The 135,965-nt window shown below is 41.2% G+C and overlaps 3 protein-coding genes across 6 annotated transcripts; 2 read left to right on the forward strand and 1 right to left on the reverse strand.

Annotated features, from left to right (window-relative positions):
• The first annotated feature begins 25,219 nt into the window (after positions 1–25,219).
• On the forward strand, positions 25,220–70,657 carry Jam2 (junctional adhesion molecule 2). The gene is made up of 10 exons (XM_051191789.1): positions 25,220–25,381; positions 49,419–49,487; positions 54,701–54,808; positions 56,873–57,025; positions 58,275–58,471; positions 60,849–60,948; positions 61,428–61,535; positions 63,843–63,858; positions 64,987–65,029; positions 66,308–70,657. Exons 1-10 carry the CDS (start codon positions 25,315–25,317, stop codon positions 66,338–66,340), a joined length of 894 nt encoding a protein of 297 aa, XP_051047746.1. The 5' UTR covers positions 25,220–25,314; the 3' UTR covers positions 66,341–70,657.
• A 1,942-nt stretch (positions 70,658–72,599) lies between these two features.
• On the reverse strand, positions 72,600–78,180 carry Atp5pf (ATP synthase peripheral stalk subunit F6). 2 transcript variants are annotated; one of them, XM_051191791.1, is made up of 4 exons: positions 78,157–78,180; positions 74,721–74,899; positions 73,207–73,331; positions 72,600–72,731 (listed from the first exon to the last, which is right to left on the reverse strand). In XM_051191791.1, the coding sequence occupies exons 2-4, from the start codon at positions 74,882–74,884 to the stop codon at positions 72,694–72,696; spliced, it is 327 nt and encodes a 108-aa protein (XP_051047748.1). In that variant the 5' UTR covers positions 74,885–74,899; positions 78,157–78,180; the 3' UTR covers positions 72,600–72,693. The 2 variants fall into 2 exon arrangements, with proteins under 2 accessions (XP_051047748.1, XP_051047747.1); XM_051191790.1 differs by having other exon boundaries at positions 78,018–78,170.
• On the forward strand, positions 78,122–110,962 carry Gabpa (GA binding protein transcription factor subunit alpha). 3 transcript variants are annotated; one of them, XM_051191787.1, is made up of 10 exons: positions 78,122–78,238; positions 80,819–80,921; positions 84,074–84,218; positions 90,533–90,617; positions 92,312–92,557; positions 100,023–100,217; positions 103,366–103,419; positions 104,224–104,364; positions 104,577–104,769; positions 107,814–110,962. In XM_051191787.1, the coding sequence occupies exons 2-10, from the start codon at positions 80,845–80,847 to the stop codon at positions 108,040–108,042; spliced, it is 1,365 nt and encodes a 454-aa protein (XP_051047744.1). In that variant the 5' UTR covers positions 78,122–78,238; positions 80,819–80,844; the 3' UTR covers positions 108,043–110,962. The 3 variants fall into 3 exon arrangements, with proteins under 3 accessions (XP_051047744.1, XP_051047743.1, XP_051047745.1); XM_051191786.1 differs by lacking the exon at positions 78,122–78,238 and adding an exon at positions 78,510–78,808; XM_051191788.1 differs by lacking the exons at positions 78,122–78,238; positions 100,023–100,217 and adding an exon at positions 78,510–78,808.
• The last annotated feature ends 25,003 nt before the right edge of the window (positions 110,963–135,965 follow it).

Consider the following 135,965-nt stretch of genomic DNA (forward strand, 5'->3'; position numbering starts at 1 on the left):
TTCACTGGCCTTTTAGAAACTGTCCATTTAACCCCACCTAGAAGGGCTATGGTTCGAACTCAGAGATCCACTTGCCGCTGCCTCCTGAGTGCTGGGACTAAAGGCATGTTCTGTCACACAAATTTAGGACAGTTTCTCCCCGCTGTAGTAGTCTGAATGTAATTGGCCCCATAGGGAGTTACACTATTAGGAGGTGTGGCCTTGTTGGAGGAAGTGTGTCACTGTGGGAGAGGGCTTTAGGGCACATATATGCTCAAGTCACACCCAGTGTCTTAGTTCACTTCCTGTTTCCTGTTCAAGGCGTAGGAACTCTCAGTTCCTTTTTCATCACCACGTCTGCCTTCATGCCGCCATGTCCCACCATGATGATAATGGCCCGAACCTCTGAACTATAAGCCACCCAGTTAAATATTTTCCTTTATAACAGTTGCCATGGCGTTGTGTCTCTTCACAGTAATAGATACCCTAACTTAGATACCCCCTTTCATTATTCTCTTAATTTAGCATATGACATATTGTGTTTGTTTCAGTAATTTCATGTCAGTAAACATTTCCAACTGTTAACGACGACCCCTTCCAGTGTGAGACTTGCTGATTCTCTCCCTCAGATTGCCCACTCTTTGCCCACTCTGGGTTTCTAATCTGTGTGTGAGTGGGAACCTCAGAAGAACAGATACAAAAAACAGAGTTCACTATGCAAGGATTTTAGTAACAGACAGAAGAATTAAGATATATATACTAAAATGCACTAAGTCCATATTAATGTTTAAAATTAAATGACAGTAGGGAATGAAGGGGAAGATTTCTTTACCAAGGGGGAGGGAATGCTAGATAATACATGAAAAAGAATCAAAATTCTGCAACTGTCAGTTTCATAACTGGTTTGGGTGGAGGGAATTGTCATGGAATGCTAAAGTAAGAGAAGTTGACAAGCATATTGGCACATGCCCTTAATCCCAGCATTCGTGAGACAGGGCAGGAGGATCTCTGTGAGACTGAGGCCAACATGGTCTACATAATAAGTCCTAGACCTGCCAGCTACCCTGTCTCAAAAACAACAAAATTAAATAGACAAAGTTTGCTAGGCATCATTCATACAACCTTTGTGCAGGTGTGTGGGCATGCATGTGGAGGTCAGAAGTCATGGGTGTTCCTTGAGCATTGCCCAGCTTGTTTTTTGAAACAGGATCTCTCACTGGCCCGGGACTCACCAAATAATCAGGTTGACTTGGTATCTAGTCCCAGGAATTCAAATATGCCTCCAGTGCTACAATTACAAAGGTGTGCTTCCAAGCCTTTTGGGTTCTAGAGCTCAAATCATCTGCTGCTGGTTGCATGGCAATCACTTTACTAATTGAGTTATCTCTAACCCTGAAATTCACCTAATCTTAACCAGCCACAGAGCAACAGACGACCCTTTTCAAAACTTTGTATTTTTTAAATCCCAACATTTGATCTTACATTTCAAATTATTAAACATTCATTTGAAAGGAAAAAAATTAAAAACTGTTAGAAGTGCATAATGAATATTTTCATTCCAGGTCTACACACACACACATGCGCGCGCACACACATCTTTTTTTTTTTTTTTTTTTTACATCAAAACTCTACTTCCATCTGATTTCAGTGACAAAACCTGCTATGAAATAACACAAGATAAAAGCAAATTTTTAAAAATCCCCTCACTGCTGATGCATGACTCTGAAGTTAAACGGTGTGGTTCCTCTACTATCTTTCTTAATCAGTTCCTTCTTGAACTGACTTGGCTGTGAACCTGTCTGTGTATGTCCGATGTCCCTGGAAAGATAAAAGGGTGTTGAATGTATAAATGTACACAAAGCCAGGGATATAGCTGAATGATAGAATGTTTGCCTAGCATGCACATAGCTAGGTTTGATCCCAGCACTGCAAGATTAAAAAATAAATAAAAATAGAACAAAGATGCACCATACAATTGTCATTCCTGTTTACAGCATGCCTATTCTTCCCTGAGCAGTAAGAAAATCTTACCAGTTTTTTTCCTAACATTAAAGAGGGAATCAGGGGTATAAAGCATCAAGGTATAGCATTGCTTATAGATAGTATTTATTCTGTTTCATTTTACAAAAAGACAGATAATAATGTGCATACAAGAATGTGTACTAAGTTTTTCTGGCATACATTCAGGAACATAAGTAGTGTTTGTTTAAAATAATGATGAATTCAGTAAGTGCTGAAAATTACAAGTAAAATTATAAGTTGAAGAGATAGTGCAGATAATCTATTCCACTCCTCCCCCTCAGTTAGTAGCCAGAGAAAGTGAATCATAAAGGGACTGTATTTGGCTCAAGGTCATCCAGAATGCTAGTGTGGCATCTGGGTTTCTTGAAAACACTAGACCATGCCAAAAAATGCCAGGACTCCTGAAGCATATGGCATGTGGTCCTTAAGCCATTCAGAATTATCCCAGCGTGTGAAAGCTACATAAAAATCTTTCACTTCATAGTTTGGAGGGAACATCACAAGAATTCCCACTCCCATTTGTTTAAGATTTCAAAACTATGTTCATAGGAATTTTCTTTGAATGGAAGAGACAAATATGTTCCCTTGAGATGGCAACCCCCATCTTTCTTCATATTGAGAAAGCCTATCAGACCAATCAGAATACAAGCTCACGTCGAATCTTAGGATGGAAATGTATGGGTCCTAGAGAATAGAGTAAGAGTCAGAGCTGCTGCCGCCTCCTCCGCCTCCTCTTCCTCCTCCTCTTCCCCTTCTTTTTCTTCGTGTGTGTGTGTGTGTGTGTGTGTGTGTGTGTGTGTGTGTTTAAATAAAATAATGATGAAAATAAGGAGACTTTGAATTTGAGAGGGAGCAAAAGGTGGGATATGGATGGTATGGGGAGAGAAGAGGTAGGGGGAAGTGGTATAAATAGATTTAAATCTTCAAAACTACAAAATAAAATCATCTCTCTTTCCAGTGTTGTCTATTGGTCCTTGGCCCAATTCTTTGTACTGGGACACAAGAGCCTAGCATTTCCAGTAGGTGCCCTCGGGGCCCTTATCCATACCTATAACAGTCACAATCTTCCAAAACCACTCAAAACCACAGACTCATGTGTCTGTGTACAAAAGTATGAAGAGTGTGGTATAGAAGCCTAGGTCACCTCCAGCTCTCCAATTCTTAGTCTTGCAATAAAATAACTTTTATTTATTATATCGTGTTTTCTCTCTCCCCCCCCTCTCTTTCGTGTGTGTGTGTGTGTGTGTGTGTGTGTGTGTGTGTATGCGTGTGTGCGTGCATGCGTGCATGTGTTCCTTTCCCTACTCCCATAGTATATTTGAAATTGAGAATTTGAGGGCAATAAGCATCTATCTGTCCTCTCTCTATTTTTTTTTTCTGCAAGGGTATGTGGAAGTGCTTTCTCAAGAGTATATGATAGAACTGTCAAGGTGACCATCAAGGACCTGTAGAGATGGGCTACACGTGCTGCATCCTTGAGTGTCTGAGGCCCAGGTTCACACTTTCCCAGCCTTCTACTTTCCCTATCTCGTATGAAATGGAGTTTTCAAACCCAGACTAGCACTGACCCACTGGGGTCATCATAGCCTGGCAAACGTCCTCCTCTATTTCAAAGCCCTCCTGGGACATTTTGCACCTCACATTTACACATGTTGGCTAGAATAAGCACACCCTCTTGGACTTGCTTAGGGCTTTTTCTAGAGTCTTTCTCTCTTAAGCTTGATTTTTGGACTTTTTCTCTTTGTTACACTTTGCACAATAACCACTCTATAAAAATTCAAGCATTAATTCTTACTCATTTCACTCTATAGCTATAAGCGACCCTCAACCACAAGTTTTAGAATCTAACCACTGCACCATACATTATTTATTTCATCCAAATGAGTCTCCAGGAAGTGGCAAGACAAGGAATTTTTAAGGACATGGAGAATAAAGAAGCAGTGACCCTCAGAACAATTCTCTCTGTGACAACTGTGGGAGTATTTTGATAAGTGTTGGCAGCAGGGCAAGGCATGTGATGTAGGGAAGGAAACCTTGGCATTCAAACAAGCAAATAGTTTGGCGACAGTTTCTTAAATTTCTGCCGTGTTTGCAAATGCCAGTAACAATTTCTCAGACTGCAGAGTCGCTGCATGTGAGGGGTTCGAGAATGCGCTACACAATGTTCACCAAATAATTCACCCTTCCAAATTAATAATTCCGTAAACCCTTTGAATAACTAAACTGCTAAAGTGGGACTTGAGCTTTCTATATTTGACTTGTGCGTTTCGATGTTCTGTTATAGACTCTGAAGCGAGTCAGGCATCCAAATGGAATCTTACATAACTCAGTGTTTTTGTGTGATTGCGGGAGGTGTGTGCTCACACGGTGTGCCTGAGTGCCAGTGAGAGTGAATGGAAGAGTTGATTGTCTTTCTCTATCTCTCTCAACCTCATGGCAGGGTCTTTGGCCCAACATGAAGCCTGCCACTTAAGCGAGGTTTCGTGTCTAGTGTGCTTCCAAAGACCTGCCTATATCCACCCCCAGAACACTGGAGTTACAGGCACACATGGCCATGCCCAGCTATTTATCTGAGTGCTGGGAATTTGAACTCTTGTCCTCTTACTTTCAAAAATGTGCTTTTACCTCCAAAGCTATTGCATCATCCCCAATTTAACCCACCCTCCATGGATGTAGTTAGTAAGTGATTGCATGCCATGAGGTGGATGCCGGAAGACAACTATTGGGAGATGCTTCTTTTCTTCCACCAAAAGTGGACCAAACTTAGGCTTGGTGGCAAGTATCCTTACCCACTGAATCATCTTTCCGGCCCCGAATTCAGTCTTCATGGGTTGCTATCATATTACTGAATCTTCAGGCTAAAACATACCTGTTCCTGCCTGAATGTTTAGGGGTACCTGCCTCCATTTTAAAATCAGGCAAATCGAATGAATATGTAGTGACAATCCTGACCCTTGGAAATCCTTACTGTCGTCACTCCTCTCTGCAGTTCCTCCAGGAATGTGGTGGCTTTGAGTTTATTTCCAGAGTAGAGTCAGTTCTAGTGAATTCAATTTGGACTTTCCCATGCCCGCACTCCAAAGGTCATGAAACCAATGGAGGGTTTCTGCATGCTATCAAGTATATCTAGTCCAATAATACATTCTGAAACTGGGGAAATAGCCACAGGATAGATTGGGAAACCTAGTAGGCTCACCGCAAAATCCAATCAAGCTAAAAAAAAAAAGAAAAAAAAAAGTCTGTTGATCTCCTGATGCCATAAACTCCTGTTCTAACCATGGGAGGCCATGTGTTAGTGTGGAGCAAGTGACCAGAGTCCATTAGTTCCTCAAAGGTCTGATGACTTATTCTTTTTCTATGCTCAAGTCCCTAGTTTAAAAAAAAAAACACCAGGAAAAAAAAAGCTATGGGAAGATTAACAATATAAAGTCTTAGTGTTAGAGCCCTTTATCAAGTGTTCCTCTTGCTCACTGGAAAAGTTGTGAATCTATTGATTGGCTCAAACATGAATATGGTGAATGTTGTGTAACAGTTGGCATTCTCATAGATGTAACAGAATACTTGACTTAGGAAAGGAAAGATCTATCTTGGCTCACAGGCCCAGAAGTTTCAGTCCATCATGATGGAGAAGGCATATGACCAAGGGGGCGGGTATGAACGGGTTGCTCTTCACATCTTGGATCTGAAAGCAGACAACACAGACAAGAATCAACAATGGGTAAAAGCAGGAGTCCCATCCAGGTGATCCATTGCCACCAGGCAGGGCTCATGTCCCTAGGTGGGAATAAAATATTCAAAGGACATGAGCCTATGGAGGATATTTCACATTCAATCAATCCCAGTCTACGATTTACATAAGATCAAGAAAGATTATGTTTCACTCCCACAAACACCATAATCAGACAGCAACACAGTAGGTTTGAACAAGACAGCTCATTCTCATTGCTGCTTTGACCCTACTACCCATCACATAACTGTACCCACCACCTGGCCTGTGGTGACTGAGAGCATCCTCCTAGCCCTGCTACCCACGGACCTAATCATCCTTATTGCATTGGGTTTCCTGAGTCAGTAATTGCACTATTAAATCTTGCCTGCAGAGAGAAGCCATGAGCAGTACAGTTTCCAGGGATCATCTCACAAATATATTTCTCACCGTCATTTGTGAAATGTGTGAGCTTGACCTTCTCAGTATGGGGGAGTAGATCTAAACTGACAGATTCATTCTAACAGTACAGTCTTCCTAAGCCTTGGCCCCCCTCCATCTGCACCAAACTGGAGGAGTTTGATTGTCTACTATTCACTCACAGTAGAACGCCTATGATCCATGGTTCAGGCAGACAACTGTGATGTTGGGGCCCTGTTTATTCATATGTTCATTCACTTGTTTTCTGTGTAACAATGTTTTTTATTTATTTCTTAATTGACAGGTAGTAAGTATGCTTTTTATAAGATATAGCGTGTTTTAACAGATTTGAAATGGTCAATATAGGATGTTTAGATTTTTCTCTTACTTCAACCATGTATCGTTTCTTTGTATAAGAACTCTGAAGACCCTCTCTTCAGGTTATGTGGGTTATGGGATACGACACTGTTACTTGCGCAATCACCCTTCTGTGTAGTAACACACCAGAAAGCATTCCCCTCTCTGGCTGGAATTTTGTACTGTTAACTAAATTCTCCTCCATCCCATACCTACCCCACCCCCAGCATCCATTCTGCTGGTTTCAACTCCTATGCATTCAGCTTCCCTAGTTTTAGTATGAACCAGCGAAGCAGTGTTTGCCTGTCTGTGTCTGACTTATGATCACCAGGAATATCCATGTTATTGTAAATGGCAGGATTTCATCCTGAGACTTCTTGCATTTTGTGCACACACTTTTTGCGTATCCATCTGCTGATGGACATTTGGGTAGAATATGTAACTTGGCTACTGTGAATAGCACCATATTAAACTTGGAGATTCAGATATACCTGTTTCAAATCTTTCAGCTGTAGATTCAGTGAAAGGATTGTTAGGTCACATAGTATAACTAACTCTGCCTTTAACATTCTGCAGACCTCCATACTGCTTTCCCCACTGACTCCATTGATTTCTATTTTCATCACAATGTACAGGACCTCCTTCTTTGCATCCTTGCCAGCATTTTCTATTTATCTCTCCTTTTGATTGATGCTAGGAAATCTAATTTGGGTGAGGTAAATGTTGCATTGCAGATGATTTGCATCTTGATGAGGCCTGGAGATACATATAGAGCAATTTGACATACTCGCTGGCTATTTTATGCATGAGAGTCCCTTTGAACAGCCAGCGCTGTGACAGTGGATGCAGAACCTTGTCCTAGAACGCTCATATTGACAGATTTGGCTGGGTATAACTTTCTGGGCTCTCACTGCTATCTCATGCCCTTCATGTCAACCCCTACACATGCTCTCCCCATTTCCATCTGCATCAATTAAGAACCTCAAATAGTCCATGAAGTGCAGTGCTCATGGGTCAGATTTTGAACCTTACCTTCCAAGAACCTATTGGGAGCTGAGTACAGTTATAGGACTAGAAGCAAAAATAATGGGGATGGTGCATCCTGAAGAGAGTCAGCATTGTCAGGCAGGCGACTGCCTCGGTGGGAGGCCATTGCAATTCTGCACAGACAACGTGGGGCTAGTATTCTCAAGTACAGGGCACTTAGAGGGCAGTAAATGTGTCAATACTGAAAAAATGAGGTGCGTGTAATTCTAGCTTTTTATCTTTGCAATTAGTTGTAACTTCATCACTTATATACACTGATTTTCACACTTGACATAAACCATCTTGGTGTTCATGATACATTTTATTCTCCTCTCTTTTCTTTGCAATCTACAATATTCAGATAATTGAAGAGTCAAACATTTCTTCTTATACTAATAATAAACCCCCATTGTGTTTGTCAATAGGATTCTGAGGGTCTACATGGTGATATATAGATGATGCCCCAAGTATTAGTAACTGATTAATAAATATTTAAACAGTCTTGTAGACTGACTTTTAATTTCTCCACGTTTTATGAGATCTTATAGTAGAAGCAGTCTGTCTCAAAATTTTTCTCACTTTACCATTCCTCAAAGTTGCTTTTTTTTTTTTTTTTTTTTTTGTAAATATAGGTGTCTGCTGCTGCATGTGCAAGAGTGTGTCTGTGTGTGTGTTTGTGCATGCATGAGTGTGTGTGTGCATGAGTGTGTGTGTGTGCATGAGTGTGTGTGTGCAAGAGTGTGTGTTTGTGTGTGTGTGTTTGTGTGTGCATGGGTGTTTGTGTGTGTGTGTGTGTGTGGCCTAGAGGACAACTTCAGGGATCATCCTCAAAAATGCTACCACCTCCTTGGAGACAGAGCCTGTCACTGGCCTTCAATACATCAAGCAGACTAGACTGGCTGGCCAGTGAACCCCAGAGTTCTTCCTGTGTCTACCCTCTTCAGTGCAGGGGTCACAGCAATGACCACCACACCTAAATTTCTTATGTGGCTCTGGGAAAGGGCGTTAGGAATCACTTGAGAAAGCAAGATAAAACAGAGATGGATGGAAGTGTTCGCTTTTTTCTCCCTAGTTAACTCACCGTTTGAGGACACCACAGAAAACTGAAGTTGCTTTAGCAGCCGTCATTTGCCTTGAATCAAGAAGCAGAGCCAGAGACATAGTAAAGACGATTTGCCTGTTTCACTAGTGAAAACAGAGAGTAGTTTATTTTGAGCCAAGTAGGAATATGAGTACCCTTGACCCAGGAACACAGATTTAAATTTCCTGGAGTAATGTGTCCCACTGTGGAGAAGGTTGCATGAATATTATAGCCAAAAGGAAAGATTGTCCATCAACACATAAATAATACACTGAAGGAGCATCAGGTAAGTAGGACATGGCAGGCCTGGAAGCCTCTTCTATGAACTTTAGTTGTCGTGGCATTTTTAATTACAGCTTTAAGGATAGAGATGTGCTATGCTTCAAAGCTATGAACTCGTAAAGTAAGGTAACATCTGAAAGTTTGTGTAAGTACTTTACAGGTCCCCTGTGATAGCCCTAGAACCATTAAATCTGGCTCTCTGCAATCACAGCATCCCAAGCCAAGGTCATTCTGCAGGATCATAGATATGATTAATTCAGAGAACTGCGGCCTCATAAACATGGCGAGTCAGCACATTAGCATAAGGAAGAAAAAGGACAGGGTAATCCAATATAGTAAGGTTTCTTTTCGGTGAAGATGGGGTTAGTTAATTAATGATTTTTATGTGTGTTAAATATCTTAGACCTACAAGGAAAGAAGGGACAAATTGTGTAGCCATTGCCATGTAACCACCTGCAGTGCTGGTGTCTGGGTGCTGAGCCCTCATAATTACCATGCTGAGCCTGATTCCAAATGTGATAGCATTGGGGGCAGGACCAGTGGGGAGTGATGGGCTCATTGGGTAGCATCCGCAAGAATGGAACTAGAGCATTTATAAAAGATGCCCTGGGCAGCTGCAGCTCTCCTCCCACCAAGCAAAGATGCAGGGAAACAGGTTCACCCATGCCTCAGCACGTGCAGCGTTATCAGATGTTGAAGCTGACCTTACCTAGACTGTGAGGGTCCCTGCCTCTACAATATCAAGAAAGACAGTTCTGCTGTTTAGAAGCTCTCTGGCTTATGGCATTTTGTTACAGCAGTCTCGACAAACTAAGGTGCCTGGGTTAATGATTCGTCACATTTTGCTGCCACTTAATCCTTCTGAAGCATTTTATCATACACTATAGGGGGTGTACTAGTTTGTCTCCAGCTCTTCAGTGTATAGCCTTTTTTCAAACGTCCTGTTTTCTTATATAAAAAGTGAAGTTTACTTCTGAAAGCTTTAAGATTAAAAGGAGGCGTTTCTAGAATTAAAAAGCATTCATTACTATTCTCAGAAATGCCTCTGCTACTAGCAAACTAGCAAAGAAGAAGAAAAAAAAATACTTGGACTTGTTAGAATACGTCCAAGTAAAGGCTGAGACTTTCTATTTTTGGTGTCCCCACAAAGGACCTGAGAGAAGGAAGCCAAGTTCTTTTTCGCCTTGAAGTATTGATGATGATTGTGGGTCAAGTTAGGCCGAAAGCTGAGGCTCCCCTCGCTGGGAAGTGTTATACAAAGGCTTGGCTAACTACTACACATTTTTGCTTGAGGATTTAGTCAATAAAGGGCTTCCCACACAAGCATGAGGACCTGTGTTTATTTTGTTCTTGTTTGTTTTTAGAGACAGGGTTTCTCTGTGTAGCCCAGAGTGTCCTGGAACTCACTCTGTAGACCTAGCAGGCCTCAAACTCAACGATCCATCTGCCTCTGCCACCTTTCAACACACACACACACACACACACACACACACACACACACACACACACACAAGAACCTGAGTTTAATACCTAGCACCCCTGAAAGAAAGAAAAAAAAAAGCGGAGGTGGGGTAGGGAGGGCATTGGAAATGCAAAGATCTAAGTGGTGATGAGGGACATTGAGATGAGGTAAAGGCAAAGATGAAGGGAGGGAATCAAAACTAAATCTGTGTAAAAATGCCTTAAGAAAGCCTACTTGGGTAACTAATTAAAAGACACAATTTTGTATATGGGGCTATCATCTCAGATAGGAAAAAAGACAAGCAAGCATCCCTAAGGCATACTGTCCAATAATCTTATCAAATCCATGAGCTCGGGTTTAGTGAAAGACCCTGTATCACAGGGTGGAGAGCTGTTTAGAAGAAACTGGCATATATCTCTGGCTTCCACATGCACAATGGTCATATGTGCTTGGGTAACCACACACACACACACACACAGAGAGAGAGAGAGAGAGAGAGAGAGAGAGAGAGAGAGAATCTTAATTAATATATTAAAATTTGAAAGCAGAAAGAAGAGAATATCGAAAAAGCATAAGAGAAAGATTTGAAGAGAAGGAGGCAGAAAGATGGTCTTATAAACCCAAGTCATATACCATAATGAAAACATCCGCTTATATCCCCTTCCTCTGCAAACATTAAAAAGGTAAGATTTCCTTATTTTCTTTTATGTGTGTAAGTGTGTTTTGTGAACCCACAACAGTCTGTTAAAGGATCTCAAGAATTTATTCAGGTATAAAATAGGGATAAACACTCACTGATATAAAACAGATTAGACTCCACTGCAATCTAGATACTGTGTCCTGCTGTTCTGTCCAGGAGGCCAACTGCTCCATGTTCTGGAATGACACCCAAGCAAGAGGTCTTAAGTGGTCACATAAGAAGACAAGAGAAGTCCCTAGAGCTTGCTGCCCCCAAGGTCATTGGCTAAAGGGATTGAAATCTCACAACACTTCTTTTTTTTTTTTTTTTCTAAATAAGAAACTTCTAATCCTAACATAAAACTATTTACAATAAGGCCAACTATCAAGTACCGTGCAGAAGAAAGACAGGGTAATAACATAAACAAAAAGGAAACTACAACCAACAGAACAACTAACCCCAAGACATCTCTCCAGCCCACTTTGACCAGCCCTTAGCCTGATCAAAAAATACAGCTGGCGAAGTCATCGGTCCTAAGGGAGAGCTGACTGCTTTACTAGTTAAATTGCCACAGCATTAAAATGCCTGGTAAATATTTATGTTTACGCACATAGACGAATGCTTCTCTCTGCCTTAATCGGGGGGGGGGGGGGAAAAGTCAAAAAACCTTTTCCCTTGAACGGTGGGGAACACAGAGATTCACATCTTCTCAAGGTACTGAAAACGAGTGACAGTTGAGTGTTTGGCCATAACCACCACACACACACACACACACACACCCGCGGCCCCAAGGTTCAGGGGACTTGGAGAAAGAGAGGACAGAAAGAATATGTAAGAGGCAAAAGATAGGGAGAAGGACCTGAAGTGCTGTCTTCTGGGCATGGCACAGCCATTGCCATTATAAATTAATAGCAACTCCTCCTGTCACTCTACACCAGTCAATGCCGGGAACTTCCGGAGTCCCTCTGCTGCCTGTTGAACTTCCGGCTACTGAAATGTTCTGGGAGAGAAGAGTCCTTGCTTTCAGCTGTGTACCAGGTAGTGCTTACCACTAGTGAGCCCAGCTGTGTAGCCAGTGATCCCACCAAGCTCGGATGTCTAATTCGAAACCCATAGCCACACAGGGTCTCGATTAAACTCTGCATCCCAAAGCCAACCCAGAAGATATGCTCTTGAGAAAGGAACGTTTAGGTCGTTGACCAGAGTGGAATGGAGAGGGTGGGGTGGGAGTAATCAGGGTGTGTTATACAAGTTTGTGAAGTGCACATGTCAAAATACAATTCAATGAATAGAAATGCAGTTTTGTTATGGAGGAATTTAATCCTAAATTTGAAGACTCCAATATAAAAGCAGTTTAGTTTTATTCTTGAAAATGTCTTTAAAATTCCATCTCTCAGGCCTGTTTCTTACGTAAAAAAGGAAACAAGTTTGCAGACATGCTTAGGAGCGTACAGGGTGTCGACTTACAGCGTGTCAAGAAACAATTAGCATTGATCCTGCAGTGGCCTGTGACTCTTGAAAAGCTTTGATTTGGCTAGTACCTATTCTACAAAGGGGTGACATGGCAGGGACCACTAATTCTGCCCAGACTCCGACCCTGCATCATCGACCCCGAAGTAGACTCTCACATCTTCTTATGTACAGACAGCATTTGAATCTCTGTCTCCAACTGCAGCACCTGAAGAATCAACAGGCAGGCTTTCTTTTGGCTATCATGGCAGGAAAGAAAACACTGCAGAAGGTTGTCCTAACTACTGACCGTTCACATCTGCAAAGTTCAAGGCAAGCCTTAAAACCAAATAAGCAAATAAGGAAGTGTTACACGAGAAAACATTCCCCCTTCATGAAAACTTTTTTTAATCTTTGAGAATTTTGTACCATGTATTTTGAACATATTCCCTGCCCTCCCTACCATTCTCAACCCTACCATCCCTCCCCATTCATCTCTGAGATTATTTTTTCCCCTCTTTCCCATCAAGTTCAGTTTGTGTTGTTCCTCTAGCCTTGGGATTGTGTCCTGCTCTGGTGCGTGGTCAGTTTACCAGGGGTCACATGCTGGGAATGAGTTACTTCTTTTTGAGTTGTTGGCCAACGACGTCACATAGATCGCCAAACATTGCAGGTTAATGCCAGTCCTCCTGGTCACCTTCCAGAACTTGTCAGTAAGACCTTATTGCTGAAGACACCATGTACTTGAGTCACAGAACATAGAAACATCAGGCTGATACTCAGCTGCAAACTTCATCCCTATTGGCTAGCATCCATCCTACTGGAAGGTGCCAGAAGGAGAAAAGTAAATCTCAATCTCACTCAGCTCTGAACCCTGAAAGTTACAACAGTGAGCAACCCGACAAGATAGACTCTCACTGGGGAATAGTGGTACAAATGCTATGGAAGTAACAGATCACTCCCAGTTTGGATTAAGAGCCTACTCTATGAGATGGGATCTATACCTGACACTATTATTAAAGGAGACCAAGACCCTGTAGCCAGATAAAGTCATGGATCTTAGGGAAGAACCCATCCCTATTACTTTTCTAAATATTATTAAAAAATAACTCCTAATATCCTCCCCTTTAATTCCCCGAAGGGGGGAGGGGGGAAACATCTTGGCTTATGGGGAGAAGAGAACATTGTCATACTGTTATCAATCATGAAACGGTTAGTCTTCTGCTGCTATTCTAGTCTGCACATTTTTTCATCAGCCAAAAAAGAGCATTCCAGAGAAACTAAAATCATCCACCTGTTAGAGCGGACAGATCCAAGCACACAGGAGAATTCCTCAATCTTTGGGAAGGAGAAGACGTCAGCCCGTTTCATGTCTGCCACACTCAGTTCCCACATATATCCTGTTTGTTCATGCTCTGTTTCCTCTGGAAGACCACTCTTTCAGGGTGAAAACGTGAAGCTTGGGTGCTGGTAGACAGTGCTATTTCATATGTATATGTACATATTCATGGAGATAAGATTGGAGACACAAATAAACCATAAGCCACCATCTTTGCTACATTTAATCCTATTAATGTACTCATTTTTAAGTTGAGATACAAATGAAATTCTGTCTTCCAAAAGAGTGCCTTGAAGAGTAGTTACATGAGAAAAGGATCCTAGCTTTTCTTTTCTTTTTGAGTTATGTTTTTCTTTCTAGGTACTATAGCAGAAATATCCTCTCAGAAAATAGGCAAGGTAATAGAATCTGTTGCTAAAAATTCAAGTATTAATGTTGCTAATTTAGCCAATTTAGCTAATTTAGCATAAAAATACTTTTAGAACTGTCCAGCTTTTCATCTTATTGCTGTGGTTTAAATAGAATTAAACATTCTTCCCAAAATGCATGCTGGAAGTTGAGGGGGGTGCATCTCAGTTGGTAAAACACTTGCTGCATAAGCTTGAGGACCTGAGTTTGAGTCCCCAGGACTCACATGAAAAGTCTGGCATGCTGTGAAGTGTGGTTATGATATAAGGGACAGGACTGGGGGCAGGTCAGGGAGAAGGTTCCTGGGCTTGCTGGCCAGGTGGTTATAATACCAATTACACCGATAAACTGTCAAGTACTATTTGTGACTGTTGAGAACTGACTGTAAAGACAAGACAGGCTGCTTTGTCTTAGACCGCCAGCATGTTTAATGCAAATGCGCTCTCAGACATCCTTTCATAGGATGGGACAGGCTAGTCACCTGCCTCTATAACAGAGAGAAAGGAAAACAGCAAAACATCCCAGGAGTTAACACGTGGTACCCTTGAAAACAGAAGGAGAGTAAATCGTTTGAGAAAAAAAGAAACAAGAAAACCACTGTTCCTTTAGAACAGCTATGGGAGAAAGCTTTTCCAACAGAGATGACTATTGTTTGTGGGATGGTGTGAAAGCTTAGTGGGAACGAGAAGGTGGAAGCTCCTCCACGGAGAGATGGTCCTGCCCTGTCTGGAAATCAGTTAAGAACTTCAGCATAGCGACTGGAGTGATGGTTCAGTGGCTGAGAACACTGGCTGATCTTCCAGAGGGCCCAGTTACATTTCCCAGCATCCACATGGTAGATAGCTCTCAATTCCAGGGGATCCAACCCTCTTCTGGCCTCTGTTGGCACTGCATGTCAAACATACATATATGCAGACACATGCAGGTCAACCACCACACACATGAAATGAAAATAATTTACCTTTTTAAAAGAGAACTTCAGAACACTTCTACTGAATGCTGGAAACACTTGATGTGATGATATTTTGCTATCTATGTGTTGTTTCTATCTGCTACTTGCGACTTATTTCTTTTAACTTTTGTTTGCTCACACATCTCAAACTAAGAAGCACAGCTATAAAGATCATTCCCCAAACAGAGCACCAGTCTTTGTGAATCACAAAAATAAAGTGGAGAGAGAATGAAGAAGATACTGACATTGATGCGATGCTTGGTCTGTGCATTCAGCTGTGTGTGCTCATGCAAGCTCGTGTGTGTGTGTGTGTGTGTGTGTGTGTGTGTGTGTGTGTACACAAACATTGAAATTTAATCTTTATTGTGAAGTATTAAGAGGTAGGACCTATAGGAAGTGATTAGGCCATGGAAAGGTCTACCCCTAATAATAGATCAATCCATTTCCACTTGTTGATTATTGCATTATCTTCAGGCTGGTGTATTATAAAAGCCACTTTAGGCTGGAGATGCAGCTTTGTGGTAGGTAACATGCCTAGCATGTGCAAAATCCTGGATTTGTTTCCCAATACTGTAAGTGGGGGGGGGGGACAAAATGACTGTCTATTTGCGACCCTCTACACATGTGACATTATGTCCTACCTCAGGACTCACCAGAAAGAATCTACTGACAAGAGGGTTTTTTTGTTTTGTTTTTTGTGTTTTTGTTTTTTGGGGGGGTCTTTTGGGTTTTTTGTTTGTTTGTTTGTTTTGTTGTTGTTTGAGACATTTCTCTATGTAATCCTGGCTGTTCTAGAACTCATTCCATGGACCAGGGTGGCCTTGAACTTGGAGAAGCACCTGCCTCTGCTTTCTGAGTGCTGGGGTCAAAGGCTTGCACCACTACTGCCCAGCTAAGACTATTGTTAAGTTGACTGATCTTGTAAATTTTGCTGTTCTAGCAAGATAGCTGGTCATAAGACTAATTGTTACTTCTGCTTTTGGCATCAAACTTGCTACTCTACCCAACGACTAAAGCAACTGCAAGACATACATTTTCATAGATCCTGCCTATACATAGACGGAATGTGTATACTCTTGTAGCTTTTTGACATTATAAGCCTTGGGCTGATGTGGCCAAGTACTGCATCTTGGTAGCACTCTTGGCTGCAGTCCTGGTGCCCTGAGTATCCAGCACCTGTATTTAATAAAGCCTCTTATTCCTCTTCTTACTGAATTTTATTAGTGATCTTGGTGACTCTCAGAGTGACCCCAGACCCATAACACCAGCCTCAAGAACCATGATCAAAAATTCCTTTATAAATTACCTGGAGTACTCGGTTAAAGCAAGAAAGATAGAACTAAGATACATATCTGGTGCCCTGAGGAGATATTAAAGCTTAAATTTTTGTTGACTTAAAAATGACATTGTTGCCAAGTGGTGATGGCGCACAACTTTAATCCCAGCATTCAGGAGGCAGAAGCAAAGAGATCTCTATGAGTTCATGGTCAGCCTAATCTACAGAATGAGTTCCAGGACAGCCAAGGCTACACAAAGAAACCCAGTCTCCAAAAAATGTACTTTGTTATGTTAAAAAAACATCACATTCTTGTTACATCTGTGTGGTCATCAGTAGCCAGATATTCACTGTACGTTCATATCTGACAAGCATGTTGTTAGACAAAAAGAATACAAAAATGGTCCAAAACAGTGTAGACTGCCTTAATGGAAGCAGTCTATTGGCTTTAAAAAACTGTGATGAGTTAAATGTAAAAGCCCAGCTCTGATACAAGGGAGGCCATGAAACAAGAATTTTGAATACCAGGCTTTGATTCCTCAGGGAGGGAAGGGTTTCTCCTAAGAAAATCGCTATTGCACAGAGACAGGAAGCTGAGTGGGCACTGATAGGATGTAATGCCATATGAGGTGTCCCTGAAGAAAACTAGCGTAACTGTGGGTTATTTTCTTTTATTGAATACGATTGCTATGAAGATTAAGTTTAATAATGTGAGAAGACTTGAGTATCCTATCACATAGTACATGTTTAATAACTGCTAAGTGAAGAGTAAAGAGCCAAACAAAGAGGAAGAACCGCTTGTGCAGAATTTCTGTGGAACTTGCTGGAAAAAAAAAAAAAAAAGGAGCAAAGTCTGCTTTGATTTCTGCCTTTACTCCAAAAGCTGCAGGGACCTCCTGAGGACTCCAAAGGGGAGCATTTTGTAGGTTCCACCCCTCTTGACTTAATGCTGATGCCTCCCCGAGCTGCCTTCCTTCTCTTGTATGTGTCACGTGTCTGTGCACACGGCCATTCTTGCTCACCATTTTCGTTCTGCCCATCCTCTATGTAAAGATGCCTCCCCAGCCTCTCTGAGAAGCCTCCTGCCTCCTGTCCACTGAGACAGTTTCACTAGATGGCCTATGCTATCCTGGAAGTCATGGCCCTTCAACTCCAGTGTGCAGGGATTACAATTACAGATGTGCACAGAGTGCAGGGGTTACAGTTACAGATGTGCACTGAGTGCTAGGGTTATAGTTACAGATGTGCAGTGAGTGCTGAAATTACAGTTACAGATGTGCACCGGGTGCTGGGGTTACAGTTACAGATGTGCACTGGGTGCTGGGGTTACAATTACAGATGTGCACTGAGTGCTGGGGTTACAGTTACAGATGTGCACTGGGTGCTGGGGTTACAGTTACAGATGTGCACTGGGTGCTGGGGTTACAGTTACAGATGTGCACTGAGTGCTGAAGTTACAGTTACAGATGTGCACTGAGTGCAGGGGTTACAGTTACAGATGTGCACTGAGTGCTGAAGTTTCCGTTACAGATGTGCACTGAGTGGTGGGGTTACAATTATAGATGTGCAGTGAGTGTTGGGGTTGTTGTTACAGTTGTGCACTGATTTCTAGGATTACAGTTACAGATGTGCACTGAGTGCTGGAGTTTTGTTACAGATATGCACCGAGTGCTGGGTTACAGTTACAGATGTGCACTGAGTGCTGGGGTTGCTGTTACAGATGTGCACTGAGTGCTGGGGTTACAGTTACAGATGTGCACTGATTTCTAGGATTACAGTTACAGATGTGCACTGAATGTTGGGTTACAGTTACAGATGTGCACTGAGTTCTGGAGTTACTGTTACAGATGTGCTCTTCTGTGCCCTGCTCAACTTTCTCACCCCTTACATTTTTATTTGTTTATTTATGGGGAGGAGGACCTCCTACAAGCTATGGTGTCCATGTAGAGATCCAAGGGCAGGTTTTCACAAGTCACTTCTCAGCTTTCGCCTTATCTTGAAGCAGGCTATCATTGTTTCTGTTACTTCGGTGCCCACTCCAGGTTATCTGGCCCATGCTCTTCTCCTGTCTTTGCTTCCCGTCTCCCAACAGGAGTGTAGAAATTACAAGTGCATGACACCACGTCTAGCCTCTTACATGGGTTTCAGGGATTGAACTTGGGTCTTTGGGCTTGCGTAACCAGTGCTTTTACAAACTGAGCCAACTTTCTGGGCTCAGTGTTCATACTTTGTACAGAATGGAGAAACCCCTGAATGAAGCCCTGAGTGAATGTGTATTGGTAACAAGGGCAGGGCCATGTTGAGGACAAAGCTGTGACAAAGCCCTACCCAGGTGACATTCAAGCTTCCCTCAGAGACTGACTATGGGAGAACATGAACTTCTGTATACCAGGATGTACAAACTTGCAACTGCAGCTTCCTCCTGCAGGATGTTTACAGCCTGAGACCTCTTACCAACAGAGAACTCCTACCAAAACTAGCTAGTCCTCCCCCCTGTGCTACACCCAATAACGATGCTAAGGTTCTGGCCTGCAGTGGTAGCAGAGACCCACCAGATCCCAGCTTAATGTATCTGTCCTTCAACAGGCACAGCCAACCCTTCAGCCTGGACAGTGGAAACCACAGCCATTATATTTAAGAGTGTCCTGTGGAGAGGACCCAAAGAGAAGGATGACTGAACCTATCCTGGATCCATTGCACATCTTATCTACACTAGAGCCACCACCCCAACATGGTGGCCACTCAAGCAGGAGCACATGCCTGTGGGCACCTCAGGGTGGAACGTTGACACACTTGAGAAAATGGTCTGAGGAGATGATGGAGGGAAGCTGGGTAACGGGGAACTTATCAAAGACCTTGACTTTTGTTTTGTTCTTTTTCCATAGAAGGTTAAGTTTTATCAGTGAGACAGTTGAGGATCCACGTGGTCCTGGAAATGGGAGACTTGCTTTGTGCTCTCTTGTCTCTAAATCTCAGCGTGGGCACACTTCCCAGCGCCTTCTCCATACCCATGAGGACAAATAAGCCATGCAACACAGAAACGCCAGATCTGAGACTCTGTGAGAAGTCACTCGGTTTAAACCTAACTCTTCCCTTCGTCGCTGGTTTTAGAAATTGTGCCTTCACACCTCCTCAACATTGTTTGAATACAGAATTAGAGTAGGTGGAAAGGGGAAAAAAAATTGTGATGGGTCCCAAAATACCAACTCTCCATTTGTGTTTACCGGTTCTTAATGGTAGGTGTAAGTGAAGTCTGTCAGGTGGGGTGCACGTGGAGATTAAAGGGGGGGGGGACGAGTCAGTGGGCTACAGGTGTTTCTTATTCATTCACACTATAGCCATTTTCCACTGTTCCTTCCCTCTCCTCCCCCCCCCCCTTACCTTCAGCTAATTGTGGCATAATCCAGTTGGTCTGGACTGTGAAATACCAACTGAGTTCACTGACTTTTCACTTTCCTGGCTCTAGCCATTTGCTTCACACCCTTGTCTCTCTCACAGCCCCTAATCATGCTTTTCGACTTCCCTAACACTCTTGTCTCCAACCTCCCTTTACATTCTGTGATGGCAGGGGCATTGGAAGTTTGAGGTGGGGGATGGTTCTGGAAGACAAGAGAAGCCATGAGAGTGAATGGGGTCAACAGGAGGGGTTTTAAACACAAATGGCTACAATAGGAAGAAAGATGAGAGCCAGGTGTGGTGGCAGCCCACATCTTTAATCCCAGCCCTTAGAGGCAAAGGGCAGGAATATCTCTGAGTTTGAGACCAGTCTGACCTAGAGTGGGTTTCCAGGACAGTCAGGGTTACACAAAGAAATTGTCTTGTGGGGGGGGAAAAAAGGAGGATGGAAATGCAGAGAAAGAACACAAGAAAGATAAACCTAAACTATTTTAGGAGCAAGCCAGCCCTCGAAGTATTCCAGGTGGCAATGTTAATAGTGCATGAGTTACATGGTAAGAAGCTGCTTTAATTAGCTAATGCGAATATTTTCCTCCCTTGCCACATTGCTTTCAAAGCATTCATTTCTTATATCATAATGCCCAAAGCCAGTGGTATAGTGAGGAATGGGGTTTATAACCCATTCTTTTGCCTCTCCACGACTAATGTCCTCTGCCCGACTACGTTTGTACTCCAGCGCCACAGAACCTTGCTTAGACCTCCCAGCTATCAACTCTGCTCTTTGCTTTCCTTTCAAATGTTCCATATTTCAAGGCCTAGTAAATAAAGCCCTAACCTTATCCCCATCAGGGAAACCATCGCCTTCTCCTTGACCTCCTGTGCCTAGTTTCCTCATCTGTAAAGTGGGAATGATAACATTTCTTCTTTGGGGGAGGACTAAGAATTGCGGCTTTTAGACTCGACCACTGAGAAAGCATGAAATAAAACCAGCTGTTACTGCCCCCACCCCAACAGTTATCATGGAATGTTAGAAACAAGTGCAGATGGGACTCTCTCTCTCTCTCTGGAAGACTGAATTTCACAGCAGCAAAGCTTGGTCTCCTTCAGTGCTCTCCCTGGAGGTACACTGTAGCCACTGGATAGATGCTGCTAATAAATGAGTCAATAACTAACTAGAATAAGCTCTGACTATGCCTTGTTTGTTTGTTTGTTTGAGACAAGTTTTCTTAGGATAGCCCTGGCTGTCCTGGCACTAGTTCTGTAGACCACACTGGCTTCATCCTCACAGAGATGCACCTGCCTTTGCCACCTGAGTGCTGGGACTAAAGCCTTGCACCACCACCACCCTCTAACAACTTTGTCTTGTAAAAAACGTAATAAAATTTTGAGCCAGGTGTGGTGGTGCATGGGAGGACAGCTTGGTCATTATAATGTTCCAGAACAGCCAGGGTTATGTAGAAAGACCCTGTCACAAAAAGGTCAACAATTGTGATGGCTAACGTTACACCACCAAGCGGTGGTGGCTCACACCTTTAAACCTAGCACTCAGGAGGCAAAGGCAGATGAATCTCTGCAAATTCAAGGCCAGCCTGATCTACAAATTGAGTTCCATGACTGCCAGGGCTGTTACACAGCAAAACCCCACCTCACCTCAAAAAATAAATAAATGCATACATACATAAATAAAGCATTTACAGTTTAGACTTACTATGTTTGAGAGACCAAAGAGCAAAACATACCTCTAAACATGTATGTGAGCCCTAACTTGTACAGGCTGTTCCCTACCAGCCCGCTCTCCTTTTTTCCCAGACTCTTCTTAAATTGGCTGGTCATGTAAAATTTACTGTTCTAGCAAGACAGTAGTAGGTCATAAGACTGACTTCTATTTCTGCTTTTGTTAGTAAACTCACTCACTATGAACAGAAAGATTACTAAGACAACTACAAGGCATATATGTTAAAAATAGTCCCTGCCTATACATAGAATGCATGTAATCTTGTGGGCTTTTGTCTTTATAAGCCTTAGGGTGATATGACTAGGGGATTCATCTTGGGAGCACTCTCAGGAGCAGTCCTGGACCCACACTAGACACCAGTGCCTAAATAAAAAGCCTCTTTTTTAAAATTAATTTTTATTTAAATTAAAACAATCTTATTTTACATACCAATCCCAGTTCCTTCTCCCTCCCACCCTTCCATCCCCAGCCCCACTAAGCCCCCATCCCAACCACCATCTACTCCTTAGGGAGGGTGAGGCCTCCCATGGGAGATCATTAAAGTCCGGCACATCATTTGGGGCAGAGCCTAGGCTCTCCTGTATGTGTCTAGGCTGAGAGAGTATCCATCCCTAGGGAATGTGCTCCCAAAGTCCATTCATGCATTGGAATAAATACTGGTTCCATTGCCAGAGGCCCCATACACTACCCAAGCCCCCCAACTGACACCCACATGGGGGTCTGGCTCAGTCCTATGCTGGTTCCCCAGCTGTCAGACTGCGGTCCATGAGCTCCCCCTTGTTCAAGTCAGCTTGAGTTTCTCCAGCCTGGTCTTGACCCCTTTGCTCATCACTCCTCCCTCTCTGTAACTGGATTCCAGGAGTTTAGCTCAGTGTTTAGCTGTGGGTGTCTGCTTCTGTTTCCATCAGCTACTGGATGAAGGCTCTAGGGTGGCATATAAGTTAGTCATCAATCTCACTATCAGGGAAGGGCATTCAAAGTAGCCTCTCCAGCATTGCTTAGATTGTTAGTTGGGGTCATCCTTGTAGATCTCTGAACATTTCCCTAGTGTCAGACTTCTCTTTAAACCTGTAATGGCTCCCTCTATGAAGGTATCTCTCCTTGCTGTTCTTTTCTGTTCTTCTCCCAACTTGACCTTCCCGATCCCCCATGTTCTCCTCCCCACTCTGTAGTGGCATCTTGCCTTGCCAGTGTGTCACTATACTACTCCCCTCCTCCCCTCCTCTTCCCCCTACCCCCCTCCCCCGCTCCCAATATACTCAGGAGCTCTTGTCCCTTTCCCTCTTCTCAAGGTGACCATGTATGTCTCTCTTAGTGTCCTCCTTGTTCCCTAGCATCTCTGAGGTTGTGGATTGTAGGCTGGTGATCCTTTGCTCCATGTCTAAAATCCATATATGAGTGCGAATTTGCCTGCCAATTTCAAGATTTCATTTGTTTTTTGTTTGTTTGTTTGTTTTGTTTTTCTGTGGAGTAATACTTCATTGTGTAAATGTACCACATTTTCTTTAGTCGTTGTTTGATTAAGGGGCATCCAGGTTCTGGCTATTACAAACAATATTGCTATGAACATAGTTGAACTGATATTCTTGTGGTATGAATGTGCATCCTTTGAGTAGAATCGCTAGATGTTGAGATAGACTGATTCCCATTTTCATGAGAAAACACCATACTGATTTCCAAAATGAAAAAGCCTCTTCTTATTAAAATGTGTTTATGGTATGATGAATCTCTGAGCCACTCCAGACTCATCACACACACACACACACACACACACACACATACACACACACACACACACACACACACACACACACACACCCCAAACAAGCAAATTAAAAATAAAACAAACAAACAAACAAAAAAAAAAACCTGGCACTTCCCAGGAAGTAGATTAAGCAGTCTAAGCAGTTTCTTCTTGGCTTCTGCATCCATAAATACCAAAGGAATGGGACTTTCCCCAGGAATCCCATGCTGGGAGAAGCAAGGGCCACTTGTCTTTGGGAAAGAGAATACATATAGTTGTAACAAGTGGTCACACCACCCTATAGGATGGGACTGAAGCCCGTGCAATGACAGGGTTGGGTGTTACTGTTTGGCTGTGTACACCTTGCCTCTGTATTTCATCTCTCTTCCAGACCCGGAAGACAAGATTAGGAGTTCACTGGATCTCTCCTCTCTCTGTCCCTCTCTGCCCCCCCCCCTCTCTCTCTCTCTCCACTACTACTTTGACTCTTTTTATTTGGCTTGCTGAGGACCAGTGGCTTAACCTGGCCTGGAGCACAGGCCATGGCCCTTAAGTTAGATGATGCCCCTACTGTTTGTGTGCTTAGGCTACACTGGCTCCAACATTTTTGCCTTTTTCAACTTTTCTTTTCTTGCCCCCAGGGGTCCTCCATCCCCTCCCCTTCCCTATGGGGACAAAGCTTTCATCACTGTTGCCAAGGCAACCGTGGGGATGCCTCATTCTTCAGAGCTCTGCATATCTAAGTGTATCTTAGCCTTTGTCCACCAAGCTGGCTCATTCTTTGTAAGGGCTCCCCCCACTAAATCGGCTATCTTCTACACATAACTTTATTCAATATTGGACCTTACTTAAACCGATCTATTAAAAACAAATGTCTTCGCCTGGAGAAGGCCTTTACACAGATGGGTTAATTTTCTCGAATGTCCCCAGACGTCAGTTCTGGAGAGCAAATGTGAAAATCGCCTTGGTCAGAGTGCGCTTCCGAGGTGCGGGTCAATTTTGAAGCAGGCTCTACAGCATTCATAATGGATTTCCCTTTTAAAAGAACAGGAGACCAAAAATAAACCTGACAAAAGGGCAGCTGTAGAGTTTTAACATGTGGAAAACTCCACCACAGGCGGCACTTACATAACGGGAAAGAAACAAGATAAATTTTTCACACTGTCAGGTGAACTTCCAAACGACAACGAAAGCGCCTAGAACACACCGTAACTCTCTAGGGGCGGCGGCGGGGAGGGGGGCACAAACCAGAAGATGAAATCTCGGTCCTGACTTGAGGCGCGAGTGAAGGATGTTTTTTTTTACCCCCCCACCCCCACCCTTTCCTAGGGTCTGAGGCAGAACCCACACTTAGGAGCGCTTTTCTAACCATTTTGTCCGCTAGGTAGGAAACTTTCCAAAAATCAGCTCCCACCCTAGGCAAAACACTGAAAACCAAGTTTTCTACGCAAGAGAAGAGACGTGGAGAGATAGATCGAGCCACCCGCACCCCCACCGCAGGCGCACGCACACACACACACACACACACACACACACACACACACACACACACACACACGGTGCCCATCCCACCCGGCTGCGCTCTCCCGCCCCCAGCTCCTGGCCCTGGGGACAGCTGGCAGCCCAGCGCTGGACCAGACACAAAGCGGATCAGCCCGAGGGCGGGGGCCGACCCGCAGGACTCTCCCTCCAGCAGCCGGCCTTCTGCCACCCCTCGCTTAGGACCCTGCGGACACCGCGCCCCGCGTCCACGCCCTCTCCTCAAGCCCCTCCACCCTTAAAAAGAAGGGACGTCCCAGGGCCAGAAGACCTGCTCCCGGGCAGCCAGAGAAGACACCCAACAGACCAAAGAGACTGACACCGCGACAGGACCCGCCCCTCTGCCTCCTCCTCTCCCGGACTTCTGCAGCCCCGCCGCCACGCCAAGTGCCGGGGGCCGGCCCGCCTGTCACGCTCCAGCGGGGGGACCCTCGGCTACGCAGCCGGCTGGTGCCCGCGTAGATGGCGAGGAGCCCCCAAGGCCTCCTGCTGCTGCTGCTGCTGCACTATTTAGTGGTCGCCCTGGACTGTAAGTCTCTGGGGTACCTCCACCCCGCCACCCTCCTACCCATTACCCGCCTTCGGGACGCTTGCCCGCAAGCGTGGCGCTCCGGGCTAGGGATCCGCCACCGGGCATCAGGTTTTGCACTGTGGGAGCACCAAGGGTAATCCGGATACAGGCAGGCTCTGGGCGGGGAGACTGGTTTTGAGTGTCTATTGTAAATAGTGTCGGATTTTGTCAGTTCACGTTGAAGAAAATTACAAGTCTCATCTCCTTGCAAAGTTGGGGGAAGTTTTCAAAGACACACGGACGTGATCAGAATGCAAAGCTCAAAGTATTCAAGATGCAAAGAGCTCAAGAAAGATGGCATCCGGGGTTGACGCAGGGCACTCTTAAGTACCAGCAGCGAGGGGTTAGTGGCAGAGTCCCAGCTGTGCTGGCAAAGAAACGTTTTAGAAGCTGGTGGGGGTGTTTGGGATGAGCGAAGTTCGAGGCTGCTGAGCCCTGGTAGCTTTTAGCCTCTCCGCCTCCAGATTGTAGTTAGAGAAGTCTTGTCTGGCCACTCTGGCCAGCTGCCGTGTCCTCAGGGAACATCCAGCCAGCAGGAGGATTGTTAGAAAGGCACAGGAGATGAATGAGCAAGCCAGCAGCTGGCATAGCCCGGGAGATGTCCCAAAGCCAGTTTCCCTGGATGTTTTTAAAGGGGATTTGCACGAATAGCGGGCTCATGTGATTTGAAATTTCATTTTGTTTTCTTCGCGTTAACTTTTTAGGAAAACAGAGAAAATAACGATAGAGTTTAAGCGACGAAGTCTTGGTGTCGATTGGTTTTTTTTGGTTTGGTCCCCCCTTTTGAGGGGAGGTGATTAAAATATGTTATTGTTGACCCTCAAGTTCTAGTTACAGTACTAGTTTTTAAACTAGATTGCCTAATGCTTTTTCTCAGACTCCCTTAGCCCCAGCCCAAAGTGATAAGTCCCTCAGAGCCTGAGCAGGGTGCTTGTTGTCTCAGGGAAGGGACGTGTCAAACCAGGAAGTTAAAGATTCACATGGAAACCTTTATGCATTTTGAAATATCAGCTGGTACCAAACGGAACACACGGGGGGGTTGAGTGGTGATGTGCTCACGATGGAAACCTGCAACGAAGCTGGAATCTGGAGGAAATGTAACAAAACCCCTGGCAGAGTTGTGTTCCTCCAAGTTCTCAAGTCTCACTTTTAACACGAGTGTGAACTGTGGTGTAGAATTGTTCATTACAAAACAGAAAATAGTTTTCCTCTGTTATTCCCATTCAGTCATCAAAGCAGTAGATGCTGTGTGAAACTGTCAAGAGCTCAGAAGCAAGCAAAGGCTTACTCTAAGAGCAGAACGATCTCTTCCCCCCCTTTTCGGTTATCCGAGGGCTCTGCTAACCCTGATACCTGAAAGGAATGAGTCAGAAACCTTTTCCATACCGTTGCCCTAGTGCCAGAAAGTCTGGCATTTCACAGGTGTTTTCTTTCCTTTTAACAGATTTGAAACTTTTAAGAATTTGGATTTAAAGAAAAACTACATTAGTATAGAAAGTTCCCATATACTCCATACCCAGTTGCCACTATTGTCCTATTATAATGTCATATGGAACACTCTGCTCAGACTTTTCTCATTCCTACAGAATGTCCTTTTCTGTTCTAGGATTCCACCTTCCGCTTAATAGTCGTGTCTCTTTATCCTCCTCTTGGCCAAGGGACTATTTCAGATACCTCTTGGTTTTTTTTTTTTTTTTTAATGACCTTAACAGGTATTGGGGTACTGGTCAAGTCCTTGAAGAATACTCTAAACTCTATCTAAATTCTAAACAGTTATCTTTCCTATCCAAACACTAAACAATTATAATATCTTTCCTGTCCAAATTCTAAAGTTATATTTCCTATCCAAACTGAAAGCTGTTATAATTATCTTTCCTATCCAAACCATAAACAGTTACAATATCTTCCCTTCTCCAGTGAGGCAGAATGTGTATGATCTTTGGCTGCCATTTTCATGCCCCTTACTGAACAAAGTACCTGGTTCATAGCAGATGTGATATGATCAGATGGTATCTTAGTCCACTGAGCCTACTCTGACAAAATACCATAAACTGGGTAGCTTATAAACAAATATTTTTTCACAGCTACTGAAACTGGGAGTCTACAATTAAGATGAGTATTTCCAATGCCTGATGAGGGCCCAGTGTTTGGTCCATATATGTTCCATGTAGCATTCTCATGTGGTGGGAAGGGTGGGGGCAGCTATCTGGGAACCTATTTTATAATCTCATTTGCAAGGGTTCCCTTTATGACCTAATCCCCTTCCAACAGTCTGGTGTCCTAATGCCACCATCATGTTGCCGATCAGGTTTCCACAAATGACTTTGGTAGACATTTGGTAGCTTTCAGGCCATAGAGTGGGAGGGAGATGAGTTTTAGGAGAAAGACATAGTGTATAGAGTGAACTTATCATACTGTAATCCTGAAGTGCCAACTTCATGTTGAGTGAGCAGAGTGTCACATTTCTATGAAGTGATAGGCTATTAACCTCTAAAAACGGGAGGAGTGTTCGGTACTGGGATCTCTCAGACAGCTCTTCCTGCCACTTAACAATCTGGTTCCAGCTGAGTCTTCAGCTGTGGACTGGACGCCCCCCCCCCCCCCAGCCAGCCACTAGGCCTGAGTCTGTAATCTCTCCTAAAGTGATCAGGGCTATGGTAAGAAAGAGAGGTCTGGATATGTCATAGCATCATAGACTCCAGGGACCAGTGGCAGGAAACTTCTGCCTTTTGTAAACGCGGTCAGTAATGAAACATCACAACTCACTGCCTGAAGAGAGTGATTGGTGAACGGTATAGTTTCAATTACCTGAAAAACATAAAGCCCAAAATGGGAGTTTGTTGGTGGGCCTGACAACCCTTTAAAGACTGTGTCTGACAATGCATTTGAGAAAGTCTCAAACAAAAGCAGCATCCAAATGGAGAATATTGAGTTTCCTTTGGCCAAGGGCTCTCACCCATCCTTCACCTGTGCATGAGGAACGGAGCCCCTGGGAGGCTGTGGGTGTGGACCACCCATGCTTTCCTTTGCACTGGATCTTCCCCAGGGTCTTGTCAGTGGGGGAATAGGCAAGCACTGCTGTGGCTTTTTGGTTTTTAAATCAAAGACCACCGGGGCTCTGTTCTGGTTGTCATATCAAATACCCTTATTCGTCCCTTATGTCTGTCTATATATCTGCCTGTCTGTTGCATCACATGGTGTCAGTGGTAAACTTCTGAGTCCTTTCTCCAGAAGAAAGTGGGGGTGAATACAGAGGAGTCAGGACTGGGTCAGGTGTTTCCTTTGGCAAAGCTAGTAAAGGAAGTCTTAAAACCGAGCTCTCCTGGAAGGCCTTGCTGTGTTCAAGTAGAGGACTCAGAAAACTAACCCAAATGATGAGTTGTCTATTGCTGTGAAGACAAATGGCCACAAAGATACAACATCAACTCATTCTGTTAACGTTCTGGAGGTCTGAAATAGACTGCACTGGGATAAAGCCAAGGTATCCACCAGTAATAGTCCTTCCGGGGATCCCAGTGGAGAACCTGATACCAATTATTTCATTTCTAAGTCAGTTTACTCATTTGTGGTGGTGATAATCCCCATAATGATGTTGACCTTATAGTAGATGGGGTGGGGGATAGATTAAATGTATTGGCACAGTTAGGAAGCTGGAGCCTCCAACAACACCTGTTATACACATGTGATCAGTTAAAGTTGCAATTTGAAGAGAACAGACATACTGCCTGCTGTTTGGAGAATGCACAAGTCGGGGTGATTGTTAAGTTGGCAGTTGCTTCTATAGTCATTTCTTAATGATTTGTTAAAATATATACATACTTAATTACAGAGTTATTTGCCCACAGAGAATTGTCTTTTATGTGAAAAGTAGTTCAATTAATGAAGGACTTGACAAATTATACTTGGATCTTCATGATTCTCCCTCTCCCCTTTCTCTCTCCTTCCTGTCTTGGGATTAAACCCAGCACCTGACATATTCCCCCCACACACACACACACAGAAGAGGAAAGAGAATATGAATATCCATACATCTAAGTATAAATCTATGTCTTCTATGCTTTCTGGCAAGACCACCACATTCCAGCTTTTGGATGGGTCAGTGAGTGAATCGGAAGTGTTCTTAGCTCCAAATGGTTCCTACAGTTTATGAGAGGATAAACACAGCACTGCGCTGACCCTGTCCTGTGAAGTATTCAAGAGTACAGTCTTAGCTGTTCACTGACTTGGCTCCAAAAGTCCTGAGCAAGGATCCTTGTGACCTGAACTGACAGAAAAGTTGGCTTTTTATTGGAATCAATGCTTCCCAGTCTCTATCTGTCTCTCTCCATCTCATTCTTTCATCATTAACACCCAACTTTTAATTAGCTGTGCAAGATTTTGTTCTGTTTTAGTTGTTAATATTTCCATTTTCCAGAGGGACAATTTATCTATTACAAACTGAACCACTTGATAGGAAAATTTTCAGTGCTCGGAACGCTGAAACTTTCTGAGTGCCGACATAACCCCAGAAGTAGAAGATTCTACACTGGACCCTGGAACAATGAAAATATTGTATAAATTATCTTCCATTTATAAGGTTCATATAAAATAGAAACAGATTTCATGCTGAGACTTGGATCCTTTCCCTATTATAGCTCATTCTGCCTGTGCAAATACGCTAGGATCCAAAACAGTTCTGGTGCCAATCATTTCAGACAAAGCGATATTCAGCCTAGAGAGGAGGAAGACACCACTCCTGGTCCCCCTCTGGCCTGATGTGTCCAGTTTGCTTGCCCTCAAGTCTGCTGAGGTGTCTGTTCTGTTCTCAGAACTTTTTCTCATCATTACTATCTGCTAAATATTTTACTAAGGACAAAACCAAATGTAAAAGTCAGACTTGTTGCATTCACTTATATAATACATGTGCAAAATAGCATGTACATATAGTCACATAGTTGGGAAAGGGTATGAAAGGAAGGAAGACCTCCTTTACAGCCCTTGGCTCCTGTTGTGTGACCTACAAGTCATTGCTATTAAGTTCTTAACTGTATACAGTTCCAGGAAATAGGAAACAATCATTCCTGTGAAATATGAATGTGTCTGTGTAGTTTCTTTGCAAATGAAGGAGGAAAACTTGGTGCTGTACACCGAGACAGATAGATCACCATCAGTTCTAGGCCAGTTTGGCTAACTTAAGGAGCTCCATGCTAGCTAGGTTGTCTGTTGAGAACACGTCTCCCAACAAACTTATTGGAGGTTTGCATCCTCCAATAAGTGAGATTATACTGTGTAGTATGGTAGAATACAGGTAGTGCCCTCCTTCCTACTGAAAGTTTTTTTTTTTTTTCTGCTAGTAAAGAAGCTCTTGTACAAAGTTAGGTCTCACACTTGGTACTCAGGATAACATCATAGAGAAAACTTGAGAATTTGTATGCCAAAATGAAACAATCTCCTAACAAAACAAGAAGCAATCTCCTAACAAAAACAAATAATGGAGCAGAGCAATTAACAAAATTGAGGGAAACAGACTTCCAAACCAGTGACCAAAGCTAAGGAGGGAAAAATGCCAACCTAGATCTAATTAGAAAGTCCAGAGAAGAGGGTGTGTGCCAGACCCAGAGAGAACATCAGCTACAGCTAAGATTCACAGACAAGGGCAAACGGCTGCTATTTAAAGCGACCAGAGAAGAAGTAATGACCACAAATAAGAAGGGAATGTGGTGAGCTGCTGGCAAAGTGCTAATTTTGAAAAGGAGAGTGGTGTTTATGTTTTCGAAACTGCTCTAGAGGTATTTAAAAATAGGGATGGGTTCTGAGTAGCAGCACAAGTGACTTAATGGAATGAACTATGACTCAAGTGTCTATTTTTTTGTTTTGTTTTTTTTGTTTTGTTTTTTAGTAAACCTAACTCTGTAGCCCTTTTTATCACACACACACACACACACACACACACACACACACACACACACACACACACAATAACACATAGGATAAGTGTATTGCAGCTGTGAGATCACTGCAGTTGGGCCCATATAATGACTTGGTTCCAGACAGTAAGACATGGGGTGCATGTGGGGTGCATGCATGTTTTAACATTTCTGTATCATCTGCATTGTCTTGTGTAGTCTACTTCTGGGTTGACTGGTTTAAAAGTCAAAAGAAATTGACCAGAATGAGTGCGGTGTTTAAGGACCCTATCCACCTTCCCATGTACCCTCCCCCATGCTTACATTGCTTGCTAATCCCAGAGCCACAGTGTGAAGAGAGGTAGGCCTTTGGGACATGATTAGATTGTGAGGATACAGCCTTTGGGAATGAGATTAGTGCCTTCATATAAAAGGCCTGAGAAGAACAGGAGAGGAGGGGGAGGAGAAAAGGAGCAAAAAGACATAGAAAGAAGATGAAGGAAGAAGAGAGAGAGTCCTAGGAAAACTCGTTCACTTCTCCCTTTTTCTGTGGGGTGACAACTCAAGGACTTCTAAGTCCATCTATACGGAGCTGGCCCTCCCAGCCAAATCTGCCTGTCCTGTCTTGGCCTTCCCAGCTTCCAGACTGAGCAATAAAATTTCTTTTGTGTGTAAACTATCCAGCCTAAGGTTATTTATCATACCAACAGGAGAAAACTAACATTGAACCTGCTGGAAAAAATATGAAATATCTGTACTCTTAAACTCGATAGCTTTACCAGGGTGGTCTATATTAAAATTAAAAAAATGAAGCAAGCAAGCAAACAAACAAACAAACCACTTGAATTATCTTTAAGTAGCTCTTTTTAAATGTGTTCAGTCTATTTCAGACTAGTGGGAAAATGAAATGCCTTAAAAACAGAGAATAACTGTGTTATCAGTTAGAACTTTCAGATCCCAACTTTAGACTAAAGACCATTAGTGCTCACTGTGGATCAGCATTTTGTCAGGATGGTGATGTCATCAGACACTTCACTGCGACTTTCCAAAGAGTCTTCCACATCTTATCTTCAAAAGGTAGGAAAAAATATCCATCAGACTGTGCATGTGGTGTGCACAGACTGATGGCAAACCAAGTTGAATAGTAGAAAGCTGATTTCGTGCTTAAAAAAATAAAAACAACCAAACTGTCCCTTTGGTTGACTAAAGGAAGGCCGTTTGACAAAACCTGTGGCTGTTCTGATCAATCAAGACAATACTCATAGCAGTCTACAGAGCCAGAATACTCCCAATATTTGACATAAGTAATCACATTTCAAAATTATTCATAATTCCTAAAATGATTCATTTAACATTCAAACTCATTAATATTCAAAGCCTTAATGTTGAGTTCCATTTGGATACTTTCTTCTCTCTCTCTCTCTCTGTGTTGTGTGTATGTACGTGTGTGTGTATGTGTGTTCCAATGAGTGCACGTATGTGTAATGTGCATGTGGAAGCCAGAGTTCAACTCGAGCATCAGTGTTCAGCAAGAGCTACCGCCTTTAGTGTTGAGACAGCTCTTTCCATTGGCCTGGTCTTCACTTGCTGGGAAAGTCTGGCTCCTGACCACAGGCCCCTGGGCTCTTCCTGTCTCCACATCCCCAGTCTTGACATTATAAGCATAGCACCATGCCTGGCTTCTCACAGCGGCCTGGGGATTGACCTCAAGCCCTCAGGCTTGCACAGCAAGCCTTTAACTGAGACACCCCCCCCCCCCACACACACACACCAGCTCCTCTAGAGCTCTTTACATACTGTGACTGGCCTCATTTCTTTAACCTTGAAGACACACAAGCTCCTAGGAACGCTCTTAAGACAGTGGTTGTGTGTTGGAGGGAGAGGGGTGGAAAAAGTAGAGGCATTTAGCTGCCAAATGAAAAGCAGTCTAGAGCCTGTGCCAGCAGTACACAGTCTGCAGTCATTTATTCCACACTGGGGACCACTTTCCTCAATACACTGTGAATTCATGAACAAAGGATGTGAACAGAGGAGGACCTTCCACTCCATTGCCTCCTCCATTACCTCTCACTTTTAGAGTTAAAAAAAAAAAAAAAAAAAAAAAAAAAAGATCGCACCTACAAAAAGATTGCACCTACGTTTTCATGGACTATATATTCAGTTTTAGTGATTTGAATAAACATTTCTCTTGCTTTTACTGTATCTTCTTTTGTTCTTTGTTCTTTGTTTTGTTTTGTTTTTGGTGTTTTGAGACAGGGCCACCCATGTAGCCCTGGCTGTCCTAGAACTAGCTCTGCAGACCAGGCTGGTCTCAAATTCACAGAGATCCCCCTGCCTCCCAGGTGCTGGGATTAGAGGCATGCACCACCATTGCCTGGCCACTGTTACCATTTCTATGTTCAAGTATTCCTCTTCAGTTGGGAGATACTAAAATCTTCTAAGTAGCAGCAAGAATGCTTGTGGGCAGACTTTTTATTCTGTGGATCTGAATGAATGAGGAAATGTTTCTATTAGAAAACAACAATTTTGGAAGTGAGTAGAGAAGTGTTAACTTTAAAGAACCAAGCCATTTCACTGATCTTGACTTCCAGCTTGTCTCTGCAGAGGGCTGTGAGCATGCTTACTTGGAGGAATACTGGTCCTATCATCTTTGACATGGCTGTCTTGGAGTCAGGGGTGGTAGGCAGAACCTCCTTCCCTTTAAAATTCATTATGACATACATACATACATACATATATATTCATTTATACCTTCTTAAATTAATAACCTAAATGGTTTCTGGAATGTCTCCACTGGATATCCAAAGGATTTCTTTATACCTTAATCACAAATGTGAAATTTGTTTAAAAACAAACAAACAAAAAAAAACCAATCATAATGTCAATAAAATAGAACTAACATTCTAAGATTGAATTAGTTCTGCTCCTAGTAATTCCATATTTGGCCTTAGAAAAGTTACTTTATTTCATTTGGGTTTTGTTTTCCTTATTTGTACAATAAGAGAGTTTGATTTAATTGTGATTATTGACTTCTAACACTATTTAGCATTTCTGAATGGGGAAATGAAGGATAACTCATCTGTGGCAAGTTTATTTCATGTATAGTTGAGAACACGTTTTATTTTTAAATTCTGAGCTGTCTCCTTCAGAACTCACGGATTAGAACATAGTCTCTTGGAAGGAAGCAAAAAAGTTGGGAGGGGATCTCTAAGACCTGTCTGGTTTTTGTGGAGTTGGGTGCACAGTATGCTGTGAAGTCTGTTAGTTACAATAGGCAGCCGGAAGTTGCTGGATGTTAGAAGAATAAAGAAATGTGTCACGAGTGGTATTTAGATTAAACAATCATTTTCACGTTGGGGAGGAAAAAAATTGTACTGAAACTAAATGGCAATGGGACCCAGGCTTAAAGTGACAACTATCCAAATAGGTTTAGTACGAGTTAAAATTGGCCAGGTATTATGTTGCATGTCTGCAGTCCCAGCTTCTAGAAGAATCACAAAGTTGAGGCCAGCATAGGGCTACGTAGTGAGATTCCCCACACCAACATCAATAGTAATAACTTCCAAGAGTTATTGAAAATAGACATCGGGGTTTCGTGATTGGTTAGATGCAGTGGGGGTGGGGGCACTGATAAAATAAAACTAGTAGTGAATGTGTAGAACCAGAGAAAGCAAAGTGTGCATTTAGTGGACAAGGATTGAGCATTTAAAAAAAAAATCTCAGGACCTGGTGAGTCATTGGAAATGAAACAGCATGAAAAGAGAGAAAATTAAGAAGGCATGGGGAAGGAAAGGGTGTGGCTTCTATACAGAGATATTTCCGATAGTATCAAAGCCACAGTGAACGCTTAAGGCCTAAGTGTATATGACCCCTTCTCCCTTCCCAGATGTAAACCTGTGATTTTCCAGGAATCGCACAAGAAACGTCTTGAGTAAAGGACATGTCAGTACTCTTGTGCAATTCTTAGGACTCACGGTTTTACCTTATCGGGCTGAAATCCTATCCCACATACCTCAAGAGCCACCCTATGATCTCACTAATAGCAAAGGGAGAGTGGAGGCGGGGTCTTAGCAAGACCACCCCCACATGTGGGTGTGACTAGTTCGTCACTGAGCACCTCTCTTACCAGGACTGTTGAACTTAAGGGAAAAATGCAGAGAAATAAGATGCTATCAGAACCAGGTGTCCCGGTCACCTGCAGGGAATTCTGTGAAGTCATGTGTCTGCAGGCCAGGAAGAGTGAAGGAAAAAGTCTGGCTGAATGAAGTAGTGAGCAACACGAGAACTAGATGTAAAGAGGAAACGAAATTAACATCTGTCCCTCTGTTCGGAACACCCTTCGGGGGATCTTCGGCCTCCATCTTCATGACAACATGCTGTTGTCATGGAACTATTTGTATCGCTGCTTCACAAATGAGAAACCCCATGCTCTCCTTTGACCCAGATATGAAGAATGTTCTGGAAAGCTAAGGAAAGAGAGCAAGCTGAGGAGGTTTCAGAGGAAGTCAAAGTGTTCCTTTGGTGTCCCTTTCTCAGTGCGAAAGCTGTGGGCCAAAGAGAGCAGTCGCTGTCTCCCGGCACATAGATTCAGTCAGCATGGGTGCCCTGCCGGGGTTGTGTAAGCATGACTCTGGTTTTTCTGTCCCGGTAATAGAGCACTCTGCTTAGGAGTGTGGTAAACGGCTTAAATATCTTAATGGTCCTTAAAATACTGTTGGGAACTAGTGTATCTGGACTGTAGCTATTTCTTAACATATGTAAATGCCTTCCACGTTCACAACTCAGAGCAATATTAAAATCAAGCATAAGCCATAGACCTACAATAAATATTTTATTACGCAAAATACAAAAATTAAATGGAATATCTAGATATAAGGACATCCAATGTTTTGGGAGATTTATTATTCAGTTATACCATCTAACAGGAGCACAGATTACTTTTAAAAGGAAGTAGAAAAGGACCCCATTATGTTCTGTTCTCAAGATAAAAATATGTATTAAAGAAAATGTTAATATTTTCTTAAACAAAGAAATGTTTTTTATGACATGGGTTTCTAGATTTTCGTGTGTGTGTGTGTGTTCACATACATACACATGACTTCCATGCATCATTTTTCTCCTTGAACTGTGTGGGTTCTTTGGATCAAACTCAGGTACATCAACTGCCCTTACCAAGCGCCCTCCAATATTTTCTTAAGTCTATACATGTGCAAAGCTTTACAGTAGCAATGTGCTACCTGATGGAAGGACACAAGCTGTGTTTTGAAACAAAGGATAACTCTTTTCTCCAATTCCCTCAGTCCTATTTCACAATGTCTTTTACCTCCTCCCAACTTCAGTTTCTATGGCAACAGGACAAATCAGAAAGTATCTGGAACTATTTTAAAGTGTTGTATCTAGGATTTATAACTTGGGTCCAGACAAATGTAATTTAATTCATATGAGTCTCTATTACCATCTTTTAAAGTAGAGAAACTCAGGCTATGATTTTATAATGTGGCTGCATTTTCAAAGATTCCCTTAAAGATTTGTATTAAAGAGCTTTAAGGTAATTTTAAAATGTGATAGTACATGCTTTAAAAATTAGATGTTGAAAGATACAGTAATTATACAGTAGTTAAATAGATGAAAATTATTTAGTACTTTCCTAGCTAAAAGCGTGATCCCTTATAACATATGGTTAGTAGAAAAATTTTATTGGGCTTGGATTTAGATCAGTGAGTAATTAAAAGTCTATGGAGGTCAGATAAAATAGCAGCATCAAAGGCCTCAAACTGTATAAAGGGTGACCCTAAATAAATCATGTGTCCTCTGTAGCACATCTCTTGTCGTTGTGGAAGCAAGTAGGCTCCACAGAGCATAGTGAAGAAGATAGGTTTTAATTTTTAAGATTAACTTTTAAGTAATGTTATGCTACCACATAAGTGAAAAAATGTTCACAAAACAAAACTTTCAGGATTTTCTAGGTGAAAGTGTATTCAAAAATTATATCAGAAATGATCAACAAGAGAGATGCCAACATGGGAAATTCCACACAGTCTCATTCCTAGACGAAGAGCTACAGGTGGTCAGTAGCTGTGGAAGAGGGAGGATTGTTCTCCTACAAGGACAGGCTCCCATATAGATTGTCCAATCGCAAGGGGTCACCCATGGACACAGGTACATACAGGCAACATTAAACAGACTCAGTAGGTTGTATGTGTGTGTGTATTTGTATACATATATGTGCATATAGATAATAGATGTATGTATACCTAAGGGTAACAGCTGGCGAGAAGATCATGGATTTGGGAGAGGAATAGGAGCAGTTGGACAGGGGAGGAAGACAGAAGTGGTATGGACTCAGCACTCATGTATGAGGTTCTCAAATTAGAATTAATTGAGGGGCTGGAGAAATAACTCCACAGTTAAGTGCACTGGCTGCCCTTGCAGAGAATGGCAGTTCAGTTCCTAGCACTCACAGTTGGCTTACAACCAACTGTAACTCCAGTTCCCGAGGACCTGGCTTAACTGCAGTGCACTTATGGACATGTAGGCCAAACACTCATACCCATAAAATGAAAGTAAAGAAGTCATTAAAATAGTCAACATCATAAAAAAAAACAAAATAATTCATTTTAATAAATGAAGGCATTGTGCTTTCTAGGAGAGCTATTTGGTCATCACCGTGATAAATAGATGTTGTGTACTTATCAGGCAGGGTTGTTCTTAGCATTTAGTGGATATATCTGTCAAAGTGAAGAATTCTCACATGCCCTTAATTCTTCATGATTTTCCAAAATCCTACTGCATGCTCATATAAGAGGAAAAGTGTAGTTATCTAAGCCTATAATTCACATTATTTAATCTATAAGAAATATTTGTACAGCCTCATCTAGATAAATATACAAATTTCTATTCTAATATCTGCAGCAACAAGGCCCTTCATTTTTTTTCTATTTTCTTTGGAAGGAGGTTCATCCTCTTAATTAACTTTAATTAACTAGGTATAACTTTCTAAGTGTCTTTCAGTATACTCATGAGTGACCATTTATGTGCACATTAAAATATGTGCTGTTTTGTTTTCATTCTATTTCTACTTTACATTAAGAAACTTCACATTTAGTTTTCTGAATCTATATGTATGTGATATATATATTATATATATGTATATATATATATATATGTTGTTATTGTTATTGTTAACATGGTTTGTTTGGAAGGAGGCAGTCAGCATTTTTTCAGGGATTCTGGGCTTAGGAGATGCTCAGTTACTAAAGTGCTTCCATACAAGCTTGAGGACTTGAGTTTAATTCCCATTGGCCACATAAAAAGTCCAGGTTGGTGATACACATTGTAATCCCAGCCCTGGTAAAATAGAGATAGGAAGATCTTTGGGACTCACTGGTTGGTTATTCTAGCTGAATTGGTGAGCTCCAGGTTCCAGGAGAGGCCCTTTTTCTAAAATCAAGGTCAACAGCTCTTGAGGAACAACATCTGAAGTTAACCTCTGGCCTCTACACTCGTGTGCACACATGTGCATGTACCAATACTTCCCTCCCTTAAGAACCAATGAATTAAAATAAACATGCATTTCACCAGTGCATATAACTGTGAGAAAAGAAGACAGGAAGTTTATTATATACTGTGTTTTATGAGAACTCTTCCTTCCCCAAGGTTTGTTCTTAGCTGATGTGGGAAACAAACTGAGTGAGAAAGGTGTTCTGAAATAATGCCTGTGAAACATGCTGGGCAGTCACTGGATGCATAGAGTTAACATGGGGCATTATACAGACTTTCACCAGCAAAGCTTTCCATGATGTGGCTTAGCATCAGAGAGGGCCACTCCAGCCAGTGTCTTGGGATGAGAGAAGCAGAATGCAAGGCCAAGGCTACTGCAATGATCTCAGCAGGCACATCTGTGCCCCGACCTTAGAGGTAGGAGTGGGAGCTATGGGGAGCATTCAGTTTAGATGCATCATGAAAGTGGAGTATTGGAACTTACGTATAGATTGCATCTGTTTTCAGCAAGTGGAATAATTAAGGAACACTGCCCAAATTTGGGTCAGAGCAACTGCAGCAGTTGGGTTGTCACTGCTTGGGGTGGGAAAGGTAGAGTTGGCTTAGAAAGATAATATTTAGACACAGGTTTTGGAGGGCCTCTCAAATCTTCAAGTGGCAAGGCTGAATAGACATTTGTATCTAAGCCCAGAGTTCAGCAAAGACGTCTAGACCAGAGATAAATATTTACGGGTTGTTGGCATTTATTGGTGCTTAGTGCCAGGAATCTGGACCACATAATCATGAAAAGACACATGGATCAGAGGGCAGGAAGACCGGGAAAGTGTTTGTCCTGTGTGCAAGTGCAGAGAGTGTGTTAAGTGTAATGAACTGGCTCAACAATGGTGGTGTGGAAACTATCTTTGTCACAAATTCTGCTTCCCAGATGCTGGAACAGTCCAAGGATGACAAGAATGAAAAAGAGGCAGAATTTAAACATCGCCCCCACCAACACTCTGAGTAGCCACTGAAATGAAGTTGTCCTAATTCTTAAAAGAGAAGGAAAAACATAAGCCTAACAATTCGTTGTTTTGGTAGTCCCTCCTAGTATGTGATAGAGTCCCTTTGGAACACTAAATTTGCATGACCACATTGTCTAAAAAGCATCAAGTGCTGGGCGGTGGTGGTGCATACCTTTAATCCCAGCACTTGGGAGCCAGAGGCAGGTGGATCTATGTGAGTTGGAAACCAGCCTGGTTTACAGAGCAAGTGCCAGGACAGGCTCCAAAGCCCAAAGCAACACAGAGAAACCCTGTCTCAGGAAAAAAAAAAAAAAGCATCAAGCAATGAGGAAGAAGCAAGAAGTATTTGTAAAGACTCTATTGTGTTTCAGGAGCTAGGCTAAGAAATTATGGACTTTAATTGACTCTGTAAAACTAGATGGAGAACTAGTGAAGGAAGACATCGTTAGCTTCATTTTACCTGGAAGGGAACCAACAGTGAATCTGACACAGAGACATGGGTCATGCTTGATCTTGTTACTTCTTAGTTGGTTCTGACTTTCCAAAGACCAAAGATGGTTCTAACAAGCCAGTAACACACCTCTAGCCATGATTCAAGGGGCTGGAGCAGCAGGCTTCAGAGTTGGGGGTCAGCCCAGAGGACAGAAAGATGCTACCTCAAAAACTAAATAAAAGAGCATTGTTTAAAGATTCCACTGTGGTCTGGTAAGATGGATCAGGAGGTAAAAATCACACCAAATCTAATTTGTGCTTCCATTATGTGCAGGGTGTGGTAGGATCATTCATATTCAAAATGTCTCCTCACTATTTCACTCAGGCTGGTCTCAGAATTTGGGGATAAAGCAACCCACACACACACATGCACACCCACACGCACGCACGCACGCACGCGCGCGCGCACACACACACAAGTACACATACATGAACCAGGGTTCTGTGTAGCCCAGGACCACCTTGAAGTGGCTGTGTAACTGAGGATGACCTAACATCTAATCCCTTGCCTCCAATTCCCAAGACAATTAGGTTCTCACTTCTCGTTCATTGTGAATGATAGGTACTACAGTGAACACTGGAGTATAGATGTCTTTTAGACATGTTTGTTTTATTTCTGTTGGCTGTTTATCCAGTATGGAGGATCACTTTGAATATATTAATATACAGGTAGTTGCTCTTGATAGCTAAGTGTCGTCAATGCTTTGGTTTTAAGGGTCACCTTTAGGTACTGCACTTCTCTTAATTCCATTAACTTAAAAGACTGCTTGCAAAAGAAATAATAATTTAAAAAAAACCAGCATTCCAGCAACAGATGTTAGGAACAGACTCTGTTGGCTTCTTTAGCAGACCAAGTTTTTCTTCACTTTTTCAGAATTAAGTTAAGTAGGAAAATAAACAAAACATCGTTATGTAGGCCTGATGGTTGAGGTCAGTGGTTGTTTTAAAGTTAGCTACAAAACAGCTTTAATTTTTATGGATGTACTCCAAAACCACTGGCAGAAGCTCACAAAAAGAGACAGAGATGATTATTTCCATAACAGCAAACAGCTCCTGCTGAAGCTCTTTGTCCTCAGTGAAACCCTTATTTCTCTCCACCTTCTCTCCACCCCTCTCCCTGCTAACTGAGGAATCAGAGTTCGCGAATTTTTCTGTTACTCATGTAAGATAATCACTGGGACTAAGAATAAACTTTTACACTGCAACCATTTTTCAACTTCTATATTAGTTAAATTAACATACTTCACTGAAAACATGATTCAAAATATAAAGTATGATAAGGGTTTTTATTTCAAAAGTAAAGTACAGGCTGTATCTTTTATAAGATTATTATAAAATTGGACAGAAATTCTCTTATGTTTTAAAATAAACATATAAATCATTATGTGTTTTTAGAATAACTGACTATGATTTCATTAACTAATATGACAAATTGCACAGGATTACCAAGAGGAATGTGACACTGTAGAATATATTATGGACACTACTCATATGGCTAGAAAGTAGCCCAGGGAGGTAGGGATTCGAAAGTAGATAATGTAGTCATCTCTCTCACAGTCATTCAAGCATACTAGATCTAGAGAGTAGGAGGAAAGAAAAGAGAGGAGAGCCCCACAGTGGTGGTGCACACCTTTAATCCCAGCACTTGGGGGGCAGAGGCAGGCAGGTGGATCTTTGTGAGTTTGAGGCCAGCCTGACCTACAGAGTGAGATCCAGGAAACATTCCAAAGCAAAACAGAGAAGCCCTGTCTTGAACTCCCCACCCCAAAAAAAGAAAAGAAAGAAATGAAAAAGAAAAAAGAGAGAAGCTAGGAGGGGGAGGAGAGAGAGAGATGGAGACAGAAAGACAAGGAGACAGAGAGAGACAGAGAGACAGAGAGAAGAGAGAGACAGAGAGACACAGCAAAGAGCCAGATGTTCTTCTACTCTGGGACTTTTACATTCTGGCCCTTGCTACTAAAAAGACATATTTTCCTTTTCAAGAGAGAAGCCGCATTGAACTATGAGGAAGAGAAAGCATGCACTTGACTTGCTGAGGGCTGACATTCTGCCTGTATCTGTTCTGCTTGGCTTCTCCTAATATGAAGGTGACACAAGCAATAGAATTATTTCAATATCAGATATCAGAAATACACCATTCTCACACCATTCTCGGTAATGACACAGAAGGGGGACAAACCTGAGTGTCTCCTCAGTAATGACCCGTGCTCTGGAGTATATCACAGGCAGACCTCAAGAGCAGAAATGGTCCATTTGGCTTTGACAGTCATAATAAAATTATTCATTGCCCTTTACTCTGCAATTATAATTATCTAATTACTATACAATGATATGGCTTTTAAGGTCCAAAAAGTCCAAACACCATGTCAAAATTTGGTAGTTATTTTCTCAGTAGAAATGAACTTAACAATAGGCTTAGTGGGGGGAGAGGAAAGAATGTATCAAAATATATGGAAAAAATTAAATTAAAAAACCCAAGAAAACAGTAAAATTACCAAATATCATCTTTGAGTCGACTATTGTACATCACCTCTGCAGTTTGATCAGCTCTGGCCGAATTCCCAAAGCCGAGTTCTTGAGCCTGAGCCCAAGAAGTATTGGTTCCGAGTCACCAATACTGTCTCTGAAAACCTGGAAATCAGTATTAAATGTCTTAAAAGCAGATTCAAAAGTTGCTCAGTGGTTGCTTTGTTCAGGCTACAGAGAAATTGTTGGCCCACACTTTTTTATATTTATAAAATCACTTAAGCAGGAGCTTGAGAGATGGCTGAGCAGTAAGGGCTCAGCTCCCAGCACTCAGATGGTGGCTCACAATCATCTCGAAGTCGAGTTCTAAGAAATCCGACATCCTCTTCCAGGCTAATACGCAGTACAGGTACTTAGACAGCATTGGTACCAGGATAACACGCAGTACAGGTTCTTAAACACAGGCAAAACACTCATACAAAAAAAAAAATCCTAGACAATCACTTAAGCATCAGATTCCAGACAGCACTAGCTTTTCTGCCTCTACTCAACTCTCTCTGTCCACACCCATGCTTAGTATTGTTTTAAACTTTCTGTGGCCTTTGAGCTCTACCTCTGTGTCTGTGTTAGCAATTTCAGGGTCGCTAGTAACAGCTCAGTGTTCCAATATTTTCAATTTGTTTAGGGCAGTCAAGAATACAAATTGTGTTTTATAAGAGTTAGCATGAAGATATATCAAAAGAATTCTCTGTTAATACCACACTGTCAGATTTGTGATCTTTGGATAATCATATGTCTTTCATTAGCTTTGCTAATGTTTTTTTTAAATATAAGTTAAATAGACTCATTAAGCAAGGCCCATTGTGGCCAACCTTGACCTGGGTATCACCCAAGGCCCTGGACATGGGGTAGGATGGACCTGTCAATAAGCACATTTTTTTTTTTTTTTTTTTTTTGCAAAATTTTCAAGAATAGCATTTTTTTCCTTTTTGTTTTCAAAGTCCTAATAATTGAACCAAGGGCCTTGCATATGCTAAGCAGGCACTCTCTCCCTAACCTACATCTCCAGCTTAAGGACACTTCCTTATACTTCTTTCACAGAGAATACAATTATGGGGTTCTTGTTTTTATGGAGTAAGGTTTTTCCTCCCGCCGCTGGTCTTGTCCCACCACCGCACCAGCCCCAATTAACACACAGAGACTCTGTATTTGATATGATGCTATTGGCTCAGTACTAGTTTCTTATCGGCTAGCTCTGTCTTAAGTATTAATCCATTTCTGCTGATCTATGTATTTTCACGTGGCCTTCTCCTACCGGGGAGCCGGCCGGCATTCTGCTTTCTCCAGACTCCCCATCTTGACTCCTCCTTGCTACTTCCTCTTTCCTCATTCTCTCCTAGTCCCTCCTATCTTCTTTTCCTATTGGCCAACAGTGCTTTATTTATTAACCAGTATGAGAAACATATACAGAATGACATCTCCCATCATCTCCTCTTTTATGTCTAAAGAAGGTTTTTAACCTTAACATAGCAAAATATATACACAACAGTTATCAAGAAACACAGTTAACAATATTTAGTCCATTAACATTTACTAAGATTTAAGAAAATATTCCATCATCTATTCTATATTTGTAAGTCTAAAGTCCTATATGTAACTTATCTTTAATCCTAACTAAGGAAAACTATAAACATAACTATCTGTCTTCAACTCCATCAAAGACCACAGAAGGATAATATATAAACTCTAGAAATTACTGAGACATCTCACTGCCTGGTCACCTAAAGTTCTTTTGTAATCTTCCATCTTTAGCCCATAGGCCATAGTGTGTCTGGCAGACTCTTCCACAAAGCAGGACACTTTAAACTGTCTTCTTGTATTGGCAGTTTGTCAGTCACTTTTCTCTGTGTCCTGCAGACTGTCTGGCAGACTCTTCCATGAAGCAGGAACTCTGTAACAGGACCAATGACTTTGTTTACACATTCATGTGCTCTGTCAAACCTCAATCCTTAAAACAGAGGGTTTCTGATTTCCCAGTCTCTGGTGAGATGATGACTCATAAAATCTGAGCCTTTACATTTCATACACATGCTACCAATTATACCCTCCTGATGTAAACGCTACCAGAAGGGATCTGAAAGCCACTCTCCTGATCTGAAAGCCAAGGGAAACCTCCCTGCTTATTGTTGCTTCAGGTTTCCTTTGATTAGTGTTCAGGAAGCCAAAAGAATAAGAACCATTTATTGTAAAGGGCAGAACATGGAAACAATGGTCTGGCAGCGTTGTCTGACTGTCATGTTTGTGATTGGCAGGCGAAGATTACTCACATTTAGCTACCCTCATTTCTTGTAAATCCAAGAATTATAATTTCCCTTTTCTTATGGTAAAGATGGTTCTCTAACTCCCTCTTATTCCAAAACTGGTGCTAAATCCCTATCTGTGAGTTCACTCAAAACATACAGTTGCTTGGGTCAGTCACCAAACAGATTTTAAAAATGGCTTTATGAATATCTGCACACATTTGAATCTCTGGGACCTTCGGATCCGTGTCCTGAAACAGTCACAGGGCATCAGGATAGTGTGTGCAACGAGAAGGTCCAATTTTTAAAATTCACTCAAATCAAAATCAAATATTAAAAGACAGTAGCACAGTTTTTTGTTTTTTGGGGTTTTTTTTTTTTTTTGGCTATATGTGGAATATGAAAGGCAGTGTGTCATAATTCAGGTGAAATGACTGTTTAAGATATGCATGACTGGATTTGTGGTAGAACCAAAGGGACAATTTAAAATCTGGAAGATGCTGGCCTCAGCACTGTACCTCATGATGAGACAATAAAAGAGCTCATTTCATATCTCTTAGGATAAAGAACTGGATAGGTTTCCACCATCACCATTCTTATCAGTTGCCTATTTTATTAATTATTGCCTCCTATTAAAATTATAGCATAAAGGAAGTCCAGGTTGGTGGGATGAATACTGTCTATAAAACACAACCCACATCTATTATAGACCAAAATGAAACTTTGTAGTGTGTGTGTGTGTGTGTGTGTGTGTGTGTGTGTGTGTGTGTGTGTTCTTTCCTTCTACCATGGGTTTTCGGGGATCAAACTCAGGTCACCAGTATACATATACATATATACACAGGACATGGAGTTGGGATCGGGGAGGATGTGTTTTTGGGACACAGGGGGAGTTAGAGGAGAGTGAATGAAGATGGATGATCAGATTTAATTTTTATATGTATGCGATTCCTAAGAATAAATAAAACATAATTAAAAATGAAAGAATTAAAGAATAAATAAAAGTTTTAAACTCTCAAATCCATGCATGTAAAGTTTCTGTAAGAGTGAGTACACCTTGTGGATAGTTATTTACCATAGAACTTTCAGTGATCTTTGAAATGTTAAAAAATATTTTTCAAAAAGAAGTTTTGGCAAATAGAAAATTGGAATTGTCAAAAAGGGTAAAACTTCATGTTCCTATTTTGAGTCATGAAACCTAGTTCCCAAACCTTCCCGTATGAGATTGTACTGAAGTGCTGCTGGATAAATGGAAACCTTCCAGTCAGCTGAAGAAAACAAACACTCTCAGTAGCTGTGTGGTGTGTGGAGAGTTCAAAGCTCAGACAATGTGAAAGGGCAAAGATTATCTCTTCCTCTTTTGCTCAGATTTCCCCTGCTCTGGTTTCCAGAGAATATTAGTCTTTGTTGTTTTGTCTGAAAGGTCCACTAAAGTACTTCAGAAACCTCAAGACTTGCTGGTCCTAATCAAGAGCTGCTGTGGGACACTAGTTCAGATATTTCAAAGTGTCCTTTGAAAGTTTCAAAGCCTTTCGAGTTTGGAATCATAGTCATTACAGAAGTATCCAGAGATGCTATCAATAGATGTAGGATGACACAAGCAGGCCCTGCCTTTTCTTAGGCTCACCTGTGAGAATCTGCTTTCACTCCAGTCTTGTCCCGTCTTCTACTTTCCAAAGGTACAGGCTCTGTCTTACGACTCTAGAGAATAGAGAAGAGGGTAGGAAAAGCAACCCTGGAGAAGGAGGAGGTGAGTGTATGGGAGAAACAGAAGGGAGATTTGAAGATATTCCATGAACCTTCTCCATGCTTCTTGAAATACAGGAGCCAAAAGGTTATTTGGAAGTGACCCTTTGGTCTGTTTCACTGTGTCCAGTGGTCTGATGCCTTCGGCACACTTGCATTTGTGATCCTCAGTGATAAGGATCAGTGGAGGTCTACAGTCTTCACCTACACCAGGTTTCCAGTGTCCATGGGGAGACAGATGCAATTTGGAATCAAAACCCAAATTGAGGAACTAGATACTTAAGTCTTGCAGACATTGGGGAGTTTGAATTTGCAATAATATGTGCTACCATGCATCAAAGAGACATAAAATGGAAAATAAAAAATTTCTCCTGAGGCATGAGAAGGAAACACCCACACGTAAATAAGCCAAAGAGACGATGCCATCTCACATGAAAGATTATTCTCCTTCCCAGAAATATAATACATTTTCTTTCATCATTATAAAAATTTTATTTCACAAGAACTTTAAATTCCTTGAGTTCATAATCATCCACTCTCCTTAAGTCTATCACTGGTGTATTTCTATACTTGTTTCTTAACCTAGCCTGACTGGAGCAGGGTTGTTCAACCATGAGTGATTTCCACACCTCAGTTTCAAGGCATATTTATTTGTCCATCTCTACAGTTTTAGATGTCAGGACGCAGGCAGGGTGTTACCTGCATCTACTGGGTAGAAGCCAGAGAGAGTGTAACTTCATGATCGTGTAGGACAGTCTTCTACAAGAAACTACCTGACTCCCAATGGTTATAGTATCAGTATTGAGAAACCCTTGTGGAGAACCTTCTGAGATTCCCATGGTGTCACTGGGCATGGCCCCTTCACTTCTACCTCCCAGTTGTGCTTATAACCAGTCCTTTGCTCTTCATCAATACCAACTTCTCTTCTCCCCAGTCCTGCCTTTGGTAGAACAAAGGATCTTTCCACATGACATCTGTATTAATTGGCAGTCCTTGTTAATAGTCCAATTTGAGGGAAATGGGGCACTATGCCTGGTATAGTATAGTATAGTACAGTACAATATAATACTGAATAGTATAGTGCAGTATAAGTAACCACTTGGGATTTAGGTATTGTACTAGATACATTTGCATAGCTCTAACCAAGATACCTGAGAAAGACCTTAAGGCAAGAACATCTTATTTTGACTCATAGTTTCATGCTTGCTTAGCCTAATGAGCTTGGGAATAACATCATGGCAGCATGATGATAGGGTGAATGATCTACTTCACCCCATGATGGACAGGAAGCTGAAAACAGGAGACAGGAAAGGGTCAAGATTAAGTTAGCTCCAATATCCCACCCCACTGTCTTATTTCCTGCAGCTAGGCCATACCTTGTAAAGGTTCCAGAACCTCCCAAAATAAAACTATGGTCTGAGGACCTATGCTGGGGAAACATTTCATACTCAAGCCATAACCACAGATAATTCTTATAAGAGTTAAATGAGAACATACTCGGGAAACCTGGGGATGTTACCAGACATCTAAGTACTTAATACATGGTGAGCATTATTATTGTTGGTGCTTTGCATACCAAGATCCATGTTGGCCAACTCACTTCCTCCTCTACCACAAGTCCTAGAAGCAGGTGTATTTTAGTAATGGTGGTTTCCTTCAAATGCTTCCCTAAGCTATTGATTTTTCTATGTCTGTCCTGGCCAGTCCTATTTTTCTCTTGCTTGATTTTAGTTATTTAAATACCTTCTTGAGACAAAGAACATTAATGAATGTAATTGTTCTTACATTCATTTGTTCAAAGGACAAATACTCAAAGCACTATCATGGGTGGCAGAATTCCTGGCCTGTATGGGTGTGAAGATAGGTGTATTCTGGGGAAAGTATGATATTCTGGCATGAGTGAGCTTGTTCATTGTGATGCCTTTCACTGTAATGAAATTTGTAGAAATAAAAGAAAGCTTACAACCAAACCGGTGTGTTGCTTTTGCCCAAAACTTTATAGTGTAAGTAGAGAAAGGAGATACAGATGTCTAGTAGAAAGGGAGGTTTGTAAGTTTCATCTCAAAAGAGATATCAGAACTAGTGATAAGTAGTTGTTTGTTTTTTGTTTGTTTGTTTTGGAAAAAATAGTAATTGAGTCAATGAGAGAATAAAAGATTATATAAAATGAAAATAATTGAGTCTTCTCTGAGAATCTAGCTCTGGATGGATGGATAGGTGGATGGTGTGTGGGCGGGTGGATGGATAGACATGTGAGTGGATGGCTAGATGGATGGATGGATGGGTGGGTGGGTGGGTGGGTGGATAGACATTGCATTGCATAATAAGATAAATTAAGGGCATGTTTGCTTTCAGAGGTGCTGAGGTGAGTGTACTTCCTGTTATAGATTCTGCTTGGGAAATACTGAAAGCCCAAAACACCATAAAGAAAATGAAAGTGATATGTGTGATATAGTTTTCCTACTTTGATATTTTATGTTTTATGTGTTATGAATTATGTAACAATTGTTACTCAGTTTAAGTTGGCTTGGTTGAGTGCTGTATCCCACTCAATCGTTTGAAAACAAGCTTCATTATTAATTATTCATCGGTTTTACTCTTTCAGATCATAAGGCAAATGGATTTTCTGCATCAAAAGACCACTATCAAGAAGTTACAGTAATAGAGTACCAAGGTACGGCATCTTACAGGCTTGGATTGATTGGTTTACATACTGTCTTTCTGTTTGTTAAGATCTTCTGCCTACTCCCCACTAACTCTCTCTCTCTCTCTCTCTCTCTCTCTCTCTCTCTCTCTCTCTCTCTCTCTCTCTCTCTCTCTCTGTGTGTGTGTGTGTGTGTGTGTGTGTGCGTGTGTGTGTCTATGTGTGTATGTGTGTTTTGGGGTACAGCATCCAAGGTGGGAAGGTAACTTTGTGGAGTTAGTTTTCTCCCTCTACTTTATGTCAATTCCAGGGATCCAATGCAGGTCTCCAGCCTTTTAACTGCTGAGCCATTTAATGCACTGTCTGCTCACAACTTATTTTTCTCCTTTTATGGTCTGTTTGGTTCTTGTGATGGCATCGCTCATCAGCCATGATTCTGGTAGTGGATGACACTTACCATGTACTTGGACCTTCTGTAGTGACTACTCTTGTAATCATCTAATAGCCAGTCAGGTTTTGGTCTGTCCACCTCAAGGAGAACTTTTGTCCTCCAGGCATCCTATCTTCAAAGATTAGCAAGATAAGGGTGGAGCAGAAGCTCTGCTTGGTCACCTAGGCAGTCTAAAGGCGTAACAAAAAGCACTCAGCTAATCCAGTTAAAGCCTTTACATTGTAATATACTACATGATTAAGCTAGTAAGACACACTTTACTGTGTGTCAGTTTCAAATGAAAGATGGTGGCCAAGAGAAAATAAATGCCTGAAAGTGACTTGGACTCGGGAGTACTCACAGGAGGGTAAACAGAGCTGGCACTATGCCAGAAGGAAAGACAGAAAGTATTCATAGCAGAAGAGGATGACCTCAAGAGTCAAAATGGAGCCCAGCATTCTCCTCACTTCCCAGAGGCACTTTCTGAGGTCCAGCCAGATGCAGTGGGTGAATATGCCTCGGTTTAAATATCTCTCCTAAAATGGCAAGATCACATGCTTTATTCTTACATTACTTTTAAAACATTGAAGTAAAATGAACAGAACCTTAAAATCTGACATCTTAAAATGTAAACGGCTCAGTGGTATTCAATATTTCCAAAGTGTTCTAAAACCACAACCAACCCCTCCGTAGACCCAGAACATTTCCTCTACTGCAAAGTGCAATCTCGTGTCCACTCGGCTTTACTTTTTTTTTTTTTCAAAGATATGCTTTATTTTTAATATAGAAAATCCTTCTATAATTCACTGCAGTCAAATGTTAATCTCAGGGATGAAGTTATTATGCTCAGTGAGAAATTACTTCATGGTAAAGCCAGTGCTTACCCATGTACAAGGTGCTGGCTTTAATGCAATGCACACACACACACAATCTGACTCCAGACTCAATGTTTACTGTTTTCTTCTTTCACTTTCTTTTACCCAGAGTGCACTTTCGTTCTAATTTATCTGTGTCTTGCCTATTCCAATTTGCCTCTCTATTAAGCAAAAATCAATTTGTAGTTTCTTCTAATTTTTGTTTCGTTGTTATGGTTGATTCTTGGTTTTGTTTTTGGTCTTATTTGTTTTTGCAATAACTTAAAGTCTGTGACATTTTGTATACATGAAATACACTTCATTCAGGTTTTTTGTTTTTATTCTTCTCGTATTTCTCTAATGTCAAAAAGTTGTGAATTAATCCCTGGTTCTCAGAGCTGCTGGTCAGCCTCACTTCCCCTGGTGCTGCCAAAAGCAGATTAAGCCCGAAATCAGGGCAGCTCTGCCAGGCTTGTATATCATATGAGCAGCTCTGCGCAGGGTCCAAACCTGAAAGCTATTCATCGGAATTTTATAGCAACTATTTTCTTGAACAGTGATCTTTTTTTTTTTTTTCAGTCAAGATTAAACAGATGTTCTGACAACATAATCCACCTTAATAGAAAAGGTTGGCATCTTTTGAGTATTAATGTGTTTTTTTGTGAGGAAATATGTCTTACATCGATACTATTTGTTTTACTATCCAAGACAGAGGTGACATTTGCATTCAGATTTGGGCAACGTAAATGTGGACTTGTGATGATATCATGTATGGATTCCTAACATGTAAGCTTACAGTCACAGCTACAGAGACTTTCTCTATGGATGAAAGTAACAGACCATTCAAGGAGCACTTGTTATATGCAAGTGATAATGTGCATCAAACATTTATATTGACTGATAGGAGTAGGGTGCTTCCATTATCTCAGACAAAGGCCTAACTCGGTGGTCTGTGCTGTCAACTACCATGTTGCCATAACCCGGAAGCCAGATATGGAAAATTATACCAGCTGTGAATTTTGATTTTGGGCTAGAGAAAAGAATGTATCAACATCTAGATTCTTTATCCTGAAATATTAACCCCATAAGTCTAGTACTTTCACTATCTGTATTAATACCTGTTACTGTCTTAATTAAATACTACAGACTCTAAAGCAATGGCTTTGTTCTCTGACAGTTCTAGAGGATGATAGATAGCTCAAGATCAAGGGCAGTGGTTCTCAACCCAGCCTCCTGGTGGGATGGAACATCACTTTCGTGGGGGTCACCTAAGACCATCAAAAAACACAGCTGTTTACATTATGATTCATAACAGAAGCAAAATAACAGTTGTGAAGTAGCCATGAAAGTAAATTCATGGTTGGGGTCACCATGGTTGAAGGACCACAGCATTAGGATGGTGGAGAACCACAAGCTTGGGGATCTTCATCTTCATTTCCCTGTGCAGGACACTTTCTCACAGAATCTTCCAAAGAAGTTCCCCGTCTTCTAAATCTTTGATCAGGCGTCACCTTCTGAAAGAGGTCAACTTCGTTTTGTACATTGTGTCCTTGTCCCAGCAACCGTCCATCCCGTCTCCTCTGCTCCTCCACTCCCCCACCTCCACAGCTCTCACCCTCTGGGGTACTCGCCGTTTGTCAGGCTGACTCTCCCTGCTAGACTGTCAGATCCCAAAAGCCAAGGGATCCTTGTTGTGCTCCTTGATTGCAGCTCGAGAACAATGCTGGCCCCACAGTATTACTGAACGTATTTTGGAAAATTGGATAGACCGCTTCTTCACATCCCATATGTTCAGCAAGAAGGAAACTAAAGTGAAGTCACTGGGGTACAGGAAGTCATTGGATACATTTTCTAATAGAATTTCCTCCGGTTTTCCCCACAGGACAGTGAGGGAGGAACTTGCTAAAAGGGATGCGTTTGTGTGCGTGCTTAGTGAAATGCATGGGGTAGTGTGGTGCGGCATAAAATTATCTCTTAAGACGCAGGAGTAAGACACAGAGAAACAGTGAAACCGAGGGTGGCCCTGTGCATAATTGTTGGAAAACTCAACAAAATACGGGAAGGAAACCTCTCTAAAGCTCAAGACTCCGGAAGTTACCACCCTTTCTCCTTAATCAACAGAACAGAACTGTTTCCTCAGACAGGTCCCTTAGCACACATTTGTCTTTGTAACATAGTTGTAAACACCTCTGAAAACGATCACTCTGCATGGTGTGAAATAAAAGCTTTAAGCATTCTTAAGACAGTGTAGGGTCCATTCTTTTTCCCCTTTTCTTTAGCCAATTTTCTATTACCTTTCATTTTATTTCTATCAATAGAAGCATAGTGAAAATTTAGAAACACAGGACAGGCTACACATACCAACAACAAGCCCTTATTCTATCACCACTGAGTTTCAAGCTTATAGACTTTTTTGATCCAAGATTGTGCATGTGAAATATGGACTTAAAAAAAAGACATTAAATATTCTTAGGCATCATAACCAGATGTATGGAAAGGATTTTAACCTAATTTTTTATTCAGTGAAAGATCCTGTCCTGTTTTTTTATTTTTTTTTCCTTTAGTTCAAACCACATGCCTTATGGCTAAAAATATTCAGAAATATGAAGTTGGCATTCCAAGGAGCCTGGTTGAAACATACTTTTAAACTATTTACAGCTGGTGCTTCTGCTTGGCAGCTTGCAGTAGTATTGAGAATAGTGTTGGGCAACTCTCCCCTAGTCATTTTTTATGGCCAGTCAAAAGAGGTGACTCCCTTGGAGGTTCCAGGAATTCTTTAATGATGCAACTATGATAAGTTTACTGGCATAAAACTGATTTTTGCTACACTGAAGTAAAACTGATGTGAAAATTCATCTTTTAATAGTTTGTCCATATTGAGGCAAAATTACAGGCAGTCATTTTGCAGCAGGAGCCTACAATTTGTAGGCTATATTAGGTGTATATTAAGGTCTTCATAACATGAGTCACTGTGTAGCATGATAAATAAAAGACCCAGAGGATGGTATTGGGGTTCAGGCTTCAAGCTGGAGATCAGAAAAGCAAAGCAGCCAGCCAGTAACTCTTATACCTCAGCTCAGACCAAGGGGGTGATCCTCAAACTGCTCCATACTTCCCTGCTCCTCAGATTCACTCACACTGCTATGCTCTCCTCAATATATCTAGAGTCAAATTCTCAGATTCAATGCCTCTACCTTTTATACCTCCAAAATCCTGGAACTGAAGGCATGAGCTCTGATTCGCTTTCACATCTACCTTTGAATCTTGAGTCCTGGGATTAAGGATGTATACCACTACCACCTGGCTTCTATAACTAAGTAGTGCGGCTGGCCTTGATTTCAACAAGCTTTAATAAATAATAAATAATATATCACTACAGAACTGAATGGGAATGTAGCCTGTGAGGAACTTCTGTGCGTTTTCCCAGCGTGCCTGGGATGGACTAAGTGTCTTTCTTGGGTGCAAATGTCAAGTACACCCCCTTGACCTCCTTCTTGATGCACATCATCTTTGCCTGAAATTATCTTACCTTCATCTTCCATGAAACTTTAGGCTCCTCTGATGCGAAGACTTAGGCTAACAAGTAATTAATTAGTCACAGCAGCTGTTTGCTAAGTACTAACAATGTTTAGGCCTGTCTATTTTTGCATATGTTGCTGCTTTTCAAGACTCACAAATGTGTGCGTCACTATCCTATTTCAATGATATAAACTCAGATTCCAAAACTGGGATTATGTCACATAATTATTAAAGAGAAGAGCTGTCATGTTCCCAATTCATCTTTGGGTGAAGCCAACACGGTACCCATTGAAGTGATGTATTTATGTCTCTGTGTGTGGGTGGGTGGAGATAAATAAATGGATGGAAATGCAAAGGAAAAATTAAATAATTTAAAGGTGTTTTAAGGTTTTTTAATTAATGTGTAAACTAATAAAAAGCATATTTTCCCTTGTTTCTAGAGGCCATTTTAGCTTGTAAAACCCCAAAGAAGACTGCTTCCTCCAGACTGGAGTGGAAGAAACTAGGAAGGGGGGTCTCTTTGGTCTATTATCAACAGGCTCTCCAAGGTAAGAAACTGTAGACTTGAAGAGGTCAGACAGAGAAGACACTATGTACAGCCCATATTCTTTAACTTACAAACGGGAGCAGGACATGACTGATTACTGAAAATGTGTTCCTGTAAGTGTGAGATGAAATGAATAGTGTCTGAAAACTAAAATACAACAGTTACAAAAACCGGACAGAGCAAAAGTAGGTGAATTCCACCAAACTCAATTATTTTGCTGGCCTGGGAAATTAAATGGTTAGAAAGGTGAAAAAGGCTGATCTGATATTGGGCCAGACATGGTGGTTCATGCCTTTAGTCTTGGCAATCTAGAGGCAGAGACAGACAGAGCTCTGTGAGTTTAAGGCCAGTGTGGTCTACATAGCAGGACAGCCAGGACTACAAAGAGAGACCTGTCTCAAAAAAACAAAACAAACAAATAACAAGATGAGATTGGGATTAGGGTTGCTGCTCAGTAATAACCCTACCCCCTATTTCCCTCCAGAAAGCAAGCTGAGAAGTCTGGAACGTTGGAATGTGTGGACTGTTAGTTAGAAAAAAAGCCTGGAGAGTTGGAACTCATGGACTGTTAGTTACAATAACTGTTAACAAGTGCTTTTCATTGTTGTACATGTCTTTCACTCTCTACCCTTCCTTTGGGTTATCAATGGATTATTAGTTAAAATGTGATAATGGTGGATGAACGTTAGTTAGTATGTTGCTAACTTCTCTGTTGCTGCGATAAAATACTATGACAAAACACCTTACAGAAGAAAGGCTTTATTTTGATTTACTGTAAGCAAAGAAGTACAAGAGGAAATGGGGTGACGCTATAATCCCTCAAAGCCAGGTCCAGTGGAAATGGGGTGACGCTATAATCCCTCAAAGCCAGGTCCAGTGATGTATTTCCTCCAGCAGTGCTTGACCTCCTGAATACTTGATAAGCCGCCGGAACAGCCACCAACTGGGGGACAAATATTCAAAGTCATAAACCTACGAGGGACATTTCTCATTCAAACCATCATACCCATTGAAGAGCACGTCTTACATTCCAGGCACTCAGGAGGTTGAAGCAGATAGAGCTCTGTGAGTTCAAGACCAGTGCAATCTACAAAATGAGTCTTGAGATACTCAAAGCTATGTGTTGAAACACCGAATCAAAAATCAAATAAATAAAATATTCCACCTGATTGTACTCCAATAAGACAGGACATACATTTCAGTGGCTAATAGAAGAGGCATTTCCACATTAAATTTCTACAGTTGCCATTTCATGCACTTGCACATTACACAACCGCATTTCACTTTATTTTTTGTTTTTATTACATATACTTATTTGGGGGAGTGCACGCCATGTGGAAGTCAGAGAACAATCAGTAGTTGTTTCTCTTTCCATCACCTCGAATGCTGGGATGAAACTCAAATTATTTCACTCTGCAGCAGGCACCATTACCCACCAGGTCACACCACTAGCTCACAAAAGCTCACTTTAATTCACTGCTTGCTATTATCAAAATCTAATCAAGATGATGTTTGTAAGATCCTTGCCACCTACCTTTCTTCTCTGGCATGACTTGAATGACCATATATAAAGTTAGTGTTCTGACTACCTAAATTAAACTCTTCATTTGTGAAAGCAGAAATAGATACTAGACAGGTGGTATGGCAGGCATTTGGTTGAGTTCTTTAAAATCAAACATGGTGCCAGATGAAGTGGCACACACCTTTAATTCGTGCACTCAGGGAGCAGAGGTAGATAGATCTCTGAGTTCAAGATCAACCTGGTCTACTTAGAGAGTTCCAGGCCAGCCAAGGCTATATATATAAATATAAATATAAATATAAATATAAATATATATATATATATTGAAACCTTGTAGAGAGTGAGAAAGAGAATCTAAATAGTCTTTAATAATCTAAAAATGTCCTCCAAAATGCATATTATGCACAAGCTCAAAGTTTAAATTTAAGTTTCTACCAGGAAAACACGTACTTTAGTTTTGAATGAAGTAACTTGAGGAACACACTACACAGAAAGTTTCTTGTATTGTTTCTAACATTATTGTCATTCTCCTTCCCCCAAAAGGTGACTTTAAAGATCGAGCTGAGATGATAGATTTCAACATACGAATCAAAAATGTCACAAGAAATGATGCCGGGAAGTATCGCTGTGAAGTCAGTGCTCCGTCTGAGCAAGGTCAAAACCTGCAGGAAGACACGGTCACACTGGAAGTCTTGGGTAATGTGCATGCACATGTGTAACTGCTGTCAACTGTTCCATCCTCATCCTAGCCTGGGGCAGGACACTAACCCATAGCCCCAACCAGGACCGACATCCTCTACAAGCTCAGCAAGTCCCAGGCTCTTCCTTTTGGCTCACTCCCTGATGAAATCACTAATTAAGTTCCACAAACCCCTCTGTGTGAGACTGAAGTGACTCCTAATGCTTCTGCTCTGTACCATGGACCATTTTCCCCAAGATTCTGTTCCATGTTTGTTTGTCAGTATCCTAGATGGTATCCCATAAGTTGATGGAAAAGCAACAGAGGAGGCAATTGTAGACCAGCAGTAAAATCAGAAAGTATTTGATTCAAAAGATTTATTTATTTGGTAGCTAGCAGAATTTAAGTACCTATCATCTAAAGCCACACCCATTTCTTAGAGGATGCCCTGTTCCATGTCACCTCACCCTTTTCATCTTCAGGACAACAGAGGCATGCTTGGTCCTTCTTGTACTGTTAACTGCCAGCATTTCCCTCATTAACCAACCAGAACAAAGCCTGCATTTAAAAGGCCCATGCCACTAGTGGTTAAGAGAACATGCTGCTCTCTAGATGACCATGGTTGGTCCAGGTTCTCTTTCCAGCATCCACATGGGGAATGAATGACAAACCTGTTACTCCAGGTCCTGAAGATCTGCTACCTTCTTCTGATCTCCATGGGTATTGCATGCACTTGCTGTACATACGTACGTACATACATACAGGCAAAACATTCAATGCATTAAATATAAATGAATAAATCTTTAAAAGGTTCATGTTGTACGGCCAAATCCACCTTTCTATATTACAATATATTACAAGCAACAGATTGCAGATTAGGAAGCTTTTTTTTTTTTTTTTTTTTTTTTTTTTTCTGAGACAGGGTTTCTTCGAGTAGCTCTGGCTGTCTTGGAACTCTCTTTGTACATCAGGCTGGTCTCAAGCTCACAGAGGTCCACACTTGCCTCTGCCCCCAAGGTGCTGGAATTAAAGTTGTGCATCTGCACCCTGTGATTTGGAATTTTAATTATATGTGCCAGATTTCTTCACAGTACTTTTAAATATCTGAGAGACTGTGTATATACACTGAAGATGGGGATATCATGGAACTGTCTTAAAGTTCTGCCTACAATTGTCAGTCCTGAGTTTTCCAGGAGATTATTAATAGTTACCTGCTAAATTCTGCTTTACTTCAAGTCCCTAAGATCCCCTTTCTCCATTGTCCAGTGGCTCCTGCAGTCCCTTCATGTGAAGTACCCACTTCTGTTATGAGTGGAAGTGTTGTAGAGCTACGGTGTCATGATAAAGAAGGAAACCCAGCTCCTGAATACACATGGTTTAAAGATGGCACCAGTTTACTGGGGAGTCCAAAGCTTGGCAAGCACAACAGCTCATACACAATGAATACAAAATCTGGAATTCTGGTAAGGTCATTGCAGGTACTAAGCTACTGTTGTTGTGATGAAATGATTATTAGAACTTAAAATTATAGAGAACAAGCGATCAGTGTCCTTACTTACTAAGTGAGGAGATGAGGTAGTATCAGGATAGAGGATGGTACATGTACTAATCAGTGACCGAACAGACTACCATGGGAAGTGGGAAAACGGTACAGGGAACCACGGAGCTAAGCACACAAGGTATGGGCAGGAACTTCGGGCAGGCCAAGCCTTGTTCACGTTGGGGCAGGCAGTACTCTGTGGCCTGGAAAATTGCTAACCCCAGTCTCAATTAATACCACTGAGGAAACACATGAAAAATTCAGCTGGACCTCAAACAGTGACCATAAGAAAACAGGAAAAACCACATTAGGTATCAGAGTCATTAAACTTTCCATGGCTCCAGATCCTTTACTGGAGTCCTGACTTACATGTCTGTTACCATAACTTAGTTCCGATTTTCTGATTGCTTCCTCCTTTCCTACAGATTACTGAGACAACTCCATAAAAAAAGCTGTTCAGGCTTAATGGCATTTTTATAAAGTCTTTTTATTTTTTCATCTGTGACTTTTCAGAGTAGAGGCGGGAGGGGAAAAATCAGGTTGTTTAAGCCTTTTGTTTAATCAAGATACTATCACATTGGGTTGTCAACGTTTTGTTTGCAGCAATGCAAAATCACTACCACAGTGATTATGAAAAACACTCTTATAGGTAACACTAAAAATAGTGTTAGGAATTCTGACACTAAGCTGTATTGTTTCCTTTTACTCTTTCTACTAATGCAGTGCTGTGTAAAACCAGATCTTCTGATGCTCGGGAAAGCATACCAGTTCTGTAGCTAAGTGAAAAGCAGGAGAACGAGCTGCTGCAAAATAAGGCCATGCTCTAGCATTTTTCGCAGTCATTGGGAGCAGTCAGCAGGTCCGAGTGATCTTACACTGTGAAATTGGGCACAAACACTGCTGTCACACCGCTATATTTACTCTTCAGATTTATTTTTTCTGAGTGGGTGATAAAAGCCCAGAGGCAAGTCTGAAATGCTAGGATCCACTCCCCTCAGCCCTGGCGGTATCTGGTAAGGACACCTTATGCCCATAGGCAGGTTAAACTGGAGTGGGCTCTTTTCCCTTCCCTCCACCTGCCCCTGTCTTTCTCTTATCCTTCCATAAACTCTCCAAGAATGTACAAGTTCTGATACAAATTATAACACCTTTTATATCAAATTCTTACCTCTCATCACTTGGCAGGGAGAAGTAGTAAGGGTCGAATTTTTATTTCTTCAGAATTTCCAAATATTCTGGAATTGCTATAATTTACAGTTCTATAAACATCAGTTGAGGTTTCCTGGGCCTTGGAGCTGCTTCCTGAGCACAGCCCTGGCTCTTTGGAGAAAGTGGGTATGGTTAGTGGACTCACAGTGCACTGTGATTGGTTGTTTATTATGGACTCACTGTGACTGAGAAAATGCACTGCGGTTGGTTGGTTATTACTCTATTCTTTAGGCTTTTTCACTGCTGTAAGGGACCCACCACCCAGCTCCCACATAAATACACGGAGGCTTATTCTTAGATATGAACACCAGCTTTAGGTTGTCCTGCTTCTAGCCAGCTTTTCTTAAATTAACCCGCAACCCTTTGCCTCTGGGCTTTTTCCTTTTCTTTCTTCTGTATATCTTACTTTCACTCTTACTCATGGCCCCTCACATCCTCTCCTTGTTCTTGGTCCTTTCTTCCCCTTTTCCCAGATTTCTCCTGCTGTTTATTCTCTCTGCCAGCCAGCCCCACTATCCTCTCTCCTGCCTCACTATTGGCCAATCAGCTCTTTATTAGACCATCAGGTGTTTTAGACAGGCAAAGAATCACAGCTTCACAGAGTTAAACAAATGCAGTATAAACAAAAGCAACATATCATTAAACAAATGTTCCACAGCATAAACAAAAGTAAAACACCTTGAAATAATATTCCACAATAATGCACGTGCCCTTTCACTAGGGCATGGCACATACCTGTAAAGCTGGGAACTTGAAGGCTAAAGAGGGAGGACAAGGAGTTTGCACTCAGCCTGGGCAACACAGTGGCATATTGTTGATGGTAAGCAGAGGGACGGAGGAAAAGAGAGACATATTTCCTCAGATATATTTGTCTTTTTCTATTAAATTAAACAGACCTGGCTATTTACATCTCAAAGTCCCTGGAGATCCTGGTATATACATACCACAGTTCACAAGAAAACCATAAAGTTCTGAGTCATTACAAAGGACAGACCCACTTGTTGACAGAATTCAAAGGGCATTAGTGATTTGAGCAGTCTACTCACAGATTTACAGTTTAAAGGTCTATTTGTTTTTCCTTGTGCAAATAGCAATTTAACATGATTTCCAAGATGGACAGTGGAGAATACTACTGTGAAGCCCGCAATTCTGTCGGATCCCGCAGGTGTCCTGGGAAACGAATGCAAGTAGGTAAGCATGGACTATTGAGAAGTACCGGTATGAGTAGAGTGTGGAGTATTTGATGGTTAAAGGAGCAGCGGATGGAAGGCATTGAGTGATTTGAAGGACAAGTTGGAAGAAATGTAAAGCAAGCTTAATATAAAAGAGCAGTACTGTTTTCAATCTATCTTCTATCAAAGTAAGACAATTTAGCTTATACATAGCAACATCTGAATTTTTCAAACACATGTTTTTAAATATGCCTTTCTAGGAAATCTGTCTTTCAAATCATGACCGTGTGTGCTGTCGTATGTGCTGCTGGGGGCCCACAAAAACTGCTGCTACCAGCTCGCTACACATTTCATTCTCTGCAGTGGCAGATACTTTCCTTACAGGGTTACACTAAAGCAACAACAGTGCTATGTGCTTTTATGACTCCGTTAGATTTAATGATGGTTTCTGTCCATCTAGTTAACCTGAACTCACACATGTGTTATTTCACATTCCAGATGTCCTCAACATAAGTGGCATCATTGCAGCTGTAGTAGTTGTGGCCTTCGTGGTTTCCATATGTGGCCTTAGTATATGCTATGCTCAGAGGAAAGGCTACTTTTCAAGTAAGTTGAATTCACCCTTCTCAGATATGTGCTTTTCTGTGGACACAGAGATTTTTTTTTTTTTTTTTTTAAGATGTACTGTTCCTCTTATGAAGTTCTACTCTGGAGAGTATTTTTACTGCTACTATGCTATAGGTGATTTCCACAATAACATGCATAAGGTTTTGATACACCTTGGCAACTAGAGCAGGGGTAAGGTGGAGAATGCTTCCTTTTCAAAAAACAATTCTATGCAACTTCCTACAATATGTGGGAATCATCCTTGGAACAGAAGAGCACACAGACATTCACTGTAGACAAATGTTTACAGTGTATTAACATATGTGTGAGATCCTTATATTTTAAGTTAGAATTTTGTCTTTCAGGATAGACGTTGATTTCTAATTTTACAACAACCAGCGAAATGTTTCAGTATAGAACAGTGGAATGTTGAATGTCTAAATTAGTACAACTATAAAGAAAATTTCCAACCAAAACTCGAAACCTAGTTGGGCATGATGGTGTATGCAGGGGATCACAGTACTGGGGGTAATGTGGAGTTGTGAGAATAGTAAGTGTGAAGCCAGCCTGGGCTGTACAGTGAGATCCTATTTCAAAAACAAAACAAAACCAACAAGCACACATAGACCCTACTGAATTAGATACTTCCAGACAAGGTTTTCAGTTCTTCGTGGTTAGAACTCTTCTAACTTCAAAATATATTTGACTATGCTGTTGCTTGGATATATACTTCTGAGATTCAAACATTTTATTATTTTGATGTATTCCCTCCCTCCCTGTGTTTAAATTTATTAAAGTGCATGAGTGTCCACTTGCTGCACTGACAAAAGCCTATGAAGTTGAATTTTTAAATGAAATAATAAATTATAACATGAATGAATTTTAGACCCATTGCTTAATGATGGATATTAGTTTAAATTTAGGTTGAAAATAACTCGTATCAAAATAAAACAAAATCATGCTGGGCGGTGGTGGTACACACCTTTAATCCCAGCACTGGGGAGGCAGAGGCAGGTGGATCTCTGAGAGTTCACGGTCAGCTTGGTCTATAGAGTAAGTTCCAGGACAGGCTCCATTGCTACTGAGAAACCCTGTCTTGGAAAAAAAAAAAAAAAAACAAACAAACATACAAAAAAAAAATCAAAAGGAGTTTCTGATAACATAAGTAAATCTTATACATCAGAAATGTTTCCATGAAAACTGATTCAAGGTAATTCCTTATGTTTAGCTACTGTTGGGCACAGAGCTCATATGTGTAATCACCACATTCATAAGGCTGAGGCAGTAAGATTGTAAATTCAAGGCCATCTTAGTCTACACAATATGACCCTGTGTCAAGGAAAAAACAAAACTAAACAAAACAAAAATAAAAAAGAGTGAATGAACTGTCTAGCTTAGCCTAGCCTATTTATGAATAGAATCTAGCTGTGTCCCCCTGCTGGTCAACAGTGAAAGTATAAACAAAATTGTCACTCAAAATTCTTGTCATTTTTACCTCCTTAGAAAAAACCCTAATGATTTTTAAATGAGGAGCCAGGAAAGATACCTTTCTTAAAATACTGAGAGCTGAGATGGGGGTTAAGAGTTCATTAGCTAAGATTATTACTTCCATTTTCCTATGGCAGAAAACCTGTCCAATGGAAGAGGTTTGAACCTGTGTTTGAGATCAGCAACAGCAAACTATAACCTCTGGCCAAATCCAGTTTGTATCTGTTTTTCTTTTCCTTCTACTTATCCCCTCGCCCTGGTACCAGAAAATGGTCCTAGGACCTTGTACATGCCAGAGAGCCATCCCATTACTGAGCAGCATAGCCAGCTGTCTTTTGCTTTTTCATTGTGAGACAGGGTCTCACTAAGTTGCCCAGGTTAGTCTTGAACTTGTGATTACCCTGCCTTAGTTCCCCAAATATCTGGGACTACAGCTTTGTACCACCAGGCTCAGCTCCTACCTCATTTTCTAGAGTTTATAAGGTAATTTTTACAGAGGAAAATTTAAAATTACTGAGTAATAGTAACACTATCTTGGGAATCACATTTCAAAGAAATGTTAGTCCTATACCTTAAGAACCCTATTACTTTAATTAATAAGCTGAAGAGATGATTGTCGTACTTCAAATAACATTTTTGAAATTTTGACTTTACCCCTGAGCCCTCAAAGCCCAAACATTTGTTGTATGTGTGACCTTTTATAGGAAAGTTTCCATTTAGAAGTTACAGGTAAGAGTCAAAGGGAGGCAAGCCAAAGTCATTATAGATAGATCTGCATATTAATTCTTGCACTAATGATATATACTTGTTCTTTTGTAGAAGAAACGTCCTTCCAGTAAGTATCCTTTCATAATACATTTTCTTCATATCTTTTATTCTTTAATCATCTGTTTAATGTCAACAGCAGTACAAAAGTATTATGAAGTAAACATAATCAGCAATAGAAGAGATATGAATGTATGACTGTGTACTAAGTGCATGCAGGATCCATGGAAGCTAGAAGAGGGGGTCAGACCTCCAGGAGCTGGAATCACAGATGGCTGTGAGCTACTGTGTAGGGGCTGGGAGTCCCATTCTCTGCAAGATTAGCAAGTGCTCTTAACCGCCGAGACTTCCCCCTAACCTCTGGGGGAAATATCTCAATTGTTGATAAAAATGTTGGAGTCATGAATAAGACATGGGAAAGATCATCATAGTTCCAGTTTTGTTGCACTTGATCCATGACTGACCTCCCCTTAAATCCTTTGAAGACTCATCTGTTATTGATTTCTGATTCCTTGATGCCTGTCTCAACCCTGGTGTCTCAATCTCATGGTATCCCATGAGAGTCTAAAATAGCAGGATTAGCAAAGGGGAAACTCAGAACAGAGCAGCCTAGCTGTGTAGCCACTACCCACTCCCACCCCAACCCCAGGCAACTGTGAGCATTTCAGTTTTTTACTAAAATACAGAGTGATTGGAGGGTTCTTAACAGAGTGAAAAGTGACCTTAAATAGAGTGAGGGAGATTTATACTTTCTTAATTTGAGCCTCTGTGGAATCAGGCAGAAGTCTTAGTAATCTAGGAAGGAACATTTTACTTCCTTATGTCCATTCATGAAATCCAGTCTTCAAATTCTACTAGACTCCCAATCAACATTTAAAACTGTCTGTGGACAGATGAAATTTCAGATTATAATAATCAAATTTTTAAAATTTAATGATACATCAGGTTGAAAATAAGTCTTTTGTTTGTGTATTCCATAAAAAAAATCAACTTAGCATGTTAGCCTTAGGCTGCATTTTGCTGCTCAGGATTTCACACAAACCTGTACCTTGTTTCATGGATACTGTCTGTGTCAGGAACCCAGTCTGGGCTGCTCATTTTTCTTCCTGCCTGGATAAGATAGTCCTGCTGAATGAAAATGGGTTTCAGGACTGTAAGTGATAATATATTAAATACTGTCTTTATGTTCTACAAACAGGAAGAATAGTCCTGCATCTAAAGCCACCACAATGAGCGAAAATGTGAGTACTATTAAGCCATGTTTAATATTTAGGGCTATGGCAGGGAAATGAAAACAAATGTATGGATATTGTGACTTCATTTTTAATTACTTCAGATTGCTGTCTACCAGTGGTACACTAAAGGATCTAAGTAAATGCTAGCTTCCTTTCCATCTGGGTTGGCATGGTGATGGTGAAGACGTTTGACATTTACAGAGCAATTACAGGAAGTGACCTTCATCATACTTCTGTTGGGGGTATTCAGTCTTAAGTCTACCTCCTTCATGTGGCTGAGTCTGGCATTTTCAGTCATATTTGATAGATGAGGAAACTGAGTACAAATTCTCACAGGCTAACACTGGTAGATCTGCAGCCCAGGTACCCTGTGTCTTTGAAGTCTGACCCAATAGATGGTCAGATGGCTATCATTCTAGAACTTGATTATTCCAAGCACTTGGTAATGTTCAGGATATAAAATAGCATGTTACTGCAGTAAAAGAAATTGCTATCTAGTTGGGATCACTTAGAGAACATCATTTGTACCTGCTGTACTACTTTTTGGCGATAGAACATTCTCAAAAGCTTAAACCGTTTCCTGAGAAAAGAGGCTTCCCAGAACCCCTTAGGACCCTAGGAAGGGATCCTCGGCTTCTTCCAGCACTACTCGGGCTCCAGTACCTTAAACATTTAGGTGACTCCAGTAGACAGTGGTATTTAATGCCCATTATGGCTCTGTAAAGCTTAGGATCTATGACAGAAGTCACCATATTGTAGTTTACTATACTACTCTTCAATTAGAGGACAAATATGTCTAATCATCATCCATAATTTACAAAGAAAACCTTCAAGACTGGAATAAAATAATCCTGGTCTGTCAGATGATAAAAAGGACTGTCTCTGAATTAAAAGGAAAGGGGCTCTCTCTCTCCCTCGTTTCAGTTACACTCACCAGCTTCCCACATCTCCAGTTCGGTTGTGTTCTGTGGTAGGGTTCCCATCTCTCAGTGTCGGGCCACATTGCTGTATTGTCCTGTGCGCTACTGGATGAGCAGCAACAGTGGCCTAGCACATGCCTAACAAGACACATTCCTCTTGCTCCTGCTCCAAGTTCTTTACTCTCGGGAAGGTCCAAGCTTCTTGGCTTCTAACTTTTACTTAATTGTCCATAAAATTAGATTTGGCTACATATATGCTGACTGACTGTAACTCTTAAGAATCTTAGTTTGACATTCTTAGGATTTATATAAATGCTTTTATATATGAAGTAGCACATATTTAATTTTTTCCTTTCTTTTCTAGGATTTCAAGCACACAAAATCCTTTATAATTTAAAAGAATTCCAATTTCAAGATGCACCAAACCACAGTTGTCACACAAGTTATTAAAACATTATAAAAAATCTGCTTTGTCTTGCATTTGCAGAGATGGATGAGAAAATGACATCACAATTTTTATGACCTTTAATTCACCTGAAATTGTTATTTTAAGAACGTTCTTGTTGTCACCTAAAATGCAATCTGGCATCTTGTGACTAAACTAAAGAGAAGTGAAATAGCTGGTAATATTCAGAGTTTTGTGACACGCACATGAATGTCCTGTTCTAGAAAGTTTAACTTATCATACTGACTGTGGAGCTAACCCAAGAGGCGAGTGTGTACTACATGTGCTCTTCTCTCCAAGCAAGAGTGGCCTATGTGTTCAGTGAAGACTCTAAAGAATGGAAACTCAAAATTCCCACCAGGACCTTCTTTTTCTTGCCTCTAAATAACCCTATGGCTGTGGTCCTTTGTCTCTAATTTATCCGCTCGTCAAAGGAAGCCCAAGGCTGTGTCTTAGGCCCAAGGATTTGCACTTTGTGTTTCCTTTCACATCTCAGAACAAAAACCAACAAGGATGGAGCTGCTTGCTGCTATCTCTATTTCCTGGGACTCCTTTGGAGAGGCTCAGTGACCTGGACATCAGAATGCACTACTAGAACCTATACAAGTTTGTAGACACCTTTCTCGGCATGAATGGTGACCTTACATCTGTCTCTAAAAACATTTCTGAGCTGGGCTAGTCCCGCACTACTGAGGACAAGGGGTTGCCAATCTGCTTATAACGAAAGGGGGACATGGAGGAGAGAAGCATTTGCCTGTATGTAAAATGTGAATGAACGAGGTCCTTTTGACTCCCAGCTTGCTTTATACAGCACAGGCACATGAGAAACCATGACTGAAATGAGACATGGGTCTAATGTTTTCTGAACTGCTTAACCACGAAGGCTACCAGCTGTTGTCAGAATATGAAATTCCCAAGGCTCAATAATCAAAGCAGGCTTTTTGGGGATTGGTTTATCCCCGCTGAAAACAAAATGTAAGTAGGGATGTCTAGTTCTGGGTAATAGCATGGAAAAGTCATTCACTCCTTTTGCCAGCTTTGAACATGGTCAAATTGGCTTCAAAAGAATTTGTTCTTTCTACCCAAAAGGCAAAGCAGAATCTCAGGGCTTCCTGAACACATGGAATACTTGGTAGTAATCAGGTCACTGGGGAGTGGCCCACTGCCCTACTACTCCCCTGTTACTTTGTGGCCTTCAAACCTTCTCAATAGACTCCTCTCTAGAGGTCTAACTTCTGTAATATGGCTCTACTCTCAAGTCAGATTCACACTGCGTCAAGCCAGCCAACTCTACAAAGAACAAGACAATAGGTATTTTAACTCCCATGGTTCCTGTTGCAACCACTGAACTCTGTCACACTATGTAGAGAACAAGCAAGCAAGTGTGCCTCTCTCTGTTCCAAGTAAAGTTTCAGGTGGGATTTGCACATGTACAATCTCCTCACTGCTGGTTCCAAATGACAAAGAAACATCTGTGGTGTATAAGAAATCAGGGTAAATGTTGCCTATGCCATGACTATGAGATTTGCTTGGGTAGAAGGAATGTTACCCTTCTTTAGTAACATACATCTCTCAAGGATGCCTCTTCAGGGCATATACCACCATCACCAGATCCACCCTTCAACTTAAATGACACAAATCCACAGTGTGAGAGGACAATTATGCAGTGCCTTAATTTTGCTAATAGATGAAAAGCTTCCTTTTAAGACACTGAATGAAGCCTAAAGATTCACTTTATGCAATGTAAAAACCCAAAAGTCTGTGCCAATACCTATTACACATTATTAACTAAAGCACTGTACACAGCTAAGCAGAAATCATCGAGTAAAGAATACATTCTTTTACACAAAGGCAGCAACTGAGAACACCAATCTTGCGGTTAAGTCAGTCAGTGCTCACTGCCATCCACACTTGTGTTTTCTGAGTCTTGAACACTTATAATGTATCAAAATCAAATTGTAGTTTGTAGAGCATTTTGATTGTTTTTCCACAGTGAACCTGCAATCGGGCTCTCGAAACTATGGTCACAACTTTTGTTTTAGTATTTTTGCTATTGTAACTAGAGCCAACTTATTTTTAGTTAGGGTGGGGGTTAACTTAAGTAAGTCTGAGTGTTTACTTTTCAATACAACTCTACAAAGAACTTCCTTCATTCTATAGCTCACTTTTGGATTAAAGTCCACATTACAAAAATAGCTACATGCAGCTCAACTTTTTAGCCCCATTCAACAGAGCAGGGGAAGTCACTCACCTATTGTTCAGTAAAAGCCAGGAAACCCCTCCCTCTTACCACCTGCAGCTGTGAGGTAGCTCAACAGCTTGAGATGGGAATCTCGACATTGCTCAGTCTGGATACCTGCCAAAGTCTAAAGGCAGAGAAAGAAAAGGGAAAACTACTTACTGGATGCTTTATGTGTCAGGTTGGGGATAAGGAGTGCAAAGTCTCATTCCTCTTCTAAGAGGGTTAAAGAAGAGCCTCACGTCTCAGAGTTGGCAACGTCTCAGGTTTGCAGGGCAGTTGCTGGAACTGGATGTCTTTGTGAACACACGTCCACCTGACCCACAGTTCACACTTTTTCTTCATTTTAAATTCTCCACTTCCTTCTACTTTCTCTTCATCCTCAGCAACCTCTGGCTCATCCTCATCCACCCTTCCCTGACCCTCAAACCTATCTCTGTCATGGTGAGACTTATCTTCATCACTGTGATTTCCACATCGCTGCTCTGGTATTTAAAATGTATCTTATAAAATAACATTTCCAATTATATACTTCATTTTGTTTGGTTATCAACCCCATCTCCTGTTCCCCATCCCTGCTGCAAAGCCATCATGGCTCTCATAGTCTCCTTCCACTCTGTCCTATGATGGGGGATGTCCTTCTATGCGCTGTGAATGTTTCTCTTTATTGGTTGATAAATAAAACACAGATTGGCCAGTAGCCAGGCGGGAAGTACAGGCAGGGCTACCAGACAAGGAGAATTCTGGGGAAAGGACGCAGAGGGAAGCTGCCAGAAAGATGACATGCAGCTGCCAAGGGAGCAAGAGGACCGGTTATCACCAGTAGGCAAAGACAAAGTAGAGATACATGGATTAATAGAAATGGGTTAATAATTAAGAGAGAGCTAGCCAATACAAAGACTGAGTTATTGCCAAACAGTTTATAATTAATATAAGCCTGTGTGTGTTTACTTGAGACAAAAAGTTATGGCTGCAGGACCAGGTAGAACAAAAACTGTCTTCAGTCTTGCCTTCCCCATACCCTACTCTTAAGCCTGCATCTCATGGACCCCTACCTCCCTGGGCTTTACTTACATCTCCTCCCATCAAGATACACATTCAGTAGCTAGAAGCTAGAATCCATAGGAGAACTATGTATGACATTTGTGTTTCAGCCTAACCCTTCCAGTTCCATCCATTTTCTGGCAATTTCATTTTTCGTCTAATGCTAAAGTTAGTTATCAACAATGTTATATGTAAATTCACCCCATCCCTAAGTTTCTCGAACTTTAACCTCCTCATGGTGCCAATTAAAACTGGTATGCCGACTTTAGCTTTCTTTCTTTCTTTCTTTCTTTCTTTCTTTCTTTCTTTCTTTCTCAAGAACCTCTTTCAGTCACTTAACTTCTCTACTTGCTCTAAGGCATTCTTCTCTCACCCCATCTGACAGTTTGCCTCCATACTATCACATCTAATGACAACTCCCTTCCCTCTCCCCCGGCTAAACACCTCTCATCCTTCCTCTATGTAACCCTCCTGCCCCCTTACACATAAGCTCTCATATTATAACCCACCTGATCAGCCACATCCCGCTGTCTTCTTTGGTTGCATTATTATTCTCTGATCAAACCAAACTGTTTGGCTTTACAACTTATTCTGCCCTTCTGAATACATTTATTCACAGTACTTCCATTAGAATGTTAGTCCTCATTACAAGCTATGGAAATTCTATCTACTCCTAACTGACAAGCCAATTCATTTCCTAGCTGCAAGTTTCTTCTCTGAATTCCCAAAGTATTTGATTCTTTTGTGATATCTATTTGTTTCTGTGTTATAGCACAGATAGGTATGGATATATCTGAACCTCTACCAATCTGAAACTCCAAGAAAGGATCAACCTATGTTGTACAGGTCTTCATAAAGTCTAAGGTATTTAATAGCATCTACCACAAAAACAGTTCCTAAAATTGCTGAATACTTGAGAAGCACAAGGAATGATTAAATGTAAGCATCTACTTAGAATATTAATAAAACATTATATTCTGATACAACTCAGTTTGTGCTCTATAAATTATTACTACATGAATTAAGTAGGAACAGAAATTACTTTCCCTTTTAGCAATTCTTTATCTATGTGAGTAGTTGCTTACATGTTGTGTACATCACATGCATGGCTGGTGCCATCAGACATCAGAAGGAACCAGATACCCTGGAACCAGAGTGACAGACTGTTGTGAGCAGCCATCTCTTCAGCCTGGACCTATACACAATTTTTAAACCTTTTTTTCATGTTTCTTGTTCATTAAGGTTTAGAACATTTTAGCAGTAATAACTGGTAAAGAAATCTAAATGAACTATCATGTTTGCTTTGTTGGTACCAATATACATCAATTTCTAATGTGTCATATTTTTAATTTACTAATTTAAATGCAAAAATACACTGTAACTTATTTTTTTACTTTCTACAAAGAAGATGCTCTCAAAATAATGAACATTGTGCCAATGAAGGGCCCATTTGGTTTAAGATGAAAGGCAGACACTTTCTACTATCCCTTGGCTTTCTGCTTTTACTGTGCTACCTATAAATATTTTTAAAGATATACAAAGTTGAGCATGTCTCCATGATCTGTAGTTGGACTTTTAAATTAAATACTGATACACTAATTCTTTGTTTTGAGACAGGGTCTCATTATGTAACTCAGGCTAACCTTGAACTCCCAATCCTCCTGTCTTCAATTCTCAGTTATTGTGATCAAAGGAACATATTATTATCCCCATTTTATTCATTTGTAAACTGACTTTTCCTTCCAAAAATTATCCAACTACTGTTGAATACCCTGAAGTTACTGAAGAGGCACAAACTTACCTTTCTAGACTTTTGGGCGAGACAGAGAAGAAAGGATAAAAGGTTTATTCATAAAGACACACTTATGTAACAGGACTAACAGGGCTGTTGTGCTGCTCAGAGACTGAAGTTTTGCCTTTCTACAGGAAATGATAACTGTACTGAGAATGAATGCCCCTTAGAGCTTAGTGCCACCTTGAGATTTCTAGTCCCTGACCTGTGCAGTCCATGTAAGCTGAAATTTGTATGAACACATTAGTGATGGCAATGAATGAGACATAAAAAAAAAAGAGAGAGAAAGACTTGGGCAGAAATCATCAAAGGCATGCGGAATCTTACTCTCCAATTTGCCTCCAAGGTAGCTAAAGGTTTAATAAACTCATACTCTGGCATGTCAGAGCCACTGTCAGATATAAGATGACAGGACGGGCTATTACCCTTCAAAGGCTAACTTCCTTGAGCGCCACCCACAGCTGTGGGAACTTTGATGTAAAGTTCCTGATCTGAAACACCCTCAGGATATAGCTGCTGACTCTTTAATGGCTGGGCCAAAGAACATTACATACAGTTACATCTTTTAGAACCTTTTGTTCCAAACCACGTTCCCTCCTGAATCCATATATAATATAACCTGCAGGTAAAAATGAGGGACATCAGTTTGAGCTGGCAGTGGTTAAGACACAACAGACATTTCTGTGCATAGTAAGTTACACAGTTTCCCAAGAAAGCCATGACAAAGCCACTCATTTAAGAAGGAAAATACAGTAAACAAAGCCAAGCAGTGGTGGCATAAGCCTTTAATCTCAGAACTCAGGAGGCAGAAGCAGGCAGATCTATGTCAGTTTGAGGCCAGTCTGGTCTACAGAGATCCAGGACGGTCAGGGCTATACAGAGGAAGCCTGTCTTGACACCCGATCCCCACCCCACCAGCCAAAAAAAGATAATTATAACATCCTCTTTACAGCAAACATTCCTTTAGGTGATGGTCTCCACACCGGGAAGAGTCTAGAAGGAATAAGGCAATTTCACCCAATTTATCAAAAATTTCCATCTGCTTCATTCTAACCAAACGAAATGATTTAGAAACAACCCAGAGACAAATCAACCCCAGGCGCATACTCCATATCACCAAAGAAATTTAAAGGACATTTGATAACTGTGAAATGGATGTTTATTTGAATTTTTAAAATTAGTTGTACAACTAATTCATGACAAATTACCAGATGAATTTTATAATATTCTTCAGGCCTGGGGCTTATCGAAGACTTCAAATTTGGGATCTAAAAAGAGGAAAAAATTTCAGGCTTAGCCATACTACAATAACAAAACTGTCTACAAAGCTTGAAGTTTACCAGTTTTAAGAAAACATTTGTTTTCTTAAACTAATAACCACCAAACTTTCAACAGGTTCTGTGACTAGGGCTCGCTCTATTAGTGGACGCAGCATAAATGGGGTTGTGAGATTAGACCAATCAAATGAGAAAGGTATCATAATTCCTGTGCTCTTTGGTCCCCGTGAAACAGATCCAGTGCCCCCTCACGAACACAGCACGCTTATAGGAACTTCACATGTAACTGTCACTTAACCTCCAAACAGTGCAAAAACACTCAAGAATGAAGTATAGCTCAGTGACAGTGTTTGATAACAGAGGCAAGGTCCTAGGTCTGACCCTAGCATGAACACCCAAAAGAAAATGTACATAAATATTGTCAACCTATAGTAATCCCCCAAATTTAATTTGTGTTTAGACTTACCTTCAAACTTGAAGGTAGGGAACGTATTCATATCTCCTTTACCAAACATTTGTTTAAGCTTAAAAAGCTCTCTGTCCAGTTCTTGCTGATACTCGGGGCCAGTATCAACAGGTCCTCCAGATGTCCTAGTGTACAATTAAACAGAGAAAATGATTTATGCACTAATCAGAATACAAAACAAAACTGAAATTACACTCTTCCACCAAGTTGTAAGAAATTTTAAAAGTGAAAGTATGGTGGGGAAGAAAACTTTTTAGTATCTGAATTTTAATTCAAACTTTTAGAACAGCTTTCAGAGATAAAGTAACTTCAAACAAATTTCTAGCATTCAAGGTCTGTTAGTATCAAAGACTTGTATTAATCAGACCCTCTTAAGATCTTAGTTGCAAGCATATGAAGAATGATGCAGTGCAGATAAAAAAAGAAACCCAAACCAATAAAACAAAAAAAAAAAAAAAAAAAAAAAAAAAAAATCTCCAGCAAAACCCAGATCAGACACCTGAAATGTTAAATCTAACATCATTTTTCTTTAAAACTATTATTCTTGGCCAGCCTGGTCTACAAAGCTAGTTCCAGGACAGCTAAGGCTACAGAGAGAAACCCTGTCTTGAGGGGGAAAAAAAATAGCCTATTATTCCCTAACCTGGTATAGTCCTGAGTGTGCCTTCTAGTTGACAGAAAACAAGCTGTAAGGAAAATCATGACTCAATTCTTTTTTTTTTTTTTAAATGGAAAGATGATTTACAGCTACCCGTAAGATCCTCAAAAGGGCAGAATGACCCCAAACATTGCCTTCAAAGCCCTAATGAGAACTTTTCCAAAATGTCTTTCAAAAATGTCTCCAGCTACAAAGAATATTTTTCCTTTCAACTTTTCAAACATAGATGTCACCTAGCATCTAACCATTTTCTTACATTTATTTGTTTATAAGCTTTACACTTCTATCAGGTTTTAAGAATCTACATTTTGTAAAAACATGGTCCATATCAGTTAGCAGCAATGTTCTTTATAAATGACAGATGACTAAAGAAAAGAACTATACACGGCTGTGTATCATTTTCATAAGATTTAGGGGTTGAACCAAATGATGGATAAATTGGACATTCGTCTCAAGTGTGTGGTTTGCAATTATGTTTTTCCAAGTTCTACTTCATGCCGTTTAAAGAGAAAAATGCTGTTTATGCACACCCCAAATCATATCATAGAAAAAAACAAAATGATTTGGAATTCTCTGATTTTATGTTTTGCCCAATCATTCTTAGTTTTAGGATGTTAAGCTAATCAATGTCTACAGGACTCAATTTTCTTAAATTAGCTACTAAATGATTTCAAGATGCCATATACTTCTGTGACTTGACTTATTTCATTGTAATGACATTATTGTGCTATACTTCAAATGACAAAAGACTTACTAGAATTGTCCTAGGAGTCTTTATAAAGAAGACACAGTTAGGACTTACATCTTATAATTTATATACTTTGAATACTTATATTCACATCATCTACCCACTTACTGTCGCTTTGATTTGTACTCTCTTATCTTGTCCACGAAGAGTTTCTGTATGGGATCAAGTTCCTTATTAAATGCCACCGCTGTAACCCCAATGTTCCTCCTCAAATGCACAGAGACTGCTGACCGAAGGACAGAGGAGAGCCTGAAGATCCTCTGGAGAATCATGGTGAATCTCTGGTACTACACAAGCATCAGAGGTTATTTATTTGTCACAAAACACTTCTAATACATCAATGGCGATACCCTATCCCATGAATTAAGTTAGAGAATCACATTACACCGGAACTAGGGCTATGTCCGGCCAGGTACAGACATATGCAATGACTCTTCCCTTACAAGGCCTTTGCTTCTTACCAAAAGGCACTGGGTCACAGGATAGCTGGGAGTTCTACGAGGGTTAAAGGAGAGAGAAAGCACAAAATCTGGGGTGGTGCTTTTTCCTCCCAGGAACTTAATCTTGGACCTGAGGAAACAGTGAGGTGAAGCTATTTGTCTCCAGCAGGAAAAGACAATTTGTTCATACTGTGCCAGTTTCCATGACCTCTCAAAGGGCTAACGGGCAGCTGGACAAAGGGAGTAAGGACAGTTGTCTTAGCCAGGACTGAGAGGCTGGAAATGTCTACTTATCAGGTCCACAGGAAAGAAAAGAGCCCTGCCTGCTAACATCATAGGATCCTGGCCACTTAATACTGTTACAACCAAATCAACTTCCAAAAGAAACACAGCAACCACGTCAAGTGAGCCCTGCAGTAACAGAGAGATCAGATGATACAAGCTCATCAGAGGGAGTCTGCAGAAGGTCAAAGTAAAAAGTTTAATAATCAGAGCTTAAAGCTTTTCAAGTTCGTAGACCTCCTACAGCTAAAACAAATTGATTTTCTAGCTGAAAATGTTGACAGCTACATAAAGGACAGGAAATTCTTGTTGAGACCTGAGTTAACCATTTAAAGATCAAATGCAAAATTACAAATTACAACAAAGACACCCTAGCAGGAAGTCCGAAACCAAGAGACAGGAAGGCTGAAACTTAGAAGAAAAATTTCTTCAGACCTAGACTTAGCTTCTGAAGTGAAAGGGCTCACCAAACCCTAGTGAAATGGCAATAGAAGGGCCACATTTCAATGGATAGCTTCTTTAGACAGTAAATGTACCCTGGGAAATAAAACAGCTTTCTCCCACTTTACATCTGTTTAATAATCATTGTGCTGTAGTCTGCTGTCATACTGGTAATGCTTCTCGAGCTGTCACTGACAAAGGGCCACTCAAACCCCAGAAGAAAACCTGCTATGCCACCACCGAAGCACCAACCTGCTTCTCCCCAGACTTTATCTGTATCTGCCTGCTGACCCCTGACTTCTACTGGATTGTGTGAGAGGTCCACTGGCAGAGGGCATACTGATAGTAGTTTATACTAATGGAGAAACTAGGAACAAGGATTTCAAAAATCTTTACAGCAACTTGACATACTTCACTTGTCTCTTGAACTTAACAACAATGAAATTAAAAAGCGGAGGTGAAGAGAAAGCACTTGATCCCCACGAGTTTTGTTTCATTGTTTGTTTTGAAAGTCAGGATTGGAAGCAAGCTTATAATGCCAGCACTGGGGAGGCAGAGAAGGGCAGATGTGTGGGGAACACACATATGTACACATATACACACATACACAATTGCATGGGAGGGCTGGAGTAGCCATTTATCACTGAAAGTTTGAGAATCCTTTAGGATACAGCAGACTGGCACAATGGTTACTAAACGTGTAATTTTTATCTCCCAGGGCACATCTGCTGTCTGAAGACAACTGCAGTTGTCCTGAATGGGCTGGATGCAGGCAGCCTCTAGTGGGTAGAGATCAGGCACACTTCTATACTTCCTACAACATGAAAAGTAACAACCCTTCCCACTCTCAGAGAGTTATCCAGTCTAAAGTGTCAATAACACCGACTTCAACAGATCCCGGAATGGCATTTAGTACTGCTCAAAGAAGTCAAATAACCAGAGAGACATCATTCACCAAACAGGATGAAAACATCTGAAGAAATTTAAAGTCTTGATTAATGTGTCATTCATAATCTACCAGAGAACTACACTGGTGAAAGGACAAATAAAAAGACCTTATAATATCACCAACTCAATGTCTTTTCTCTTTTCTGAAAATCTAGGAAAACACAATAAATACATCAGTAGGGTAAAAAACCTCTTGTTTAGCCCTAGAAATTTTGGGAAATATACTGCCCATTTAAAGAAATTAGGGAATAAGGCAAATAAAAGTTAGGGGAAGGTGTTCTTTTAGTCTTGCTTACAGATGGTTAAAAAGTACCATTCTACAGTCAACCTGCTCCCAAGTCATCATCTCTTCTACAAAACAGGCAAAGTAGTTTCACTTTTCAACAATGCATCACCAAAGTACTAATTCCCCAACTCACATTTCTAACCTTCCCTATTTTCTGAGCCCCAAACATACATGTGTGTGTAATATCCAGAGCCTAAATCCTCAGTCACCCAAAACACGAACACATACTCTCTTACCAAAACTACTTGCTGCCTCTCCTTTACTCCCTTCCACTTTTTCAGACTCGACAGCTGACTATGGACTGTCCACTACCACGTACCAGACAAATGTGACCCTAAGTGGAAGACATCATCCGTGACAAGACTCTCTGATGATGCTGTACTATCAGTAGCTAGCTGCCTGTCAGGGGTCTGACATTAGAACATTGGAGAAGGCATGGGGGGGGGGGGCGGTCCAAACCCAGAGGCGCAGCCTAGGGTAGGCGCATGCATGGCTCTCCTATTTATAGCGATGACCGGGCAGCCCAGCCAAAGGCTACTCCGCTTGCTGCCCGCTAATATCTAATCATAAAGTCAATCCACAAAGCCGTTTCAGCACCACCGTTTCGAGACTGGTGGCAAACTTTTGGGGCTGTCACTAGAGACCCCCACCCCTTTTTTCCCCCCCTTCGGAGTCTTAGACGGGGCACGACCGGCTCGAGCACAATTCGCCAGCTCCTCTGGCGAGCCTTCACCTTGGGCTGCCCGGGGCGGGCGGCAGACCCGCCACCCCGCCCTCAGAAGGGCACGAACAACCGGTTCCGCCCGGAGCCCTAAGGCAAACTCCGATGCCCCGCGGGGCCCAGGTCACCGGTGACCTCGGGCCAGGCAGGCCGTGAAGGTGCCAAGGGCACAGGGCTGCTCCCGCCCACTAGAGCAGGGGTGGCGGCGGAGCAGCCCTGGAGCCGTGAGGAAACCCACGAGCGCGGTCCCAAGAGGCCACGCCGGCCTGGTCCCCCCTCCCAGTCACCTTGCACTGCGTCCCGAGCTGCCAGAGCCGCCGCCGCCGCCGCCGACACCGTTCCACTTCCGGCCCTGGCCCCGCCCACGCACGCCTACCCGCCGCCGCAGTGCATTATGGGCCGCCGCTTCAGTCGTTCGACGCTCACCGGACAGGAAGCGCCTCGGAGACAGTCTGCGACCGGACGCCTCTAGGTGAGACAGAAGCCAGACAGGAGGAGGAAGTGGAGGGTAAGTGCTTCCGGGTCCCTTAGCCAAGACTCCGCCATCTTCCCTTCCCTTCCCTTCGCCCCTATTTCCCTCCTGGGAAACAGTGCACTGTACGCATGCGTGCTTTGTCCTCTCTCGCTCCTAGTTCAAGCTCCCTTCCGCGTCAGCGTCTTGTTGCTTGGGGCTGGGAGGGGGTGGGGAGGGGTGGATGCAGCGGGGTGGGGGAGGGAAGGGAAAGCGAGCGCGTTTAAAAAAAAAAACAAACCAACCACAAGAAGAAGAAGAAAAAAAAAAACACCAAGCGGCGTGGGGCGTTTGTGCCTCGTGAGCCTCCGTTGCGGCGGGCGTTCGTGTCGCGCACCCTGCTGGGAGTTGTAGTTCCGGGCCCAGGGGTGCCTGGGAGGCGGGAGAGGGGCTGGGGTTCCTGAGCGCCGATTCCGCGGGAAGGGCCCCGGGGCCTCTGAGTGTGCGAGTCGCGGGAGCGGCGCGGCTGACCCGGACAGGCGCTGCACGTGGAGCCCGCGCCGCCGCCGTTCCCAGCCGGCTGTGGAGCGCGGCCGAGGGCGGGCCACGGGCCGGATTCCGGAGCTGGTGAGTGCGGCCGCGGGCCGGCGGGGGAGCGCGGGCCCGCGCGGCCGGCCTGGTTCCGGGGCTTCTTCCCCCCCGGCGCGGCCCCCCCGCGGCCGCCTCTGTGTTTTGTTTCCGCTGGTCCCCGGCGTCGCGACTCCCATTTCCGTTCGTGGAGACTTGAGGGAGCCGGGTGGGGAGGGGCGGGAGAGGCCGTGCGGGGAGCCGAGCCGAGGGGAGGGGCGCGGGGAGCCGGGAGCGCCGCGGTCCGGGCCCGCGCCGCGCGGCGGGACGCTGCGCGCGCTGCAGTCCTCGTAGTCCCGGCTCCCCCGGGCGTCGGCCTCCCCGGCTCCCCGGCTCCCGCACTCCACATGCAACTGTCCGAGACTTGCGCCCCTGCCGTCATACTGATCTTTACGTGCCTCTCTGTTCTTAGAGGAAGAAGTCAGTAAAGGTTCATGTAGCTTGCCCGCTCCCCCCCCCCTTTGTCGTCCGTCGGTGTAGTGCAGTGACCCCGACGATGGCGTTTCAGGGTGCCACCCCGGGGTTAACAGCAGAGAGAGTGCTGCCAGTGCAGCGTTTCTGGACGATGAGTAGTCTTTTGCAAACAAACCCGTAGGTTCGGCCAGTGGGATGATGGCTCGACAGGAAAGACACTTGCTGCCGAGCCTGCCTACCTAGACTTCAAGCCCCGGAACTCAAGTGGCAGGAGAGAGCTGACCGAGCTGACCGCCACCGTCTGCCCTCTGACCACCACATGTGCACACATGCACATGCACGCTAACATATCTCACTGTCTAGCCCCGGCTGGCCCCAGACTTGCTTTTTAGACTAGGCTGGCCTACAATGCAGGGGGTCTGTGCGCCTCTGCTTTCTGAGCGCTGGCATGAAAGCAGTTCACTACCATGCCTGGCAATAAGTAAGTGTGATGTTTAAAACCCCATATGTAGTTGGAAGTAACAGCGGGTCCGAATGCTGCCCAGAGCAAAGGATTTGAACAGATTGACCGCTGTGGCATTCTTAGGTACTCCACGACATAGTGACCCCCTCTTTAGCACCTTTTCTTTCTCCTTACGTGTATGCCGAGTGGACCTACGCCCATCTTACCACAGATGTGTATCTTGGGTACAGGGTCATGAAGTAGTGAAGTAAGTACTGAGATGTTAAGTTGGAAGTGTTAGGAGAGCAAATAGGGCCAAGGACTGAAATAACAAACACTGTTCACCAGAGTCTTTTGGCAAAACAAAAAAACAAACAAAAAAAAAAAAAAAAAAAAAAACCTCGGAGTCTTCAGAACTGAAAAGAAAAATGATAGTTCACCTGAAGACGGGTCTTTGGCTTTTAACCTTTCATCAGATTTGGTTTTTGCTCTTCACACTTTTCCTAATGTTGACTGCATTTTCTAGGAAATGCACAATACAACGTGAATAAATGTCATTTTGCAGTGATTTGTGCCTGTGCATGTCTTCATATCCTGAATTATTTTAGTTAGCTTTTGTGTGAATTTCCTATTTCTATGTCATGCTTTGCCAACTCTGCGTAGTTTGTCCCAGATTGTATTTTCTCTCTTTGGTTGTTAATTAACGATGTTTGGGCTGTTCCACTTGATGGTCACTTTCAGGTGCTGTAGGTGTCTTTTCTGTTCTCTAACTTGTGCATTAAACAAGGATTTTAACCTATGCAACCGGATCGGACTTTTAGCTAGATAGTTGTATCCATCTCCCGTGTTCACCTTTACGTTTGAATCCACGTTGCTTTAATATAGTTGCTGTAACTTCCATTTGCCTTTGTAGTGTCTTGAATGAATTACTGACTTAGACTGGGCTAGCAAAGTTCCAGTGAAATCACTATATCAGGCTGATAAATACCAATTTAAACAAAACTAGTTTATTAATGCTGCAGATGAGCCTTCAAGTATATAAAGAACACTTCTCTGCTTTACCTCAGATTTGCTCGTTTTTCTTGCATATCATTTTTGCTTATACACATGATGTTTAAAAAAAATCTCATCTCTTTAAAATGTAACTCTTCCAGGACTGACCGTTTGAAATACTTCAGCCATGACTAAGAGAGAAGCAGAAGAACTGATAGAAATTGAGATTGATGGAACTGAGAAACCAGAGTGCACAGAAGAGAGGTCAGCATTTCTGAACTGATCAGTTTTCAATATTACTGGTATGCCAGATTACAGTCAAGGACCGGGCCTATATGTTTATTTTTGTTCCTCCCCTCCAACTTTAATAGAATGAAAGGCACTTCTGAAATATAAGGAGTAGTAAATGTACTTGATAATGATCACACAGTTATAAAAGCTGGCCTCTAACGCCATCTAAAAGGCATTTCTTTGATTTTTTTTTTTTTTTCCTCTTTAATTCTTGTATTAAAGGCTGGTCATTCTTATTTCAAAGACAGTTTAATTCAACCTGAATTTAACATTGGTTATTTATGAATGGCTGCTGTATATTGGTAACTGACGAGAATAAAATTAGTAAAATAAGACATTTTAAATGTCCTTATGAAGGTCTCATTGTGTTTGAGGAGACATACTGGTCTAGGATCACCTGTGTGCACAGGACTGAGCATAACAGTAAAAGTGTTGCTTTTTGGAATGACAATGGAGTCTTATTACTTGAAAGGGGGTAGTGATGAATTCAGAATCAAGGGAGAGATTCTGATAGAAACAGATTGGGAAAAGTCAGTGAGGAGGTTGTAGGAGATGATAAAGCTGGAGACAGGATTAATATACTGAAGCTAATTGGGGCTGAAAGGTCATGGTGGACTCTATGGAGTAGCAGAAGACAAGCCACTATGACATAGATATAGAGGATGCTGAGTTGAGAAGACAACTGAGATTTAAAACTTCAGTGCTAAAGAGCTTTGGATTTGTTTGTCCTTTTCTGCAGCAGCAGAATAGAATGCATGCTTCTCTTAAACACACACACACACACATATCACTGATGAGCGCTTCAGAGAGTCAAGAACCTAGGAACAGCATCGCTGGGTGGTTTTGATCTGGATCTATAGTGTCTTCCCCAAAGATCACTCTTGATATTGTTGGCAGGCAGCCTCAGTGTGTCCAGCAAGCCTTTCTCTAGGGCTTTTCAGATAGTCTGAGAGGATGCCAAGGTAGAAACCAAGGTGACTTTTAAAATCTCAGCCTAAAAACCTATAGCATTTGGCCACACAGCTCAACCCTGGTTCAGGCAAGTGAGATCACAGGCCTTTGCAGGTATCTGGGTGGTTGGTTGCATTGTAGGAATTGAGAAACAAAAATGTGACATCATTCACATTTCTTTGAAAGAAGCTGCTTATTAAGATTTTTAGATTTCCCAAGGTTTATAAGTTTGCAACAGGAAATGTTGCTATTCATAGATGTGAAATTTTAGAATCTGATTTTAAGTTGCATTTTTGGATCTTTTAAAAATCATTATTACTGAAAAGAATAGGCTTCTGTGCTTATAGCTGAAAAATATGCTGAAAGGGCTCACTTAGTCAAAACAGAGAACATTCTTTGTATTGAGCAAGGATAATCATATACTATTATTTTAAAATATACTGTTTTAAATCATGAGTGGTTCTGTCTTATAAATGTTAATTATTTTAAGAAGGAATGTGTTATATATATTCACTTAAATATGTATGTATATTATTATACTTGGAAGATATGTAAAAATAAAATGACAAATTGTGTATGTGTACACACTCATGTACTTAGGCATGTTTGTATGTGTTGAATGTGGATGCCTACATGCCACAGCATGTGGAGGTCAGCCTGAGGTGTTGGTCCTACCATCGAGTTTGTTTAAACAGGTATCTAGTGTCTGCCACTGCACAGGCCCACCCAGCTAGCCTGGGGTGGGGGGGGGTTCTCCTGTCTTACCACTGGCAAGGTGTGTACTATCACACCTCTCTTTACATGGGTTCAGGGGCCAAACTCTGGTCCTCACGGAGTACAGCAAGTGCTACCCTCCTGAGCCATTTCCCTATCCTAGCTGCTCACTCACGTTTCATTTTATTAGAAAATTTCATTTTACTTATTTGTCTGAGGGTGAGTATGTGCAGATGAGTTCAGGTAGGAGCAGAGGTAAAAGCATCAGGTCATCATGCAACTGGAGTTTTAGGTGGGTGGGTGTGAGCCACCTGATGTGGGTACTCAGAACCAGGTCATGCCCCAGAGTACTCTTAACCACTGAGGTATATCTCTAGTTCCCACTTCACACTTACTTTTAATATGTATTTTTAATAACTATAAAGAGATTTACATCATATTTAAAGTAAATGTATTGTGAAACTTCAGTAAATACTATTTTCTCAGTCTTTGTTTTCCAATAAGCATTTACAAGAGGAATGTACAATTACTTAAGGCTTTAAACATATTGGAATTGTGAAAAAACAATGCAAAAGAGCTCTAAGTAAGTTTTAAGGGGCAATATAATTTTCTAAGACCAGCCAGGCAGTAGTGGTACAAGACTTGGTACAGCACTTGGGAGGCAGAGGCAGGTAGGGCTCTGAATTCCAGGCCAGCTTGGTCTATATGATGAGTTCCAGGACAGCTAAGGCTATGCAGAGAAACCCTATCTCAAAAACCCAATAATAATAATATGGAGTGAGGCTAATTATAATAATTGTATAGTATTCAAGTTAAATTGGAAGTACTTATATTGTTATAAATACTTCAGTTTATATTTACTACGTAATACTGGGAAGGAAATTAATTAGTAGAAATGATGTACAAAATTTTGGTTTGATTTTCTTTGGTTTTTATATGGGGTTTTGAGATACAGGCTCATATAACCCAGCCTGGTTTCTGTTTCCCCATGGAACTAAGGTTGACCTTGAAGGGATCCTCCTGCCTCTTCTTCCCTAGTGTGACTATAAGCTTGTGTGCCATCCCAACAGGGTTCTCAGCATTTTAAGGACACAATGGATTGCAATGTCTCTGAGTCTTAAACTCGTGAAAATAATTTGAAATGTAATAAAGGCACCCATTTCCCCTTAGATAGTATACATCCAGCACTTATTCATGTGCTGGCCCATAAATCTGTATGCATAACTGAGCATGTTTTTAAGAATGCTTTAAATTTCAAATTAACTATAAGATTTGGTATTCCTATTGCCGTTAGTCAGTGAGTCTAACACAGAATCAAAGAAGAAATTAGTTGAGAACACAGAAAGAAAAGATTTTCAAAGACCACAGGTGTTTTTGGTATTAATTTTGTTTTGTGCGTCATGTTACCTTCACATCCCAGTGACATGTAATTATTAACCTTTATCTCCATTAACATTTAGCATTGTGGAACAGACCTACGCCCCAGCTGAATGTGTAAGCCAGGCCATAGACATCAATGAACCAATAGGCAATTTAAAGAAACTACTTGAACCGAGACTGCAGTGTTCTTTAGACGCTCATGAAATTTGCCTGCAAGACATTCAGGTAAGGTTTATCTCTGTAGATATCTATGAATAGACTAGACCTATGATCTAAAATGTGAGCATTTAGAAATGAATATTCTTTCAGCAAACTTTCGGTACCTAAAATTGAAAGATTGAGTAATAAAATGGAATAGAATGAACAAGTCACCCCCCCCCCCATATCCTCTCCCTAGATAGTACAGTCCTAGTACTCTGATCCACAAACCACTCCACCCAGAAGCTGCCCTATCCTCACTCTGTGTCCTACTGGGCCACTGCTCCACTGTTCTGGTTGAGCACTGGGCCAAAGTGCGGGTCCAACAACCCCTCCACCTCAGGGGAACTTCCTGGATCTGCTCTGAGTACACTGGACCCGCCTATCCACAAGGGACCACCCTGAGTCCCTGCCTGCCTATTCTTTGACCCCTATCGCAGGGCCTCTGCTGCAGGAGAGACTTTCTAGAGAGCTTAGACCACCCAGAGTTACAGACATCGAAGTCCTGACCCAACTATGCCCACCTGGAGAATGGGGGGGGGGGGGGGAGAGCGATGGGAAGACAGCAATACAAGAAAACAGCAGATTCTAGGGACTCTACACCAACTAGACCTGACCACACCAAAGCAGAAGAAGCAGAAGAGAACAATTAAAAAAGTAACTTCATAAAAATGATAGAGGCCCTCAAAGATGATATGAGAAAATCCCTTAAAGAAGTGGGGGAGGAGGGGAAATGGAAAAAATAAAAACCAAGCAAAAAAATGCAAGAAATGAACAAATCTCTTAAAGAAAGTAAGGAAAGCCAAGAAAAAACATCAAACAGATGAAGGAAACAACTCAAACAGTTCAAAACTTTAAAACTGAAATAGAGACAATAAAGAAAACACAATCTGAGGGAATGCTGGAAATAGAAAAACTGGGCAAACGAACAGGAACTACAGATGCAAGTGTAAGGATGGAAAAATACAGCCTAACTCTCCAATGACCCCCCAGGAAGCCAGAAGTTTAAAAATACTACCTAAAAAGCCCTAAATACCTTAAATTCCAGACCCTGTCCTCTGCCTGTAAATAGGTGAAAGGTATAGGAGTCTGCACAAATGCAAAACTCTGGGGCTGTAGAAAACTGATGAGTCTATAAAGCACAGGCTTGGATGATTTAAAATGATTGGTCTAAAAACTATAAATTGGTTGAAATTGATTGGCCCGCACCTCACAGGCTCTTAATGCTATGAGATGATTGGTTTACGATGTGCAGGCTTTGTTGTAAACCCTATAAAAGTTGTCTCAATTCTGTACTCGGGATCCTCAGTCCTCTACCCCTGTATGGCATATGACTGTGGACCCTAGTGCACTTGGAATAAAAAGTCCTCTTGCAGTTTGCATTAAAACTGCTTCTCGTGAGTAATTTGGGGTATTGCCTTTCCTGAGTCAGAGTGTGAAGGTCTACACTCTGAGGGTTGTTACAAGTAGGTTTTCCCTGCCGGCCTGGACCCACTGCGGCGCCAGCCCCATTTAATACACAGAGACTCTGTATTTGATATAATTCTGTTGGCCAGTTACTAGTTTCTTATCAGCTAGCTTAAGTATTAACCATTTCTATTAATGTAAGTATTTCCACGTGGTCTTATACACAAGAGAGGGGGCCAGCGGTTCTGCTCTCTCCTGCCTCCATGTTGACTCCTCCTTACTACTTCCTCGAATCCTCCTTGTCTCCTAGTCCTGCCTATCTTGCTTTCCTATTGGCCAACAGTGATTTATTCATTAACCAGTATGAGAAACATATTTACAGAATGACATCTCCCATCATCTCCTCTTTTCTGTCTAAATAAAAAGAAGGGTTTACAAGCATAACCAACAATACAGGAGATCGAAGAGAGGAACTCAGGCACTGAAGATAAACTAGAGGAAATAGATTCATCGACCAAAGAAAATTTAAATCCAACAAATTCTTAACATAAAACATCCAGGAAATGTGGGACACTGTGAAAAGGCCAAACCTAAGAATAAAAGGCATAGAAGAAGGCGAAGAAGCCCAGCTCAAAGGTGTAGAAACCATATTCAACAAAATCATTGAAGAAAACTTTCCCAATCTGAAGGATATGACTATGAAAGTACAAGAGCATACCAAACACCAAATAGACTGGACCAAAGAAAAACGACCCCTTGACACATAATAATCAAAATACCTAACATACAGAATAAAGAAAGAATATTATGAGCAGCAAAGGAAAAAGGCCAGGTAACAAAGGCAGACCTATCAAAATTACACCTGACTTCTCCATGGAAACTCTCAAGGCCAGAAGGTCCTGGGTAAATGTTCTGTAAGTACTAAGAGTCCACAGATGCCAGCCCAGCCTACTATACCCAGAAAAACTCTCAATCATTATAGAAGGAGAAAACAAGATATTCAGTGACAAAGCCAGATTTTCACAATACATATCTACAAATCCAGCCCTACAGAAAGTTCTGGAAGGAACATTCCTCCACTGCTGATGGGAGTGCAAACTTGCACAGCCATTTTAGAGATCAGTATGGTGGTTCCTCAGGATAATGGGAAATCAGTCTACCACAGGATCCAGCAATTCCACTCTTAGGCATATACCCAAATGATCCACAATCATGCAACAAGGACATCTGTTCAACTGTGCTCATCGCAGCATTATTTGTAATAACAAGAACCTGGAAGGAACCTAGATGCCCCTCGACTGAAGAATGGATAAAGAAGATGTGGCACATTTACATAATGGAATACTAATCTGTGGGGAAAAAAACAATGGAATCTTGAAATTCGCAGGCAAATGAATGGAACTTGAAGAAACCATCCTGAATGAGGTAACCCAGTCACAAAAAGAAGAACATGGTATGTACTTACTCCTATATGGATTTTAGACATAGAACAAAGGATCACCAGCCTGTAATTCACACTGCCAGAGAAACTAGGATACAAGGAGGAACCTAAGAGATTCATACAAGGTCCCTCACAGAAGGGGAAAGGGACAAGACCTCCTGAGCATATTGGGAGTCGGGGGTGGGGTGGGGTGTGGTGGGACAGTGAATGGAGAGGGAGCTAGAAGGAAGGGAAGGGGAGGAGAGGAAAGCACGTGGGAATAGGAAGATTGAGGCAGAGGAGGAATAGACGAGAGCAAAAAAGAGAGAGAGAGAGAGAGAGACCATAAAAGAGGGAGCCATTATAGGTTTGAAGAGAAAACTGACTCTAGAGAAATGTCCAGAGACCTACAAGACTGACCCCAACTAACAATCTGAGAAACAGTGAAAAGGCCCTTCCCTGATGAGATCCACCATCATATAGAGCCCTCATCTAGTAGCTGATGGAAACAGAAGCAAAAACACCCACAACCAAACACTGAGCCGAACTAGAATCCAGAGGCAGAGAGAGAAGTGATAAGAAAATGGGGACAAGACCAGGCTGCAGAAACCCACAGAGACGGCTGACCTGAACAAGGGGGAGCTCATGAACCCCAGACTAATAGCTGGGAAACCAGCATTGTACCGACTCAGGTCCTCTCTACTTGGGTCTCAGTTAGAAGGCCTGAGCAGTCTACAGGACCTCTGACAGTGGAACCAGGATGTATCCCTGGCGCACAAAAGGACTTTGGGAGCACATTCCCCATGGAGGGATACTCTCTTAGCCTAGAGGCAGGAGGGGGGGCCTAGTCCTTACTTCAAATGACTTGACAGGTTTTGTTGACCCCTTGTGGAAGGCATCACCCTCCCTGGGGAGTGTTGTGGGGGGAATAGGATGGGAGAGTGGTTGGGGGCATGGGAGGGAGGGAGAGGGAACTGGGATTGATATGTAAAATAAGAAAAATAAATAAATTTAAAAGAATGAACAAGTCACTCATTCCATTTTACCTTTGTGAGTGAAATCAAATCAGACTAAAAGCAGAGTGGTGGGAAGCACAAAAGGTGTTTGTGCTGACTTAACTTTGATGTGAGTTTACCTTAGATGAGGCCATTGACTAAAGTGTGTTTCCTTTGCATCCTCTCTGGTAGTAAATTTGAAGTATTTCCCATTGTAGCATTATGGTATGTTTTCAAACAGATTTATTTTACATTTTTTCCAAGAGATACTACTTCAGTGTGTAAGAATAGTAACTGAAGTAAGATTATGGACATAGTTTTCATGACTGTTCTTGACTCACAATAACTATTAGTGTTGTACATTTTTCTACATAATATATGAATGTATTTTTTGTCATTTTTTAGATTGATTGCTTTGCCTTATTCTTGGCTGTAATCTTCATACCTGTCTTGTGATATCATTTTTCCATATATTACAGAACATTGCCTTGGTATTTTAAAAACTCAAGACCTCTGTACCTACTGTTAAACTTTATTCTGTTATATAATAAATTGAAATGTGTTTATAGAATTTATGCACTAGTTGCTTTTGACCATATTTTAATTTTTCATTCAATATACACATAGTAAATGTTAATGGTGATTGGATATTGCTCTTCTAAAATTAAGGACTATCGTTGTATCTACTTAACGCAACATATTAAATTTTCTTCTTAGTAGTGAGAAGATAAATACCATATTAGGTATTTTGAAAGCAGTTGATACTTAGTATCTTATTAAACATGTAAAATACCCAACAGTTCTACTTCAAGGAATTGTTCTTACATTATGCTTAGCTGAATGGGTAGTAGGATATGTACAAAGATCCTAAAAGTAAATCTTTTACAGCAGAATATTCAATACCTAAATTCAGAATTCAAAGTAGTCACTAAAAGTGGTTAGCTAGAGCAGTAAGGACATTTTGAGTTAAACATTTACAAAACACTTCCAAATGATTTCATTTCATTGTATCAATCACTAACACTCATTTTGTTAATTATTACATTCTGTAATGATAAATAGAAAACCTGGCCTCATAATGAAATATGGCCTTTGAAGTACCTATTCTCTCATAGTTTCTGGATAAGGTGAAGTATGTGTAAATATGGCATCATCAGCTTAAGGGCTACGCTTGGATGTGTGGATGTTTCACAACCCTCCTAGCACCTTTCCTCGGCTGAACAAAGAATGTGAGCATGGCAGCTTCAGTTTCTCATGTCAGTGCAAACATGAATTTGGCATTAGTACCCGATGCTAATGCCAACGTGAAAGCTGCTGGAGTGATCACTGAGTTGTGCTTCTTTGAAGAATACCTTACACAATCAACCTTGCTGGAACCTTGTCCTTATGTGTCCTTGGGTCTGTGTACTGCCGTATTTTTTAGGACCTGAGAGCTAACTTTTCAGAATATGTAGGCCATAGTTACTAATGTCCTCTAGACCTGGAGGAAATCTTGGTGTTCAGAGAATTTTTAACTGTCAAGCAAAGGTTTACATTAATGAGTAGAAACTGCCACATTTAGCCAATCCAGTGTGCTACAGAGTTTTGTTCCTGTTCAAATTGGTTATAGTACACTTAATACTGAAGGTTTTATGTATAAGACATTGTAAATAATTGAAATTGTGATTGTACTTTGACTGAATTCTTGGTAATGCTAGTGAAAGGGGAATTTGTGTGTTCAGCAACATATATGCAGATATGTAAGGTGTTTATGACGGAAGCCTGTTCCAAGCTAGTGACACAATATCAGAGGCAAAATTATTTTTACTTCATTAATAAGCCATGGTAGGAAATGCATTTACTAGGAGATATGAAGGAAAAAAAGCATCGCTGTCCCTAGAATATGGCATTATGACAAAAGTAGATCTAGTAGTCAGGTCATGAATCCTTTAATTGTATTAACTTTGTGATCAGAAACTTTAGGGTGAATCCTAAATTTTAATATGTAGCATTAATTACAAGGGAGATAGGGCATGAATATGTTAGTAAATTTAGATAAATTGTCAGCTACTAATTAACATCCTTCCTGATTTGATACACATTGCATTATCTTGTACTTTAAATGCATTTGCAGAATGAAGAATTGCATGTTTTTGTTACTTAAGCTCTCAGCTGAGATTGCAGAACTCCCATAGAAAACTGCCACTTAAAGTAATTTTGCAGCAGCAGGGAATGGCTGTAGAATGTCTGCCTTGCGTACAAGAGAAGGCCTTCCCTGACTGAAGTCCTCAGCACCAGCAAAATAGAAAAATTAATTTGGAGGGGTTTGCTGTCTTCCATTACTTCCACAGTAGTGAAAATATTTTTAGTTTTAGCAAATAAATAGTATGAAAGTTTTGATACTAAATGCATTATTATAATTTAATTAGTATGCTCATAAATTATTCCCTGTTTGGTATGCTGGTTTACACTAAGCCATAGATGGTAACCTATCTAATGACTGAGCTAAAATAATCTTATTTATTCTTACCTGTGGTTAGCTGGATCCAGAGCGAAGCTTGTTTGACCAAGGAGTGAAAACAGACGGAACTGTACAGCTCAGTGTACAGGTAATCTCTTACCAAGGTAAGTTACTTTCCTTGGCAGGCATCTAAAACTGGAGCTAGTGTTTTTCTCCTAAGATAACTTGAATCTGTGTGTTTGCGGTATTTAACTGGAGTGATCCTACACTCAGGCTTTGTTTAGTACTTCTATCTTCAGGATAAGGCTGAAAGTGTTATCACTTTTCACCAGAATGAGATAGTGTTGTATATTGGAGTGTAATAAATACCAGAACCACACCATAAAGAGCTATTTCTTCTAACAATTTTTGTTCTTTTGAGAATTTCATTTTATTTTTACCATATTTACCCCACTCCTGCCCTTAACAGTTTAATTTTAATAAATATTGTATCTTATGTACAGTTTTATACCATTGTTCTTAGGGTATAATTTCTAAATGTAATTCTGATTTCTGAAATAGCTTTAAGTTTTTGCCTAAGGAGTTTCCATAGAGATAAATTACTTACCTCAACTTTGTTTCTCTTCTTTCCACAAGAATGGAGTTCGAACAATAATAATAGGACTTGGCTATCTTTAGGGTTTGTGTTAATTAGTGTGAATTTACTTGAACAAATCAGCGCGTGATTAGGATGGAAGACAAGGACTGAGGAGGTGGACTCAGTCTGTACAGTGCTTGTGAGTGAGCCTAAAGACCTGAGTTCAGATCCCAGCACCGTGTAAAACTGGACAAGTGGTTCTTCTTACCTTTAAGGCCAAAGCAGGGAAGGAAAAGTCCTTGGGGCTCACTGACTTCCCAGTCAGTGGAACATCCTGACTCAGCACATAAGGGGGAGAAAGATAGAGGAAGAGGGCCCACGCCAAAAGCTCTGGCTTTCGTGTGTGTGCTTACACTTGCGTGCATATACACACACTAGAGTAAAAAGAAGACAAACAGAGCCAAGCATACTAGTTAGTAGTCCCAGCACTTGGAAAGCAAAAGCAGTGGATAGGAATTTGAGTTATCTTAAGCTCTGTGGTGAGTTTATTGCTACCCTGGGCTTCATGTGATCCTGTCTGTCTAAAAGAGAAAGAGAACAGAGTCTCTCATTTTAACTTCCTTAGAAAGTTTGTAAAATCTTGAAGCATGTGCATACTCATATGAATTCTGGTGTAGATCACCTCTTTTGTACTACAGTTGTAAGAAATGGCACTTTTTTCCCATGTGGCATATGTAGGTAATGTTTATCAAGTGTGTTCAGGTGTGAATTATTGCTAAAGCTTGGAACACTAGGCTAAAGAATTTTTAGATATTCTTTGCATGTGTGTTAAATTTTATTACATTCCCTTTTACTTCAAGCACACATTTTATTTTCCAACTATTTCAGAATAAATTGCAGACATGATTATTTTCTATGTTGTAGGTGTCTGTGCTGCCTTTAAAAACAAGGGTCCAAGACTGGGTTACAGCCCAGGACTAGAGTGTTTACCTCTTATGTGTGTGGTCCTGTGTTTGATCTCCAGCACTCAGTAAAACAGTGCTCGAGCACTCTTCTGTGTGATCACATGACACAGTACTGTTGACATGGTACTGTTTCTGTTAAATTGTATGTATTTAGAAATAAGAATCTATTCGGTTTCTTGCTGTTTCAAGAACATCAATTTTTTGTTGTTGCTGATTTGTTTTCTTTTATCTCATTTGGAAACATGAACTTTTCTACTAGCTCCTTGTGTCTTATGGTTTTATTTAAATGTGTATTTTTGTTTCTATCCACTGTTAGGAATTGAGCCAAAGCTAAACATTCTTGAAATTGTTAAAACTGCGGAAACTGTTGAAGTGGTCATTGATCCAGATGCCCACCATGCAGAAGCAGAAGCACATCTTGTGGAGGAAGCCCAAGTGATAACTCTTGACGGCACCAAGCATATCACAACTATCTCTGACGAAACCTCAGAACAAGTGACGAGATGGGCTGCTGCCCTGGAAGGCTACAGAAAAGAGCAGGAGCGCCTTGGCATCCCCTATGGTAATGAGACCGCTGTTGGCTGGGTGCAGTAAGACTTAAATTAGAGTAGAAAATACCACTTGGATCAGATAGAATAGTTTTTACTGTAGGCATACTAGAAAGATTACTGGTTTTTATATGTTTAGTTAGTTTTGAAGTGTAACATACTAAGAACACATGAACACATACTATGCTGATTGCTTGGGAACAATTATTACAAAGAATATTAGAAGAAAATCCGCCCATAGCATGTTCACAGTGTAGTTGAAGAAAAAGAAGATTTTTTTAAAAAGTGACTCGAAGAAAGGTTCATCTGTCAATAACTAATACAAACAAAGCATGTCTTTAGAACCTTAAAGAAATCAAGCTGAATGGAGTTGAGGCAATAGTGCATGAATTCAGGGCAAGCTCAGGTTATGTAGCAGATAGGCCCTTTCCCAAAAAAGACAAGTAAAGATGTCATGAGGATCAGAGTACTCTGAAGAAGGTAGGAGCAGGTTTATTCTGAGACATTGCTGCCATGAAGACCACTTCAAACAGGAAACATCCAGAACAAACCTTAGACTTGGGTGACTACAAGAGTTTTTTCTGACATCGTAGAACTATTTTCAATTCATTAGGAATAAAGCATGAAAAACATTAGTGGATTAGTGGGTTCCATCGCAGGCGAGGGTGACCAAGGTGGGGGGCGGGGGGGGGGAGAACATGCCAGGCTGACAGAGCTAAATGAGAAGTTTTGTTAGAAAGGAAGGGGTGGGTAGGGGGCGGCAGGGGGTAAAGAGACACGGAGACAAAAGGGACAGAGAAGAGGGAGACAGGAAAAGTCCTGTCTGCCCCAGAGGAACAGTGGGAAACAGAGCAAAGGGGGCGGAGGTCTTTCTTTTTTTAAAGGGGTCCTTTGCACCTGGGCTGACCAGGGTACTGCCTGAGTTCATTCTGCCAAGTGACGGTAGCGAGCCAGCATAATGCCTGGATTCTTACAAAAGTGATAACTAAAAATCTGAATGTCGCCCAGGTGTCCCATAAGGCACATAGTGTCTGAGTGAAACAACATATTCTGGTCATTTATACAGTAGTAATATTGTCCACACTAGCATAGAGAAGGTGGATTCTTTGGTAGTAAAAAGAAAGAGAGGCGAAAACAGGGATAAGGTTGGCAGATTATGACCATGAAAAGAGGACACTCAAGTACTGACCTAACATTGAGAGCTTGAGTGGCTAGGGTGATAGTTTGGATACAAATTGGTTGCATCTTTATTACAGTGGCGCTATGGTAAATTCTGGGTTAATGTGACACACAAGAACAAAAATACGCCTTTGATGACACATCCCTCAACCCTGGAGAGGACTGGCCTCAATGCCTTCTGCTAGCTAGGCAAACACTTGACCTTTAAACTAGATTGCTAATTGCTAGGCATACCTTTGAAAGTCTTTTGAAAGAAGTGGTGATGTCTGGTAAGAGAGAGTGTTGACAACACTGGACTCTGAAGTTAAAGTGCATAATCAGTTTAGGGTGGCCCTGACATAGTTGTAGGAGCACAAACTCTCAGGCCAGGAATACAGATACTGTGTGGAGCTCATTCATACCTACTTTCTGTTTGAAGACAAAAGTTGGATTCTTTTGAGAGAAACACCATGGAGAAGAACACATTATTACAGGTTCCAAGACAACCTGTAGGACAGGGGAAGGAGAAGGGAAACAGGAAAACATTAATGATCCCATGTCTTTAATCCCAGCACTCCATTGGCAGGGACAGGCAGATCTCTTTGAGCTCTGCGCCAGTCAGGCCTTCATAGTCTCCAAAACAAACCCTCAAACCAATGGTATAGCTGAAGGCAGAAGGAAATAACTGTGTGGTATCACTGCTATTGAGGGCAAGCTATAGGCGGTTAGGACTCTTGAGATGTTTTTGAGAAAGGGAAAAATATAAAGTAGCATCTGTTTGGTAATCATAGAATTATTGTTCAATTTGGGTTTAAGTTAAATAAAGCTGAACTGTAGGCAACAACTTAGAAATAAAGAACATTCGTTAGAATTGTTTGAGGCAATAGAGAAGAAAGCATTAGGGAAACAAATTATCATACAGTTGGAGAGTTGGTAGTATGCTCTTAGCACTATTCCCCTAATAATAACAACTTTCAGTATTCAGAGTGCATTAGATATTTTATTTAGACATGGTTTAAGTTACTTGCATTCACCCTTTATGAGTACATATGTTGCCTTAAGAGTCTGAAGAATTTGTTATCCCTGAAGATTGGGGTCCTCCTGGAACCTGTTCTCCACAAATGCCAGGGGATAGCTATATGCAATTCTTTATTGTGATGTGTAAAAATTTACTTTTGGCATGTGGAAGCTAGTGTGGATAGACAGTGTATGTGACCTTCATGATACCAAGTTAGGACTCACCTGTGAGGAAATGCTGAGAAGGGAAGAAAGGGGCGTGAAGACTCTGAATAGTGTTCTTGCAGCATTTGTTGTATTTTCCACATCTTCAGTAGTAGATTTAGAGGAATTAATACATAAAGATACATAGGTAGCAAGATGACTGATTGGCTGTGGCTCGAGGTCCTACCCAGAATGTCATTTGCTTCACAGTACGTTTAAAATACTCGATGAGACTCTTGTCATGAAAGTTTTACCTACTAGACAGTGTCTTAGTTATGGTTTCTATTGCTGTGACCATGGCAACCCTTTCAAAGAAAATATGTAACTGAGGTGGCAGCTTACAGTTCAGAGGTTCAGTTCATTATCGTGGTGGGACAAGATGGCAGATGTGGTGCTGGAGAGGTAGCTGAGAGTGCCACATCTTTCAGGCAACAGGAAGTGGCTGAGACACTGGATGGTACCTCAGAACCCATCCCCACAGTGACACACATCATCCAGCAAGGCCATATCCACTCTAAGAAAGCTACACCGACTAATGGTGCTGTTCCCTATGAGATTATGGGGGGCCAGTTATACTCAAACTACTACATTCCACTCCCTGGCCCCATAAGCTTGTAACAGTATCATAATACAAAAGTTCCCATAGTCTATCACACTCTCAACAGTGGTTTTAAAGTTCAAAGTCTTTTCTGAGATTCATACAATCTCTTAACTATAAAAACCAAACTCAAAAGCAGATCACATACTTCCAACATGTAATGGCACAGGACATACATTACTGTTCCAAAACACAGGGAAAGGAGCATCGTGAGGAACTAAAGCAGGACTGAAATCCATCTGAGCAAATCCAAACTGCACCTCCGTGTCTGATGTCAAAACGCTCTTCAGATCTCCAACTCTGTTCAACTTTGTTGTTTACAACACACTTGTTTCTCTTGGACTGCTTTTACTCCTTGTTAGCAGCTCTCCTCAGCAGGTAACCCACAGCTCTCCTATCTCCAGCATCTTGGGTTCTCCAAGGCAATCCAGGCTTCAACATCACTACTTCAAACAATGGCCTCTTCTCGGCCTCTCCATTCGGGACGCCCCTGACACATCTGATTACATTCAAAATACCACAGCAAACTTACAAATGAGTAATATTTTCTCAGGAAACTCATTTCAAACTTCTCTTTCTTTAACCTACATGCAGTTCTTTGACAAATTTATTAATTCCAGTCACCACTAAAATAGAATTAACTATTTATAGCTACTTTAAATCTCTTTGAAATACTGATCCACATTAGGTAACCTTAAAGTTCACATTAGTATAAACAAGCTTAGACATTTCTTCATTCATGTGGTATATATGTGAATATTTTTTAGTGTTGCCCATTAAACTAATCTGAAGATGAAATTAATAATTGCATAGTAGTTAGAAATCTATCAAAGAGATGGGCTATACAAACTGTTAAAACAATGAAAACAAATTCAGAGTCAAATATGTCTTTTTTTTTCTTTATGAAATATTAATATTTAAATGATAGCTAGGTTGTGATTTGCATTTCTTTTTTTAAAAAAATTCATGTTTTGCACATACTAACATTTAAGAACATATGTAGATTCTTGAATATAAATAATATTCACACAAGAAAATATTAAAGACTGTCTAACTGGCTGTCCAGTTCCATAGCTCTGTCTTCTCCACACTGGTAAACTCTTTTTTTAACTTCTCTCAAGGCCTGATAGAATGATGTTTCCCAGAAGCCAGTGCTGCACCAGCTGCCCTGTTGGCAGGTTCTCTCCTCTAGCTACAACTGTGTTAGACTTATTGCTTTTGTTCATCACCTTGTAGTGAGTGAGACTTAGCTAGCTTCTGTGTATAACAAAGTAAGAGCTTGTTTTTTTCTCATTTTGGTGACTTGGCTGGTGTGTGGTGTGGTGTATATGTTCTTTTGTTGTTGTTGTTGTTGTTGTTTTGTTTCATATTTTGAGATGAAGTCTTGCCCGGGTGGACTTTCTTAGCTTGAGGTCATCCAGCCTAAGCCTCACCAGGTGTTGGAATTGCAGGCACCTGGCTTCCCTTTCTGTTTTACAAACTGCTTTGTAACTTTCATGTAAGTCTGATAGCCTTAGGACTGCTCATTTGTTGTAGATAACTTTGAGGTTTCATAAATTAAAGATTTCCTTCATTTTTGTTATTTGATTAGTTTTTTTTCGTTTGTTTGTTATATTTTATAAGACAGTCTCACTATAGCCCAGGCTATCCTAGAATTCACCAGGTAGCCCAGCTTGTCCTTGTCCTTGTAACAGTGTTTTGATCAGCCTTCTAAGTCTTATTTTTAGTGTACCCCTCTGGCTTTCTTTCTCCTACTTTGAGGGATCGGACGTTAAGTTTTCTCATTCTCGTGTGTATCTGGAAGCAGTCTCCACACGTCTAGCGCTGTCGTTTAGCCTTTATTCCGCGGTAGTGCTGAATCCTCCAGTTCCTGTTTTTGTAGCTTCAGCCTGTTGTTTTACTCCCCACTCTTTCATTCTGTATACAGATTCTCTAGGAAGGGTTTCTTAAAAAGATTTTTGACTTTACTCTTATGATAGTGTCCTAGCACATTAAAATTGACAATTTCACTTTCCTTCTAAGTGTGATGACCCCGTTCCATTGTTGTCCTATAAAACATTCAGAGGCACCTTCGTTCAAGTTCTTAAGCATTGTGGCCTTTTCATTTGCTCTTTGTATCTGGTCTTTATCTTAATTTGGTTACAGTGAGAATCTTTTCCTCCACTGTGTTATGTGTTAGCATTTCTTCGTTGTAATGTATAGTCTTAAAAGAACAATCCCAGTCTACATTAAATGAGTTCCCTCCTCTTCATCCTTTCTTGCTGCCTGCAGTCAGTACAGCTCTGAATGGAGGAGTTCTCACTTTACACTGGGCTACATGTTTGGGTATAGTTTCTCTTAACTAAGTAAGTTGGTTACTGCCCGGCTTATTGTTTTTAAGAGCTAACCCTCCCCTCCAACTCTGTGACTTTGTATTTGGGCTGCTGTGCTTATGCATCTTAAGTTTTTCTCTGTCATGTCACTATTTCCTTTGAGAAAAGAGACAACTACACAGCCAGTTCAGTTGATTAAATGGATGTCCTGATAGTATTTGAGGAAAACAAGAGAGACTTACTTGTTCTTGATAGTTTCTTGTAAATTTGTGTGTAAAGTGGGCTTGCTTGCTTTCATAATTTAGAGGGAGGTGGGCGGCTAACTCAGAGCCATCTTATGTTGGTCTCAGCGTTCCAGAGCTGAGTGCCTTACTCTCTCAGCTCTTATTTGTTGCCTATTCATTCTCATATGCTCTATCCCTTCATCGCCTCCCATCCCATCTCGCTCCCTCTCTCTCCTTTTTTGGCAATAATGGAGGTTGAACCCATGGACTCATGGGTGTTTGACAAGCACTCTACCACTGAGCTATATCCTCAGTTTTTTGTTTTGAGACGTGGTCTCCTTAAATTGTCCAGGCTGGCCTTGAACTGTGAATGACTCCCTGCCACAAGCTCCAGGTAACCCGGGTTATGGGTCTATACCATCAGGCCCAGTATCTGTTTCCTTTATTTTATTCTTTTGTTGTTTCCTTCCTAATCTGCTTTTGCCTGGGCCTTCTTTGGTTCCTTGTTGCCATGCCCCATGCTTCACGTCTTGTTCCTATCCCCTCCCTGGATGCTGTATTCAGTTGCTTCTGCATCAGGAGAACTGTGCTGTAGCCTTTGATTTTATTTTGGCCTGCTGTGCTTCGGGTACTGCTTCTTGGCTGTATCCAGGCATCCTGTGCTCAGATTGAATCATGTCATTTTGCTTCCCTTTGCATTCTTCTGCAAGTTTGTTTTTTCACTACCTGAGATGAGAGCTGACTGTTGGCCAAGCTGCTCTCAAGTCTCCTTAGCCGTTGGGGTTACGGAGTGTGTCACCGCACCCACTATCTTATAAAATTGGCTTTGTCTTCACCCAGGTATATTAATGGACTCTGGTAGATATTTTGTCACCTGGGTGTTGCTGTTTGGTTTTTGTAAGCAGTTATGGCTTCCTGGTTTTACCCTCAGTTGCTTTCCTGTCTCTCTGTGTACATTCAGAGAAATCAAACTTTATTCCCATCTTCCTATACTTTACCCTTCTCTTCTTGCTTTCAATCCTAAATGTTTATTTTTACTATATATTGTTCCTTGAAAAAATTCTGATCGTACTTCTTCACTTATTTTCTTACTGAATAACACCTATTTATTGGGTATATAATCAATGTTATTTGAGTAGATCATTATCTTCATAGAAGAGTGCAGAGTGCCAGTACCAAAATTATCCAGCATTAAGATCCCACAGATAACATTTTCTGTTAGGAGCCAGGAATATAGTGATGTAATCTTTGTATATGCTGGCAATCCTTTTTTTTTTTTTTTTTTCCCTATTTTCAAATTAATTTAGCTTTATAAAAACAAAAATAACAGATGAAATACGTTGGGTATTCTTTGTGTAAAGTCAACAAGATGTCTGTTCAAGGCACTGTGATAGACTCTGAAGTCAGATTTTCAGACAGTCTCTGGAGTTACAGCCGTGATGCCAGTGGGGAAACAGCAGAGTGGAGAGGTAGTCAGAATACCCTATCCTAAGTGCCACCAAGTGTGAGGGCAAGGTAGCTAACCTTCTATTGGACGGGACGGAGAAAAGGTGCATTGTGCACAGTTTTGGAGAGTAATGCCAGCTCCCTAGGGTCCCGTGGAATTTTTTTTCAAGGCACCAAACCATGCAGTGCTACAGAATAGTATTTTGAACTTGGGCAGTACCCTCCATTACCTCCAAGATACTTCAGTTGTCATTTGGCCTACCAGAGAACACTCTTCTAGTTTGGTTATTATGTAAAAATTCCAGACTAATTGATAATAGAACCAAGTGACTTCATTGGTAATTTAGATTGAAAAATTGAAAAAGAGTTAAGGAGAAAATGCAGTATCAGCATGAAAGTCGTTGCTTCACTTGGGAAAAACATCTGTCTGGATTTCATATGTGTATATATGTGTATTGAGAAATTAACTGTAAGTTTTTCTAAGATGGAACTAGGCTAAAGGTGATATTTTTTTTTCTAGATCCTATACAGTGGTCCACAGACCAAGTCCTCCATTGGGTGGTTTGGGTAATGAAGGAGTTCAGCATGACTGATATAGACCTCACCACACTCAACATTTCGGGAAGAGAATTATGTAGTCTCAACCAAGAAGATTTTTTTCAGCGGGTCCCTCGGGGAGAAATTCTCTGGAGTCATCTGGAGCTTCTTCGAAAATGTATAAAATTAGAGTTATTATCTTTTGCATTGTAACTAAAGCTTAATTTTATTTTTTGTAACTTTGTTTTCATTTTACTAATTGTTAATAAGCAAACACATGCTATAGTAATTAACATTTATTGTTATATAGGGAGTGTGAAGAGTGAAGAGTTCTTTATGTATTATCTCAGTTCCTGTAGTAATGCCATGAATTATTCCTTTCCTGATTTTTACTTTCTATGTGAGAGACTGAGGCTGTAAGATCCCTACAAAGTGTTAGACCTAGAGAGTGTCCAAATGAGATTCTAACTCAGGCTTATGCCACATCCCCGGGTCTCTCGCTCTCTCTGTTCTTTTTGGTTTTCTTTTTCTTTTCGAGACGGTATTGTTGTGTACTCTGTCTCGTAGCCTCAGTGTTTGAGCCTCTTGCTGCAGTTTCCCAGGGGCTGGGATTGCAGGTGCAAGCCTGGTCAGCACCCAGATCTTAAATCTCACAAGATGCTCCACCCCTAACCCTCTTCATATTCTCTTTGCCTAGTCGTTGCCTGCATTTGATCACAGATTTCCTTCCTGGTCCCTTACTTGTGGAATTTGGCATTTTTAATGCCTCCTTTAGTTGAATAAGTAAGTTTTTTTTTTTTTTTGTTTTGTTTTGTTTTTTTTTTTGTTGTTTTTGTTTTGTTATGTTTTAAGAGAGCTGCAGAGATGATCAGGGGACTATGAGGGAAACTTGGAAACCATCTGGCTGACCAAAGATTTCATGTAAACATAAATTTTTTGTTTAATCCATCCTATATGTTAATGACTTTTCTGGTGTCTTGTTAAGCAATCTTAACAACAGCTAATCCCCTCATACTGTTTTGTATGTCAGTGGTGTTATAGATCTGTGGTTTTCAGTTTACAAGTGGGTAGACTCTGTTCTTTATTAGCGTGAAGGATGGAAATGCCGTGGCTCTTACTTCGTTCTACTGTACACCTGGTAAGGAAAGGAGGTCTTACCCAGTAATTGATGCTGGGTTTTCACCCTGGGTGCCTTCTGTTGAGTAAGAGGTGAGTTCTGGGAGGAAGCTCTGCTTGCTCAAGCCTCTTGAATGGATTCTCATGGATAGTTTTAAGTGTCACTGAGAGACTGTGTGCATTGGCTGTGTAGGGCTATTACCAGCTTCAGTTCTTACACAAGAGTAAGCCGAAGGTCTTGGTTGTGCTTTTAGAGTCTCAACTGAATCATGGTCATTCAAACATTTTCTTGTTGGAATTCTTGGAACTACAACGATAATAGTCTCTTCGGAAGGCATGGTGTTTCCAGTCTCTCCCACATCAACTCTTTCTTGTGCTTGTCACGTTGTTGATTCACCTGATGTTTCTCAAACTGTGAACGTTACTACTCATTTGCTATTCCTAGTCAGGAGGCAAGAGTCTTGTTTGTCCTTACTTTTCTGTGCACTGGAGTGAGTTTTCCTCAGAGAAACTCTGCTCTAATGTTGTACAGCCTCCATAAATATCTCACAGAATTGCTTGCCCTTCCAGCATGGATCTTTGCTCTTATAAGTAATTGGCATTTGGTTTTACGGTCTGAGGCCCAGTTCAGCATTTATAGTATGGGCATGATGATCTATAGGCCTTTTCTGACAGACTGTCTTTAGTTCCCAAGTCTTCTCAGAGCACTTCCCACCTCTGAAAGGGACTGTTTCCTAGGGCAGAGCTTCTGAGCAGCCTGTGGCCTAGTCGGCCTTAACACTCTCTTCTGAAGCCATCTGAAGACAGAGCTCCTTTTTGCACCTTGATTACTCGGCCCACTTGAATGCAGCTCCTAAGTTCGTTCTTCACAGGTTCTGTTATATTTGGGGAAGACAGATAAATGGTTCGGGCATACAGATTCTTCAGTGTGCCTTTGGTGTGAATATCTGCCTTGTCACCAAAGACCAATGTCGTTAGAGAAAGAACTGCTTCGGCGTTATATTCTTAGGGCCTAATGTTTTCTCGTAAACTGCTCCATGTTCCCCAGGACTTCGATTTCAAGCATTCTGTTTCCCTCTTGCATGGTTAAGATTTGGGGGGCTTCTGACGAAACATTCAAGAATCTATCACTGTGTGTGTTCTGCTTTGTCTTGAGAGTCTGAGAACCACACCAAACCCACGTCTCTGAGAATGAAGGTTGGATCTGAGTTTCCAGGTCTCCGGTGTCTGGGCTGTGTAATTTCTCCTTTCTAGTATGTCTCCTTTAAGGCTAAGCCATTTCTATTCATTTAGTGACAGATGGAGAAATTTCAGTCTTAATAGCATTTTTCTTCGTTGAGACTTTTAAAAATACTAAGGAAAAATTACCACAAATAAAGGTTTTAAGAGAGAAAAGTTCTGAGGAAGAAGATTCAAAACTAGATGTCTGAATAAAATATAATAATCGTCAGTTTATTGCAAAGTTAACTTTGTAGTGTGCTTTTTAAAAACTTTTCTTTAGCATTCAGAACAGCCTTCTTTGTGAGCTGTGTGAAATCTCACTTAGACAGAAAGGATGTCCAGAGGTCAAGATTTTACCTAAGTGGTAGTGATTGCTAAGATCTAAAGCCCTATGTCTCTGAAGCAAGTAATTAAGACCTTAAACTTAGGAGTTCCAAAGAAAATTCCATCTGGTGTGTAGGATCCAGACCTTATCTTAGTCTCCCAGCTCTTCGCTGCTCTTATATCTCAAACTGGACCCAGGCATTACACCCTCAGAGTGTTCTTAGGTTCCCTGTCTCATGATTCACTCAGGCCCAGGATGATTACTGACAGGTTCAGTTTCAACAAACAGGCATGATTATGACAAACATAGTGCCAGAAATTGGGATGTATGATTATAGTAAGATTATCGTAAGAATAGCATCTAATCTGGGAAGACTGACACATGATTAATGAAGGTTTTGCTAATAATTAAACTTTATGAATGTTATAATGTTAAGTCGGGTTTATCCAAAAGTGAATGTTATAATTGAAATATCTCGAGGGTTTTGTTATCCTGCTAAGTTTCAGTTATCTAATACATATCTTGTTTGTTTGTCTCACTGGTTTTGGTTTTAATTGTGGGTCTTTGAAAAAAAAAAAACATTGTGTTTGCTAAATTCATTTTTATTGGATTGGGAATTATATTTTTGGTTTTAAATGAAAATGAATTTTCTTGTGTTCTTCAGATGTTTTGGCAAGCCAAGAACAACAGATGAATGAGATAGTTACAATTGACCAGCGTGAGTATTCATCCCCATAGAATTTGCCCACTTACCAGAAAGACATGCTCCTTTGTTAGGTAACTTCAAGTTAGTTTCCACATAGCTTTCTATGAGAGGGATGGAGCGTCATAAGTAGCCCCTTGTAGACCAGGAGCAGAGCCTGTGTGCTGGGTTTGCTTACTTGGGATCCTGTTGTTCCCTCTCTAAACTGAGGGCTGATTATCCACAGCTGCTCCTTCAGAGTTCTTTCTTTGTGCCAGCTGTGCTCCCTAAGTACTCTGTAGCATTACTCTGTGCATGCCTGAGGCTGGTACCTGCGCCAGTGATAAACTCAGTGGCTATTTACCACGGTGACGCCTGGAATTCTGTTTCCTTCATTTTCACTGCTGAATAGCTTTTATGAAAATGCCACAAATGTTACCAGATAGTTAATTTAAGAAACATGAGTTTCCATTTCTACCCTTTCAATTCCATGAGAGCCGGCTTTTTCACAGTGCTTATGAGTTTATAGTCTTGTGGACTAGTGTGAGTTCTCGGTAGTCTAAGTTTGCACCGTCTTTTAAACCATTTTTACAAACAAATGAACTGGAACTTTGAAAATGGATATATGCCATTTTAAGTTGTTGTTTTGGAATAAGGAAGATTAGCTGTTTCTAAACTAAGATTCTCACGACCTGCAATGGAAACAGCACCACTTTCTTCTCTACCTAGGTCTGAAGTCTTTTCTTGACGTGATTAGAGGGACATTAATTTTATTGATCGTATTTATTTTTACTTCGTATAATAGAAAGAAAATGTTTTCCTTTTTGCCTTTTCTTTCAGCCGTGCAAATTATCCCAGCGTCAGTGCAGTCAGCTACACCAACTACGATCAAAGTTATAAATAGTAGTGCAAAGGCAGCCAAAGTACAGAGATCCCCAAGGATTTCAGGAGAAGATAGAAGCTCACCTGGAAACAGAACAGGTATTTTTGCATGGATTGATGTTGTAAAACTTGTCAAGTTAGATATCTCAAAGTATGAATATAGACTCTCTCTGTCAATGTGTAGTTCATATTTCTAAAATGTGAAGTTTGTTTTTGCCTTAGCTGAAATTGAACCGGAGAATCTGTGCACTGCCTTTGAGTATGTTAGCTTCTAACATGGTGACCCCTGCTTGTTATGCTTATGGATTTAGGAAACAATGGTCAGATCCAACTGTGGCAGTTTCTGTTAGAGCTTCTCACTGACAAGGATGCTCGAGACTGTATTTCTTGGGTCGGTGATGAAGGTGAATTTAAGCTAAATCAGCCTGAATTGGTTGCACAAAAATGGGGACAACGTAAAAACAAGCCTACAATGAACTACGAGAAACTCAGCCGTGCGTTACGGTAAGCATTTGTAGTTCTTGTTTGTTTTCCCTAATACCAGACTTCTCTAAAATGTAGCTTCTTGTTCATGATATAAGTCTGTTAAATAATGAAAATAAAATATTTTTTCTTAAGATAGTGGGAGTGAGCCAGGCAGTGGTGGTGCATGCCTATAATCTCAGCACTTGGGAGCAGGGGGAGGCAGATCTCTATGAATTCCAGGCTGCAGAGTGAGTTCCAGGACAGCCGGGGCTACACAGAGAAATCCTGTCTCAGAAAACAAAACAAAACAGAAAAAGATAAGATGAGGGTGTGTGTGTGTATTTGGTTGATGGATGGATGGATGGATGGATTGATTGATTGATTGATTGATTGATTGATTGACTGACGGGATGGCTCAGTGAATAAAGGTGTTCACCACAAGCCTGCCCAGCCAAGGTCCCTCCTTGGATCTACACAGTAGGAGAACCAGCTTCTGACTCACGTATACACACACACACACACACACACACACACACACACACACACACACACAGAATAAATGGTGTGATTTAAAACAAAATTTAAAGCTAAATTTTCATGCAGTATATTAAAAATAAAATAAAACTTTTATAATTAAATTTAATTAAAATGATAATTTTGAGGTGCATAAAGCTTTTTAAAACATAAGATTGTATTATGTGATTTAAAAGCATTTAATTCTCTGCTCATTAATCTTTAATATTGTTGTAATTTGCATTACAAAGATAAAGATGCTACTTACATACCAAATTTGAGTGTATAGTGTATCAAATATGTGAATACTGTCTTCTGTTTTTATAGTCATGTTTACAGTTTTATCTTTTTATCTCTGCCTAAATCCAAATAACCAAAAGTATAACTTTGAATGATTTTTCCTAAATACTGTGAGTACTCTAAATGGAAAGCCCTCAACTACCTGTGTTAGTGTGGGAGTTACTTCCACACTGTGGCCAGAGGTGGGCCCTGCAGGATTGTATCCAGTGAGGAGTGTCTTTGTTCCCTGCTAAGTTACTACGTGTGTCCACACATACTTAGTGTCCTATCATCCATGTATCAGCAGCAGAATGAGTAGACTAGGTAATACATTTGAGTATTAAATGTGAATACTGCCACAAATGATGATACAGTAATGTTCAGGAAGGGGTCTGTGTCCAAGGGCCTTTATACTGTGTGTGTATGTGCGCGCACTCACAGTACAGTTTGATAAAATAGGAAAAGCAAACTACAGCATTTATGTGCATTACAGGAGAAAACACAAAGGAGAGCAATGAAATTAGTGTCTTGAAGCAAATTGTGTTTTCCCTTTAGAGTGAGGAGGTTGGATAAGAACAGAGGAGGCTCTAGGTGTTGACAGAGTCTGTGATTAGATCTGAGTGATACTGAATGGTGAATTGTCATTGTATTACACACAATTAAGGCTTGTGTGTGTGTTCTTCTTTTCTTTTACCAAGAAATGATGGTTATACCAATTACAATTACATTCTAGAAAGATGAAATCACTTTCTTTTTTCTTTTTCTCGTGTCAATTTGTCATAAACTTGTATTTTTAAACTGCATGGCAAGCAATTTGGTGGTTTATAAGCTGAGATTCAAATTCTTTGTTGCTGTAAAGCCTGCTGTACAGAGTAACTATAACTGAACTGCTTCTGTCTCTAGAAACTGTAGTAACTAACCCAGAGTGGATGCTGGGTCTGCTCTGCAGTTGTAGACTGGGCAGCCGTGGTTCTTTATGGTACCCTTTATCTCTTCCTGGAGCCTGTTTGTTCTCACCCCTTAAATTTTTTATTCTTTTGGGGCCTGTCTTAATGTTTTATTGATGTGAAGAGACACCATGACCATAGCAATTTTTAAAAAATTTTTATTTTATTAACTTTCTTTCATTTATTTTACATACCGACCAGTTTCCCCTTTCTCCTCTCCTCCCATCCCGTCCCTCCCAAACTCCTGTCTACCCCTCTGCCCATCCACTCCTCCTCCATCTTCACTCAGAAAAGGGCAGGCCTCCCTTGGGCTTGAACCAAGCATGGCACATGAAGTTGAGGTAGGACCAAGCTTCTTCCCCTGCTTCAAGACTGGGTGTGAGGTAATCCAGTGTGGGGAACAGGTTCACAAAAGAACCCCAACAATTTTTTATAAAGGAAAACATTTAATTAGGGTGGTCAGGGTGGCTGGCTTATAGTTCAGAGGTTCAGTCCATTATCATCATGATGAGTATGGCAGCGTGCCAGCAGATGTGGTGCTGGAGGAGGAGCTAAGACTCCCACATCTTGCAAGCAACAGGAAGTAGTCTCACATACTGGGTTGCATCTTAAGCATATATGATACCTCAAAGCCACCTTCACAGTGACACACTCATCCAACAAGGCCACACCAACCCCACCAAAGCCACACCTCCTAGTAGTGACACTCCCTTGGGGGCCTTTCTTTCAGACCACCACAGGACCCCCTAATGGTTTGGAAAGTTTCTCCAAAATTTGGGGAGCCTTTATATAGTAAATGGAAAAGATGACGGGTATGTCTGTATTGGGTGTATTAGATTTTATATAAAACTAAAGAAGTGGACTTGTCAGCAATCTAAATTTTTGTTATCTGGATCCTTATTAGCATAGCTTGTATTTTGTGGAGATTTGACTGTGGCATTCATTGTGTGCTAAGTACTTTTTAAAGATTGTCCCTTCAGTGTGAGGGTAAGTACTGTTTTAACCTCATTTTACAGGATTAGAGGAAATGGGGTGTTCTGTGGTCACAGAGGCAGCGAGTCCAGGTGCAGGGCTCTGCCACATAGTCTCTGGCTTAAAAGCGCTTGGTTAGGTTTCTGTTGCCATTCCCAAGGCTTTTGTTTCGTCTTCTCTTTAGAGTAATTATGTTGGTTACTAAATCAGTGCGTTGTCACAGTCGTTATAATTTTATCTTGAAAGTTTCATGTCACTGACTATTTGGGTGGGTACAGAACTCCATGGGCTTCTATTTTTAGAAAAGTCTAAAACACAGGGAGTACAAACTTCATTTTTTATAAGGGCCTAATGTGGTTTCTCTTTTTAAAGGTATTATTATGATGGAGACATGATTTGTAAAGTTCAAGGCAAGAGATTTGTGTACAAATTTGTTTGTGACTTGAAGACTCTTATTGGATACAGTGCAGCAGAGCTAAACCGCTTGGTCACAGAGTGTGAGCAGAAGAAACTTGCAAAGATGCAGCTCCATGGGATTGCCCAGCCAGTCACAGCCGTAGCCCTGGCTGCTGCCTCTCTACAGACAGACAAGGACAATTGAAACCAGGGACCTGCTGGGCATCTAAGGCTTTTCTTAAATATTTGGAGCAAGCTTTGCTCTCATCTTTATTACTGAATTTGAATCTTATTTCTAGACTGTACAATCTGATGCATGATTTTTTATAAATATTTCATACTCTTGTGAATTTGGATCTTTTTACTTTGAGCATATATTTTAGAAAATGTGTGTTAAAGGATCTCCGCGATGCCTGACATATGAGAGCAGGTTCATCGTGGAGTAGTTTGCTAACAGTCAGGAAAGCTAAACTGGTCAGTATTAATGTCTAGCCCTACCAAAAACAGCCAGTAGCATCTGAAGATGACAGTAAGGAAGCTGTTTCCTCTCTGCTGCTTTCCATAGAGCCCAAAAAAGGAAATTTTCAGTAAGCATGTGTGCCTGTTTCACCTAATCAAGCAGAGCTAAATGTTCATATCAAATAAAATTATATTGATAATTACTAAACTATCAGGGTATTAATTTGTATATTTGCAAGTAAAGAAGAGGTTAACTGGCAGAAGAGAATGTTGAATGAGACCCAGGTTTAAAGCTGGCTTAACTCAAGCCGTTATTAATGGTTTTCTGTATAGTTTATTCATTATGTCAGGCCAAGGACTTAAATTATTTTGAGAGAGGCATTTAATCTAATAAACTAGGTATTGCAAAAATTCCAAAATGATATCATTCTTTCAGATTTTAAAAAACATACCTCAGTAAGAAAATAAGAATTTGGTTTAGTTTGACTTCTGTTTTATTTTTTAACTAATCTGTAGTAGCAGATTATTATGCAACAACCATTTATATATTCATTTCTATGTTTCGGATAAAATTAAGACTTTAGATCGGACCTTTAAAGATGTTAGTAAGTTACTTGTGAATAGTTATAAAAGGATATTTGACTTGGCACTGTCGGTGATCTTTAAATAAACTTTCCCACTTGTTTCATTTTTTTCCTTTTGAATATTGCATATGTGTCTCTAAAAAATTATATGTGGCCAGCTAATCACTTTCTGCATTATGAAGACATAAAGATATTCAAAAGAGAGACTTATTTCTAAAATCTTTAAGTATTATATGAGATGCCTTACTGCTTGCTAACACTAAGAAGAAATGGCTAGAAAAATCTTTTTTCTTTTGTTTTAAAGTATTATGCATAAATCATGATATGAGAGACTAGCAAATAGTTTTTATAGCAGAAAGGTGTTCTCAGAAGAATATAAAGGCTACTTTATTACACACCTCTTTCGTTTCTTTTCTTTTAATTCATGCCCAGAAATGGCTTTAAAAGAACCCATTTGATGTTGACTAGGAGGAGAAAGCAATGATATGCAGCCTGGTGGTATTGGAGGTCAGCGGTGGCTGCTGCTGCGGTGCTATCAGACTGCAACAAGCATTGTTAGTTTGTTTATATTGAGTCCTTTAACATTCTACAGTAAATACCTAAAAACAATTAAATTGTTTCTCTCTCTCTCTCTCTTTTTTTTTTTTTTTTTTCCTTCTAATAAACAGTAGGCTGGCAAACATCAGTACAATTTGATCCCCATGATTTTAAAAATATCTGAATATAAAAATGGTCCTGAGGCTCTGACTTCAGGTGACAAACGAGCAGCTGTAAAGGAGGCTTTTCCCATGTTTGTAAAGCCTGGGGAAATCAGTCACTGTTTCAAAACAGGATGTTTCCATAGCACATGGAGAGCTTGAGGATCTGCAGGTAAAATGTTTCAGAGATGTGATGTGTGTTTCATTTGTAGAAATGTAGGCTTTATTTAAGGGACGTCTATTTCTAGGTCCCTAAAGTCTATTTAAGTATTTTCAAATGCTTTGTTTAAAAAACAAATAAACAACAAACTATTCTGTAGGTTTTCTTTCTTTATGGATTTTCTTTCTTTGATAGATTTTGTTTTAGGCATTATCTGAACAGAGTTCTCAGACATGAGATGCTCATTTCTCTTCACCTCCTATGTACCTCCACACGGGATATGAGAGCGGTTTCTCCTCGGCTCAAGCTGTAACTCTGTCTCCACTTAGATACAAAAAAATACTTGTCCTTATGCGGCCACAATTTGCTAGTCTTTTATTAAAAACAACTCATATTAATTTGTGGTATTCTTTGCTCAGTTTCATCATACACATTTCATAGAATTTAAGATACAGTCAAGCAAAAAGAACATAGAGTTGTTTGACCATCTTTTGTACCTTGTAAGTTCAAGAATAATGAAATGTTCGCTTTTGTTTCAAATCAGCTTTTCCATGTGATGTTTTCGTGGAGCTCTTTTTCTCCGTGTTCTAGCCTGAAGTCCGAACGTGGTGTTGGCATTGGAAAAGTCTAGCTAGTTAGTTAGGCAGAGTTGCTGTGTGTGCTTGAACTCCACATGATCAATTAACTGGTTACATTCACTTTGGTGTCAGTCCATGTAAATAAATTAGGAAGAAATATTTAATTTTTCTCCCCAGAGAAATGGTGATGCTCGAGTATGGTTATTTCTTTTAAGGAGTGTACCTCCAAATGTTTTTAGCAAGTTCTGTCGTTTTCTGCATTTGCCGTTTATGCTACTGCCTTTTATAAAGAGCTAGTGTATCCTTCAGATAGCACAAAAATGTTTTAAAATTTATAACTGCAAAACAAACCTGTGACTGACTTAATGTCTTCAGATCTAAAGGCTATAAAAATGTTATTTCAATATTTCACTTACTCCCAAGGAAAAAAAAGTATTCTCAGTCTTTTATAGAAGGGAGAATTTTTGCATACATTTTTACTCTTTAAATAAAGACACTTATACTATCATAATAACAATTATGTATTTCTTTGGTTTTTTTGTAATTTTACATAAAACAGTTATTTTCTATTTTTACTCAGATAAAAATATTTGTGCATAAAATGTAAAAATAGTAAATGAGAAAAATAAAACTATTATACAATAAATTCTTATGTTGGAAGTTTTTGGTTTTTGTTTTCTTCTGAAAAAAATTTCAGATTCCTGGGGTTTTTAGACGGTTGAAAATCTTGAAGGTCACTTCTGATAACATCCATGTGTTCCTCTGAATCGCTTTTCAATTACTTAAAGCCTATTGAAATAGTGACCCCCCCCAGGACACACACATACACATAATTTTGGGGAGAACAGATTCTGCTGAGCTGGTTGATACAAGGTAGTTGGTAAGAAAAGTGATGTATTCCCATCCACAGAACTAAGGTTTTAGAGTAGTAACAAGTAAACCAGTAAGGTTAAACACTTGACACAAAGGCAAGGTAAGGACTGGAGAGATGGCTCAGTAGTTAAAAGCCCTTACAGCTCTTGCTGAGTACCCAAGTTTGGTTCCCAGCACCTGTGGCCACCAAGGGATTGATAGAACGTCTTACTGACCTTCACAGGCATCTATATGCACATGCATATATCCACAAACACACACATACACGTAACTGAATAATAAAAATAAGCCTTTCTGAAAGTGCTATTCCTTAAAATTAATGGTTGTGAAGTTACTGTATTTATCATTCACCGACCTCTGTTTGAAGTCAGGGTCTCACTATGTAGCAGTGTGAGTCCCTGTTTGTGACCTTCCTGCCTCTGTCTCCTGAGTCCTGCAGTGACAGGATGTTTTGGGCAAGACCTAAAGGAGAAATCAAGTCTGGAATATATCATTTGTGCCTTTGTAGCCCAGCAGTGTTTAAATTTAGGCATGCTTAATAAGAAGACTAGTATTTATGAACTGCATTGTTTTTAAAATACATCCTTTGCCTTTAGTTGGGAGTGAGTGATGAAAGCCATTTCATCCTAAACAGGGATCGCTGATATATCTGCTTAAAGTAAACAACACTAAGGGCCTAAGTTGAAGATTACCCATCAGGAATATAATTTTCCATAATGGAAATTTGGTGCTCATTTCATGTCATAGTAAAACATTACCAAAAAAAAAAAAAAGTGCTAAGTGACTCAGTGTTCAACCATGATAATCTCACATCAGATGTGTCAAGCAATTTATTTACCTTTCCAATTATTTTTCTTAACCCTTTGTGGATATCAGTAATGTCCAGTTTACAAATGGAAGAGCTGAGGTCTAGAATTTGTCAAGATTGCATGTGTGTGGACAGGGTAGACTGATACAGTGCAGATGTTTTCATTAGGATAAACCTATCTCAATAAAGACAGGCTCACTAACAAAGGAGCAGTGTGGTCAATTTGTTGAACAAATAACTCGCACACCAAGTACCTTTCTTGTGTCACTTGGCCTTGTCTTAAGTGAGGTGATTTCTTTAAATTTTCCTTAAGGCACCTTGAACTTTAGTAAGCAGAAAGTTTTTAAAAAATATAACCAACCTTGAGTCAAATAACGGCCATGGGTAACACCAATGGTTACTAAGCCACTGGGTGAAAAGTTGTTAAATTCATTTTATGAGGGCTGGATGCATTTGATGATACCTGAATACATTCCCAGCCTTAGCATCTGTTGTGTGACAAAACTTCCAGGGGAGACACAACACACATCTGTTCACCCCAGATGGAACCCACAACAGACAGATACACCCACTGTTCCAACTTGTTCCAACTAGTCAACAAGAATATAGGTGAGGGGTTATTACTCACAGGAGCAGAAACTACTAAAGGATAGCTGCATCACAAAGGCCCACCCCATCACGGGTGACAGCTCACATTGCACAGCCTGCAGGCAGCTCAACAGGTTGGAGAGTGTCCTTCACAAATTTATCTGGGCAGTGGTAGTGCACACCCTTACTCCGCAGGGGCAGGTAGATCTATGAGTTCAATTACAGTCTGGTCAAAAAACAAGTTCTAAAATAGCCAAGACTACACAGAGAAACACTGTCTAGAAAACAAAAGAAATGTGACTCAGTTGGCCTAATCCTTGTCCAGGCAGTTGGGCTGGTCTCAATAGTCTTTGCAGCTCAATTTCTTCCCATGTGAGGAATGCTCAGCTTTTATCATGGCAGAGAGGAGGAGCCTAGTGAATTTGGTCAGCTTCGGGAACTACTTAAGCTGTTTTGAGCTGTTTAGCTTCCTTGCAGGATGGAAAGCTTCAGTCTGGGAGTAAACTGTTACACAATAGCATTGCAAATACAGGCCAGTGGTCTGGTGCATGCACTATGTGTGGCCTTTTGAAAGGACCAGAGTTCAGTTCCCAGCATCCACACCAAGAGGCTCACAGCTACCTATAACTCCAGCTCCAGATAATCGGTACCCTCTTCTGGCCTCTTTAAAATTTTAATTACAAGGACAACGCACATACTGACCTCTATAAAATGTTCATTACAAGACAAAAATTTTATAAATCTTTTAAATTAACCAAATAGCATGTGACCTTTGGACACTAATTACATTAAGTAAGTTATAAATGAAAGTTGACTAATTAGGGAAATTTGAACACTAGGTATTTGAAAATCCTGAGGTTTCCGTACATTTGGGGCAGTGGTAGTTTTTGTGGTTATAAGAAAGGGGAGGAAGAGGGGAAGAATATCCATTAGAAATGTACACTGGGTAAAGATGAAATGCTATGATGTCATCTATTTGCTTCTCAATAGTGGGATACAGATACAAATAGCAGTTCCCAGGGCTGGAGAGATGGCTCAGCAGTCAAGACCATTGGCCGCCCTTCCAGAGGGCCCAGGGTCAATTCCCAGCACCCACTGAGAGGGCAAGGGAGCAGATCAGAGCCATGACCAGTTTCTAATAGCCCCTTCCAGGGTCCAGGACTTAGTTTCAGTTTACTGCAGATGGCTGGAGCTGGGCACACAATTCTTAGGGAAAACCATAACTCAGGGGCAACCAATCAACAGGCGCCCCCTTAGCTTTCTGCTGGCTAGCAAATGACCACAGTCTCCTGATTGCTCAAGATAGCTTTTCCTCCCCTGCCTCTGGAAAGTCCCTAACCACTAGAGCCCCCCACCAATCAGCCTCCAGACTAATCTCTTCTCCCCGGAATTCCCCAAACCCAGTTTAAAAGGGGGCCTTCGAGGCTCTAGCCCCCCCCAAATGTTGGAATATTAATTTTAAAAAAGAGCTTTTGCTGATTGCATAAGTTACTGGTCGTCTGTTATGGAGACTTCTTGAGGACCCTAACACCACACGGCCGGCAGCTTACAACTGTCAGTAACTCCAACTCCAGAGGATCTGACGCCTTCACACAGACATGCAAGCAAAACACCAATTAGTGTTCATAAAAATAAAAATAAATTATCTTTTAAAAATGAAAGTTCCCTTGGGTTGAAACCTTGATTCTGGGTGAGTAAGGGGGTAATCACTATTTTTATTGTATATATGGAATTTTCTATGAGCATTTGTGTGTGTGTGTGTGTGTGTGTGTGTGTGTGTGTGTGTGTGTACACTATTCTAAAGAAATTTACCTGAAACAGGGATCAAGGGTAACATTTACATCTACAAAATTACATCAAAATGTAAAAACCATTATCTCTACATGAAGAGTATTATTGTTTTTTTGTGCGTATGGTATGTAAGGTCAAGCCCAAGGAGGACCCCAAGTGTACTAGGTAAGTACTCTAACACTGAATAATACCCCTCCATGGAAATATTAATTTCTCATCACCAAATGGAAAATACTCCTTTTACGTATCACATGTATTCCTGAGAAGTTGTAAATATTATTATTGCTAGCAGTATTTTATATAGTTTGCTTTAGAACATGTATTCCTAATTCTTAAATATCAGCAATGAAAGTTTATAATTAACAACTTCGAATTACAGAGAACAAATTAAAAATGTTCAGCCAGTAGAAACTGAAAAGCAAGAATGGACCCTGACCTTGTGTCATATGTAGTAGGTTTCTCCACTTAAGCAGAAAGCCAGGTCAAGTTGAATTTAAAAAGTAAAAGAACAGGCTTATTTGAGCAGAGCAACTCCTGGGTGAGTTCTCTGGCCCCAGAGGTTGAATCAGGGGAGTCATGTACCTGAACTAAAGCAGAGAGATTGATTATTCAGTCTGTAGGCATGGGTGACAACGAGTCCTCCACAAACTGGGTTTATACCCAAGTATGCTCAAAAGCTGGAATGGTTGGGGCGGGGACTTGGGCTGCTGGCAACTTCAGGGGAGGAGCTAGAGCAGCCATGGAGAATGTGGCACTGGGCTGTTCTGTGCCTTTTCTTTGTTGACTTTCTGAGAGGCTGGGGTTGGAGAGAGGAATGGGGGCTCTTGGGATCAAGCAGGAGAAGCGGGAGAAAGCTGGAGCTTCCGGATGAACAATCAGGCTTGGCATGCCAGGAGAGAGGCTTTAGTCTTTTAATAAAACAATGTAAGAACAAACCCAAGCTGGGCTTGGGGGGGGGGGGGCAACATCTTGAATCCCAGCCCTCTGGAGGCAGAGGCAGGTGAATCTCTGTGAGTCGAGGCCAGATTGATCTTCACAGAGAGTTCCAGGATGGCCAGAGCTATGTAGTGAAACTGTGTCTCAAAAAACAAAACAAAACAAAAAAACAAAACAACAACAACAACAACAACAACAAAAAAACCAAAAAGCAAAAAACAATGAAACCTGACTCAGAAGGAAGACTGAGACAGTTAAAAGTTTCCAAAGAAAAGAATAGGGTGGCAAGCTGTAAATCTGGGCAGCCACAGGAGAGCGAGTTGTGTCTTTTGAGTTATAGTCTGAGAAACACTGAGGTCAGCGAGCAGCCGTAGGACCACAGTCATATGGCCAAGGACTGGGGAGGATGTAACTTTGGGGAGTGACAAAGTCGAGACTGTCTGGAAGGAAACACTGACACTTCTGGCCAGTATTGGGAAGGGGGGGAGGGAGGGAGAGAGGGGGGAGGAAGGGAGGGAGCTATACTTTTTTCAGTGAGTTAGGAACAGATAGGCTCTTAGATACAGCCTGCTGAAAGCATTGTGTGCAAGGGAGGAGCCTCTGGAAAGGCTAAATAGATTACCTCAGAGGGATGCATTTGTTTACATTAGCATGACCTTTTTTTAATTACTTTTTTTTCTTATTTTACATATTGATCCCAGTTCCCTCGTTCCCTCTCTTTCTCCCTCCCTCCCACGTCCCTCAACCCCCCTCCCATCCCACACCACCCCCACTCCACAGGGAGGGTGATGGCTTCCACAAGGGGTCAACAACATCTGTCAAGTCATTTGGAGTAAGGACTAGGCCTTCTCTCCTGCCTCTAGGTTAAGGGAGTATCCATCCATGGGGAATGAGCTCCCAAAGTCCTTTTGTGCACCAGGGATACATCCTGGTTCCACTGTCTGAGGTCCCTTAGACTGCCCAGGCCTTCTAACTGATCCCATGTTCACGGGATCTGAGTCAGTCCCATGCTGGTTTCCCAGCTATCAGTCTGGGGGGAGGGGGGTCCATTAGCTCCCCCTTGTTCAGGTCAGCTGTCTCTGTGGGCTTCGGTAGCCTGGTCTTGTCCCCATTTCCTTATAGCATGACTTTAAAAAAAAATTTTTTTTTAAGATGTATTGATTTATTACGTGTACAGTGTTCTGCATGCCAGAGGAGGGCACCAGATCTCATTACAGATGGTTCTGAGAAATGAACTCAGGACCTTTGCAAGAGCAGGCAGTGTGTTTAACCGCTGAGCCATCTCTCCAGACCCTTTTAAAGATTTATTATTTCATTTGTGTGCATGTGTGTGTGCCTGTGTGCTGTATGCCTGCATACATGCATGTGTGTGGGTGCATGCCTGTGCACCTGTGCAGGTGTCTGGAGGCCAGAAGAGGAGGTTAGAGGCTCTGGAGCAGGAATTACAGGCAGTCATGAGCCTGCCAGACACAGGTGCTGGGAACTGAACTCCATCCAGTCTTCTGAAATAGTAACAAACCCTTCCTTGGTCTGTCTTTGTATGATTCTGATTTACTGTGAGCTACTCATAGCCAGATGATTGAAGGGCCCAGCTTGATTAGCTCTTAAGGAAGGAGCCAACAGTACTAGTGTTTAAATCCTTGAAGTAGATCAGAGCTTCATATCTCCATCCAGGGCCAAAAGTTTCCTTTCTTAACTAAAAGAGTAATAGCTTTTTACAAAATGGTCCTCAGCTGGGCGGTGGCGGTGCACACTGTTAATTCCAGCACTCAGGAGGCAGAGGCAGGTGGATCTCTGTGAGTTCAAAGCCAGACTAGTCTACAAAGTGAGTTATAGGACAGGCTCCAAAGCTACATAGAGAAACCCTGTCTCAAAAAACCAAAACCAAAACCAAACAAACAAACAAAAAATAGTCCTCAACAAAGTCCTAATGTCTGTAGTTTGTTACGTGGTATTTAAATCCTGAGGAGTGGCAAAGCTATTTCCACTGTTAGTGGAAACAAGGGGAAAGATCCAAAGCCAGTCATTCTGGAGGGACTTGTCCTCAATAGCCTCTGAGGCTACTACTCCCTTTGTGGCTCCCTAACATTCATCCCCAATAGTTGTGACCCTAAAGCCATTTAGGAGATGGGACATACCTTCAACCCTTGTACTCTGAGTCTATTAGTATGTCCCATGAGCCCTCAGCATTCAAGGACTAGGAACCGACTGCTTATTCTCAATTTTCATTTATACAAAGAGAAAGAACCTCAGATAGCCAATTGCTAACACTCCCACTGAAGTATACCCGAAATCTTCATATGATTGATTTTAATACCACATAAAATCAAACTGAGAAGTAACTTTGTGTCAAATATTCTCTTTTTTTAGGAGTTTGTACTTCCTCACTGACGAGGGCACAGCTGAAACTCTTCAGCTGAGGGTTATAACTCCATCATCCTTCTAGGGCTCCTGCATAACAGTATCCAAATGCAACCAAAAGAAAAGGGTGTGAAAAGTTTGGCAATAGTAAAAAGTGTCTGAAAGCACAACAGCCAAAGGCATTTTCTAAATGCAACACAACTGTATCGAGGGTGTTTCTGGTAGGGCTCATTGGCTTTCTCTTTTGTGACCTCATTGGAGCCCTGGTTCTGAACACAGGACTCCCAGATTCCTACCTCATGCTAGGCAGACAGCCTGGCAAAGCTAGGGAACCCAGCCTGGGGCACATTAGCTCAGAGGGACAGTTGTTGAATGGTATAGATTACAATGTTTCCGCTTTGCATAGAAAGTTTTCTATTCCTACAACAAAATAGATTAACTTCAGAAAAAAACTTAATTCTTTCTTACCATCATTGCTCAGTTAGTAAAACTTTTGATTGCATCACATCCAAATGTTTGGTTTTGGAAATTGCTGTTCAAGTTGCTGATCTTTTACAGAAAAAAAAAATCATTAATTGAGTTGTGTTTTAGGATTAGGACAAAATGTTCAACAGTTTCTGAAATGGTCCTACAATACTTTTGTCATTTTGTACTGTGTATTTATGAAGCAGCTTTGTCAGAATTGAAAGAAAATTCAACTCTGAAAAACAATGGAGATTCTGAGAATCAGGAAGTACCAAATATTCAGCTGAGAATTAATTCTTTATGTAACAATAATCAGACATTTGTCCCATTACTATGTAAATTTGCTTTATTCCATAATAAGTGGCAAAGTCGCATATAAATCAATGAATTGTTCTTAAATAATTTCTTGATGATTTATCAGTACAGGTATGATTTCATGCCTCCTTCATATATCAGTATGCTCTGGGTCATGCAAATAATTTCTCAAGTAAAAAGGAGTTGTGGGTAGAAAAAGTTGACGGACTTTTTTTGTCTGGAATAAGGGGTTTCATAACTATCTCAAATCTCATTTCGAAACACACTGACTTACACCAAGGGTAGAAAAAAGTGAAGGGTGTCAGCTCATCTTTAGTATTTTTATCTCTCAAGCCTGCCTCTTAATGCACAGTTCTAGAAATGGCAGGATTGCCCTCCAGCCAACACAGTTTTCAGGGGTTCAAAATTCACACTACTGCTTCTCTCTTCATGAGCTGGAAAAAAAAAAGCTGGTAAGTAGAATTCTTATGACACGTTCTTGTCCAAAAATCTCAGGACTAATTGGTGAAAATTTCAAGGAGCTAGCTGTAAGTTTCTCAAGAATTTAGCAAAGAGAGGGCAGGAGGCTCTCGGAGTTAAAATCACTTGCCTAGGTAGATTGGGGGATGGAATATTCAATATGTACCTGATAAACATTTATCCTTGCTGGAAGAAAATCCCCCTGCCATTTATTTAGCATTCTAAATATTAGCACATCACACCCCTGCCGAGAAGCAAGCTGTGCCATGTGTCTTTGGAGAGCGATCAAAAGAAGTTGGTCTTCTACATTTCACTTTTGCCCAGGAACATAACAGAATCTCCTGTGGCTATTTGATTTTCAGGTCATGGGCAGCATCTGCGACAAGTGTTCCCTCCGCAGAGAAATAGTTGCATTTGTACCTTCCCATGGGGCCTAGCAGGAGTAAATTAGATACACTGGAAAATTGGGTGCATTTCTTTCTTTCTTTGCTTTTCTTTTTTTAAAATGAAAGTTGGTCTCAGTATACTTAGTCTTCTAGAATTAGGAAGGAGTTAGTGTTGAGAGATGTTTTCTGGGGGAAATCTTTGAAGGAGGGTTAGAGGGATATAGCCAAGTAAAGTGAGGGCTCATTCCCTGAGAAGGTGGCTTCTTGTTTTGGAATGCCATTGCAAGGAGGAATGGTGGGGAGGCCTGGGGTGAATATCCAAACAGGAACAACTACCCAAACCAACGTCCATAAAGCGGGCACGCATCCTTCAGCACCTCCTATCCTGAAAGGATAAAGCTGTCACTTTTGCTTTCTCCGTGGCATCTCTCTGTCCTTCCCATTACACTCTTTGCCTGTGGGAATGAAGCTACCTTGGCAGGTCTCTAGGTGACCACCAGCACACCGGACATACCTTGCTGTATGCTTTCTCCACTTCCAAGCGTTCACAGTTGGAAGATCAGTTGAGTTTATCTTTTGCGGAGGAATATGCACCGAGACTGTGTTTCCTTCTATTCTCTGAGATTGAAATACTTTGCCTTCATCATTTCTGGTCTTTGTTTTGTTTTTGTGTGTAGTGAGATATCTACCCGGCCGCACTTGTAGCGCTGACCACGCCCATTGGGGGGCGTTGGCACAGGTCTGCCCCGCCCTCCTGCAGTCCACACCTGTGCCCACGCGGGCAGGGTGGAGCAACTTCTTACTGTCCTCACAGGGTGGGAGGGAAAAAGCAGCCAGTTCTATTCCTGAAGGCACTACTGCTAACTCCATCCCTTTGGTACTACTACTTCCTGTGTCTGTCTACTACGCCCTGAGTCCTCCAAAACCTCTATGGCTAATTCAGTCAGCTAGTAGCTAGCTTTGACCACCGACTTAAAGTAAACGTTACTGTCAGTCTCAGGAGTTTCTGAGTGCAATCAAAATATTCCACAACAATGGCCATTAACACACATCTTTAAAATCATTTTTGTTACTTCTATTGAATTTTACTAAGCCTTTCTCCCCGCGCCCCCCCCCATTCAATGATGATTTTTATGCTTCTTGTTTGGCTACCATTGAGTTGTTTGTCTAAAATATCAGAAAGAAAACATGTGAATGTGGGGTGTCTGTGATGACTTAAGGTCCCAGTTCCAATGTTTTCCAGTTGATGTCACTGTGGCTAAGGTATCCATCCATACAGCTGGCACAAGACTCCATAGGCAGAAGGATACACATCGGAAAACCTGGCTGAACCAAGGGGACACATGTGTGTCTGTGTCTGGGGTGGGGGGAGGGAGGGTGGAAACGCCACAATTTTCTTACGGGATCAGTGGCTGGACGAGCACATTTACCTGTGCTTATGCACCGGCACAGCAAACACACGATTCTGCAGGTGGTTGGAATCACCGGCCTCTGCAATGACGCAGTGTATAAATCATCCTGGGTTGTATTGCAGTAACACTCAGATCCCTGTTTACAGCTGGCCGGCTTGAGTCTGTGCTTGCAGAAAGAGGTGGAGGGAAGCCGCAGCAGCTGCCTTTCTAGGGCGGGGCTGGGGTATTATCTTTTTCCCTGCCTGTCACGGGGACATGTAACAGGAAGTCTAAAGCAAGCCCAATGTTGTTTATTAAGAAGAGTTATCCCGGTTCAGAGTGTCTGAAAATTCTAGGTTTAAAAAAAAAAAAAAAAAAAATGTCTGCCTGGACACAGTATAGCTCCAAAATAAACAGCAAGTCCTTGAGCTCTACCGTGAAGTCTAAATAGCAAGGTAAAGAAATGTGTGTGTGCCTGAACACTGTTCATCAACAAGGACTCCCTGGGCTTTTAATTTTAATTTTTTTGAAATGGGAAAACGTATTTTTCAAACCTTACTCAGCTGTGCAAGAAGGTAAACAGATGTATTCCTTAACACTGCCCGCGGAGCGCACTGTGCCATTCACATGTACAGAGTGCTAGAGCTAAGGGTATACACGTGCTGTCTGTTATGAAACCCCATCTCCGAGGGACCACCGTTTCCCAGGAGGGCCTCGTTTAAGACCATTTCTTGGTGTCACACTGTGCGCGAAAGGTGGTTTTTCTTACAGACATAGTATAATTTACATTTGAACCTTGTTTTAATGAGTAGCTTAAATTTAGAGGATTTTTATCTGTTTAAAATTCAGCTTTCCCTATCAAAATGTTGAATGCCTCTAGTGAAGAAAGGGCCTGGGTAAAGTGGAAGGGAATTTCAGGCGTGAGTGTAAAATGGAACTAACGCCAACAAAAAACAGATCGACTTGGAATCCATGTTCTATTTTAAAACTATGGATTGATGATAATGTTCCCCCTGGGAACTGCATTTATTCAGAATTCTGCCAGAAGAATTCCCGTATGTTCAGCACCGCCCTGACATCCAGAGGCTGGAGGACTCAGCTGCTGAGTCTCAGTGACCCGAGAAAAGTCTATGGAAGGGTTTGGGGAAAGGCACCTGGGTCTTGGGTAGTCTTTTAGAAATCCTACAGACAAGTTGTCCTCTCCTGCCCATGAGGGAATGGTTCAAAACACAGACACCAAACTTAGAGGATGCCCGGCGCTCATATGGCAAATGTTAGCATTCAGTCATCTATAGTGGCCTGCCCTTGAGGTTCTGACAGGATATGCCCTCAGCTGCAGCCACTAAGAGCACCGCCTGTGCATATTCACTGTGCTCCCCTTTAAAAGGGCTCTGCCCACCTCCCATCCTTCTCTCTTTTTCTCTCCCTCTCTCTGTTTCTCTCTCTTCCTCTGTGTGTTTGTGTTTGTGTGTGTGTGTGTGTGTGTGTGTGTGTGTGTTCCCGCCCACCCCCAGGGATGAGACCCCCAATCTGAAGTGTTGAATCCTAAACACATGCAAATGAAAACAACACTAATTGGACGTGTGTGTGTGTGTGTGTTATAGAGATCATTTATTACAGAGGGATGCTTTCACAGGGAGAAACTGGAAGTAGAAAGGATACAAATACAGTGTATTTATTTGGGAAATCCCCAAATGGTTCTAAAGCAATTTAAATGACCCTAAGTTATACTATATATGAAAATTAACTCAGAATCACCAATGCAATTATAACAGTTAAACACTTAAAGCTTTGAAAAATAAAACTTCTAAAATGACTTTGAAATGAAGGTTAAAAAAACCAAAACAAAACAAAGTAAAAACCACATTTTAGAATACAGTTCAACCTAAACAAACCAAGACAAGGTAAAGCATATTTTACCAAAATGATATATACTGTGATAAAAATATATCAAGAGCTTGAAAAAGTTAGTTACAGAGTAAAGAAACATAGCATGCTTTTATGACAGACAAAAAAAATTGTATATAGAATATACAAAACACACAATCAAAGTAGACAACAGATGTAAACAAGCATTTCAAAAAGAAAGTATGAGAACACCTATTGTAATATTTACCCAAGAAGATGTTTACTTTATTCATCATCAAAATACCATACTAGAGCCATAGACCCATCCACTGCACATCACTAATGGCTGAGACTCATTACTGATGACACTACCCCCAATTGGGATGTGGATGAGCTGTGCTTTCATGGAGTATTGGTTGGTAGGGATAAAGCTAGTATGATCCACAAAGCCACAACAGTTGAAAGGAAATGTGGGCTGGGGTTGCAGCTCAGGTGGTAGAGTGCTTGCCTAGCATTCACAGAGCCCGAGGCTGATCCACAATACCCCATGTATTGGAGCTGTCAACTCTTGGGAGGTAGAGACAAGAGGATCTGGAGTTCAAGATTATGTTCAACTACCTGTTGAATTTAAAGTCTCTCTCTCTCTCTCTCTCTCTCTCTCTCTCTCTCTCTCTCACACACACACACACACACACACACAAACACACACAAACACACACACACACACACCTGCCATAAAAGTAGACCATATACACCAAGAAATAAAATCCAGAGTCCCCAAATAACCTTTTTTAATATGACCAAATAAGAAAGATTATTAAGAAAACCAAAGCTGCTCCTTATCAGGAAAGGGTCACCTCTACATAAATGTTGTATGGAAAAAGAATGTCCACATGGAAAAGAATGACTTATACCACACAAAAATCTCTCCAAAAGGGACCAAAGACCTAAGCATAAGAGCTAAAAATGTTAAGATTCTTGGGAGAAAACATTGAGGAAAATCTTTGTAATAATAGAATTGGTCATAATTTTCTGCCTATGACAATAAGAGTAGACAATAAAAGTAAAAATAATTACTGGGATGCATAATAATTTGAAACTTCTGAATATCAAAGGACACAGCTATCAAAGTAAAATGCAACTTGTAGAATGGAAAGATTATTTTCAGTCATTTATTTGATACAGTGTCATATCCAGACTATACAAGGAAGACATATCTTACCAACAAAAACCAAATTGCCCAACTTTTAAAATGGGTGGAGAAGTTGGCTACTTCTCAAAAGAAGCTGTGCAACAGCCAATACACACAAGAAGTAGGTTCAGCTTCATAAATTAGGGAAATGGAAGTCATAAGGGGATAATCTTACATTCAGAGAACTCTATGCACCATGTATGCAATTGCAAAATGGTGCCGATACCATGGAAAACACTGCTTGATTTTTTTTTTATTACATTTACTTATTTGTGTATGGGTACAAGCACACATGTGTAGATCAGAGGATTGTGGTGATATCTTGGTAGTACTCTAACAAATAAAGCTTGCTTGAAGATCAGATACAGAGCTAGCCACTAGCGAACCATAGAGGTCTGGAGGTCTGTACAGACAGACAGGAAGTGAGATGGCGGTCGGAGAGAGGAATATAGGTAGGAGGAGACAGGGGCTCAGTCTCTTTGGTCTGAGAATTTTGTAGAGGTAAGAGCTCTAGCATCTGGCTGCTCTGCTTCTCTGATGGTTCAGCTTTCACCCTCTAATATCTAACTCCGGGTTTTTATGATTAAGACTTAGAACTCATGCTACAGAGGACAACTTGTGGGAGTCAGTTCTTGCTTTACATCATTTGGGTGTTCAGGATCCAACTCTGGGCATCAAGCGTGGTGGCAAGTGCATTTCCCCCCACCGTGCCTCCTTGCAAGCTTTTCTTGAAATAATAATAATAATAATAATAATAATAATAATAATAATAATAGTTGGCTAGGGAGAAGAGCCTAACACAGTTTCATAAAAGAAATGAGAGTGGTGTTTGCCAGGGACTGAGGGGAAAGAGAAAAGGCAAGTCAGTTTCAGTGTTGCAAACTGAAAGGACCTTTGCAGATTCATTGTTAAGGTAAATGTACAACCAGACATTGCTTAGCAGCATGAATACATTCTAATAAATGCATCACTGGACAGTTTCATTGCACCTTGAACACTACAGAACAACACAAACCAAGCCAGCTGTGGGTTCTATACACCTGGTACACATCATAGATTGCTTCAGGCTATAAGGTTTAACTAAATATACTGCTAAGTACCTGGCTTGTTGCTGACCAAAAAAGGCCATTGCATCCACGACTGCACTCAACACCATGAGACCTTGTAACCAAAAGTACTTGAGGTGTCCATTTTCAATTTAAGTGTTTTTTTAAAACCACTTCAAGATTTTAATTAGTTAAAAAAAAAAAAGATAGTGCAAAGACATCGTCACTTTCAAATAAATGGAAATGTGCCCTTTATTTGAGATTCTCCAACTCCACCACTAACTTCCACCTGGTAGAAAAAAGCCAGGTGTAATTCCAGCACAGCCTGCTGCTAGGGTTGACGTGGGCGGGCCTGGAGACCTCCCACCATGGTGACTCTCCTCATCTGCGGATGACCTTGGCCTTAGCGTGCTAGGTCCTCTTTCCCATCTCCCATAACTCTTCTTTCCTGCCAGTGACTTTGTTTCCAAGGTTACCTAGAAGATTTCCTCATATACCATGACTCCCCTAATTACACATTCATGAGCCCTTCAGTTTTTCCCTTACATACTTTGCCAAGGGGATCTCTTTCTTGCTGTTTATTTCTGGTGTCACGGTTGCTAAGGGTGGTGTGGAAGGGTCCATCCCACACTTGCATACATTGCTGTCATTAAATTTCTCATCCCCTCACTCAAAAATATGTGTTCTAGATTTTTTTTAATAGAACGTGGCTCTGCTTACTAAATATGCCAGCTGTACAAACTGGCCTGCACCTGACATTGCTTAATTAAATTTGGTGCTTGAGAGTAGGACTGTGAGACCAGACGGCAGGTTTAGAGCCTTGGCTCTGTTATAATTGCTAGACTTGTGACTTTATCTAAACTACCTACACTCCGATTCTTCTGTTTCCTCGCCTGTGAGATGGACAGGACAGCGGGCCCTGCTAATAATCCTGAGCTGTTGGAAGACAGAGACGTAAAGTAGTAGACTATCGCTGAACAACGATGCCACGTAAATGTTGTAGTGTGCATTGTTTGATGACCATAATAGCCTTTAAATATTTCTTAATTTTTAAACTGCTTGTAAGCTAAGGATAGCTGCTGTTTCTTTATTCTCTTTTAATACCTATAGATGTCTTCCAATTTTTAATACTATCCTTTTTGGTAAATTAATCCTTTATCTTTTTATTGTACTGGGTTCATAAAGTATCTTCATGCGAGCATAGAACAACCCCTACTCTCACCTTCCTCCCCTTTTGCATTTGTCTTCTTCATCCCTCTAGGTTTAGCTTCCACAATCACGTCATCTGTACATACATGCTAATACCTTCTTACGTCTCTTTTTTTTTTTTATACCTAGCAAATATTCCCCCATTGTTGTATCAATATTGAATCAATTCTGCTTTCTACATTTTCTCCTGGCTCTCTAATCCAAAATGAATTCATTTTTAGTAATTCCTGACTTCTCGGAAGTCTTTGAAGTTGTTTCGAACAGTACCCTCTCAAGAGTCCTTACTCAACTGGGAGCTATTTAACAAATTACAGTCATGTTTCTAAAGAGATAACCCCAAATGACACTTGAAAAATCAAGGAATCACGCAGACTCCTTAACATGTGAGGGCACTGTGCCTAGAGAAGTACTATCGTTGAGTGAAAAGTTTGTACGCTGAAAAGTTCTATGTAATGAAAGATGACAAAGAATCCTACTTGTTGCGATTGCATGGTGCCGTTTTTATCAGTTTCCTTTTTGTTGCTGTGATACAATGCCATGACCAAGGCAACTTACAGAAGGAAGAGTTTATTTTGTCTCAGCATTCCTGAAAGATAAGGGTCCGCCATGTTGGGGGGGGGGGATGGCAGCAAATGGTAGCCATAGTGACAGGAGTAGGAAGCTGAGAGTTCACACCTTCAAATGCAAGCTCAGAGCAGAGAAAAGTGAAAGTGATGTGAAGCTTTAAGCCAAAGCCCCCACAGTGACATACCATAGTCCTTCAGTAATGCTGCCCAAATAGCTCTACCACGTGTTCACTGCCCGATTCTATGGGGGGAATTTTTCACTCAAACCTCCACACTGTCCTTTGGGAGTTTGACCTTAAGGAAGCTGCAGTGGCCACTCTCACCTCTCTGGCTGCTTTTGAAGCTTGGTCAAGAGGGCTGGTCTTCTGGGACAACATTATCTAACTGGATGGGGACTGAGTTTTCTCGGACAAGCTTCCTCCATTGCTGCCAGACCCTCTTGCCAATATCACCTGGTGGTGGATACATTAAACACCATTCCCAGAAGTGTCTTGCTCCACAGAAGCAATGATCAGAAATACTTTCAGTGGGCAGTCCTCCAGCCTTGAACCATCAGGAGGCTGGCAGTGTGCAAATATCTATCTCCGAAGAAATCCAATGGAGTTCATTTCTCATCAGGATCATTTGACTTTTAGAAGGCAGGCTCCAGTTTGAGAAGACATTTTTTCTGAAAGTCATTGCTATCTTCTAATTCTGTTCTCTGAAGACTCTAAAAATAGCCAGTACTGACAACTTGTGTTTTTGTTGTGATCTACTTTCCCTTAAGTGGCTGAAGAATATTTTTGGCCTCACGGGAGATTGCATCTGTGCAGCTGAGTCCTTCGGTGATGTTCCAGTCTCCCAGTGTTTGGGGGCTTGATATGGAATCCTGTATTCTATGGTGCTTTATCGTGACAGGTGATGATATAGCTCAGAGCTTCTTAGTGGAGGTGAATGGCAGGCAGGAATGCTATTGACTTCCATAAGAAACACGAGGGAAGACAAGTGCAGGAAAGCCAACTTAGAGTCTTTTCCTCCCGGTAAAAGAATTTCTGAGTAAATTTTTTTGAGGACCTTGGAATCTAACCTTGACTTTCAGATTAACAGCCAGTGTTAAGGGAACATATGCTAAGCCTAACTTCTTAGTAATCTTTGTATGATAGTTTTCAAAAGGAAAATAACAAACCACATCCATGTTGAAGATTCTACAAACCTAACTAACTAGAATGTGGTGACTCTGGAGGGAATGAATGTTGCAGATCCAGAGCTAAATTATTTGTGGCTATATTTGCTCCCTTACTACGCTTTTGCATCTCTTTCTGTTTATGACTTAGCATCCTTTCTCCTATCAAGTAGATGCTTTGGGATACATACGTTTAGTAGACCTCTACCTTTCACTCATCCAAAAGCTGTGTTATCAGATAACATCTGAAACCTTTTTGGAGATTTCCCTGCTTTGCTATAACCTGCTTACCCAGTGTGATAATTTTAATTAGCCATATGGCCCAATTTAAAATTGCCTGGAAGAGAGTCTCAGAGAGGGACTGTCCAGATCAGGTTGGCATGTCTGCCAGGGAGTGACACCAAATCTAATGTGTGCTTCCATTATGTGCAAGGGTGTGGGATCATTCACATTCAAAATGTCTTCTCACTATTTCACTCAGGCTGGTCTCAGATTTCGGGGGGGGGGGGAAGCAAACCGCGCGCACACACACTTATATACATACGCACACACCTATACATACACACATATATATAATAAAGTATTATATACTTTGTCCTGTGGCTATGATAGTTCATCTATGTGCTTCTAAGTTGGAAGATACCACTTGGAAAACCCCAAATCTGTGTTCCCAGGCAATGACCATTTATATTTCTCAGAATAATTATTTTTGTTTTTGAGACAGGGTTTCTCTGAGGCTTTGGAGCTCTTCTAGATCAGGCTGGTCTTGAACTCACAGAGATCCATGTGCCTCTGCCTCCTGAATGCTGGGATTAAAGGCGTGCACTACCACCGCCTGGCCTCAGAATAAGTTTTATTCCTGTTGAGGTGAGAGTCATTTTGCATTGATGTTACAGATCTTACAAGCCTACTAGTGTGTAACAAATAGCTTTGAGTGAGTGTAGTGGGTTGAAGAGTGTTACAACCATACTCAGCTCGTGTCTACTCACAGTTGAAGAGTATAACCTTGTTTGGAAATGCGGCCATTGAAGATGTTGCTTAGATAAGGATGGGGACATACTTGATTAAGTGCATCCGAAAATCAACCAGAGAACCCTTATCAGGCACAGAAGAAAACTGAGATGCAGAGAGAGGGCCAAGAAGGAAGCAGAGTTTAGAGACATGCTGCCACAACCTGACAAATACCAGGAAACAACAGAAAACAAATTAAGAATATCCAGATCCTTTGCAGGGATTGTGCCCAAGTAGACCCCTTTATTTCAGACGTCTGGCCCACAGAAAAAAAAAAGGTAAAAAAAAAAAAAAATGTTGCTGTCAACTCCATTGTTCTTGACACCCTGATATATTAGAACTAGAAGCTAATATAAAATAGTTTGATTTGTGGTTTCATTTACATCTTAAGCAGTGCTTAAATATATATATATATATATATATATATATATATATATCTGACTATTTTCTTTCTTTTGTTGAGACATGGTCTTACTGTAGCAGCTCAGGCGTTACCATCAGCAGACTGCTCTTGTTTTGAGTGTTAAAGCATGCTAAATACACTTGCATCTGCCCTTTACCACTGTTTGATACCACAACCCACTATTTCAAATGAAGCTTCAATATTGCTTCCTTCCAGAGACCTTACATTGGTTTCAGACTTTCCATAAATCAGTTTCTCCCTCTCTACCACTGCCCCTTATGTGCAGATGTTCTTGTCGGGTGAGGAAGGGCAGGTCAGCATGCGCACAGCCTGCTCCAAAGCCTAGTTCTACCTCTTAAGGCTCCCAAATAAGCTTGCTGCAGTGGGCCAGCATCCCTCAAGGTATACTTCCTCAGAGAGACAATATTGGGTATTGGGTCCCAAACCAATCCAAGAAAACCTAATAACATTCCTGTCTGTGAAGGGTGAGTGGACACAAGTAGCACTAGGAAATCCAGCGACTCTCTGTACTGGTCCTGGATGTCATGCTTTTAGACTGTCAATGCAGGGACTGAAAAAAAATATCTTTTTTGTTTGTGTGTTGTATTTTGTGGGTTTTCAAGACAGGGCTTCTCTATGGCTTTTGGAGGCTGTCCTGGAACTAGCTTTTGTAGACCAGGCTGGTCTTGAACTCACAGAGATCCACCTGCCTCTGCCTCCCGAGTGCTGGGATTAAAGGCATGTGCCACCACCGACCCGTGAAAAATGTCTTCTTTTAAAAGTGAAATTAGCACCTGTGTTTCTTTCCCCTGCTACCACTTTTGAAAGTTATGATGTTTCCATGCTTTGCTCAGGCAGAGGAGAAAAAGATGAGGTCAGTGACTACCAAACAATCAGGAAAACCAGAACCATCTGTGCGGTCAGCTCTGAACTTACTTTGCCAATCTGAGGTCTTTGTACTTAATGCAGAGCATATTGCTGCTATGATTGGCCTTTATGTCTAATTAGAGCCTGTGTTTCTTATCAAATGGTGAGCACCGGCAAGGTTAATCTGTGAAACACCTGCCACTACTCTTTATCCATGGCACTGGCTGTTTAAATGTTGATAGGAAATCCCTCCCATTTGTAAGCCTCCCTGTTCTCTGAAGTACAACTATAGAACATACTAGTTTTCTTCTTACTGTCCTTTGATCTTAATAAGGAATTATTAGTGTGTGTGTGTCTTATACAATTAATGACAAAAAAATAAAAAATAAAAAGAGAACATCTATTTTGACTAGATCCTGGTGAGAATGGTAATAATGTGTGTATCTGACCAGCAGACCTAGTGGCTGTGCCTTAGTGTGTCCTAGTCCAGGGTGAAGTGCAGTTTCTGTGAGAATGGGCAGCCTGGCTTGTCTGAGATCCCAATGTGTGTAGTTTGTGACTACTGCAACTTTTAGTTACATGAGTAGAGCTACTTGTTTCCTTTTCCTTTTTTCTTTTTCTTTTCTTTCTTTCTTTCTTTCTTTCTTTTTTTTTTTTGGAATGGGGAGGTGTGTAGCATGAGCCCACTTTTCTGACAAGTACAGGTTTTTCTAATACTGTCTCTCTAGACTATGTACCCTTTGAAAAAAACAGACATAAACAATGAGGGGAAATTAGAAACTGACTGTATCATACAGAAGCTGCTGTTTCTTTTCCATGGGATTTCGGAGCAGAGGCAGATTCCCTTGTGAGTTACCTTATGGCATCATTCCGTGGTGTAGTGCATAAACAGCATCTGTCCCAATGCTCTTGTCTCTTGAGGAGCGCTGTTGTACCCTTCTTGGACTGGTGGGTCAGTTTTCAACGGGCTGTGATTGTGTTTCCTCAAAACCAACACCTAATCCTAGTGCAGCTGTTTGTGGGCTTACACATCTGGGGAAAAAAAAAGATCCTAGATTACAGAGCAACAGAAAATATTATTCAAGGAAAGCCACAACTGACGGGCACGTTTTTTACTCTGTAGGGATAGTGGGTTTCACTTCATGGAAACTTTTACTTCTCAGTTAGCAAAGCTGCTCACTGGGCCTTTGGTGACAAGCCAAGGACTCCAGGGTCCATCCGGATTAGAAAAGGAGGCAGCAAAGGGAGCTATGCTAATCTTCATGACAAATTAAAATGAAAAACAGACCTGGACACTCTCCCAGATACCATGTGGGCTTTCTTTCACCAAGTTCCAGAAGTATCAGGATCTAGAAAGTCCTTGGAATTAGGGAGTGGGGTGAAGACTCATGATTGAAGATGGGGACATTCGAGGAGAGACAGTCACAGAGGGGTCCTCTGGACTGAACTTTGGGACCAGGTCTGATCTCACCTGCTGCAGATTATTCTTATTCTTATTCTTACTATACAATGTTCTGATGTTAGAAGGTAGTATTATGAGGCAAGCCAAAAGCAAAAAACCAGAGAGTTCTCAAATAGCCCCAGGAGGCAGAGTCATAGGACTTGAACTGATTGTGTGATGATTTGGTCTGGGATTCCTCAGCCACTGTAGATGAGCACACTGGAATCCGTGCACTTAGCGTGAGCCTTGAACTATTCACACTGACTCCAGTCATGACAAGGAGACTTCAGGCTCTAATCATAAGGTCTATCTTTGCAGAGATTTGGCAGTGTTCTTGCAGATCCCAAAGAGGAATATTGAAGGAAAACATTAATAACAACTGTCTCTATGCCCTAACACAGACCACAATTTGATTGCTTTCCTAATTCCTAGCGTTTCTATTGTTAGCACACTGCCTGGTTTTCAAATAAGCTGTTGCTTATTAAACTAGCAATGTTTCATCATCTGTGACTTTGTGCAGCTCACTCTAATCTGAATACAATGTAGGAGGATGTTGTGGCTTTTTGGTTTGTTTGCTGGTTTCCTTTTCATTGCAAACAATGAAATGGACCAGTATCCTCACACAGGCAGAAGATGCTGAACAAGGCACAGCACTTTTAGTGTCACAGAATAACTGATGATATGTAAATAAGAAACTGAGACAGATCCTAAGGCAAAGAAACCCATCTATAAGCTGATGAAAGCAAACATAAGCACATGTTTATGTGGACAAGGAAGGGTGGACAAAGAATAGCGTCCTATTGGAGTCATTCCTCAGATGGTAGAGACTCTAGGTTTAGGTTCTGAAAGTGGCAGGGAGGCAGGGAAGGATTTGGTGATGGCCAGCAACTTTATGAGCTGAATTCATTTAAAAAATCAGTGTGTGCATTGTTGTTTTCATGTTTCTATCCCTTAAATTATTATTTAGTTATTTTCTTTTGAGGAAAAGCTATCTTTGGCCCAGACTTCCATCAAATTCCCTATGCAGTTCAAGATGACCTTGAACTTCTGATCCTCTTGCCTCTACCTCCCCTGTTCTGGGATTGCTGGCTTATATGGTGCATGGGCATCAAACCCAGAGCCTTGTGCATGCTAAGCAAGCAACCTGCCAATGAAGCCACATCTCCAGCCACCATGTGTTTATCTCATCAAGTTGGGTATTGGTTTTCTCTTGCTGTTGGGATAAATCAGTATAGACTTAATGGCATGAAACGCCACAGATTATCACCTTATAGTTCTAGAGATATGAAGTGATGTGTGGGTTTTGCTAGACCGAAGTCAAGGCTGGATGCCTTTCCTCTGGTTCTAAGGCACAACTGTTCTCTCGTTTTTCTAGATACTGGAGCCAGCTACATTTCTTGGCTCGTGCTTCCTTCTCCATCTTCAAAAGCCACTTGATCTTTCTTCCATAGTCACATACTCTGGCTCTAGCTAGGGAAGGGTCTTTGCTTTAAGAACCCATGCAAGCAAATAGCAGGAAAGGGGCATCAACACCTTGGGAGGGAACATTGTTCTGTCACAGTAGATTATAGACTTCTTGAATGTCACCCATTTTTCTCAACAGAGACACTGAAAATTTTGATGCAAAGTCATGAAGAAGGCTGTGGAAAAATTAGAATTTCATGATTTTTTGCCTGTTATAATAAAAAGAAGCTGAGGATTAAGTAAAGGATTAAATTAAATTGGATTTCTTACTCCAGCCAGTTATTCAAATTGTCTCATTTGATAGCCTTGGGTGTTAGTGATGTTGAATAATCTGATTCCCAGCTTGCATATTTTACTCCACTTAATCATTTTTACAATTTATGATTGATCACCAGGAGAGGCTGTTTTGAGTTACCAGACCATAGGAGACTCTTTTCTGGTAAGATCTGCTGAGATTTAGAAATCCATGACAACCCACACTGGGGCAAGTTAACAGGCACTCATTTCAGAGGAAAAAGGAACCAACTGGTAATCAGTGCAAGACAATCCAGTAGAGACACAATGGGAGCCACATATGCAGCATTGAATTCTCTGGCAGCCACATAAAATAGAATGAGAAGCATGAAATAAATCTGTATGCTCTATCCAAACTATTATTTCAACATTCAATTAATATAACCAGATATTGGTAAGATACTTTACATTCTTTTTCTTCATGCTGTATAAAGTATCATGTGGACACTTTATACTAAAGAACATCTCAATATAGCCTGTCCCCAACCTATTTTAAGTGCTTAGGAGCCTGGTGTGACTGCCTGGGACCAACCTGGTAGAAACTTCTTTTATTTCTGGTTTGTTTTGTTTTAGCAAGAACTCACTATGTTACTCAGGTTAGCTTTGAATAACTTATGTTGGCCTTGAACCTATGATCTCCTGCCTTCACACTACAAGACCCTGGGTTAACTGGTGACTTAAGTAGCATCTTATAACAACCTAATCCATTGAGTTCTTTGCAGCATTCTCTACACAGATACATGTGGAGTCAGAAGTTTGACCCCTAGAGATCACGGAATACTCACTGCTGTCCGCCTCTGCGTACTGTAGCTCCTTCTCCTCCAACCCACTACTCAGAGAGGGAAACCTAGTGCTCACCTTCCTGGTCTTCTTTGTCAGTGAGATAACACTTGACACTGTTGTGACCAATGGGCAGTTAGCAGAGTTATTAGGTATTGGAAATGAGCAGTCAGAGCTGAGGACAGATGTCTGTACTGACCAGGCAGGGGGCCTCTGCTTGATGTGCAAGGGCCCTTTCCATTGCAAACATGGGAGAGTATCAATCATGTGACCCAGGATGACCTTGAGTCTGTTTTGTAGCCCAGGCTGGCCTTGGCTTTGTGGTCCTTTTGCGGCAGCCTTCCAGGGTTTGGGATTACAGGCGTGCACCACAAGGGGCACCAAAGATTCATTAAAAATTGCTGTTAGGACTAGTCCACAGGCTCACTGATGCACTGTGAGACTGGCTGGCTACCGACTATCCCTATTCCTGGGTGGAGCCCATTCCTCTATTCATGCAGTCAATTTGATAACTCTGATCTTTCAGGGATTTATGTGTTTTCTTTTTTATGATGTTTCTACAGGCTCCAAGCCACACGTTCAAATACTAACATGTTGTTGTAAGCCTAGAATTCCCCCCCCCCAGATAAATATATGAGCCACATCTAATGGTACCAGAGTAGGATTAAGTAAACAGAAAAGTCCAATTGTCAAAACTTGCTTTTAAGTATTAGATATTCCAAAGAGAAATTTGATATTTGGTGACTCTCTTAGCTTTTCTTGTAGACATTGATAAAATGCTTATATAACATGTAGTATATCCTGAACATATCATAATTTCACAAATCTGTAATGATGAAAAATGTCTCCCTAGCGTGTACTGTCTACTGGTGATTTTAGACAGGGGCCCATGAGAGTATGGTAAAAACCCGTATTTGGGGTTGTCTCCCACTTTCTTCCTTTCTTTCTTTTTCCCTTTCCTTCACTCTAGCAACTGTACCCTGTGTATTTTGGCAAAAGAACAAGAAATGGATATCTGTGACCTTCCTGGCTGACAGGCAATTACATAAGAGAGCCCCACTTACCCTGAGAAAAACAATAACAATCTCTTCTGAAGATTTTTCTGGAAGTGAAAGCTAACTTTAAGCCAAAGGAAAACAAAATTCATGCTCTAACTTTGAAACATATCTAGCAAACAGTGTATTAGTCTCTAAGGCTGCCAAGACAAATGAGGATGACCCAAGGGGGCTCAGCGGTGCTGAAACACATTCTCTAGCAATGATAGAGGCAAGAAGCACAAAGTGAAGATAGTAGCCATGGGTGGCTCATTCAGAAGTGCGGAGGGGAATCTATTCCAGGCCTCTTTCCTTGCCTTTGGTTTTAGCCACCACATCTTGTGTTCTTTAGTTTGCTTCTGGGTCTGCCTCCATTATTACTACTATCACACGGTAGTCTCCTTGTATGCCACCTCCATGTTTCCATGTCATAAAATGGCACTGGTCTTCGGAATTCATGTCTACCCTAATCCTGCATGACCTTCTCTTAATCTAATTATATGTGCAATGGCCCTACTCCCAAATAAGTTCACGTTTGATTGTATAGGAGGCAACAGCTTCCACACATTTTCCTGGGCTTGTGAACTAAAACAACCCTTTGTTATGAGCAGGTTTTCCCACCAGCCTGATCCCACAACCGCACCGGCTCCAAACAACATACAGAGATGCTGTATTAGATATAAAGCTGTTGGCCTGTTACTAACATTACTTATTGGCTAGCTCTGTCTTAAATATTAATCTAAGTATTTCCAGGTGGTCTGTCTTACCGGTGAGAGGATCCAGACCTTTGTTCTCTGAAGTCCTACATGTTGAATCTCCTCCTCTATCTATCCTGGAATCTTTCTTGTCTCCTTGTCCCACCTATCTTGGTTTCCTATTGGCCAACAGTCCTTTATTCATTAACCAATAATAGAAACATATTTACAAAATGACATCTCCCATCATCCCCTCTTTAAAAT

The sequence above is a fragment of the Phodopus roborovskii genome, unplaced genomic scaffold (genome assembly GCF_943737965.1).
Source record: "Phodopus roborovskii unplaced genomic scaffold, PHOROB, whole genome shotgun sequence".
Classification (NCBI taxonomy): domain Eukaryota; kingdom Metazoa; phylum Chordata; class Mammalia; order Rodentia; family Cricetidae; genus Phodopus; species Phodopus roborovskii.

What these genes read in the sequence shown, in the direction of transcription:
- Jam2 (XM_051191789.1), top strand. Translation starts at nt 25,315, where the DNA reads ATGGCGAGGAGCCCCCAAGGCCTCCTGCTGCTGCTGCTGCTGCACTAT. An exon ending in ATACAAAATCTGGAATTCTG is followed by an intron (nt 58,472 to 60,848) that starts GTAAGGTCATTG and finishes TTGTGCAAATAG; the next exon opens with CAATTTAACATGATTTCCAA. An exon ending in TGGGAAACGAATGCAAGTAG is followed by an intron (nt 60,949 to 61,427) that starts GTAAGCATGGAC and finishes TTCACATTCCAG; the next exon opens with ATGTCCTCAACATAAGTGGC.
- Atp5pf (XM_051191791.1), bottom strand. Translation starts at nt 74,884, where the DNA reads ATGATTCTCCAGAGGATCTTCAGGCTCTCCTCTGTCCTTCGGTCAGCA. An exon ending in GAGTACAAATCAAAGCGACA is followed by an intron (nt 73,332 to 74,720) that starts GTAAGTGGGTAG and finishes ATTGTACACTAG; the next exon opens with GACATCTGGAGGACCTGTTG. An exon ending in CCCTACCTTCAAGTTTGAAG is followed by an intron (nt 72,732 to 73,206) that starts GTAAGTCTAAAC and finishes TCCTCTTTTTAG; the next exon opens with ATCCCAAATTTGAAGTCTTC.
- Gabpa (XM_051191787.1), top strand. Translation starts at nt 80,845, where the DNA reads ATGACTAAGAGAGAAGCAGAAGAACTGATAGAAATTGAGATTGATGGA. An exon ending in TTTGCCTGCAAGACATTCAG is followed by an intron (nt 84,219 to 90,532) that starts GTAAGGTTTATC and finishes ACCTGTGGTTAG; the next exon opens with CTGGATCCAGAGCGAAGCTT. An exon ending in GCGCCTTGGCATCCCCTATG is followed by an intron (nt 92,558 to 100,022) that starts GTAATGAGACCG and finishes TTTTTTTTCTAG; the next exon opens with ATCCTATACAGTGGTCCACA.